At 36.4% G+C, this 144,179-nt stretch overlaps 8 protein-coding genes, 1 long non-coding RNA gene and 1 pseudogene across 12 annotated transcripts in view; 4 read left to right on the top strand and 6 right to left on the bottom strand.

Moving 5' to 3' along the window:
• Window positions 1-359, top strand: part of LOC103874748 — a 3,822-nt gene extending 3,463 nt beyond the window's left edge. The window contains exon 2 of the long non-coding RNA XR_634279.2: window positions 1-359. This exon is cut by the window's left edge and continues 2,661 nt beyond it. This is a non-coding gene — a long non-coding RNA (uncharacterized LOC103874748).
• A 46,071-nt stretch (window positions 360-46,430) lies between these two features.
• On the bottom strand, window positions 46,431-47,246 carry LOC103874882 (glutathione S-transferase T3-like). Its single transcript, XM_009153306.2, has one exon. The coding sequence runs from the start codon at window positions 47,244-47,246 to the stop codon at window positions 46,431-46,433; it is 816 nt and encodes a 271-aa protein (XP_009151554.2).
• An 8,273-nt stretch (window positions 47,247-55,519) lies between these two features.
• Window positions 55,520-57,182, bottom strand: LOC103874883. Its single transcript, XM_009153308.2, has 4 exons — window positions 56,477-57,182; window positions 56,363-56,432; window positions 56,187-56,286; window positions 55,520-56,113 (listed from the first exon to the last, which is right to left on the bottom strand). Exons 1-4 carry the CDS (start codon window positions 57,180-57,182, stop codon window positions 55,520-55,522), a joined length of 1,470 nt encoding a protein of 489 aa, XP_009151556.2.
• A 22,663-nt stretch (window positions 57,183-79,845) lies between these two features.
• Window positions 79,846-80,971, top strand: LOC103874750. The gene is made up of 2 exons (XM_009153185.3): window positions 79,846-80,010; window positions 80,528-80,971. Exon 2 carries the CDS (start codon window positions 80,555-80,557, stop codon window positions 80,819-80,821), a length of 267 nt encoding a protein of 88 aa, XP_009151433.1. The 5' UTR covers window positions 79,846-80,010; window positions 80,528-80,554; the 3' UTR covers window positions 80,822-80,971.
• LOC103874749 (glycine cleavage system H protein 3, mitochondrial) lies at window positions 80,938-81,975 on the bottom strand. The gene is made up of 4 exons (XM_009153184.3): window positions 81,717-81,975; window positions 81,540-81,628; window positions 81,276-81,446; window positions 80,938-81,201 (listed from the first exon to the last, which is right to left on the bottom strand). The coding sequence occupies exons 1-4, from the start codon at window positions 81,826-81,828 to the stop codon at window positions 81,073-81,075; spliced, it is 501 nt and encodes a 166-aa protein (XP_009151432.1). The 5' UTR covers window positions 81,829-81,975; the 3' UTR covers window positions 80,938-81,072.
• A 4,096-nt stretch (window positions 81,976-86,071) lies between these two features.
• LOC103874751 (pre-mRNA-splicing factor ATP-dependent RNA helicase DEAH1) lies at window positions 86,072-93,540 on the bottom strand. 2 transcript variants are annotated; one of them, XM_009153186.3, is made up of 28 exons: window positions 93,359-93,540; window positions 93,072-93,173; window positions 92,838-92,968; window positions 92,477-92,674; window positions 92,312-92,380; window positions 92,101-92,187; window positions 91,753-91,822; window positions 91,577-91,631; window positions 91,256-91,315; window positions 91,095-91,166; window positions 90,809-90,872; window positions 90,627-90,709; window positions 90,435-90,502; window positions 90,265-90,319; window positions 90,064-90,121; window positions 89,913-89,981; window positions 89,659-89,727; window positions 89,231-89,320; window positions 88,856-88,942; window positions 88,637-88,752; window positions 88,486-88,552; window positions 87,362-88,402; window positions 87,212-87,274; window positions 86,997-87,120; window positions 86,823-86,923; window positions 86,666-86,728; window positions 86,486-86,558; window positions 86,072-86,394 (listed from the first exon to the last, which is right to left on the bottom strand). In XM_009153186.3, exons 2-28 carry the CDS (start codon window positions 93,166-93,168, stop codon window positions 86,348-86,350), a joined length of 3,177 nt encoding a protein of 1,058 aa, XP_009151434.1. In that variant the 5' UTR covers window positions 93,169-93,173; window positions 93,359-93,540; the 3' UTR covers window positions 86,072-86,347. The 2 variants fall into 2 exon arrangements, with proteins under 2 accessions (XP_009151434.1, XP_009151435.1); XM_009153187.3 differs by having other exon boundaries at window positions 91,753-91,786; window positions 93,359-93,539.
• A 38-nt stretch (window positions 93,541-93,578) lies between these two features.
• On the bottom strand, window positions 93,579-95,587 carry LOC103874752 (protein ABCI7, chloroplastic). The gene is made up of 2 exons (XM_009153188.3): window positions 94,633-95,587; window positions 93,579-94,317 (listed from the first exon to the last, which is right to left on the bottom strand). The coding sequence occupies exons 1-2, from the start codon at window positions 95,509-95,511 to the stop codon at window positions 93,763-93,765; spliced, it is 1,434 nt and encodes a 477-aa protein (XP_009151436.1). The 5' UTR covers window positions 95,512-95,587; the 3' UTR covers window positions 93,579-93,762.
• LOC103874884 lies at window positions 95,558-97,644 on the top strand (annotated as a pseudogene).
• On the bottom strand, window positions 95,598-117,169 carry LOC103874885 (MND1-interacting protein 1). Its single transcript, XM_033292659.1, is given in 17 exon segments — window positions 95,598-98,171; window positions 98,174-98,332; window positions 98,335-98,385; window positions 98,442-98,505; window positions 98,737-98,888; window positions 98,891-98,938; window positions 98,941-99,080; window positions 99,082-99,363; window positions 99,365-99,440; window positions 99,443-99,539; window positions 99,542-99,609; window positions 99,612-99,730; window positions 99,732-99,942; window positions 99,945-100,073; window positions 113,194-113,410; window positions 116,874-116,931; window positions 116,979-117,169. Coding segments are annotated over 17 exon segments (2,295 nt in total). The 3' UTR covers window positions 95,598-97,938.
• An 8,774-nt stretch (window positions 117,170-125,943) lies between these two features.
• Window positions 125,944-128,374, top strand: LOC103874754 (protein LOL1). 3 transcript variants are annotated; one of them, XM_009153190.3, is made up of 6 exons: window positions 125,944-126,203; window positions 126,393-126,665; window positions 127,019-127,141; window positions 127,244-127,357; window positions 127,826-127,935; window positions 128,086-128,374. In XM_009153190.3, exons 2-6 carry the CDS (start codon window positions 126,584-126,586, stop codon window positions 128,122-128,124), a joined length of 468 nt encoding a protein of 155 aa, XP_009151438.1. In that variant the 5' UTR covers window positions 125,944-126,203; window positions 126,393-126,583; the 3' UTR covers window positions 128,125-128,374.
• Window positions 128,375-144,179: the final 15,805 nt, after the last annotated feature.

Raw genomic sequence — 144,179 nt, 5'->3', positions numbered from 1 at the left:
ATCTCCACCTACTTACTCCTCTTGTCTTATGAAAATAGCTTACATGCCCAATGTCAACAGGCCAATGCTATTGTCTTCTTATGAGAAATACATAAATTCGTTTAAAACCCATTAAGACCTAAATATTCAAAATTATCACTCATTTTATAGTTATTTCTACAAGTCTTCACATATTTGGTTTAGATGTCCGGTAAAAGCAACAAGTTTAAAACTAAAAAAACATATAAAAAACATAATAAGAATAATAAAAATTATTACTTAATACACACAACTTACACAATTAAACTGGAAAAAAAATATCCAGAAACAAAAGGTACTTTCAACAACCTTAATATATTTATGTACTCTCAACAGTACAAAAAAAATTAAAAAGATAAACAAACAATAAGTCTCAGTGACACACGAAGCAACACCACAAACTATGTCAATCACATGACTAACACAGGTTAGTCATTCATAAGTGAAGAAAAATGCATACACAGTTCATCATCACAACTTTAACCTTATAATAATAAAAAACTTGAAAAACAATGATCAACTCAAAACTTAAAATTCACAACTACAATAACCCTAGCAAATATTAAGATGAAACAAGAACTCTGTTCACAACTCTGCGTTTACGCGGGAACAATGCCCCTAGTTATCAACAATACTAAGGTAAGAAAATGACCTTTTTAAAAAAAATATAGCATTTAAAGCAAAAAGAGATGAAGGGCAGTAAAACGATATAACTAACAATTTTTTGTTTGAAATGAATAGTTTTTACTATTAATAATTTAGTAGATATTTGTACAAAAATAGAGATAAAAAGGCAAGAAAATCTAGTATAAAAAAATATAATATGTGTCTAGAGTGTTTGTTGTTTTCTTTCTTTTTTTTTTTTGTCAAAAAACGGCTATTCTATTACTGAAACATGAGGTGGTCTGGGTAGTCAGACCGGAATAGAACAACTAATAAAACAAAGAGATCTATGAAAAAATCGAGCATTCCTAGCTAAAGAATCAGCAATTTCATTCTGTGTTCTTGGCACGTAGGTGATCTTGAAATCCGAATAACACATGAGGATGATTTGAATGGCTTCCAGCTCCAATGAAAAGTTTGGCCAGGCTTGGAGTTCCTTTATCATAGCTATCAGGTCCTTGCAATCTGTACCAAAGTGTTGGCAGTTTGAATGTTGAAGCATGCTTTCCAATGCCCATTTCAATGCTTCCAATTCCGAGTGTAGTGCTGTCTCCCGCCTCCTTAAATTCCGTGTTCCCATAAGTTGGATCGTTCCCGTGTTATCCTTCCATACCCATCCAATTCCACTGAAAAGATCTGTGGATGTCCAAGAGCCATCCACCATGCACATATTATTCAAGCTTAAGGCTTGTACCACTTCGAGTGTTTGGTGCCTGAGGGGGTTTAGGTATAGACTCCTTAGCATTATACCAAGCCTGACATTCACTTTCTGCATACCTGACCAGTTCTAGAGGGTCCCTGTTAATCTCCCTGAATAGCTTATCATTCCTCGCCTTCAATAGTGTTTGTTGTTTTCACCTTCTTCCCTTTTAGTTGTTTTCATCTTCTACAATTGATCTGGTCTTTATTGTTCAAAATCATGTTTAATATCTCTATTTATTTCGTTAATTTGTTATTTATCGATATTTTATTCGGTGGATTTGAACATTTCGAATCAAAACACTTTATTCCTTATTTTGAATTAAATTTGTCCCTTTGAGTATTTTCATTCGGTTTGACCCCATAAGTTTGCATATATTGTTATTATGCAAGATTCTAAATTAGTTTTTTTACTATTTACATTCAGAATTCAAATATACGTTTTACCTCATTTATGGACATCTGATTTTCTTCTTATTAGGGTTAAATACTTAAGCCAAATTTATGCCCCCAACAAATCTATGTTATTGGAATGCTTAATTTTTAGGTTATATTGTTTTATACCTTTATAAATAGTTAATGATCATAAGGTCATCATCTTATACAAAAATTTAACCACCTAACATTGTGATAAGTGATCTTCTGAGATCTACATTTAAAATTTCTACTGACAAATAAGTATAGGGCTGGGCAAATAAACCGAACCCGAAAATTCGAACCGAACCCGATCCGATAAAAATGAATTCGAACCGAACCCGACATAAATACCGAATAAATCTTGTTTTTTGGTATTTGGGTTATGGGTATTATCCGAAACGAACCCGAACTTAAATGGATATCCGACAGAACCCGAAACATTTAAAATCACAAAAAGAACTTCTGCCAAATATGATCTTAATTCTTAATATGTATCCAAAATACTTTAAGATATTATTAAACTTCTAAAATAATTATCTATTACATGAAGGTTGATGGTGGAATGTGGCGATTGAAGCCTGAAGTTATAGATTTTGGTTTTTTTTTCATTGAATAATGTTTCTCATTTCATGAGAACTTAGTTTTTGTTTTATGGTTTCATTTATCTGGTTTTCTTTCTATCACTAACTATGTTTATCTTTTGCTTGATTTTGAATGATCACCTTTGATGTTTTTTCTTATTTTTGAATCGATGTTACTTATATTTTGGCTATTGTAATATGTACAAATCATGTATTTTAAATCCGAAGAACCGATTTCACGGATGTTTTAGTTACAAAATATGTACAAATCAGGTATTTTAAAACCGAAGAACCGATTGGGACCCAAACCTGAAAGTACAATAGGCTATATCGGTTCTTTGAAGATTTACTAACCCCAATCCGAACCCGATAGAACCCGAACCGGACTTTTATATAATCCGAATGAGACTGATTTTGATAAACCCGAAAAACCAAAACCCGAATGGATAAAACTGAAACCCGATTAGGACCCCGAATGCCCATGCCTAAATAAGCATGTCTAAACAAACTAATTAAAGCAAGCTTGCCTTCACTTTTTTTTTCTTTGTTTAATTCATTATCTAGCAAACTTTTTTTTGTTAATGTTACTTTAAATCAATGACATAGACAATAAATACCTATTTAAAAATATATTAATAATAAAACAAAAAAGCGGAGATAAAGATCCAATTACAAACTGACTCACACAAAATTACACAATTAGACTCTTTATTTTTGTAGCTACGCATGACCCATATCCCCGGCGCGTTTTGATAGACCTAATCAAGTATCATCACATATTAAATACCGTTCTCTACCTTTAGCGATAACCACAGAAAGGAGAAATTTATCTCATTTCATCGGATGCTGGAGTCTTTTCGTGTCGTCTCTGGAGTAGCTAGTACCCGATGAGTTTGTCTAAGTTCATAATCTTACCATCACTGAAGCAAGACGTAAAATAATTTAAGTAGGACCAAGATACACTAACCAAAACGTGCAGTCCATGATTTGTCAGTAAACACTCACATCGCACGGCAAAGACTGGAGGGGGACATGGAACCTGATCTGGACTCCTTAACCTAACATCAAGAGAAAAAAAACGGGCACGAGTCAACTGTTACATCAAAACCTGCTAACTCTTGGACTTGCAAAAATGTTAGCAATACAACACTACCATGAGCACCAACTGGCAGCTCACGTCACTAGGATGCGCCGAACCGCCGAATGAAGTCACCGACGGACAAAGGACCCAGGTGAAAAACTGAACCACAACGAACCCCGCCGGAAGCCGCCTTTGGGAACCAAAGGACAGTTAGTTTAAGTTATCTAAGGTGGAGATCCAGTGACAATGAATCCACCAAGCACTAAAACCACACGAGCTTAACATCGAAGACCTTGCCGACAAAGAGCTAAGATGTGGCCGGAAGAGGAAGGGCGATTGAAGAGATCAGACAACACCGCCTCGGAGAATCCACAGACGACCATACCCGACACCATGCCAGAGTCCACGGGCCACTGCCCAAAGCATAAACACATGCCAGCACCGCTGACTAAGCCTGCCTCAGAGCATAGGGAACTCCAAAGCACCCTTGACAGTTTTGGAGCAACCGTGTCTCACCAAGACGCTTAGGCAGAGACAACAGAACCACATCCACTGCTACGATGCTACAAGCCAGAAAAAAGCAGCCAAGATACCTCTAACCAGAAAGTAGCAAAAGACGAGCATCCTCCTCCACATGGCATTGATTCTCCAAGAATCTTTAGAGACCGCCTGTAATACCCTAAAAACCATCTCCGCCAACAGAAACTGCTATAACCACCGTGCTAATCCTCCAGATCTAGCTAAACCTGCGCCGAAGACGAACCTCCTCTCGAGTGGAGATGCCACCAGACGAGATCAGAACAACAAGCAGGACTATTAAGAGAAAGCGGACGCCAAGTAGAAAATTAATAGGAAAGAAAAGGAGAGGATGAATATAGATCTAATCAGCTTTTGGGGTTTTAGATCGTGGAGAATGAGAGAAAATTTATTTTTCTTTCATTAAATTTATTTTTCTTTTCTTATATTTCATTTAATTGTCCATTCTTCCTCGTGTGGATAGGAATGTCAACCAAGGACCTGGACCACAGGCTTGGGGCGGGGCGGTAATGGGCCGAGGAATTGTAATCCCGTAAAATAGCGGGCCTTGCGGGTTGGTACTTTGCGGGATTGGGCTTAATGCGGGATGGCCTAAGTTGATCCGCGGTTAACCTAGTGTCCCGCACCTTCTTCCTTCTCATTTCATCCACCACCTGAAGAAACAAAGGAGAGAGAGACAGAGAGAGAGAGAGAGAGAGAGAGAGAGAGAGAGAGAGAGAGAGAGAGAGAGAGAGAGAGAGAGAGAGAGAGAGAGAGAGAAAGAGTAAAAAATGACTCGCCGACACAATAAAGAGAGCTCCGGCGACATAGATAAGCTTTGGTTCTTCCATCTCGGCTTCTAAACTTCAAAGATCAAACATGCATATACAGAGATAAGTTGTTCATCTCGGCTTCTAAGTTTTGCATGTTCTGTTTTGAAGTTTCTTAATCCATCAAACTCTTTACCAAAGCGGCTTATAGTGTACTCTTGTATATCATGTGCAGGTTCTCTTCTTCGATCCACCACCGGAGCAAAGATGATTCTTAGATCCACCGCTGGAGCTTCCATTCGTTTAAGATCCACAACCGGAGCTTCCATTCAACTTGTACCTTACGACGCTGCAACCTCCGAGGGTATGATTCGCTTCCCTTTTTCCTGGTTCTACATGCATGTAAATAAAATGACAAAGAGTCTATTGTAGATCAACCATGCATGTACTCGATGACCAAGAAGACTAAATAGATCTTATGTGTGTTGTCTCTGCTTGTCGTTAGTTGTTTGATGTTGCTAACTGATAAGTATGATGTTCTGTCTATTGTAGATCGACCATGCATGTACTTCATTGATCCGTTTGTGTGTGATGATTAGTTACAATTGTCTGTCTCGGTTAGCTTGATCTTTAATTACTTGTTGTATCTATTTGTGATCCACTTGCATTATTTGTCTTAACTCGATTCATTCTATGATATGTATCTTGTTTTTGTAGGTGAACCAGGAGGAGGCTGGTAATCACTGTGAAGGCCGGTGTACGCTCAAAACGATATAGCATGTTATAGTGTTGACTTGATTTATGTGTTGAGCGCACACCGGCTTGCCAGTGATTACCAGCCGGCGTTTACTTGTTTAAGAAAAGAAGATACTAGAGAGAGCTAGCTGAAAGCTTTGTAAGTTGTTACTACTATGAATTTGTATGCTTCTAATATGATATTAAGTATCTGATGAGTCTTTTGTCTTTTTGTTGTTGTATGTTTCGAGGTGATGGAGTGATTGTGAACAAGACTCAACTGGTTCATCTTCTTTTCCGCTGCAGTGAACATGTATGGTGTTATGTCTCTAATGTTTAGTTTTTTTTTGCGTCTCTGTTAGCTTATTTATGTTTAGTTACTTGTTGTTAGAAGTTGAGATTACTTGTCTTGACTAGTTCAGCGGAATTTTAGGCGGGTAGCTGATGAAAAATCATTCAAAGGAATGAAGGATGATTGTAAATTAGCTACGCTGCATATTCCCTGCGAAGTTAAGACAAGACTCTCGATCGAGTCTCTGATATGTTAAATGTTTTGAGCCGTTTGTTTATAAAACTCTCTCTCTGTTAGCTTAGATTCTTGTTGTTTCGATTACTTGTCTTTACTAGATAAGACAAGACTCTCGATCGAGTCTCTGACTAGTTGCTTGTGCTCTACCACCACCACATACCGATATGAATGTTGCAATTCAGCTCCTTGATTCACTAAAAGAGTGGGGAATTGATAAGAAGGTGTTCTCAGTGACGTTAGATAACACTACCAGTAATGGCTCGATGCAAGATATTATAAAATCGCAGCTGAATTTGAGTGATGCTTTGTTGTGTAGAGGAGAGTTTTTCCATGTCAGATGTGCAGCTCACATTCTTAACCTCATAGTGCAAGATGGGTTGAAGTAATTGGAGACTCTTTGCACAAAGTAAGAGAGAGTGTTAAGTATGTACTATCATCAGAAACACGTGAAATTTGTTTCCAGAAATGTGTCAAGGCTGCGGGTGTAGTAGAAACTAGCGGGCTAATACTGGATGTGCCGACAAGATGGAACTCGACTTACTTTATGCTTAAAAGAGCCATCAAGTACCGTAGAGCATTTATTAAGTTGGAGACATTTGATAAGAAGGGTTATAAAATGGCTCCCACAGCTGAGGAATGGACAAGAGCTGACAATATCTGCTGTTTTCTAGGTCAGTTTGTTGTGATCACAAGCTTGATGTCTGGTACAAACTACCCGACTTCGAACTTGTATATCTATCAGGTTTGGAAAATCCATGATTGGCTTCAAATGAATGAGGAAAGCGAAGATGAGATTGTCAGATACATGGTGCCACCGATGAAAGAGAAGTTCGATAAATATTGGGATGAAGTCAGTGGTGTTTTTGCAATGGCAGCAGTCGATCCAAGGTTTAAGCTCTATATTGTCGAATGTTGTTTGGGAAAGCTTGACATGAGTACACATGATGCAAAGTTAAAGAACTTGCGTGAGAAGCTCAGTATTATGTTTGAGTCATACGACAAAAAATCTAAGAATAACTCACCTTCTACAGAGCCACGTGAGACTGTTTCACAAAAGCTTCTGCAACAGGGTCAATGGGACTATTTGAGAACTACGATGTGAGTGTTTATTCATTTTTTAACCTTTTGTTCATCTCTCTTTTCATTTCTAATTTTCTTTTAAATAACCTTCTTAGGATTTCTTTGCATTTTGCAAAGTCAGTGCCGTTGTGAGTGGAAAAACACCTCTAGAAGCTTATCTTGTTGAACCACCTTTGAACATTAATAATTTTCAGAGCTTGGACATCCTCGATTAGTGGAAAGATAATGTGCATCGGTATGGTGATTTGGCTGCAATGGCATGTGATCTGCTAAGTATTCTAATCACAACAGTGGCTTCGGGTCCTCCTTCAGTATTGGATCCAGAGTTCTTAACAAATACATGAGCCGTCTTCTCCCAAAAAATGTGCAAGCTTTGATATGCACTATGAATTGGATCAAGGGATACGAATCTTATGCACATGATAAATAATTCACATTGTTATTTCTTGTAGAGTACCATTATCCTTATTCTTTAATCCTAAGTAAATGAAATTTCTGATATTTACAGATGAAGAAATCGATGGTGATGGTGAAGAAGAGAAAGTACCACCATTTGAGTCCATTGTCAATGGGGAAGATGAAGATGAGGAAGCTTGAATTGTTATCTTGATTTGGCGTTTTTCAATTTTACAATCTGTTTTTCTTGTTTTAGTTGCTTGGTTTTGTTTTGACTATGATTTGGTGTTTTTCTTTATTTAAATTTGGTTCAGACTTAACATCTCATCTTCTACTTGCACTTTAAGATTTGGTTATGACTCCATATATGTATATGTATAACAAAAGCCGAAGATATTTGATACAGATTCTCATCTCATCTTATACATGCATTATTAGTAGAGAAAATAGATTTCAAAAACTGATATAAAATAAAATTGATTACAAAAACAATATATAACAAATTTGGTACATCTTTAATAGTAGATGCACTTAGATACGTAGTATAGCAGCCTGAAGCGTCCTGGAGCAGATGCATCGACAAGAAGTGTCATGGAGCAGCCTGAAGCGTCTTGGAGTAGAATGCAGTGTAAAGAAGACTCTTGGTGCACTCTTTGGCGTCCAGCCCGCGGGACAATCTGTAAGGGACTGTGCACTTCGGCGAGGCGGGATTGGGCTGACCTTTTAGAGACAGCAGCCCGCGCGGACCTGACCTACTGTAACCCGCAAAAAGGAGAGCCTGCTGCGGTATGAGACGGGACGGCACAGAACATTCTGTTTGACATTCCTACGTGTGGACAAAAAGCAATATATCAAAATCATTATGATTAATTTCAAACTGGACACTGACACGAGAAACATCCAATTGAATAAAGATGGTACAAGTACATGTTTGATCCAAAAATGGTGTTTATGCTGGTAGTGTTTGTTGAATCAATACAATAAAAGAATCTAAGTTGAATGATAAGATTCTTGAGGCTTAGGAGATATTTTGAAATGAAATCAAATGGGAAAAGAACATAAAATAGATTTCATTGATTAAAGGTTCATCACCAAGATGATTACAAAGGTAAAGTGAACCTTAGAATACAAAATCTATATGAAAGTATGTTCTAAAAGTCTAAAAAAAGGAGAAGATCCTTTCTCATAAGGAGGTAGCTCCTTATTTATAGAAAGATGAAGCCTATGGCTTCCTAACAATATGGGTCTAGTTCAATGTTTAATGGGCCTTGAGGAGGATGTAAATCCATCCCCAACAGTAAGTCCCCCAAGTTCGTTGAGAGAGATGGAATCGATCTCTGCGAAGTTTACGAATAGGGTTTATTAATGAACTAGACATACTCATGCCTATGACGGTTTAGGCGAGTTTATTTCGAACTTGTGCCTAGTAAAAAAGTGAGTTTGCTTTAAACTCGTGCTTAGCGAAAAACGAGTTTACTTGACTCATGCTAAGACAGAAGCGAGTTTACTGAAAACTCGTGCCTAGTGGAAGGAGAGCTTCTGTAAACTCATACCTAGCCAAAGATGAGTGTTTGTAAATTTATTGGTGTAAATTTTACAGCCAAGTTAATTTTAATTAGTTCAATTATTTTCGTGTTGGCTCTTAAAATGGCTAGTCAATATAATTAGTAATCAACAAGCCATACGATTAGCTAGTTGAACTTTTTGTCAATAAATCGATTAATTAACCTGTTTAAATTAATTAAAATAGTAGATGATCCGCCGGAGACAATGGTAGCAGCCAAGAATTTTAGTAGAATATCTCATTTGGAATTGGAGATTCTCATTTAGGCTCTATATAGTTTATTTTTATTCTTTTTGCTAAATTTTGGGCTATATATGTTTATTGTGAAGGCATTTACATATTATGACGTTTAAAACAGGTGCACGGAGCTTCCGAAGATGACAACATTGCGTACAATCTGGTTGGCGTAGTCCTCCTGATGGAAGAGTAATTATGATAGTTTTAGGGGCTGTTTGTTTCACCATCTGTCATCTCCATCCAAATGATTCATTTGTATGATATATTCAAATGATCCATTTAGATTTTTGTGATTGTTTGTTTGTCCATCCACATAGCTCATCTAGATGAATCATCTAAATGGATCTTATGTTTGTTTCTTTATTTTCATTTCCATTCAAATGAGTTTAGTAAACAAATTACCAAAATACTCTTGTCTTGATTTAATCATATGTTTGACATTAATTTTAACTATATTACATTTAATTATTTAGTTTAATATATTTACATTAGAATTATTTCAAAATTAATGAGTTTTTTTTTTGCGGTTTGGGCAGGAAAACAAGTTTTTTTGGTTTTAGCGAGAAAACACATTTTTTTTCTGTTTTGGCGGAAAACAAGATTTTTCGGTTCTGGCGGGAAAACGAGATTTTTCGGTTTTGGCGAAAATATACAAATTTTCGATTTTAGCGGGAAAACATGTTTTTACGGTTTTGGCGGAAAAACACGTTTTTTGCGAGAAAAAAACGTTTTTGTGGTTTTGGAGGGAACCACTTTTTTGCGATTTTAGCGGGAAAACGCATTTTTGCGGTTTTGGCGGGAAAACGCGTTTTTGCGGTTTTGGCGGGAAAACGCGTTTTTGCGGTTTTGGCGGGAAAACGCGTTTTTGCGGTTTTGGCGGGAAAACGCGTTTTTGCGGTTTTGGCGGGAAAACGCGTTTTTGCGGTTTTGGCGAAAAAACGCGTTTTTGCGGTTTTGGCGGGAAAACGCGTTTTTGCGGTTTTGGCGGAAAAACGCGTTTTTTGGCGGAAAACGCGTTTTTGCGGTTTTGGCGGGAAAACACGTTTTTGGCGGGAAAAGACTTTTTTTTTGCGTTTTTGGAGGGAAACACGTTTTTGCGATTTTGACGGGAAAACGTGCTTTTGCGGTTTTGGTGGGAAAACATGTTTTTGTGGTTTTGGCGAGAAAAAGCGTTTTTGTGGTTTTGGCGAAAAATACACGTTTTGGCGGGAAAACGCGTTTTTGCGGTTTTGGCGGAAAAACACGTTTTTTGCGGGTTTGGCGGAAAAACGCATTTTTGCGGTTTTTGGCAGGAAAACTTGTTTTTGGCGGGAACACATTTTTACGGTTTTTGCGGGAAAACGAGATTTTTCGGTTTTGGCGGGAAAATACAAATTTTCGGTTTTGGCGGGAAAACACGTTTTTTTTGGTTTTGGCGGAAAAACACGTTTTTGCAATTTTGGCTGGAAAACACATTTTGCGACTTTGGCGGGAAAACGTGTTTTTTGTGTTTTGGCGGAAAATATATTTTTGGGTGTTGGATGTTGGTGCAAAAACATTTTGTTTTGTGATTTTGGCATGAAAACTTGTTTTTCGGTTTTTGCGGAAAAACACGTTTTTTCAATTTTGGCGGGAAAACATTTTTTTTGCAATTTTAGCGGGAAAATGTGTTTTGGCGTTTTGGCGTGAAAAAGTAGTTTTTAGCACGGGAAAAAGTGTTTTTGTAGTTTTGTAGTTTTTGACAGTTTTCGTTTGTGACAAAAATGATATTATGTTTTGGTTTATAATTTGTGAATTATATTAGGGGCGTAATAGACATTATACCATTTTGAATGAACCATATCCATTCAAATGATCCAAATTGGTTCAGCTGAATGGACTTTAAAATTAAGCCTAAATTTCCAAAAGTCATCCGGATGATCCATCTGAATGAATTGCACTTTTAGTGCCTAAACAAACAAAACTCTCATCTTCATCCAAATGGTCCATCCAGATGGAGAAACAAACAGGCCTATCTCAAAGTTATAGTACTTAAAATGAGACGTAAGCAATGTACAAGTTATATAAATTTATCTATTCATTGCTGATTAGTTTTTGTTATGGCAAATCTCTAAAATAGCACTTTTCTAAGTTTATATCAAAAAAATAGCACTCAAAAACTAAAATGACCAAAATAGCATTTTATCTTTTGAAAAATTTAAATTTTTTTATTTTTCAAAATTTGAAATCTTATCCCCAAAACCTCACTTCTCAACTCTAAACCCTAAAACCTAAACTCTAAACCCTAAACCCTAAACCCTAAATTATAAACCCTAAACCCCACCCCTTGAGTGCTATTTTTGTGACTTTTGGACTTGAGTGCTAGTTTGGGAACAAAAACTTGATTTAGTGCTATTTTGGTCTTTTTCTCTTTTTGTTATATATATATATATATATATTTTTTTTTAAAAGTTAACTGACTTTCGTATAAATTTATTCTATTAGTTTTTTTATTAACTCTGAGTAATTATGAATATAATTATGATAAAGATTAAACAAACGACTCTAGTCACTCTAACACCAATAAATATATAAGTTTTATGAGGATACTGTGTAAGAGAGGTTTTGACTTTTTAACAAGCTTAACACTAATAAATATATAAGCTTTCTAACACCATGCACAAACCATAGAGTGTTCCAGGCCTTATTTCCGGTAAGAATCCTCCGTCTGCAGCCGCCGGCGAGCCACCTGACCCTCCGCTTATCCCCCCAGACCCCCCTGACCCAGCATCTTCCCTCTCCCCACACAACTTTCCCTCCTTATCCGATTCAAAGACTGCCCCTCGATCTGCTTCTGCAATCCGTAAAGGGAGTTACCGTTCAACTGTCAATACTGACAAAGCTCTGGCTCCTCAAACTGCCACTGGTTCTGTAAATCTCGATAATACAACCATGGCTACCTCTACTGGTCCCCTTACTGGATCTGCACCACAAACCTCATTTCCACCTGAATCTCAGATCTTGAAATCTCAAAACCTCAAAACCATACCTTCCAAAAATTCTTCACCCATTATCACAAATAAAACGTCTTCCACCCCATCTATACCGCACCCCACTGATGAAACTCAATCACCAATGGAAATCCAACTTGAAACCCAATCAGCACCTGAAACCTAACCACAACTGAAACCTTATCCACATCTGACCCACCATGCCTGTTAAACCAGCACCTCTTCCCACTATCCCTCAACCTTCTCTTGTTGAAAAAATCCGTCGAACTGAGAACAAGACCCTGAGAAGATTTGCTCCGACAACCATATCCTCATCAGGAAGACCGCGAGTTGTCATCCCTGATGTTGTGTTCAAGAAGGGAGCTGAGATTCACAAAGACTTCATTATATGCTATTTTAATGGTAGAGCCCCACCCTTCAGTCAAATACAAAGTGTATTCAACCATATGTGGGGAAAAGAAAAAAGATTGGAAATACACAACAACCCCCTTACCCACTCTGCTCTAGTTCGAATACCAAGTGACTACCTTCGACAGAAAATCCTTGAAAAAAGCATATGGTACGTCGGTGACTCCATGTTTCACACGGCTCAGTGGTCTTCCATCCATTCAAAGTCCACGCCCCCATTGAAAGCGATAATGATCTGGGCTCACATTACTGGCATACCGCTGGACCTGAGGCATGAAGATGGTTATAGCTTGATTGCAGGCTTAATAGGTGAACCGAAAGAAACGGATGATTTTACCAAGAATCTTGTAAGCCTTACCTTATCCAATGTAAAGATCGAAGTTGATCTCTCTCAACCCCTTCCAGCTGTTGTTGAGTTTGAAAGAGAGGATGGTGAAGTGGTTGAAGTCACAGTGACTTACCCTTGGGTGCCACCGACTTGTAGCCACTGCCATGAGCTAGGCCACATTGTCCGCAACTGCCTTCTTTTCACTCCTCCTCCCCCTACCAACTCAAACCCAACTCCTAAGAAAGCTCCTGCTGCAAAATCAGACCCAAGAGCAAAAAAAAAGTACCAGCCTGTCCAAAACATCATCAAACCTACCTCTTCTGACCATAAACCAGCTGACCCCCCTCCTTCCCTCCTTAAAACAACATCACCTTTGTTCCCTGAGCAGCAGCCCTCACTCACTCCCAATATCCCACCTGCAACATTCACCAAAAAGAAGCCTCTTGACCCTCGAACTGTTACAAGCACAAATATCCTGACCCCTAACTCCTTCCAGTTACCAGACTCTAACCCTTTCTCAACACCAACACAAACTCCTCGGCCCTCTCTTAAAAGATCACGATCCTCCTCTACCCTCACTCCACCTGAAGCCTCCACAAACACCTCAAACCCAAACCCTTTTGTTAACCTTGTCTCTGTATCCGACTCATCCTCGTTCAAACCCCCGGACCTAAACCACCCCTCTTTTTTGTCAAACACTACTTCTACTTCTTTTGTTCCTGGGGATTCCTCCATTCTCTCGAAGGTTTCTCACTCTCTAGCTTAATGAGTGTCAAGCTCTTTTTTTGGAATGTCCGAGATCTAAATGACCCGGTCAAGCATAGACCCTTTGCTTCTTGGCTTAATTCAAACACTCCTCTTTTTGGTGATATTCTCGAATCACATATTAAAGAGCCTTCTCTGATACCTATATTATCTAGCCTTTGCCCAAACTGGTTTTTTACTTCAAATCACCGCTCTGATCCGGATGGAAGAATCATATTGATATGGCGAAACTCCCTAAATGTCCAAATTCTTCACCAGAGTCGACAGAGTATAACTTGTAGAATCATTATCCCCCATAAACCACCCATTTACTACACAGCTGTCTATGCCTCAAACCAAAGCGATGAAAGAAATGATCTTTGGGCTGAACTCATTCATCTTCATTCAACCTTAAGTTTGGATGATTCTTGTTGGTTCTTTGGAGGTGACCTAAACCAGATCATTCACCCTGATGATCACTCTGACCCTGTTGTAAACGCCCCTGACTACCAGATGTACTTGCTACGAGACTGCATGACGCAACTTGGCTTGTTTGATCTTCGCTACACTGGCACAAACCACTCCTGGACAAATAGTCAACCTGCTCATCCGATAGCAAAAAAGCTAGACAGACTCTTGTGTAACAGTGTAGCAATTGCATCCTATCCTCATGCACTGGCAAACTTCCTACCCCCAAATTTCTCAGGCCATTCACCCTGTATCCTCGACCTTGCCTTTAACCTACCCCAAGTCGGCTCTAAACCGTTCAAATTCCCCAACTACCTTACTAAACACCCAGGCTTCGCTGTGCAACTGCAAGACGCTTGGATTCAAGCTGGAAACATGTGCCAAACACTCACTCAACTGTGCTGGAAACTGAAATTAATAAAGAGTGACTTAAAGCTTCTGAACAAAAACAACTACCCAAAAATTTAGGAGAGAGTGTGTGAGACTAACCGTTTGTTACAAAGTGCGCAGGTACAAGCATTGGAATCCCCATCGGAGACAACCTTTCAGGCCGAACGTGACCTCCACCAAAAATGGCATTTCCTGAGAATGATTGAGGAGATATTCTTTAGACAAAAATCAAGAATCAACTGGCTTAAGGAAGGTGATCTAAACACTACCTATTTTCATAGGATTTGTCAGACGCGTGCAAGCTACAACGCCATCAGAATGTTTCTCTCAGCAACTGGTATCTGGATTACTGACCCGCAGGAGATGAGTGAACTTGTAGTTGGTCACTTTCAGTCTGTACTGGGGCCTCGATTCTACACCCCTCCTTCAATGCACACGGCCCCAACGTGGTTTCAGCTACTCACTGGTTATTCCTGCCCACAACAAATGTCTGATCTGATGCTGTCCTTGCCAACAACTGAAGAGATCAAATCAACTTTCTACAAGCTAAACCCAAACAAGGCGCCCAGTCCCGATGGTCTTACCTCAGCTTTTTTCAAAACCTCTTGGGAAACGTTGGGAAATGAGGTCGTGGTATCTATCAAAAACTTCTTCGCTTCAGTTTTTCTCCCTGCGACAGCAAATGCAACAATACTTACATTAGTGCTAAAGTTCCTCGGAGCCACACAGATAACAGACTTCAGACCTATATCCTGTCTAAACACAGTATATAAGGCCATCTCGAGGCTACTGGTGAAGCGTCTAAAGCCCATGCTATCTCATTTCATTCTACCGAGTCAGACTGCTTTCGTAAAAGGGAGGCTTCTGGTGGAAAATACTACTCTAGCAGGAGAATTGGTGAATGGTTATCACAAAAACAAAGGGAAGAAGAAAATTACCATCAAAGTGGACATAGCGAAGGCATTTGATACGCTCTCATGGGAATTCCTCTTCTCATGCCTTGAAGGACTTCAACTCCCCGCGCGCTTCATACGACTATTGAAGGTCTGTGTCTGTACCCCCAGCTACATGGTAGGATATAACGGTTCAGTCCATGGATTCTTTAAAGAAAAGCGAGGTCTGAGGCAGGGTGATCTCTTATCCCCCTATTTATTTGTCATTGCCATGAATTGTCTATCACATATGCTCAATGAGGCGGCAAGACAAAATAAATTCAGATATCATTCAAACTGCTCCCAAACAAAATTAACTCACCTCTCATTTGCTGATGACCTTCTGATTTTTATCGATGGATCTTTAGACTCGGTCCAACAAGTGTTGCAGGTGCTAAAAGAGTTTGAAAGAAGGTCGGGACTTGCAGTGAGTATGCAAAAGACAAGTTTCTTTGCGTCAGGGCTCTCTCCAGAAGAAACTGATGTCATCCAAGCTTCTACGGGTATGACTCTAGGAGCGCTTCCCATCCGCTACCTAGGAGTTCCTTTAAACTCGAAGAAGCTATCCCTACTTAACTGCGAGCCACTACTTCATCAGATCAAAACGCGGTTCTCCTCCTGGTCAGTAAAATCACTCTCTTTCTCAGGAAGACTGCTACTGATTAAGACGGTGATATCGGGGATCAACAACTTCTGGTGCTCTGCGTTCGTTCTGCCGAAAGCTTGTGTGAAACGCATAAACTCTCTCTGTAGTATCTTCCTGTGGAAATGCAATTTAGAAGGTCACCATTCGGCTAGAGTGTCTTGGGAGACTGTGGTACTGACAAAGAGGCAAGGAGGATTGGGAATCAAAGATTTACTTACTTGGAACAAAGCTTGTACTCTTCGCTTGGTTTGGATGCTGTTCTTTAAGCCACAGTCGGTTTGGGTCCAATGGTTCAAAGAGGTGATACTAAAAGGCTCTCTGCAAAACTACTGGACCACGCCCCCGAGACAATCTTTCTCATGGCTGGTCAACAAGCTGCTCAAGTTAAAGGATGAAGTCTTTCCCTTGATCAAGCTTCGCCTGGGGAATGGAGAAACAGCAAGATTTTGGGCGGACAACTGGTCTCCGTTTGGTAACCTCCACACGTTTCTCGCTGGATCGAACTCAAGATTGGGCATCTCTGAGAATGCAACAATCTCTTCCCTGTATCGGAATGGTGGTTGGAGACTGCCTCCGGTTCGCTCTAATCCACAACTACAGCTCTACACCTACTTGACAACGATCCAACTGCAGGAAAGTGAAGACTACTATGAGTGGTAGATAAATGGAAGCATCTACGAAACATACCAAACTGGGGTTTTATATGATTACCTCCGAGAACCAATGCCTGATATGCCTTGGACGTCGCTAGTCTGGATATCGAGGGGAGTTCCACGGCACTCCTTTCACTCATGGTTAGTGATCCAAAATATGCTTCCGACAAGGACAGACTACTGAGCTGGGGACTACAAACAGATGACCGGTGTTTGCTCTGCAATGCAGCACAAGAAACAAGAGATACATCTTCTTCTCCTGTACTTCCAGCTTTGACCTTTGGCTTAAAGTAACCAGAAGACTCGATCTCTTACCTCAGCGATCCTGGGATGATACGATTATGCAGATGACCTCCTTGCCCCCGCCTCAATGGAAACGAAATCTCGACCTCCAAGCTTGGCAATCAACTATGTATTGGCTCTGGAATGAGAGAAACACTAGGATGCATGCAAGCACTTTCAGATCAACGGACTGCTTGTTCCGACTCCTGGACCAGCAACTACGAAACAAGCTCCAGAGCTTCAGAGATTCAAATCCAATTAAATCCTCACTGATGATGCAGAGCTGGTTCCGATTCTCCTGAAAAATTGATCCCTTCCGTTCTGGTTTCACCGCAAAAGACTGTCGACTTTCCTCAGACTGGAAAACCAACTTGGGCTTGGGCTTATTTTATCAACTAGGCTCTCTATGTGATTTGGGCATATGACTATAGCCAAGAGGCTTATAAAATATTTTGGGTCTTTTATTTAAATTTAAGAAAGCTGCTTTACAAAAAAAAAAAAAAGTTTTATGAGGATTTATAGCCGACTACACTGTCATAACCGGCTTATGAAATACTCATAAATATATTAGAATGTTGATCCACAAAAGAACATTGATTCACACACTTAGCTCCTCACCCAAAATTAAATACAATTTTGAATTGCTATTATTAAAAGATATCTACTTTAGATTTTAAAGAGTTTTGGGGAGGGAAATCTTTTTTCTCTGTTGTAGACAGTATAGTCACCTCTTCATGTGAGTCATATATATTTTTTGAGCAGTGCACCAAGCTATTCACAAGGGCCAACTTGATCATCTCTTTCAGGGTTTGATCTCAGACGAGAGAACCCTAAGGTCATGGTGAAAGCCTATGTATTTTTCATCCCCTAAATGACATTTATCTACTTTGTGCTTGCTCGCTATTTCACACAAAACCTGCATTTTCAGTTAACATAATAGTCTATAAAAAGTTAACAATATTATTTTTACCGAATAAGTTGATATTTTAACTTTTTCACAAGATTAATTTGCTAATAAATAAAAAACTAATTTAAAATATATTTTTTCTAAGTTAATAATGAATTTTAAATAAAATAAGTTAATTTAAAAGACCGATTTGTTTGAAATATATTATTGTTGGATGAATCATATTTAGAGAGATAATTAATAAACAAAATTTTATGTGAGATAGCATCTAAGTTGTCTTAAATTTCAGTTTTTTACTTCAGATACGGATACAGTAATTATCCAAAAAAAAACATTCATTCAAAAAAAAAATTATGTTTACAACAACCTAAATGTCAGTTTTTTTTTTTGACATCATAATAGACTAGAAGCCTATGGGACCACCGGTTCAGATAGCCAAACCGGAGATAAAGAATCGACATATAGCATAGCTGAAGGAAAACTCCTCACACTACGTGCCAGCTTGTCCGCCATTGTGTTTTGTGCCCTTGAGATATGTCTGATCATGAAGTTGGGGAAGAAAATCATACTTCGGCAGAACTCTTCCATGTGTGTAGCGAACACCGGTCATTCTTCAAGTGAGGATACCATCTTCACCAATTGAGAACAATCCGTCACAAATACTACATCTGAGAACTACATGGTCTTCATGCACTCCATCGCCCAAATCAGAGCTTCACATTCAGCATGTAAAGGTGATAGGCTACGTCGAAGGTTCATTGCACCCATCATTACGTCCTTTGAATTTATCATCCGACAATACCAGCCCTGGCCTGTAAAAGCATCATGTTCTCTCCACGCCCCATCAATGTAGCAAATCGAGAGGATCCCAATGTCTGCCAACTCCCATCTATCGGTGGAAATTCATGATTCTCTTGTACCAAAAGTTGGGCCTCAGCCCAAAGTGATCCTTCAACATCCGCTCTGCGCAAAATTTCTTGAGGATTTACAGTCCTATTATTATGAATTTTGTCATTCCTATTTTTCCATATATACCATATAATCCATGGAAAATACTCCGAGTTAACATCTTTTGGGAGTCTCCAAAAAAGATGATCCAGACTGGTAAAAACTGAGGAAGATGGGAAGATTCCGGGAGGGGAAGGGATTCTAGATAAAACCCATGTTTGAAGTGCTGGTGGACATTCAAAAATAATGTGATAGATGGATTCCTCTTCTGCCCCAGAAATACCGCACCGGAGATCACACTCTATGCCACGAGCCTTCAGATTTTTGGATACTGGTAGTGTCCCAGATAAAACTTACCAAACAAAGTGTCTTAGTTTCGAGGAACATTTTAGTTTCCAAGAATGCGCCAAAAAGGGTTTAACATTAGGTCCATAACTTAACACTGTTGGACCCCGATCCGGGTATAAGGATTCTGTCCTAAATCCTGATTTAACCGAGTATTTACCAGAGTACGTAAACATCCAGCCATATATATCTGGCCTTTGTGTTCTACTAACTGCTATACCATGAATAATCTTCACATCACCTGGATGAAAATATACATTAAAGAGATCTTCATTCCAGGAAAAATCAATGGGATTTATAAGATCACCCACCATAAGAGACTGATTTAAAATTTGAAACTGAGTTTTTGGTAATGCTGACCTAAATGTCAGCTTTCATTGTTCACATAGACGAATTTTAACAATGTAAACTGATCTTAAATTTTCTAATTTAACAGATACAAAGAATAAAATTATAGACAAGGTTGAATGAAGTGTTAAGAGTTTTCTTCAACTATAATTTATGTTGATTATATTTAACCCATTTGGTTTATGAATCGGTTTCTAATTTAAATTAGTGTAGTATAGCTATTGTTGAAAAAAAAAAACTAATTATTAACTCGCTGAATAATCCAGTAATCAGTAAAGCAAGAAAAAATAAATTTCAAAAGCTTTTCAAATGACAAATCAACAGTAAGAACTTGGGCATGGATTGAAAAGCAATTGCTCGTATTACGTCCATCCACTTACTTATCAGAATTCCTCGCTTACGTAACCAAATCAACTTTATAAAGTAAAACAACATCCAGTTAAGAAAAACAAGCTTTTGCTAACAATAAATAAACAGTAGTAGAGAATCAAGAACAAATCACTTATCAGGCTTTAGTAATGTCCCCCATCCGCACAATAGCGAAATTACTAAATAAATAGTATGCTTTTCGCAAGAGCTCGACTTGAGTTGGATCGCACTTCACTTATCTGTGTATTTATTGGTTTCTTTTGTTTTATTTTATCAAGACATCAACATCCGTACCAAATTAATTTGGAAAATCAACTAATTTTCATAAGAAAATAATAAAGGTTAATAAATCGAGATATTTGCCTTAGTGTATATATGAATTAAAAGACAGTTACTAACATTTTATAATTTATTTTTGTCACCAAAAGAGTTTCAAAAAAAAAAATGACTAAAATAAATTTCATTAAATAGGCAAAAGACATTTCTACTCTTTGCTTTGTAGATATAAAAATATAAGTAATTACTTAGATAAAATACTAATAATTAAAATATATATATAGTTTCAAATTATATATTTTCAACTTCAATTTTTTCAATAATTTTTTTGATTTTTTTTTCAAATTTTTTTGTTTTGAAATCTAAAAATGCTTTTGAAACTATTAATAAAATTTTTATTTTGACATTTTTTTTTTAAATTTTAAACTCCACCTGCTATAAACCATAAGTCTAAATCAATTAATCTTAAAAGTATAAGTGTATATATAGTTTTTAATAAAATTTATTTTGGTTTGATAGAAAAAATTAAAAAAAAAATTATCATATAAAAAAAATTAGAATAATGTACGAATTGAATTCTTTTTTTTTGGAACAAAATGAATTCATCCTTCGAACATAGGACGGACTATAAACTAAAAAGGATAAATAGTGATTTGTATTAAATAATGAGAGCATATCAATGGCAAAGTAAAATACAATGAAAAATAACTATGGATTTGACTGTATAGCATTATTAGAGTAAACGAAATAGGTGAACAATTATTTTTTCATTTACTCTATAAAATCCCCTAAACACTATTTATGAAAGATTTGCATATGTCTCACTACTACATTAAATTTCAAAAAAAAAATAACATGGCTTTTAAAAATGTGGCATGACATCAATTTAATTGTGACACATGAAGTTTTTCTTATAGCGATTTATATTTTTGGCAAGGTTTTTTTTTAATATGGATTTTTAACTAAATATAGAATGACTATTAACTCATTTTATATTTTCTTCCCATTTTCACTTTTTACATTTCTCTTTTATTCCAGAAATTACCAGTCACAACCTACATGATTTTTTCTTCTTTTATTATTTTTTTCTTGAATTGATGGTTTTATGTACAAATTGACTCTCTGATTCAGTCTGCGATCAAATCTTATTGTGTTATCTACTTATCTCTCTTGATCATGACTTGAGCTCAGCAGAGTGAGTCCTTTCAATCGAGCCGAGATTTTATGTGAAATAACCTAATCTTTTTATTATGCCAGGCCAACACCAGCACTATTAAGGAGACAATAACCTGATTTGTCTAAATGCGTAGCTCCACTTCAACTTTATTTAATTTGTCCAAGTCATACATATTCATAGGTCATAAGATATAGCTGGCTAGATTTCAATTTTCCATCTTGAGTATGTTTGAAATAAAATATTTAGACGTTCGATTTTATTCTAATGCCTAAATTCGGCTGAATATGTAATAAACTAGGTGACTAAAGATCTTGATTCCATGTTGTTTTTTTCTATTAGGACTATAGGAGTATTAATTAATTTAAACAAGACAAGAGTAACAGTTTGTTTATGAGTACTTCAAATGGTGCGACGTTGATTGGAGAACAAAGATCATTAATACATAAAATGTCATATGTATACAATTGATTAGATGAAACCATACAATATGTGATTTGATTGCATGTGCAGCATCAAGATGCACATTTAAAAAAAATCAAGAGACATATGTAGTAAGCATGTGTATAATTTTTTGATTAAAAGTTAATACTATTTTAACAAAATAAAAGTTAAAGTTTTGCAAAGTGTGAGTAGCAAAATGAAGACTTCTAACTTTGGTTCCACCAGAAAAAAATAATAAAAACATCTAAACTATTAAAACAGGAGTACATTTAGTACTTAGCCCTGAGTTTTCCTCAATAATTACAAAAGATTGCCACTGATCAAAACACAGTAGTTTAGCATATTTGCTAATCCATTAATTTCCTATGCCAAAAAAATCGTTATTAACCCATTTTGTCCAGTATAGAAACTATTTAATTAAGTTTGACCGACACATACCTTATATTATTTGAAACCAATATTCCTGTAAACCTATGACCAGTCGTAAACTTTTGATCATGTAATTTATAATTTAGATTAGTTAATGTTTCTTCATAACTGAACAATGATAGACGACAATCTTCAAATCAACGATTTCTTAAGCTTAATATAATGAACTCAAATTAACATTGTCTAGATTGGTTTTGACTTTTGATTGTGCATACCAACATTGTATATATTGATCTAATGAAGCTATGGGTTGTCGATTTTTTTTTGTTTACCGAATTTATAATCTCTTTAAAATTCTTTATTTTGTTTTTTTTTTTGGTGAATACAAGGGAGGAAACCTCCCAAGTTTAATTTATTTCAAAACCTCCCAAGTTAAAATTCTTTATTATGTTTGTTAGCATATTAAGGATACCATTTGATTTTTTTAGTATAGAAAATCAAACTAAATATGCAATTTCCTTCCAACACTAAATATCATTCAAATAATGATTCCTACTTCCACGCAATGAATATTAATTACAGAAAATCATAACTAAATATTCTTTATTCAAAAACAAACAACATCCAAAGTTCTTTTCTTATTTCTACGCACTCACCATATCAAAAAGGATATCTATTAATTAACACAATTATCATTTCTTTTTATTTAAACATGACAAACACGTATTTCTTATCTATATAAAGTATATTCTGCTTTTATTATGGTATAATTTAAAAGGAATGTATATATTTGGTTTGATTTGGCGTGAAAATCAAAACTACCAAAATATTTTGAGTTGATCCTATTAAACCTACCCTTGCCTATGCGGCTATGACATGTCTAAGCTAACGTTTTCTCCTCTCACAAAACTAAGACCTTACAAAAATAACCGGCGAGTTCAAGTGAAGTGTTTACATTCATGGCAGCAAAAAAACACTTTTTGGAGGTGATTCATTCAAGATGATTTTAGCTGATGCATATGTAACTTCTTATTTATAGCTTTTCTTCCATTCATTACATTTCTTTGCTTTATTTGGATCTAATATGACCATGTGTGTTTATAGGATAACAAAATCCATGCTACTTGAAATCGAACTCTCATGTACCGAGTTCAACATGATTTGCCTACAAGAGAATGGGGAGTTATTGAAAACGTTTCCCTAACTTCAGCCTGTGGTCAATATCGAACTACAAAACATCAGTAGAAGATGATCATACGTGTGTGCTCTGGTGGAAGAATGATGGCTGTTTCTTATGCTTCATAACACATAAAATAGTAGCTTTCAGTATGGATTTGATTCTTCAATCTCTTTTTTTCTATAGATGACAACCGAAGCCGAGATAAGAGAGAGAGGTAAGCCAACAGACAAAAAGTTAATGAGAAAGTTTGGATACATGTTTTTTTTTTTTACTTTTCCTGGTATAAACAGTTAGAAAATGAGCTTTGTTTACAATTATTTTTTGGGCTATAATGTTAATCTATTTATCGGATAATGCATGATAAAATCAAATAGTATGTCCCAATGTTAATAAATCTGAAATCAATAGATTATATGTAGATTCAGGTGGTCGATGTTATTAAATATTAAATTAAATTTCAGATTAAAATATGTAGATATACTTTACTTTCTGTACAAATTTATATTTGATTTTTCAATTTATGTGGTATAAAAATAACTGCATAAATATGATATAAAATAAATATATAAAATTTTAAATTGATATAATCTTTAAAAAAAAATTATATTCACATTGTATATTAATATTACTATCTAACTTATGAAACACACATCCAATAAGAAAAATATATAACACAATACAATAAAAATATATATGATCTGAATAAAAAAAATATATGGTATGAATAATAAACACACCCTAGCGGACACACAGATTTTTGGTTTAAGTTAAATACGATTTTTAGCACAACTGGGAATCGGTTTGAGGAACGAGTCACGGTCCGGTTTTCAAAATACTGCAAATATGTAATATGAAAAATGTATTTTATATATTATTTAATATTTATAAACTATAAATTTTACGAAAAATATACATCCGCGCGGGCGCGCGGGTCAAAAGCTAGTGGAAATTAAAATAGTCAATATTTTGGCCTTTCAGTTTGGTAACAAATATGAGTAGCACTAACAATACAATTTTAAAGAATCCGAATGAGATATCGAACCGAGACAGACATGGATTAAGATATCCCAAGACAAGTGAACGACGAAGACAAATCAGGCAAAAATTTGTTTCATCCGGTAGTAGAACATATAATTATTATGTACATCATCATATTTATGTATATAGTTCAAATACTTGTATATTTGTACATAGTAGAAAGCAGTGTAGAGTAGTCTAATGTATGAGTGTAAATACTTCAACATGTACACACTTAATATTTAATGAAGATATTTCTATTTCATTCTCTTTTTTTAATATGGTATCAGAGCGAGCTCAACTTCCGATCATCTCTTTCACAACCTCCAATCATCGCTTTCTCGATCTCCAATCATCTCCCATCATCTCCGATCTTCAATCATCTTCTTATCATCTTCCGCTGTATTCATTGTCTTTATCTCACGGTCTTCGTTAGCTAAAATTATTCATTGTCTTCTTCAAATTCATCTTTAATCCTACCGATTCATCTTTATTTTCACTTAGCATAGGAAAACAAAAATGTATTTTGAAGTACATAACCAACTCCAGAGAATCAGTCACTATTCGCAATACTTATACGAACTATGTTCCTTCTCATGATGCTTCATGGTATTCAAATCAAGCTGTGATATTGTTACTTTCCAAGTTATACAAATATGTTCATATAAGCATTGCGATTGTAGAAGATAGTGAGGTCTGCAAGGAATTCTTCTCACACTGGAGTTGATATTGTTACTTTCCAAGTTTCCTCTAATTCACACTATGGTAAATCTTGCCCAGTAAGCACACAATGTGGTGGTGTTGGTCATGTGGTTGATCTATGTTACAAGATTCATGGATATCCTCTAAGTCTTAAATTAAAATGAATTTTTATCCTCCAAAGAAAACATATCCTTAGAACACTTCACGTTCTGCTAATGCGATCATAACCACTCAGACTGAACAGAATAATCTAGATGTCATAACATCTTCAAGATCATCTTCTCTTACCCCAAAACATATGAAACAGTTCATCGCTTCCTTTAGTTCTCAACCTCACAACTATGGCAGTGCATCATCAAAGGATGGACTTCTTCCTTCTCCGTCAGCTCTACCAACGGCTTGGAAAGCATCTGCTACTTTCCTACCTCTAGATACTTTTTCTCTCATTGGTATGCCTTCAGATCTATCTTCTGGAAATACTTTGGTTTCAAGTGAGTCTTGGGTTTTAGATTCGGGTGCTACACATCATGTTTGTCATGATAAGACCCTTTTTAACATCCCAGAATCCCTACTGAATACCTTTGTTACCTTATCAACAGGAAACTTTGTGAGCATTATTGGAATAGGTCCAATTAAAAGTGATAACCCCTGTTCTAAAACGTGGTTAACGCGGCCGCGTTTCCGACGGCTAATCTTTCCACGGGAACCTCATGTCGCGATTTGCTATAATCGGTTGATTATACGAAATGATTCGAAAAATTTGTTTTTTTTTCTTTTGCTATTTTGGAGTTCAGAGAATCGATTAATATAGGAGAGATATACAATTTTATAGTTGAAAAACAATTAAAAAAGTGAAAAGATGAAGGATTCTATGAAATTTTAATGGTGGCTGTAAAAAAAGTTACAGAGAAATCGTAAACCCTTAAGACTTGTTCATAGGAAGAAGAAGAAGAAGAAGAGAATATTAACATTTTGTCACTCATAAAAAATAAATAGCAAAAATAAACACTTGTGCTATTTGAACTCAAGCTCTGTTGCACTCAACATCGGTATGACCGCCAGACCACACGCATTTCTTAGGTTTTTTTGGTATAAATTTAAGTATTATATATAACTTTTTTTTCTTTTGACAACGTATTATATATAACTTATTAAAAATGAAAAAGGACCTAAAATTGATCGCCGATTAATGCCTTCTTTTATTCATTAAGCGCTAGGCCCAACCCGATCGTACGGATAACGCCTAGCGAATTTCAGAATAGCGGTGATAACATAACAATAAAAAATGTTTTACATATATCTAAGTTTCGTTAAAATTGTTGAGTATAGTTCTTTGACTACGGATGCAGATTATATGGTTGGTTTCACTTCAAATGATTGCTTTACACATGATCTTACACATGAGTTCATGATTGGCAAGGGTAGACAAGTTCGCAACCTCTATGTTCTTGATTCAAGTTCTTTAATTCATGCTTTTCTTAATAATCATAACAATGTTGTTTGCTCTTCAGTAATTGATAGTCATACTTGTCATAATCGTGTAGGACACCCTTCTATGGCTAAGATTGATATTATGTCTGAACTTTATCATTGAATGAAACAAATAAATATGTTTTTTTTTTCATTGTGATGTCTGTCCCAAAGCTAAACAAAAGCGTTTTACTTTTTCATATGATAGTCACACTAGTAAGAATATTTTTGACATAATTCACATTGATGTTTGGGGCTCTTTCTCTGTTATTACACATGAGTGTTATAGATATTTCTTAACCATAGTTGATAATACAGTTGTGCCACGTGGATGTACCTTTTAAAAGCCAAATCTGATGTTTTTACCGTGTTTCATGCATTCATTACAATGGTTGAAACTAAATTTAGTAAAACTATTAAGTATGTTATGTTTGATAATGCTCCTGAGTTGTTCTTTACTAACTTTTATCAGTCAAAGGGTATTCTTTCCTTTCATTCATGTTTTGAAACACCACAAAACAATTCAGTTGTAGAACGAAAAGACCAACATATTCTCAATGTTGCTAGAGCCATAGTTGGGTTGTTGTTTGCAATCAACAGTCGGCCTTGTCTGAGATGGGTATCGATTGACATAAAGACAGTGTCGATCGATGCTTGACAATCATTGGCGGGATATTGGAGTTGTTTTGTAGTAACGATCGTCATCAGGGTAGCATTGGTCGATGCTTACAGTTTGTCAAAATCCTACGGATTCTGCAGAGACTTTAGATCAAACTTGTGAGTTTAAAGTAGTCTGAGATAAGGGTAACAAGCTAAATTCAGTTGTATATATCTTATTTAGAGTCTTTATGTTATGTTTGGATTCTATTCTAGTGTATTTACAGGTTTAGATACGTTCTGGAACATTGTGGACTTTATGGAGCTTTAATAGAGCCAAACCCGTAGCTGAGCAAATGAAGAGGCAACATAGTCGATACCCATAGGAAGTGTCGGTTGACACACATCCTTGGTGTCAATCGACACCCGATGCGAGAAGCTTCACGTGCCAAAATCAAGATTTGAGCCCAGAAGTCTACGCAATTTACAAGAATGCCACTGACAAGTTTTGACCTAGAATATATAAGTTGTGCCATTGTTTTGGCAAAAACAACACATACTAAGATTTATAGATTTCTAAGCTTAAGGTTTTGAAGAGAAGATCCAAGAACTCATTCAGAATATTTTATTGGAACTCTGATTTTTCTATCTCTGTATAATCATGCAATTCATTCAGTTTATCTTTGTGTCTTGTTTGATTATGTCTGCGTAGTTACGTTTTTAGACTTAGGGTTTATATGGTTATGAAGAATTATTTATATTATAACTGCTAAGGTGATAAATTGAAATCCTTCAGACATTTAATACTTATTGCTTGCATTATAGATTAGCTAACTAGGTTCATGATTTAGGAGTTGACAACTACGAGAGTAGGCTCATACTTGATAGCAATTCTGTTGAGTTAGGTTGTTAGACACGAGCTGTAGCTAGCTGGTCTAACTGATTTAGTGAACTTATCGATCAAATCTTAAAACTTGTTTGGAAAAGTATTGATCGACACCCTATAGGTGCATCGATCGATACCGGTTTCGTGTGAACGCGAGAGCGTAGACATAGAATTCCAACTCGTAGACTAGCAGCGAGAGCTGGATATCTTACATTAGAATTTGAGTTTTAGGATTGATTATCATATGCACTTAGAAATTATATTATAATTTGGATTACATAACCTGAAAGTTTGTGAACACACTAGCTTATTTATTACTTATTAATATTTTCTCTCTTAACAATCATTTTCCTAGCTTGATCTTACTATTCATTTGGTCTATTGTGTGCCTCCGCACCCTGTGAATCAGATCTCCAAGTGATACATTCGATGTCTTATTTGAGAGAATTAGCTCTAGGGTTAATTTGAGCTTGCATTGGATTCACCATTAGATTTATTTTTTTTCCTTGTAGCTGTTATTTTTAGTTTATTTTCTTTCTTTTTTACTAATTAAAAATTGATTCTCTTGTGTCTTTCAGGTGCATGCTCAACAACACAAGAAGCAGTAAGGAAAAAGATCTCTTACCACCATCAGATCCTACTAGACTCAAGCGTACAATCCGCAAAGAAAAGCGAGCATCATCGATCGACACAACTATTCTGCCGATTGACACTACTCGTAGGCAAGCAACGATCAACACTCTTTTAGAAGCATCGATCAATACAAACCCCGCGATTTAACAACATGGTCACACCTCTAGTATTGACCCGAGATGAGAGTGGAGGCCTGGGTGACCCAGAGGGCCACCTGTATAATGCAGCAGGTCGAAGGATAGATGATCATCAGGGGGCTGAAATCCCTTATCTACAAGCAGAAGCTCTACAAGCTGCTGCTTTGGAAGCATAGAATGCTGCAGCTAATGCTGAGGCGGCTCGACCCAAAACGTTGGCTGACTACAATCGTCAAGATCAATTTTATGCCAACAGATCTTCAATTCGTCCCCCTGCTTTCCAGAGGCACAATTTTGATGTCAAGCCTTCTTACTTCACTCTTGTGGGCTCGCATATGGACTCTCATATGAGCACCCAATGGATCACTTGGAGCGATTCGAGGATCTAGTATCTGCTATTAAAGCCAATGGGGTCCATGATGACTATCTGTTTTGGAAGCTCTTCAAGTACTCACTTGCTGGAGATGCTTTGTATTGGCTTAACAATGGAATCGAGATCTTTTATATCCTAGACTGATATCAAAAACGCATTCATGCGTAACTTCTTTGATGATGCGCGAGCTGAAGACTTGAGGAATAAAATCTCTACATTTTTTCAAAATTCTAGTCTTTCAGAGACTCTTATATTAGATTCAAGTCTTACCAGAGCGATTGCCCACATCATGAATTCAACCAAGTAGAACTTCTCAGTACTTTCTTCAGAGGCATCGATTTGGTCTACCAGATGCCTCTAGACACAACTAGTGAAGATAACTTCAACACCAGAAACCCAGAGGAAGAAACCAGACTCATAGAAAACTTGGCATCTAGCAACAGTACCAAGAACACTGATTATGAGAGGAAGAAATCAGTTTCTAGCATGAACATGCAACAGCTGGATGATGTTAAAGCAAATCTGGATGGAGTCCACAAACTTTTCATGAAGCAAGTCAGTTTCGCAGAGGTATAAGTTGTAGCTCTAGGTGTAGTCAAGCCAGAAGAAGAAGCGGAGGATGTGAAATTTGTGAGTGGTGTTGGTTTTCAGAATCAGAAGTATGGAATCATAACAACAACAAAAACTTCAATGGTTCAGACCAAAGGAGCAACTACAATCAGAACTCCCAGTAGCATAAACCCTTCAACAACATCAACTTCACAAAAACTACGGAGCATCTTCATACCAGAACATCCCTCCACCAACTCAAGAAAGCAAACTGGAATCAATGATTGATCAAGTTCTTGAAGGGCTGGAGAAGATTGTTGTGAACTTCAATGGAAAGATATATGTTGTGTACAACAACTTGAATGGGAAGTTTGACACTCTCAACACCCAAGTGAAAAAGCTGGAAACCCAGGTTGCACAGAATACTGAGGCTGTAAGGAAGCAGGAAGCACAAGCTAAGGAAATAAGTCATACTGGACAAAGACACCACGTGAATGCCCTGCTTGATGATGTCTTCTAGAAAGTGGTGAAGCATGAGAAACCCCAAGAAGGAGACTTCGAAGTCAAGAGCTCCATGCCGATTGACAGCTTTCATTGGTGTCGCTCGATACCACCAGCTGAGCAGCGATCGACACCACCTTTTGAGCATCGATTTCCACCCCCGTCAAAGCAACAATCGACACAACCTGCAGAATCCTTAGGAGCTCGACAAACTGCAAGCATCAACATATGCTACCCTGATCACGATTGTTACTACAAAACATCTCCAGTATCCTGCCCACGATTACCCATCATCGATCGACACCGTCTTTATGTCGATTGATACCCATCTCAGACAAGGCCGACTGTTGATTGGAATCAACAACCCAACTATGGTCGACAACCCCCAGAGTATGATGCATGAGAACCATTAATTTTCAAAGAGACCACTGATGGACATGTTCCTATTGGGAAGAGAAGGAGAGATAAGATTCCTAAGCATCTAAGGAGAGATTGTTCTATATTTTCCTTAAGGACAAGCAAAACGATAAGTCTGGGAGAGTTGATATACTATGGATTTGACCACTTTTTTATGTCATAGTATATGGGTGTGATTGGTAATGGCTGTAGGTGTTGTCCACAGCTCCATGTATTTCTACAACACTAAATTTACAGCAATCAAGCTTTAATAAAAAAAATTAAAATCACAGCTCTTAAAATAACCTACAGCTGTACAAGTTCTCTTGAAATATCCACAGCAATTTTTTTGGGGCTTTCCATAAAATTCTACAATAATAAAATCTAAAGACACAACAAAAAGTCTACAGATTATTTTATACAAATTTTTTAAAGCTACACCCATTACCAATCGGACCCTATATCTCATTTAGAGTCTTTATGTTATTTTTGGAGTATATTTTAGTGTATTTACATGTTTAGGTAGGTTTTGGAACATTATGGACTTTATGGAGCTAAATGGAGCATAAATGGTGCCAAACCCATAGCTGAGAAAATGAATAGGCAACATTGTCGATACCCACAGGAAGTGTCGGTCGATACACATTCTTGGTGTCGATCGACACTCGATGCGAGAAGCTTCGCGAGCCAAGATCATGTTATGAGCCCAGAAGTCTACACAATTTAAAAGAATTCCCCTGAGGAGTTTTGACGTATAATATATTAGTTGTGCCATTGTTCATGGGAAAAAAACACAAACCAAGATTTTATAGTTTTCTAATCTTAAGGCTTTGGAGAGAAGATCCAAGAACTCATTTAGACTACTGTATTGGAACTACGGCTTTTTATATCTCTATCTAATTATACAATTCATTCAGTTTATCTTTGTGTCTTGTTTGATTATGTCTGAGTAGTTACCTTGTTAGACTTTGGGTTTATATGATTATGAAGAATTATCTATCTTATTAAAACTGAAGTACAAAATGAGATTGTTTGGAAACATGTATATGAGTTTAAAAAATAAGAGTGTTTGGTAACATGGATTGTAGTCTTTCAAAAAAATATTACTTTTGTTTGGAAATAAAGATAGTAGTATTTAGCAAAAAAGTAATGGGCTTATGTTATTAAGAAAAATTGAAAGTCCATCATATTATAAAAAATTATCTATTTGGGTCAGTTTTAAAATGAGTCAAATCATTTAAACTTTTTTTTCAAAACTAACCATAAAACAAAATTTAAACTTTATATACATATTTCAAATCAAAATAATAATTCAAAATTGATTTACATCATAAATTAATTGAAAAATATACATATATTCAAAAATGAATTTTTACTAAACTCTTTTTCAATAACCATTACTTTTGTTTGAAAACAAGGATAGTATTATTAAGCAAAAAAGTAATGGGCTTATGTTATTAAGAAAAATTGAAAGTCCATCATATTATAAGAAACTATCTATTTGAGCCAGTTTTAAAATGAGTCAATCTAATTGCCTAAAACTTTTTTTTCTAAACTAACCATAAAACAAAATTTAAACTTTATATACATATTTTAAAATCAAAATAATAATTCAAAATTGATTTATATCATAAATTGATTGAAAAATATACATATATTCAAAAATGGATTTTTACTAAACTATTTTTCAATAACCATTATAAAAAATGTTGTCAACATATATATAAGAAAAATACAATACGAAGCCCAATTTGAAATACCAACTCAAATTATGGTTTTTATATTTCATATTAAGTTTTAAAAATATAATATATGTAATTATTTATATGATGGTACATATAAAATACGATTAATTATATGATGACAATATACGATACATAATAATGACTAGGGATGGACTTTCGGTTACCCATACGAGTTTGGTTCTGATCGATTTGCATTTCAGATTTCCGGGGTCAAAGATTTCAGCCCTATTAGGATGTTTCTAAATTTTGGTTTGAGTGTGATTCAGACCTTTGCGGGTTTGGTTCGAGTTTGGATCCATTTAAATTATTTTTAAAGTTTTAAATCATTATATATTTTAAATTTTTCAAAATCTATAAATAAAATAATATATTTCCTATAAATTTAAATAACATATGTCAGAATACCTAAGCTTAACATATCAATTGGCATTTAAAATTTTTGGATACAAAATCAATAAATATTTTAAGTATTTTTGGTGATTTGAGTATACCTTAACTATTTCAGATATTTACTTTTGACTATCTATATATATTTTCAAGTATTTAAACCAATTTAAAAGTATAATTCTTGATGTTTTATATACGTTAAATCTAAATATAATTAAATATATAAGTATCCGAATACTTCGGTTCGGATCAGATTTGGATCTCTAAATAACAAAACTTTGAATAATTTGAATATTTAATCAATTTATGTTCGGGTTTGGTACTATATTTTCGGATCGGTATCGGGTCTGTTCCTCGGATTCATTTTGCCAAACCCTAATAATTACATGAAAAACAAATATCAACATATTTTTCAAAATATACATCCGCGCAGGCGCGCAGATTAAATATTAACATATTTTTCAAAATATTTTGCTATCAATTTTGGTTCGGGTTTGGTATTACACTTTCAGATCAAGATCGGTTTCGTTCTTCAGATTTTGATTTTTTTCAAGCACTAATATTAACATAAAAAACAAGTAGCAAAATATTTTTGAAAAATACACCCGCGCGGGTGCGCGGGTTAAAATCTAGTTGATATTAAAACTGCTAAGGTGATAAATTGACATCCTTCACAGAGTTAGTACTTATTGCTTGCATTCTAAAGTTGCTAAATAGGATCATGATTTAGGAGTTGAGAACTACGAGAGTAGTCTCATACTTAATAGCAATTCTGTCGAGCTAGGTTTTTAGAGACAAGTTGTATCTAGCTGGCCTAACTGATCTAGTGAACTTATCAATCAATGGTTAAAGCTTGTTTGGAAGAGTATCGATCGACACCTTATAGGTGCATCAATCGATACTGGTTCCGTGTGACACGTGAGAGCGTGGACATATAATCCAACACGTAGACTCGCAGCAAGAGTTGGATATCTTACATCAGAATTCGAGTTCTAAGATTGATTATCAGATGCACTTAGAAACTATATCATAATTTGGATTACCTAACGTGAAAGTCTAGCTTATGTCTTATCTGTGAATACACATCTCTTCTATCTTATTTACTGCTTTATTAATATTTATTGTCTTAACATTCATTTGCTTAACTTGATCTTACTATTCATCTGATCTATTGTGTGCTTCCGCTTCCCGTGGATTCGGTCTCCAAGTTCTACATTCGATCTCTTATTTGAGAGAGTTGGCTCTAGGGTTAATTTGAGCTTGCATCATGCATACGATTAAGCTTAATCCGGATGGTACTTTTGGAAAGTTGAGATCTCGTCTGGTTGCAAAAGGTTTTGAACAAGAATAGGGCCTTAACTATCTGAAAATGTTTAGTTCAGTTGTAATAACTGTTATAATAAGACTGATGTTTGATATTGCTATAGAAAAAGGATTGAAAATCAAGCAATTGAATGTATCAAGTGTACTTTTTCATGGTAATCTACAAGAACAAGTAGATACAAGTGGTCTTGGGTTTGATCAAGACAAAACACATCTCTATTGTGTATCAGATTGCTGATATCTTTACGAAGCCTCTACCAAGAAGATCTTTTGAGCAGCTGCTTAGCAAACTTGGTGAGGAAGTTAACCCCATCCCAAGTTTGAGGGGGATGAAAAGTAACACAACCTTTTTCCCATCACAATGTCAAAATAAAAGCCCAGAAGGAGTCTGATGATCATCTCCCACAACAGTCTTCTCTCCAACATATTTTGTCATATGAGGAAGCTGGTACGGGAAAACAGCTCGAGATTATCTAAAACCCTTTCAGGCCTTTCTTATTTTTACGTGCTGGATAAGATCGACTCTACTTTTACCTTTACAGCTGTTACAATCAATATTGTCTAAATCGTTTGTTCTATGAGCTCTTTATATAAGCTATGTTCTTGCATTGAAAATGTTAAGTAATCAAAGTATTAATCGGTCATATTTTCATCTTTCTTGTTTCCTTAACAATTTATTCATTGAAAAGCCACTCGAATAGCTTTGGACCTTTCTAGAGTGACAAATCATCTTGCATAGACAAACGGTCAAACATTACAAGATGTAAAAATGAGAAACGTTGCAAGATATTATCTTTCAGTGTTAAAATTGTAATGGCATGTGAATGTTTCCGTGTGATACCTTCGAACAGATTTACTGAGTCAAGTTGTCAATATATGTCTTCCTTATTGAATATCTTTCGCATTAGAAGTTTTAATTTGAAAGCATGTATAATGATTGTGTAAACGATAGGAAAATAGTGAACTTTTGGCCAATAGAATCCCTAAAATTAAAAAGGACAACACAGTCCCGTCCACTATGCACTTGCCACAAAGGCACAGGCCCCCTCAAACTGTTCATGTGTGATAAATTACATCATCGGCTTTACTTATCACTCTATAATTATATAGATAAGACCATGGACTAAAATTTAAGAATTGGACTAGATTAGCATAAGTACATGTCTGGTCTAATCTATAGATTCAATCCAAATCAATATGAGAATTTGTGAATTTCTTTTCTTATAAAATTCAATGACGTAAATTTTACCTTTGAAGCAAAGAGAAAAAAGGCGTTGTTAGAATACAATGTAAAAACAGATATCCATGCTTTAAACTTTAAACTGTCACAAGTTAGGTTAGGCTAAAACGGTTAGAATTAGAGCATTTGTAATGTATAATTCCTTTTTAATTAGAATAATTTCATAATGGAATTAAATTGTATTTGAATCTTAATTTATTTGAAATGATAAATATATGATGAATAATTTTATTATAATAAGTATAAATAATTTTATATTTTAGAAAGAAAAATAGAGTAGAGTTGAAAATATCTACTCTATTAAAATAGAGTCTTATTTTTTATCTACCATACACAAGTCTATGTTAGACCATTCATTAGAAATTTAACTAAACATCCTAAAATTACTCATATATGATATTTTCCTAACAAAAATAATATACATCTAAACAATAACATTTCAAAGAAAAGATAAATAAATTGTCATTAAGTAATTATCATTTGACCGTTTATCATATTTAATATAGACCATATTTTATATATTCCAGTAACTAATTTTGAAATTAAATAGTATTGCCCAATTTTTTTTTAAATTATCAAATTAAATTTTTATATAAAACAAAATATATAATATTTTATTGGTTGTAACATTTATGTTTGATAATTTTAGTAAAAATAAAAACAATAAACTGAAATATAATATATTAAATAAAATAATATTTTAAAATATAAAAAATAATTTAATTTATTCACGTAAAAATATTTCAAGAATAAAAATTTCTAAACAAATAAGCTAATAAATTTTTTTATTAATTCATAGAAAAATAATGTTTAAAATTAAAATATTAATATTTATGTTGCATTTTAAATAAATAAACAAAAATACTTCATTAATATATGATTTGTACAATATCATCAAACAAATTTCAACAAATAAAAAATTTCAAAATAAAAATTATATACATAAAATTGATATTAGATATATATTTTTATAACATATTTTATATTTTAAATATTAATTTAAAAATATAAATATATCCGTACGGATGTGCGGGTTAATATCTAGTTTTATTTTAAAATGAAGTTTTGGCCAGAAAATAAGTAAAAGATCTTATAAATATGAAAAACCATACCATTTTATAGATAAATTTTGTTAATTCTGTCTTGAACATCTGTATAACATGAGTTTAGCTAACGCATCTATTGCAGACGATATGTTATTTTAGAAGAAAATTGCCAAATTATAACTTAAACATTATCATTATCTATACTATTAAAACAGAATCATTCTGAAAAAATCTACTTAAAAAAGGTTGTTAGACCTATTTAATAGAAACTTCATATTTACCTTAATCAATAAAAAATATATCAGTATTAATAAAATAGAATCTTTCCTAATATTTACTCCTACAATTTAGGTATCTAACAAACTAATTTTGTAATCAATCAAAATAATTATAATTTTTTCTCTGTTATTTGATTAATCATCAATCTATCTTATTAAAACTCAAGTACAAAATTGGAGTGTTTGGAGACTTGAATAGGACTTTTAAAAATTTGGAGTGTTTGGAAACATGGATTGCAGTCTTTTAAAAAAAAATATTTTTGTTTGAAAACAAGGATAGTAGTATTAAGAAAAAAAGTAATGGGCTTATGTTTTTTTTAAAAATTGAAAGTTATCTAGGCCACTTTTAAAATATACCAAAATGGGTCAATCTAATTCCCTAAAATTTTTTTTTCTAAACTAACCATAAAACAAAATTTAAACTTTATATACATATTTCAAATCAAAATAATAATTCAAATTTGATTTATATCAAAAATTGATTCAAAAATATACATATATTCAAAAATGGAATTTTACTAAACTATTTTTCAATAACCATTATAAAAAAATATTGTCAATATATATAAGAAAAATATAATACAAAGCCCAATTTGAAATACCAACTCAAATTATGGTTTTCATATTTCATATTAAGTTTTAAAAATATAATATATGCAATTATTTATATGATGGTATGTATAAAATACTATTAATTATATGATTACTTATATGATGGTACATATAAAATACGATTAATTATATGATGATAAAATACGATATATAATAATGACTAGGGATGGGCTTTTGGATACCCATACGGGTTTAGTTCTGATCGGTTTGTATTTTGGGTTTTCGGGGTCAAAGATTTCAGCCTTATTAGAATGTTTCTAAATTTTGGTTTGAGTTCGATTTGGATCTTTGCGGGTTTGGTTTGGGTTTGGATAACTAATTTATATTATTTTTAAAGTCTTAAATCATTATATATTTTAAATTTCTCAAAATGTATAAATAAAATAATATATTACGTATAAATTTGAATAACATATGTCATAATACTTAAGCTTAACATATCAATTGGCTTGATTTAAAATTTTGGATACGAAATCAATAATTATTTTAAGTATTTTTGGTGATTTGAGTATACTTTAACTATTTCAGATATTTACTTTTGACTATCTATATATATTTTCAAGTATTTAAACCAATTTAAAAGTATCATTTTTGATGTTTTATATACGTTAAATCTAAAAATAATTAATATATATAAGTATATAAATCTATTTTTAGATAAATTCGGATACCCAAATACTTCGGTTCGGATCAGATTCGGTTCTCTAAATAACAAAATTTTGAATAATTAGAATATTTAATCAATTTATGTTTGGGTTTGGTACTATATCTTTGGATCGGTATCGGTTATGTTCTTCGGATTCATTTTTCCAAATCCTAATAATTACATGAAAAACAAATATCAACATGTTTTTCAAAATATACACCCGCGCGCCTGCGCGGGTCAAAATCTAGTATTATTTTACACAGATTTCCACAACATCTCACATATAGATGGTTCGATCTCATTCATTGGCAATATCATTGATTAATTTAACTATATAATGTTTTAAGTACTTTCAATTGAATTATATGATTACAACTCATTTCATTTGATATACTTCTTCTCTAAATATTTTAAATTTATTTTTATAAAGAGTATTTATAATAACAATTTGTTATTTAAGTAAAGTTTAAAACTATTAAAAACCATATAAATCTATACAATAAATCAGTTAAAATCTGCCAAATAATTATTAAATCTCACCAAATAACAAATATAACTATTATAAAATGCACAAGAAATATAATGAGAGAGAGTAAACATGTGCATTCGGGTCTTGGGGTCAGGTACAGATTGGTTCTTTCTGGTATGAATCTTTTATGTCATAGACCTTTAGACCCAACTAGGTATTTCAAAATTTTCAAATACGTAATGGGTCTGGATATTTAAGACCCAAAATGAATTAAGAGTTTCTCAAATCTCAAAAAGAACAATAACCCAAAAAAATATCCGAAAAAATTCAAATACCAAATATCTCCCCCAAAATATTTTTACCCAAAATCTGACGGAGAAACCAAAAAAGCACACTCAAAATTTTACCCGAATATCCAAAATATTCTTTTTTTAATTTGAAAATTTTCAAACCCCAGAAACAATAACTAACCAAACTCAAAACTTTAAAAAAATATTCGTAATAGAGAAAAAAGATTTAAAATACCCAAATATACCTAATATACACAAAACATTTTAGGTATTTTAGGTACTCGGTTGGGTCTCGAGCATGATCCATATTCGAACCGAGACTGGACCATACTCAAACAAAGACCACGGGTCCAAAAATAATATTCAGTAGGTATTTCAACCTGGATCCATATCCAAACCAGACCTGTATTTTCAATTCAATTTTGGTTTGGCTTCTCGGATCCGGATAATATGTCAACCCTAAAATAGTTACATAAAAGTGTACATACAAAAATCTTAAATAAAATAATTCATAAATTATATAGTTTAAAACATATTCATTTTTCAATAAAATATGATATTTTAATAGTAATATATAACAATTTCAAAATATTTATTCATATTAAACTTTATTTATATATCAAAAAACCCGCGCTTTCGAAGCGCGGATCAAAAACTAGTTAAACATTAAATGTTAATCATATCACCAGAGCCGTGCCAACGTTAACAGCCCCAAGCGAAAAACAAAATCAAATAAAAAATATCTACAATTTATGAAAGCTATTGTAGTTTAGTGTGCAAGAAAATTTATTTATTTAAACTTTTAAATAATTAGCAAATGGTTTCAAAAAAATTTAAGTTTCTATTAAATCTATGTTTTTGTTGTAGTCTCATCTTTTGTTTAACTCGTAAAACTATTAACGAAGTTACATGTTTATATAAAATCCCACTACATAAAACAAATTATAAGAAATGCCTTTAGTGTTTTGTATATTTTTAAAAGATGCCCTAGCCATTTTATCATGTAAGCACGGCACTGCATATCACTATCTTTAAAACCCATTCTTGAGACACATCCGAGAAACTATTGGTATGTATATTTAATATATTGATGTATATACTGTATACTGTACTGTTAAACATTTAGCTATATCATTATATATATGACTAATTATCCACTCAATTCATAAGCTAATCACCATTATAGTTAAGGAAACAGAATAGTTTATCTTGCAGAGATATGATTATATTTTACTATTTCAGACATTTGTACATCATTACATAATACATTATCGACTATCTTAGAAAATAAAAATATAGAGCAAATCATGACCTAATTCGTCCATACTGCAATGCGTTTCGTGTTAATTTAGAATTTAGAGTTCTCGTCGTTTTCAATTAGTACACTTGGCTCTTTTGTCTACACCACTAGTTCTACTTTCTACATTAAATTTAGTAGGTCATCATTAGATAAGTTTTCAACTTAGGCATCACCCATCATTTTATGCCCGCAAAATGTTTTATATAGTAATAGCTTTAATTTTTAAAGCTTTTGGCTTGAAAATTTTGGTAATCCTGCACCACTTATAATATTTTTGTTATTTTATCAATCCATATATATGTTGAATGACATGTCTCATTTTTGTCGACAGCTATTGATGAGCTTTATATAATTTAATAAATTGTAGATTTCAGTGGTTTATATAATCCCAAATGTGCTTCTTTATTGACCATTTGGAAGTGGATTATGCTTTGATTATAAGTGATTAAATGTCTAAAATGACTCTTCATGTACACCGCTGTTTTCATCCCAGTGGTTAATGAAAGGTCGTTATACTTTTCAAATGATCGGTTTAGTGGTTCACAAGTAAGGAACCGGTGGTTTAAGTAAATTCAAGTCTAGTCTATACAAACAGAAAAAAAGTCTGGTCTATAAGTCACAAATAATTTTCCTGCCAATTTACATATTATTAAATTAAAAAGTTATTGATTAAAATTAAAATTTATTTACACTTGTAATAATAATAAAATTAAATTTTAATTAGAAAATAAAAATGTTTAGTCCCATAAATCTGAACCAAACTGATTTTGTTTTAGTTATATTGTAGAAATCTTGTGAATGCTATTTTAAAAACCAAAAAGAAACAAATTCCAAACCAAGCATATTTATTCTTATTACAATATAGTAATATATGACAGAAAACAATACACTAATATATGAACGGCAAACTAGATTTGTATACTACAAATACTGAATAATTAAAATATAGTAATAGATATATATATATATATATATATATATTATAATTATATGAAAACATATTATATAAGTTTTACATAATTTATTTTATTTATTTTATATTTTAATATAATTTTATGACTTTTTAATTTATAAAGTAATAATAGTTTTTCAATTTTGTAATTAATAAATAATTTTAAATAAGATAAATTATGTTGTGTTGACAACTGACTTTTGTGTTAAATATTATTTATTTATTTATTAATATTAAAAACATTAGTACTGTTACTTATATTTGATTACCTAGAAAATGATTGTAACTTTTAATAACTTCTTACTTTTGTTATTAATAATCATAGTAATCTTAAAATTTAAATAAAATAGAAAAAGTAATAAATTTAAAAATTTGTGCACTGAAAATATTTTTAATGTTATAGTAATCTTATTTAACTCATATAAAATAAAATCCATAAAATTTTGTAACAGCATATATATAATAATGCTTTTAGATAAAACCCAAACAAACTGAAAACTGAAGGTATTTAAATCAAAATTAATATAATTTAATATAATAAGAACACTAAATTGATACCATGCTGATATTTGAATCGAACTTCCGACAAATTGAAAAAGTACTAGGAAAAAACCTAGACCTAATATTAGGAAAGAACTTAAGATGTGATTGGTAGTGGATGTAGGTGATGTTCACATCTCCATTTATTTTTATACCACTAAATTCACAGCAATCAAGCTTTAATAAAAAAAAATTATAATTTTTGAAATAACCTACGACTGTACAAATGTTTTGTAGAACCAAATATGCACAGTAATTTTTTTGGGCTTATAAATCAGTTCTACACCAATAAAATCTATAGATTTTTTCTATAACAAATTATTAAAGTTACAGTCATTACCAATCGAATCCTTTAAGTTAGATGGGTAAGCTCTCAAAACTGTTTATATTTATGTTTCAACTGAAATAAGACAAATCATTTTTAATTAAAAGGTAAAGTAAATGTATAAACGTAACCATTTTTTCTAATTTTAGAAAAATGACAAGTTAAAACTATTTAGAATACGGCAAAAATGAGACTAAAGTGACACTACATAAGTTAGAAACTTGTGATAATTTTTTAAATTACCCTATTTATTATTTAAAATTTGAAAATTATACCTATTTTTACTTTTCTGAAAACCACACATTATAATATATAAAAAGATATTTTATGTAAAAACAATTAAATTTGAAAGGGTTATTATTATTATATTTGAAATAAATAAATGTTAATATATTAATATAACAAATAGATAAAAAAATTGTAAATATTTAAGGTTTAGCTATGATTTTACTGTTATGAATTTTATGTAAATAGACCTGTATACGATTCAAAATGATGACCAAGAGCAAAGACAATATATGCTTCGTGATTTGAAAGTAAAAATAGAAACAAATGATGGTTGTGACGTTTTTCAAAGTAGATATGTTATATGTATCATTTAAAAAAAACGAAATGATGAAAATCTTATTATTGTTGAACTTGTTTCTAGACCAATTTCTAAACGAATGTATCAAAATTAAAATTAAAAGAAAATTATTAATTTAAATAAAATAATTATAAATATTTAGATTAGATAGTTTTTTTCATTTCACCTATAAATAAGTGTGTATAGTTTTCAAAGTATAATCTTATTGAAAGTTATTTTCCCTAAAAACATACTAATTTTTATAAATATCTTTAAATATATATATATCTTATTTATGTCGGCAACCATTTTTTAATTTGTTTATATCTAGGAAGTTTTAATTAGGTCATTTTAATATCTTTATATAATTGATTGATTGAACTATAATCTTTATTATTTCTAAAAATTCAAATAACGTTTCTTATATCAAATCTGTAAAATTAATTTATAGACGATTAAATTTGCGAACGAGTTTGTAAGACGGCTCACGTGACACAATAATGGATTTACAGTTTGTAGTTACCGATTAGATTAACTCGCATCAGATATAGTGAGGTGAGCCGACATACGATGACAATCCCATTTAAATGAGACTGCTCATAGGATAGTATCTATTACAAAAAGGTTGTTATAATTACCATGTTTTTTCTGTTCAAGTTATTTATACGTATCTTAAATTAATTAGCTCTACTTCGGGTTAGTTTGGTATATATTTTACACCAGTTATGCTTTCTAACCAAATGTGTTTTTCGTGTTTCTAACAAAAAATAAGTTCTTAGTTCAACTCAAACGATCAACCATGAGTTAGTAGACTACTTGTCAACTTGGTTTTTGTGTGTGTATGGGTGGTTATCAAGTATGGACATTTGCAGATTTTGATTATCATACTTTTCCTTTCGTGACATTCTTTTAAACATTGTTGTCAGTGTTGTCTCATTGTAAAGTCTTGCCTGTTTTTGTTTGTTCTTTCGAAAGTGCGTCTACTACTTGCTTTACTGTTCATGTTATTCATTATTCTTTGTACAGACAAATGTGATGTCAAATTGCATAAAACCTCGCATGCACATATTAACTAATATTAAATTAAGACAAAGAAGACAAATAGAAATTTAGGTCTTGATTTGAAAGCGAGCCTTTAAGGAGTAGTTAGAAAATTTCTGGAGTAAAACGTACGTAATGAAACGGATACAAATCAAAACCTAACATTATAGATCTAACATTTTACCCCCCAAAAATTGTTATAGTTATTCATTTGTTTGTGGTTGTATGTTATTTATCTCAATGTTAAAACCCCAATTCCAAACACTTGGTTTTCGATTTTTTTATTTCGCAACTATGTTTATTATGTAGCATTGTCACTAACACAATTCTACATTATCTTTATGATTGATAATTAATATTTTTGTTTAACCTTTTTATTTAGTTTTATCATTGATCGAATCGGTATTCTTTATGTCTTTAAATTCTGAATCTATATCTGATCAATATATAATAATTTGCATATTCTATTTGAACTTTATTTCTGAGATAAGTAAGTTTATAATCTCTTGCCAACGCCGAAACCACTTCGAAGTATGACTATTTTTCCCGTTTGGGTATTATTTATCGGATCTCGGGATCGCTTTAGGAATCATTTTAGCAATATCCTTTAGGTTTCCTTATCTCTTATTAAATATTTTAAAAGTATCTATGATTGATATGTTTTTAGGTAGAAACAAATTTTTTATTTATCTAGCATAATGTGGTTTAGAAGTTAGAGGAGCTATATATTACATACTTTATGTGTTAACTTCATCAAAAGTATAATTATGTCATTACTAAGTTGCGGTTCATTTATATGTTTCAATTGAACAATTTTAGGAATTGTGTTTCTGGGGAATTTCCAAAAACTTCCAATTTTGTTTCTAATTCCAAAATTGAAAGCAGATCTTGATTTTTCACAAAGTTTTCATGCTATATAGGAGTGAGTGGGTATAAGTTGGACGGGGAAGCTGGTCAAATCTACACGTTTGATCCTTCCACAGCAAATTGAAAGTTTTTCATTAAAAGTCTGATTTGCATAAGAAGCTACAATAAATAGGCATATTAAGATTATTTATTCACTTCTAAATTTGCTTTTATAATAGCAGTTAATCTCCACTTAAAAGTAAATCTACTCTAATATCTTTTCAAAAATAAAGATTGATATTTTTTTCTTTATTTGTAAACTGTAAATGTAGCATTCTTTTATATTTTTGCTGTATATTGAGATTGATATCTAGAAAAAAAAATATTAAATTAAACCAAATTATTATGAAATTTTTTTTTTATATTAGGAAAAATAGCAAAATATTTTAGAAATGGTCTAGAGTCTACGACAGATTATTTCGATGTAGAGTGTGACTGGTTAAGTAGTGGAGTAAAAATGTGCAAAAATGAAAAAAAAAGTGGAAATGGGAGAAATGAAAGGTAATAAAGTTGGCGTAAATCTTTTCATCTCATAAATGTTGAAGGAATAATTACTCTAGTTTAAGTACAACTAGTATAATACCCGCCTTGAAACGCAGTTTTTTTTTAACTTAACCGATAAAAATTATTATTTTTATATATAATAGATTTGTTTATTATTTATTTTGTTTTATTTCTAATTTAATATTTGTTCAATAAATTATTCAGGTAAATTCATTCTCATAAAAATAAATTATTTTTTCTTTGTAAGTTTTTATATTAGTATAAATACATATATATCTCATATTACTTATATGGTTTTTTGAGATCGTTCACACTTTTTGAAAATATATTAATAATCTTGTGGTAAAGAGATTCTAAAGAATCTATCATTGAACAGTTATATTGTCTTTTGACTTATGAAATTATATTTTTATTTCTAAGTCAATCTAATAATTTGCTGTAAAAAAGTTGATCTAATTATTTATTTAAATGTTATACATGCAGATTTATTATGGTGAATCAAGTAACTAACTTTTCTTTACATTTGATATTTATTCAAATAATTTTAAATATTGTAAATTAAGAGTATCTGTGATAAATTATTTGCATAAAATCTAACTGTTTCTTAAGTCTTTACGTAAAGATTAACAATTTTTCCACAAAATGTGGTATAATTCAGATTCTTAACTCAATTAATATCCTATACTATTAGTAGATTAAGTAATTAAGTCAATATTAAGTATATTGTATAATCAATGTGTATATTAAATGGTAGAACTATGAATAAGTCCAAAACTTAAATAACAACTTTCATGGTAGATAAAAATAGGACTATTTTAATAGAGTAGATTTTTCACCTATAAATGAGCTGAAATCATTTTCTACTTGATTGTGTAAAATAAAAGTAAATATGTTAATTGTTTTTTGGAAAGGGCTTTATATATATATATATATATATAGGTTAGTGGGAGCCCACTAAGACAATTGTTTAGAGCTTTTAAGCCTAGTACAAAAGAAATTTTTTTCACCTACTTTATTTATTCTAATTATACCATACAATCACAACCGTAAAATCGTAGTCTTAGACTATATACAATAGATTCAACACACAACACCCTCCACTTCATCTTCTATTTCTTCTACATCAGTTTCTCTCTCTTCCGCTTAATAATTCAACACCCACTCATTTTCTATATTCTACAATGGTTTGTTTAATAAAATTCAACACCCTACCCTACCATTTTTATTTTCCACATTTTTGTTTTGTTTTACATTTTTTGTTTTGTAGTTACATATTATTAATAATTATTAGTTTAAACTAAATTACAATATTTAAAAGCTATATAAATGATTAATTAATTTATGTTTAATTTTATAATTTCAATAAAAATATCAATTATTAAATATAAAAAATAAAAAGAGATATTAGTAAAAAAAATAGAATTACAACAACTTAAAATTCAGTACAATATATTAATAAGCATACAACACAAATAATAAAACACACATAGAATAATTAGTACAATAAACTTAACTCACAAACTTAAAAATATTTCTAACCACGGAACATTCTAACATTCGCATGGATGTGGTACATTTCGCCACTATTCCCTCCAACTTGACTACAATAACGTGGTTGATCACGGACAGCGATCCATTCTTTCATTAAATTGAAATTTCCGGTACCACCACCTGAATAGATTTCTTGCGCTTTCGCCAATACATCTTGCTCCGACCACCCACTTTGTTGCATACGCTTAGCGTTATCGTAAGCGCCAATCCATTTTGACAATTTTTGGTTCATGTAGTTGTAATGATTTCTGCATGAAACTTCACCACGCGGAGGATCAAATGAGCAATGCTCATTACAATACTCAGCAATTTTGCCCCAAAATGATTCACTTTTCTGGTTTCTGCCAACAACGATGTTTGTTCCATATTTGATATATCCATTCAATAGCACCAAATTTTGCTCAGTTGTCCATTTCACGCTTTTTCGGGTAGCAGAGGCTGAACTGTCTGCACCAAGAGTTGCTTTATTAACCCCACTTATACCACCAAGAGTCATTTGTGTAGAAAACTCGAGAAATTCAGTTGCTCCAACATTCGAAGCAATTTCCTTATCCGTTGGAGTAGAAGAATAAGTGGGTGGTTGAGATGAATATGACATCGACGAACCATAATATGGATGGTAGTTTGGAACAGCCGACGGCGTGAAAAAACTTGGTGGAAAACCATAATTTGGTATGTTTTGGGGTTGGTTGGGGTTAGGAAACGGATTTTGGAATGGATAGTTGTTGGGATTCGGATAGTTAAAAGGGTTGTTTGAAGGGTTTTGGATATTATTAGAAGAGTTTTGGTTGGGATCCATTTTTTCAAAGAAGATAGAAAAATATAGAAACTAGAGTTGTAAGAGGCTAATGATGATTTTTTTTTTCTGTGTCCAAATCTAATGAAACAATTCTCTATTTATAGAGTATGAAAAATGATAAATTTTGATATAATTTTTTTTTAATATACAATAATTGAATAAATAATGTAGAAGAGAAAAAAAAAACTAAAACACAACCAATCAAAGAAAAGTCGCCAGAACCACTTTCTCTTTGGCCAATGGAACTACGCCACATCGGACTGTCTCTCTCCCTCTCAACGGGTTTAATTTTTTCAGCTAGTTGTGTGCCAGGTCATTTTAAACGCATTATTAAACACACCACTGCATCTGGTCAACTGTTGAATTAATATTTTCAACACGCCATTGCACTTGGTCTTAGTCGATGCGACTTTACATTAATATATATGGATCATATACGACGAGCCATCCAACAAAATCTCGTTAGTGGCTTTTGATTAGCTTATGTAAAGCTCATACGACATCAATGTGATGCGTCCTTTTTACGTCACATAATTTTGTTACATTGTAGTATATTTATTTTTTGTAACTTTTGTCACATAATTTACGTCATATTAGATTAGAGTTGATTACACTAAGAAACACTTTTTGACTTTCTATTATATTTAGAGACTATTCTTACATGTGACACACTTTGTTGTGGATCAGCAACAGATTGTGGATAATTTTGCCCTTAATGAAATTGACACTTGTGGATGAGTGATTTGTGGACGAGTGATGCGCGGTTGGGTGATTTCTGGACGGGTGATGTGTGGATGAGTGATGAGTAATGCGTGGATATGTGATGTTAATGTGTTTATAGTGGATAACATGGACAAACTCTATGTTTTGATTCCATAAAACTATACAACAATACGTGGACATAGCCTCATGTTACTAAAATTATACCATAAAACGTGGACAAGAACTCTGTTATCTCTGATACAAACACTTGGCTTCTTCAGTTCAATTGATAAATTATCTGCAATTAAACTTCAATCAAGATGAGAAAGAGATGATATTGTGAGTATGAGCGAAGAGAAAAATCGAAGAAGTGTTTACCTGTTGTCGGAGAGTAATAAATCTTGCATGTCAGAGATTTCTGATCTACGGAATTTGCGCTTTGTTATGATCTGGATGGATGTAATTTTGATTAGAGTTGAATTTAGATCTTGAGATGATGAATGGAATCGAAAGAATATTGTCCATGTCCACAACTAGTTTATAATTTTGTTAAGATGTTCAGGTCCACAACTAATTTATAATTATGTTATCCACGCTTTGGTGTCCACGTCCACACTTTGTTTACACATTAATATATGTAATATATATATATATATGAACATGGATCTTAAAAGATAGAAAATTTTATATATAGTTTATTATGATAATTATTTTTGTTTAATATATTTTATAACTTGAGATAAAAGTAAATAAATACATAAAGTAGAATAAGAAAAATAATAAAATGAAATAAGAAGAGGAAAGAGATTCTATTTAGTTTAGGGTCATAAAAGTATGTCACAAGTGATAAGTGTCTTGTAGTGTAATTTGAATGTAAGAAAGTGTCTCTAGATGTAAAAAAATCATTAAAGATTCAACAGTCTCGGGTCCGAGTAATAAGAAATTCAAATGTGGGATAAGAACACGTGAACCGTTCGAGGAGTGTTTTTTGTTGTAAAAGAAACGAAGACTCTTTTCATGTTCATTTGTAAGTCGAATCGACCAGCGATTGTGACCTACGAGGTCCGAGTAAAAGAAGATTCAAATGTGGAACAAGAACACGTAAACCATTCGAGGAGTGTTTTTTTTTTCTTGTGAAAAAAACTGAGGAATGTTTCAATGTTCGTTTATAAGCCGCATTGACCTACGACTGTAACGTAAGACCAATCGCAAGTCACATGTTGTTCGTTTCGCTGTCGGGGGACTGATCGCGTGATCATGTCATAGGTTGCGATCGCAGATTATTCGCGATTAATCTCAAATCGTAATTTTAAGTCAGTACAAAAATTAGAGACTGAAAAGTTTTTTTTTTGGCATTTGTAACCATAAAACAAACAACATTTAGTCGCATGTCGCAGATTATAGTCGCATGTTACAAATCGTAGAACCTACAACAACGAAACAAACAATATTTTTGTCGTAAGTTACAGTCGTATCTCGATGCGAAAGGAACATGGCTTCGCTCGTACAAAACAAAGAAAGGTGGGAGCAAAAAGTCAATCCCATATAAATACTGTGCAGCTTGCTAGGACATATAGAATCTCAATATTCGGATTATAAAATCATTCGGTACGCATCCGGCAAGTTACATTTCTTCCTCAAGCCCGGGTGGATCACCGCTAATGAGAAATTTATGATAGAACTGTGTGAGTTTGCGGTGAATACCCGCAACAAAGATGTAACACCTAACAATGGAGTAAATTTTCAAGAGTTTTATCATTGTGTAAAAGCTGTTGACAATCGTGAACAGTACTACCATGATAATATGCTAATTGTATATTAGTAAAAATACTTTTGCAGTTTACGTTGTTTCATTTATGCATTTCCTTATCCTTTTATACTTTTAGTATTATGTGTACTTTGACAAAATTAAGAAAATTGACATGGGGAACATATGTTATTTTGGATGGTACTAATAAATCCATTAACTAGCATCACTACAGAAAGAATAAAATCAGTTACTGTTTTGTTTGAAATTAAAACAGTGTGACCCAAATGCTCATGTTGTCGACCTTTCTGGTCTAATTTAAAAGATATCACTGTAAAATTGAATATTTTATCTATATCTCGCAAGGACAGCTAATTAAGAGTACTCCCACATGCTATTTAGAATATAATCTTGTAAATAAAAAGATATTACATGGTGACCACGTGAAAAAATAATAATAGAATCAACAAAAGAGGTTTAACAACAAAAACAAGAGTTAAATCCAAGATCGTTAGAGCATGATTACACTACAAGAAAATATATATTTTACGAGGACAATATTCCTTGTTTATTCATTGTAAAAAAAGTGTTACGACGAATTAATCGAAAACTGTTTCGTTGTTAAACGTCCTACGAAGGTTTCATCGTGAAGACGTGGTAATGTTTACGAGGAAAGTTTTCCTTGTAAAACGGAAAAAAACATTTTGTCGTAAACGAGACGTAATACTTCATCGTAAAGTACTTGTATTATTTCGATGTAAACTTCATGTAATCTTTACGAAGATTTTACAACGCTGCCCATGTAAGCTCCACGTAAACCTTACGACGATGTTACGAGGATTTTGTTGTAAAATCCATGTAAAGTTTACAACGAATTTACATTGTTTCTTACCATTTAATATAAAATAAAAATATTATTTAATATTCGAAATTTTAAGAATTTTAAATATAAAATGAAAAATGAAAATCAAAACATCTATTTAAAAACTATTTAAAAGTCATAACATAATATTTAAATTCATAATACAAAAGGAAACAAATAAAAAAGCTACTACATATTATCGAAGTAGTCGGTGGCGATGCTCAATTGAGAACGGTCTGGATCGGCATCTTCGGGATTCTGTATTGGCATCCCGAGAGCTGCTCACCTCTCATTTAATGCTCTCTGCAAAGTCGGGTTTCCCACCGCCATCACATCCAGCATATCTTCAAAAGAGTCTAAACGATCATGCTGGCTATCCATCCGAACTCTCATTTGAGAGTTCTCTTCATCCCGTCTCGAAGCATATGAAGAAGTTTCCTTAGCAACTTTGTTAACAGAACCGATGCCCACTATCCATCCCTTCTTTCTAGGGGCCACCTATAAAACATATTAATATAGTTAAAATTTATTATTATTTAAATAAAATTATAATTTTTTACCTCTTCGAAGATCATGTCGACCTTTTCGGTCGTCAGTTTGACGGGTAATCCATCGGGAGACTGCTGGGTTAATTGCGTCTCCCACTCTTCAATCTGAGAAGCCAATGCGTTGAAGAGTTTCTCGGATACCGGATCCACAAAAATCCCGTCTGATGTGACGTGAGTCATCTTGAATAGATCAGACATAGATGGTAAGACTCCCGTCTTCTCATACTACAAAAAACAATTAAATTAAATTAAATATTAAAATTAAAATTAATTAAGGAATTTAAAATAAATATTAGAAACAAACTTACGGATTCCAGCGTGAGACTTTTGTCCAGTTCTGTGAACCATGGGCAAATAACCATCTTTGTCTTTCGTTCCTTGGGAAGCGGAGCACGAGTTCGCCTTACGGGTAGAAGAGGGTAGCTTCCAAAAGGCGATAAGATCATCCCATACATCCTTCGTAAGCTCGGTGGGCTTTCCTTCATAACCCTAGATCTCCCACTTGTCCTTCCAATCGGAGACAGTGTTGCAAAGGCGGATCTTTTCCTTTGCAATGAATTCCTTCTTCACCCTCTTGGTGATTCCCAAGGACCAGTGCCACCTTTGCTGAAACAAACAAAATTTTAAAAGAATTAAAATAAATAATTAATTAGATATAAATATTTAATCAACACTATTAAAAGAGAAGGAGTCTTCAAAAAATCTACATATGAAAGTTGTTTAAACCCTTTCATTTAACTCATTTTTTTTTTGTCTTACCTTAAATTTAGACTAACAATAATTTATTCAATTTCTTTATTTATTCAAATATCACTCCTAAATCTTAATCATTACTATTACTATATTTACCTTTTTTGACTTTTAATCATAAAAGCATAGAACACAGAACAAGAAGGCAGATAGCTTAGCTAGAAGCGCTAGGAAAGAAACGTCTTTTGTAGTTCACATGGATCAATATCTCCCAATGTGGTTCACAGAGTCAATATGAGTCTGATAAAATTGATGACAAAAAAAATCATAAAAGCATTGAAACTAATGTTTTATATTATCACTTTTATCATATAATATATGATTTAAAGTAAGAGAAGTTACACGACATATATGTGTACATTCGAACTTCCTCTTTCCTTTATAATAACGTAATCATATCATATATAAAATTTTCTACTAAAATCTCATATTATATACTAAACTTTCAACCGTCTATAGTTTGATAGATATTTCCATATTTAAAAATGAGTTTTCTAAAAATATTTCATGAACCATGTTTTTGTACAATAACATTAAAAATCTATATCAAAAGGTTGTTGGATCCTATATGGACGTAATGGAGCCACATATATTCGGGTATTTAGGATCCTAATAAAATTCGAAATATCTAAAAAATCTGAAAAATATCTGAAACACGAAAAGTACTTGAAACTCCAAACAAAATCCCAAAAAAAATTCAAATACCTAAAAATTCAAAATCTATCACTCAACTGAAAATACGCAAAATTTTATCCAAATACCCAAAAAAAATTTTTAATTTGAAAATTTACCTGAAATCAAAAACTATAATCGTAAACCAAAAACCTAAAAAAAATATCCATAATGCTGGAAACATATTCAAAATATCCAAATATACCTAATAAACACAACATATTTATGATCGGGTCTAGGGTAGGACCTGGACTCAAACAAAAACCTGCGGGTCCAAAAAAATCTGCAATAGGTTATCTTCTCTGGACCTGAACTAAACCTATATTTTCGGGTCGGTTTGGTTTTTTTTTTATCCGGATATAATTCTCATGCCTAAAAGAAATTTACGTAAAAGTGTACATATAGAATATCAAATAAACTTAAAAATTATATTTTCAATATAATAAGACTTTGTATAATAATATAATCCAAAAAACCCGCGCTTAGTCTATTCTATTAATTCTGCAGCATGACCATTTGATATTTGTTTGGTCCAATTATTTATAACCCACTTTCTTAAAAATTTAACTGCCATAACATGTATATATATTATAACCTCCTCTTCCCTTGGTATTTTATAACCTCCCAATGAAAAAGAAAAAAAACCTCCTCTTCCATTTACTTCCTATAATTTCGGGATGCATTACTTTGAGTGGAAAAAGTATTCGACTACAATCATTGACAGCAACCAATTCATCTATTAAATACTTTGATTTTCCCATGCCTGATACCATTCTGTATATACATTATCAATAACAATTAATAGCATTTATAATCATAGTATCAATAACTATGTTTACAAATAAATAAATAATTATACCAGCTTTAAATATCGGACGGCTTGAATAAAAATATCAAATAATTTGGATAATTTTAAATTTATGGATAAAAATATTCGGGTAATTTTGTTAATAAATATTATTTTTAGTATATTTAAATATTTAGAAATTAAGTATAATTAATATTTGTGGGTATATAATTTTATTTTAAAATTTTGGATACTTATTTTTAGCGGTTTGGTTCCGGTTCAATTAAATTTTTTGGTTCCAGAGATATATGATTCACTTGATTATTTATGAATTAGGTTTACATTTGGTTTTAGTTTTTTTGGTTCTAGATAAATGTGTATAAACCTATACAATATCTTATATAGAAATTAGGGGTGGCCATTCGAGTACTCATTCCGATTTGGTTAGGATCTAATTCAGATTTTAGGTTTTAGGAGTTTAATATTTTAGCCTTTTTCAGATATTTTTAAATTTTAGTTCTGGTTCGAATAACCCATTTAAATTATTTTAAAAATCTTAAAGTTCATATACTAAATAATACTGATAACTAAATTGTATATTGATATGTTTGTTGCTTCCTACGAGCAAAACACATACCTATTTCATTTAACTGCTTTTTACATTTAACTGATTTTATGAATGTGGAACGGGTGATATTCTTTTTTTTTGTTCAACTACGAACGAGGTGATATTCATTTTAAGCTATTTATAAAAAATATACCAAAAAAACAAAACAAACAATATACCTGCACTTTGTAGCGCAGGTCAAGATCTAGTTAGATGTTTAAAAAACAAAATTAGCGCAAAATATTTAAACCAATTCATCTTAACGTGGTATGGAGTCTTGCTCCAATTCGGGTAGGCTCCGTCGTAGTAGCCCTTGATTATCTCCGACACGCTCCGAACGGTTGTTGGCTCCAAACCTGAAAAGATAACCTAATTTTTAGAGAAAAAAAATTTAAAATTTAATGTACTAAAAAATAACAAGTTACCAATAAGTTCCGGGTGGTCTATCGAGATCCAGAACATCCAAGCCCTCTCGTCCAGGCTGGGCGAACAAATCCTCTACTGTATATCTCGAGTATGGAGCACATGGAGGCACACACAAATCTGGATGAACTGCACCTGCTGGGACAGGCTGAGGTGCAGCGGCTGGAGGAGGAGGAGGTGGAGGCATATGAGGTGCATGAGGAGGAGGACTCCAAGAAACTCTCTGGGATGTCTGAGAGCCCGGAACTGCCTCCGAAGATGATGGACCAGAAGAAGATGTCCCAATACCATCATGAAACATCTGCGAGTAAGTAGGTGTTGCTAGCTTTCTTCTAGGACCCATCTAAATTTTATAAAAAATTACAGTTAGTTTTATCAATAACAACATAATTAAAAAATATTATTCCGATACTTAACTAATCACCTAAACTAAATATTTATACTAACCACTTAAACTAATTACCTATACTAACCACTTAGGCTAATTACCTATACTAACCACCCAAAACTAAACAATGTTTAAAAAAAAATTAGAGAGAGGGAGAGGTTACCTTAAGAGGAGTGGAGAGGGATTTGGGAGGAATGAACAAGATATGCTCGTTCTGAGGCGTCGCCTATATATAAGAAAAGGCATTCCTCGTAAAGTCGTCGTAAAGTTACGACGAAATTACCAGGTCCGCGTTTTTTCATTTACGACGAAATTATCAGGTCCGCGTTTTTTCATTTACGACGAATTTATCAGGCCCGTATTTTTAAGGCTACGACGAATTTACGTGGACCATGTTTACGACGAATTTACGTTGACCAGGTTACGACGAATTTACCAGGCCCGTGTTTTTTGTTTACGACGACTTTACGAGTCTTAACCCTAAACCCTGAAACCAGAAAACCTAAACCCCAAAGTTACTTATCTTATAACATCATCTCTTCTTCTTTACATCTTCTTCCTCTTTATCCAACTTAAACCCTAAACTCCAAATTAAAATTTTTTTTTAAAACATATTATGTAAACACAACTTTTTGATACACATACATTAAAATGTGAAAATGAAAAAGAAAAAAAAAACAACATTTGTTACATAGATTACATCATTCTGAATCGTTTTCGTTCTCATCAAGATCAGTTAAATGATCATCGTCGCTTCCATCGAGCTCGTCTTCATGTGCTTCATCTGTCACATCTTCGGGAAGATCTTCATATTGTTGGTTTTCCGGATCGATAGAAGGATTTCATTAAGTTGTTGATCAGGTACATCAACTTCATTGATAGCGTCTTCTTCTTGCAAATGTGGTTTTTTTCCAGCAACAATTCGTCCACGAGGTGTAATTTTTATAACAGCTAACCAGTTTATCCCAGAACTGCGAAGGCGAGGGTATGGAAGGAAGCTAACTTGCTCGGCTTGAGAAGCTAGGATGAAAGGCTCGAACTTGTTGTATCTTCTCCCAGAATTGACATCCACAACACCAAATTTGTTAACCCGAACACCTCGGCTCATAACAGAGTCGAACCATTCACATTTGAAGAGGACGCATTTTAGCTTTAATAAACTCAGAAATTCGATTTCAATAATCTTCTGCAGGATCCCATAAAAGTATATTTCGCCTTTCACACATATTCTGTAGTTACTTGTTGCCCGATGTCTCCCATACTCGTATGTGTAAAAGGTAAAACCTCGTGTTAGATACATAGGTGATGTGGTGACCTTTGCTAATGGACCTTGGATCAAATCGTGTAACCATATGGGGTAATATGGATTGTCATAATCAACCTACAAAAAGCATCACCATTAAAATTATCTTATAGCATCAATGCTAAAATGAGATATATATATATATATATACTTGTGATTTTAACCGCTTGACAAAGTGATTATCTTTCCGTGCGTCAACCTCAGTTGAGGATATTCCTGGTGGTGCTTCTTCAACTTGAGATACAAACATGCTGCAAATAAAATGAATGCATTAGAGCATATATAATTAACATTTTTCATATAATTAACATTCACAAGAATATTTACCTCTCAAAGGAACGGATTATTGCATCCTCGCAGTTGAGCAAAATATAAGTGTGGGCACTATGCTTATTTTCTTCACATGACAATCATAACTCTTCATTCCTGAGAACTTTTGACCTCGTTCAACACATCTTGACATATTAGAAACATAACCATTAGGGAACTTAACTTCTGATGCAACCCAGTCAAACAAAGTTGTTTTGGCTTCTGATGACAACCGAAAAATAGGAACATGAACGTTGCCATTGCTCTTGATATGTAACTTACTTCTTGAGCAGATATCTGGTAAGTCCATCCTTGAATTCTTGTTATCTTTTGTCTTCCCAGGGACGTTCAGTATTGTATTCATTATGTTGTCGAAAAAGTTCTTCTCTATATGCATCACATCCAGGTTGTGACATATAAGAAGATCCTTCCAGTAAGGCAGCTCCCAAAATATACTCTTCTTATGCCAATTTTGCGCTACACCATACCCATCATGTATATTTCCAGGAACATGCCAGTTTCCTCCACACTTAACTGTTTTCTGAGCTCCGTAATAATCAATGTCCGCTTCGATCTGTTGGCCGGTGAGATATGGAGGAGAACTGTCTCTCACAACTCTTTTGTATCTAAACAATGTCTTATTTCTTCTGTACGGATGAGAAATGAGGAGAAAGCGACGATGACAATCAAACCAACAACTCTTCCTACCACTCTTCAGTTGAAAAGCATCAATCGATCCAAGAAAATGTGGACAAGATAATCTTTCATGTGTTGTCCAACCAGACAACATCCCATAAGCAGGAAAGTCACTTATCGTCCACAGCAGAACTGCTTGCATCGTAAAATTGTTTTTCAACGAACAATCATACGCCCTCAGCCCGTCTGACCACAACTCATTTAGCTCTTGTATCAATGGTTGAAGAAAAACATCTAACGACTGTTTTGGATGCTTCGGCCTAGGGATTAATATGGTTAAGAATAGAAATTCTTATTCCATGCACATTTTCCGGCTACAGATTGTACGGCGTAAGAATGACTGACCACAAAGAATATTGTCTCCCAGTCATTCCGAATGGACTAAATCCATCGGTGTATAACCCAAGATAGACATTCCAAATATTTCTACTGAAATCTGGGTGTACCTTGTTGAAATGTTTCCGCGCTCTTGCATCTGATGGATGACCGACCTCACCATCCCTCTGGACATGTTTGGCATGCCACCTCATCGATGCAGCAGTCTTCTCAGATTGATATAACCTTTTCAACCTGTCTGTAATTGGTAGGTACCACATCCTTTAGTACGGTACCATATTCTTCCCACGTCCTTGCGGTTTGAATCGTGGTTTCTTGCAGAATCGACACTCTTCTAGCTTCTCATCATCTTTCCAGTAGATCATGCAGTTGTCGATGCAAATATCTTTCATCTCCGAAGGTAACCTAAGAATATAAACCAATTTCTGAATCTCATAATAAGATTCAGCAGACACATTGTCTTCTGGCAAATACTCTTTAAACAACTCTGTCCATGCATCCATGCAATTTTCAGGTAAATTATGATTCGTCTTAATATTCATCATCCTAACTGCTAGAGATAATTTAGAGAGACCTTTTCTACAACCAGTGTAGATTGGTTGATTTGCAGCATCTAGCATTTCATAAAACCTTTTGCATCCAAATTAAGTTCTTCTACATTTTCAGTTCCATCAACTATTGTTGTAGTTGTTTCTAAAAATGCATCAGTAATCATGTCTTGAACCCTATCATGATCTACCATCTACTCTTCTTGATGGTAATTATATTCATTATGCAAATGATTCGGTTTTTCATTATTACCCGCATCCCCAAAAGTATTATTACTACTACTAGCTTCATTTCCACCATAACCCTCTCCGTGTTGATACCAAATATAATATTGTGGTGTAAATCCCCGGTTTACTAAATACTTCCATACAGTTTCACTACATGTAAATTTTGAATTCTTACATTTCTGACAAGGACAGAACATCGTACCACTTTCCTACGTGAGCTGTGTAGATCCCGCTTGGTACATGAACGTCTCTATTCCGCTCAGAAATGCATTCGTCACTCTCCCTTCTGAATCTTTATGGGAATATATCCAACTCTGTAACTCGTAAATATTACCGCCATCCGCCATTTTTTAAAAAAAATATTTGGGAATTTTTGTGGGGGAATTTTGTTTTTAGAATTTTTGTGGACAACATCAGGAAAATACTGGAAAGAGCATCTCTTTTTGAAGAGAGTCACATCTGTCTTCCAGAACATGCCACTTCCTTCACATTCACAAGACTGGCACCAGAACTCTACACCAAAGAAGAAATCGATGAAATGGTGTTTGGTATTTGTGGAGCTCAGGAGAAACTGGGAGAGGAGCTCAGAACACTGGTAGATGAAACACACCAGCCTTTGGATAAAGGCTACAATGAGCTTTTCAGATGTATGGCAGAAATGAGGACAGAAATTGAAAGTTTACGTCAGCAACTTGAGAAGGAAGCTACGACCTCAGCATCGATCGACGCACCACGTACAACATCGATCGACGTCAGTCTTCCTACAGCTAAGATCCTTGCAGAACCGCAATGTTCAACACAACACATGGATGAATGGGAAGTCTCATACATCGACACGAGGATAAACGACGTTTACTGTCCTCTCAACAACAACGTGGACTGGCTAAGCACTAAAATCGAGCTACTACAGCAAGATCTGGACACCATTCGCAAGAAGGACAAACATCCAGCCACATCGATCGACATGTGCACCTTCACATCGCTCGACGCCAAAGTCTCAGCAATGAATGAGAGGCTGAGGACTTACGAGGATATGCATTGCCGTTTTATATCACCAGTCATGACATATTTAAACAAATTATCTAGTCAATTACTTGATGCCCAAAAGGATATTGAGAACATTACTAATCAAAGTTTTTTGCAGGTAAAATCAGCATCGATCAACAGGCTAAGAGGACCCTGGATCGATGGCAAGAAACCTGTGGAGTTACTTCCTTACACAGTAGCAAAAGTTGACAAGATCACATCCAAGATCTACACTGCTCTAGACACCATGGAGGAACGACTTGACAAACGCTGCGATGACATATACTTTCCATTCGACAACAAAATCAGTGGACTAGACAACCACGCAGAATGGCTACATAAAGAAGTCAAAGCCATTCAGAGGCAACTCGCAGCTCAACACCAGATATCAGCATCGATCGACAGGACAAAAGCGAAATCGATCGACGGCAACTCACCGAGATCGACGAACAAACACATAATCGCATCGATCGACGCCGAGTCTATACCAATCGGCGAGCAGCTGATACACAAGACAGTAGAGTCAATGCAAAAGGAACTGGCAGATCTTTCAGCATACGCCTATGACAACATAGGCTGGCACCAGGTCAGCATTGACAACATTCAAGAAAGGCTACAGAACATCTCCAATGTACTTGGGAAGATGGATGACAAATGGACAAGAAATGATGAGGCCACAAGAAGTTTCATTGCATCTTGGTTCAGAATGCGCAGAGATGACGTGGATGTTTGCTTTCCAACAAGCAGCTGCTTCTCCACCCAATAGCCAATCACTACCACAGTCAAGCTAAATGACTATAACCAAGCGCTGAGTGGGAGGCAACCCACTATTAGGTATTTTACTTAGGTTTTATTAGCTAGCATTTGATTTCTTTCGTTTTATCTCTTTCAGATTTAGGAGAACCAAGTAGGAGGACTTGAATATCGACCGACGACGAGACGTCGACATCGTTCGACAAAGGCAACCACACGGCGATCGATGTAACACATACCCATCGATCCATATTTAATCCGGTCAGATGTATCTTACCTACTTGTTACATTTCGTACATCATACACTTTTCATCATAACTCCGGCTAAGTTACACTGGGACAGTGTAATTTAAGTCTGGAGGGAGATTTACTGATATAATTTATTTTATTCTTACGTAAAAAGGAATTTCAAATAAATTATGCTTAGCTATCGAAAATATGGACTATAATCTTATATTGATATCTAACAAATCTTTAGCACCATTTTAGATTTACTGATTGCAGGTAGCACTAAAGATGCTAAAGCAGATCAACCTATCAACTACACACTTGCCTTGAACCGTATGAAGTAACCAAAGCTGATTTCCAACACTAAACCTGACATAACCGCTTGTCTTGGGGCTTGGTATACATGGGATCGAATTCTTCAGATAGGTCTGGAAGGTAACGCCTGGTTTAGATTATTTATTACATTTTCTCTCTCTAGATTTCGACCCTAGATTAGTTATAGAGTATATGTAAAAAAAATAGCAATAAAAAAATAATAATAAAAAAAAAGAGTAAGTAAGATCTATTGTTTAATTAGGATGAGTCTGAACAGGACTTGGTGGCTAAAACCATTAAGGCTTAATTCATAAAGACTCAAATAAAAGAGTTCGAAACGGGACTTGGAGGCGGCAATCTTCAAGGCTCGCTTTCGCAAAGAACTCTTAGATATAGGTCAAAAAGAAGTGAACAGAACTTGGTGGCAACCACCATTAAGTTTTGATTCATGGAAGCCTGTCCAATCTTTGTCACTGATCCTGCAATGGAAGCAGACTTTGACTCAAGAGAGAAATTTAGAGAGAGAGAAACTAGGAACTAACTTTTACCTGCAGCTCCAGATACCTGTCTGAAATCCTTGCATCCTGTGATCGATACTCCCAAGGTAAAGCATTCACTTTATATTTATGCTAAGAAATGAAATCAGTAGAGGGGATGTCAGACATGAATTGATGAGTTGTGTTATGTTAGAAATGGTTGCTAAGCTAGGATATTGCATAGTGTGCTTTTATGATTAGGACTTTTTAAATGTGGTTGCAAAATTGTTGAGGAAAGATTTCTATGTGTTTAAAATCTTAAGTTCCCAAATACTTTTAAACTTCTTTCAGAGAGACTGCCTGTATGTTTTGCTTGAGGACAAGCAAAAGGGTAAGTCTGGGGGAGTTGATATACCTTGGATTTGACCCATTTTTATCCATGGTATATTATTATTTTACTATATATATATATATATATCTATGTTTTCTACTCTTCTAGGTATGTTTTCAGGTTCAGGAGCATTTCGGAGTAAAGCTATGACTTTGGAGCATTTTGGAGCATAAAAGACATTTCACCCGAGCTGACCACTTAGAGGTCGACGAGAGGAAGAATAATCGATCGATGCGCATCAGTGCTGACGATCGATATCAGGAAATGCCTCGACAGATGAAGATTAATATCGATCGATGTACACAAGTACCATCGATCGATGTCGAGACACCAGACGCGACATTTTGGATTCAGCAGACTTAAAGACCAAGGCCAAGCCAAATTACCAAAATGCCCTGACCAGTTTTTAACCTAGTAGAATATATACTGCCTAAGTGTTTGACGGCAGGGAGAGCTTTTCTTTTCTAGACCTAGTTTTGTTACAAGTTTCATTTGGAGAGAAGATCACTTGTGATTGGAACTCCTTGTTTCATTTTCTTATCATATATTCTATGAGTTTCTATTTATCTATTGATATGAATTGATTTGATATGTCTGAGTAGTTCAACTGTTAGATCCATGGTTCAGATAGGTTTGTGGGATTGGCCCCAAACTATAGATCTGCCTTATTGTGATATTCATGATAGATTTGTATTCATTGCTTGTTTTAAAATTTAAAAATGTTTTTGAAGCTATTTAAAAAAAATATTTTAAATTCTTTTAATATATAAAAATATAACTATATATTCAAAATGATAAAACAATATAAAAACAATTATATATTCAAAAATTTAAAAGTATATAAAATATAATAAATTATAGTTTTAGACATAAAATTTAGATTAAAGTGCAATATATATTTTGTAAATATAACTATTTTTTTTTCTAGTTTTTTATCACATGGATTTTGAAAATCATATGGATACATATGATATTTTGAAAGTTGAGTCTTATGAGTAAAAATTGATAGAATTCATCTCTCAATAACACTAGATTTAGTTTTTTTTTTGTCACCAACATACACAGACTCATATAGACTCCACAAACCAAACTGGTAGCTCTGCATCCATATGAACGTCAAACGACGATTGTTTTCTTGCGTTGCGAGACTGTCTGCCATTGAATTATACGCTCGTGGTATATTAATTATCTCTGAGCTATTGAAACTTGTCTTCAGGAGCTTTATGTTTTCCAAATAACTTGCAAATATTAGCCATTCTTCTGGTTCCAAAACTATCTTCACCAATTGAGAACAATCCATTGTAAAAGTAACATAAAACTATCTTAGTTTCATCATACATTTTATTGCCCAAATAAGAGCCTCTATCTCCGACGAGTGAAGTGGCGACTGACTCGCTCTTATATTCCTCACTCCCATTAAGCCATCATAACCTTCCAGTGTTCTATACCACCCTTGTCCTGAATAAATTTCCTGAATTTTTCATGATCCATCTGTAAAACCCCATCTAACTGGGATAGACGGTACTATTGCTGCTACTTGTAATCAAGTTTGATCGATTCCATGTACAAGTGAAGTCTGTGCCTCAGCCCAAAGTAAGGACTTCGTTTCCGCTAGTCTGCGAGTATCTCTAAGATCAATATCCAAATTACTAAAAACTTTATTGTTTCTTCCTTTCCATATGTACCATAAAATCCAAGAAACTTGATGATCTTCTAATTCTGGAGAAACCCTCCAAAATAAATGATCCATATTTACAAACAATGATTCCGTGGGAAATATGTTTGGGTTCGATGAAATTCTTGAGAGTGCCCAAACCTGAACCGCTGGTTGGCATTAAAAAAACATGATTTATGGATTCATCGGTTGCTCCACATCGTGCACAGATTGGATCTTCTTATAATCCTCTTTCTCTTAAATTTTTCTTAACCTACATCCTGATACCATTTCCATAAAAAAATGTTTCATCACAGATGGACAGCGTACCTTCCAGCAGTGAGCCTTCAGTGGAGTTACCGAAGGACCTTACTCTGGTAGCATTTTGTCTCTATCCAGGTACACTCATTCTACTTGGTATCCAGATTTAACCGTGTATCTCCCATTAATAGTAAAATACCATCCATCTCGATCTGCTGTCTGAATTTGAATGGTATACTTTCAATTATTTTTGCATCTTGAGGATCCACCAGAGTCCGAATGACCTGTAAATTCCATGATCTTGAAGTTTCATTGATGAGCGAAGCAACTGTAAGGTCTAGATAAAGATTATGTTAATTTTTGTTTGCTGGTCTCGGGCGATAACACTAGATTTAGTTAAAATTAGATAATCAATAATAACTAAACTTTTTGAATAACAAGAGATTTTAATGGATTTTAATTTTTTTTTAAACCAATAACAATGAATTCTATTAAGATTTTTGAAATCTAAAAACCTATAACAATGGAATCTCAAAATTTTCAAAATTTGTGAGAATTCACCTACCAATAATCCCTCGTAAGAATATTTTTTTTTAACCTTTTTATGGATTCTTAGATCCAAACTATATTTCAAGCACAGTAGGTACAAGACATTATATCGAACTTTCATTAAATATTAATGATATTTATAATTAAGGAAAAAAACTTCACCAAAAAATCGATCTAAGAAGACAAATTTGAACCGAAAACCATCATACTGGCAGTCTAGATCTCTCTCATATTAGTTTTGTTAAATTTTAAATGTCATTACTTAAATAAATGTTTGATTACAAGATAATTGAACATGTATCTGCTTAAAAGCCATGACGTTCTTAAATGCTGCAATTTTAGTTTTTAGAAAACCCCTAAACACTAAAGAACTAAATCCAAGACAGCCAAAAATGGTGAGATTGAAGTTAATAAGAAAACTAAAACAAAAGAAAATGTAATAGCTCCCTATTCGTAACACTTCTTGAGCTCCAGGAGAAACCAGAAATAACAAAAGAGTAGCTAAATGAACTAAAAAAGTCTCAACGCGTAAGAGTTTTACCAAAACACGTTTTCCGAATTTTTTTCGGAAAAAATAAAACTTACTCTCCCCAAAACCGCGAGAAAACCCTAGGTTAATCACGGAAAAAGAAAGCACAACAAATCAGATACATAATTCACAGATGTACTTCTTCCGAATATCTTGCGGAAAATCCCTAGGTTAATCGCGAAAAAGTGAAGCACAGCAAATCAGGCACATAACTCACCGCTGTAATTGTTTCGAATATCTTTCGGAAAACTCCTAGATTACTCGTGGAAAAAGGAAGCGAAGAAAATCGGTTACGAATCCCCCACGGCTGTACTTCTTCCAAATAAATTTCGGAGAAACGAAGTTGATTTCTATAGAATCACTTGAAACCTAAAACGGCTGACATAGACTAAAGGAAAACGGGAGATAATATCCCCACCGCTAAAACGTTTTGTGAAACCTAAGATTTCGTAAGAATTCAAGTATCACTTCTATAGTAACAAACTCCACGAGTTGTCGATGTTTGTTGCTTAAATCTTACTTTGGAAAAAACTATTCAAAACTACCACGGATAAATACCACAGATAAGAGAAAAACTTATTATTAAGTTTGATTGCAATAATTAACCTCGTCACAGCTCTCGTATAGCCAAAACTTGAAAACTTATTTACGGAACAAATCTCGTAAAAATTAAGCTCGACAACATCGTGCGAAATAACCTTTGCAAGAATTAAGCTCGACAACATTTTACGAAATAACATTTTACGAAACTTAATACGTAAAATTAAAATCGATAACATTTTATGGAATAACTTTCATAAAAATAAGCTCGATATTATTTTTCAGAAAAACTTTGGTAAAACTAAAGTTGGCAACATTTGACGAAGCAGCTTTCGTAAAATTAAACGCGACATTATTTTACGAGACATAGTTCGTAGAGTTAAACATGGTCGTATTTTATGATACAATTTTCGTAGAATAAGTTTGACAACGTTTACGAAACGACTCTCGTAAATAAAACTCAAAACTACTTAACAACCTTCGAAAATCTAAAAACGATCGTAGAAAAAGACTCTCGGATAAGAAAAAAGATGGAGAGAAATCCGAAAATCAAAAATTCGCCCATCCACCTCTCTCCAAGGGCTCACCATCCTTCCTCTCCTGCCTTGATCTATCGTCAAAATCTAATATCCCGGCGAGTCTTCCTGATCATCCTCGGCATCTCTTGATCGTTCCTGGCTATTCCTAAACGCTAAAAAAGTTTCGACGAGATGCGTATTCATTTCGTAAATCCAATGACACTAAGACTGCAACATGGATCACAAAAACCGCAAGACTGGCATCAGCCTAAACGTGGCCAGGAGATCCGAGATATCCAGGAAGAATCACTATTCTATTTGAAATGGGCAGACAGACACGAAAAGAGTACGGGCAAATGAGCAAGCAAAACAGAGAAGAGGTAAACCCAAATCTTCGAGAGAACCAAAGTATGTACGACTTGATATCTTTTGAAATCAAACTTGGAATTTTCGTAGGAAGGTACTAAGAAATAAAAACACTTTTGAGACTGCCATAGAATTTTAGGGAACTTAAAACCTAGAGAGATAGTATAGTGAACTGTCTTAGGCGTTTTTTCCTGTCTTGGTATATTGTTCCATGATTATTCAGGCAGATCTTGCAAACCAATCTAAACTCTCTGAAAATCGAGAAACGATCGCCACACATATTCAGATCACATCCTAAAGAAAGAAAGAACTAGAGACACAAACTTCATCTTAAAACCGATTCGTTTCTAGCGATTTTCTTAAAACCAGCATATTCCAAGTCATCAACAACCAAATCACAATTCCAGCGTAGTCTTTAAATCGACCCGGATTGTCGATCACTCCAATTCTCATAAGAAGAAATGTACACAAAGCTTCATAGTATTGTTTCAACGGTTTTCTTTCGTAAAAAAGAAAAAAAAAGGGGAGTAGGTACGTATTCTATACTCCTATACTCTCAAACTTCAAAAACTTTTGCAAATCGTCAAGAAAACGCTTTCGTCAAAGCAAATGGTCTCAAAAAGGAAAACAACAAACTAAAATTTGTCTAAACGCCAGCAACATATCCAGACGATCATGAATATTATCTCAAAGACTATACAACATTTCTTGTCGCAATCAGGCGTACAGAAAATTTGTACCAATGTCAAACTGAAACTTGACAATTAGCCAAAGTCTTGAATCCCTTTCCGGCTTTATAAAGCCAGTTTCGTATAAAAAAAATTACAAGAAATCTTCAAGCATCAAAGCAATTTCTTTCGGTTTCCTTTAAACCAAGTGAGTCACGGAAAAGCATCGAAAACATTTGGGACGGAGAAAACTCTAGAATAAAAGAAGCAGCGAGCACATTAATGGGAACACTTTCTTCCCGATCATTAGCTAGATCTACCGCTGGTTGACAAATTCGTTCCAGAAACGAATATGTCATGAGAATCCTCTCAAAAGCCTATGAAAAACGTTATGCGACTAGATCGTGGCGAAATAAAATTCGGTAACACTTCATGAGTAACACCAAGAAACTTTCACCAAAGATCAACATCAAAGCAGAAACGTTTCTCGTAAAACCCGCAGAACAACACTACTATGACACGTGTATACATATCACCGATTTACAACCTTCGTAAAAACGGTCGCCCATTACTTACGCGAAAACTCCTTCGTACAATCAGATCAAATCATACGAAGAAACTTTCAAAAGTAAACATAACAGGTTTTACGAAGAAAGTATTTTTCGTATAGCAAATACAAAGCTGTAAGATCTGACTTTGGATGATCAATCTAAACTTTATCTCTTTTCGCATTACGATCTAATAGATCTCTTTTTTTTAGCCATGCGGCTTGCTGGCGTCTGCCTTTCGTTACCCTCGGTCACATCCGAGCAGGCAATCATCCCGCAACCGACTCCGCACTGGTTATGTGTCAAACATTCATCGTATAACTGAAACCTTAAAGAGGAGAATCGTTTTCTATGACTATCGGCCGTCTTAGTCAAGATGAACCCTAGATGAGCTAGGCGACTACTCAGCCATAATACAAGATGAACCAGACATAATAACTGAATAATACTGCATATAAATCTGAAGAGAAATCAATAGGGTTCAGGATAATCTTCTTGGTGAAGAAGAGGAGCCGTCTCCCTTACAATAGCAAAATCCAATAATAGGTCTTAGTCTTCTTGCAAAACTAGCATAAAAACAAAATAAAGATAAGGATGGCTTTTTATATGGAGGTGCCATCGACATCAGAGGAGAGAATAGGTGATTGGGGAATATCTTTGAAAGATATGGAAACTTCCATAAATATCGGGAACAATCGCCTGGCTGCTCCTTATGGGATCAACCGTCAGACTGCTCCGCTTGATTGTTCCGCGGGGAGAGACTCCAATTCTTGCTTCTTTCCTCACGCTTCTTCCTTCAGCTCTTCAGTATACTCCAGACCTGAAATGACTCTAAAAGGACTGGACTAACTCGTTAAAACATTGAAAACAAGTTAAAAAGCATATATACAATGGTGTACAAAAACACCATATATCAATACTTATAATATTTCTTCTCTGTCTGGATATACACTTTCCATTTGATAACCATATTTCACCGTGTATTTCCTATTTTTTGTGAAATGTCATCCATCTTTGTCGACCATATGCGTCATGCTCAAAGGTATGCTCTCTATAATCTTCGGATCCTGCAGGTCTACCAAATCCCGAATAACCTGTGAGTTCCATGTACGTGATGTTGTGTTGATGAGTGAATCTACTGCAAGATCAGGGTTATGAACAAAATTATTACTATTTTCTGGTCTCATGCGGTTGGTTGGGAGCTAAAGATCATTCCACACTAAGATAGATGATCATGTTTCCACCATTTTGATTAGTTGTGGGAACCGAAATTCACATTGTCGATTTCCGTTTAAATAAGGAAACTAGGAAAACCCTAATTTCCCAGAGGACCCGGATATCTGTTAATTACCACACGTCAAGCAATCAGAACACGAGAATAACAACGATAAAAGTAAGAAATCGAAAAGAGAGAGAGAGCAAAGTAGATCTTTATTCCGAATCTGCGTATGAGCGTTACAACAAGGTATAAGCCTGGGCTCGAGAGCTGTCGGCGAGATTCCTAGTTCTAGCAACCATAAGACGGCTAAACCTAATTGAGTCGCAGCTCGAAATAACAAAAAACGGAAAATTGCCTAAATTGCTCTAAGTGCTAAGTTTGCTCTGAAAAAGTTCTCTCCCTTGCTCCTCGCCTAGGACTCCTTATATACTAGCTCCAAGGTCGGTTTACGCTTTTACTCTTCTGCACTTAAGCCGTCATAGCATAAAAATGGAGATATTCCATTTTTCCCGATCTTCACAATTATCTTCAAAACTTCCGTATTTATCCGCGGAAACTTGACATTTATCCTTCCTCGTGGGCCAAGCGTGAACCATGCTGTGGTTCACGGGCTTTTGGTTAGGAAAAATCGTAGGATGGGCCTTGAATCGTGTTTTAGGTCCCTTTGGGCCGTCTTCCGACTCGACACGTTTACTACGAGTGTTCCGTGGTTTCTAATCCGCGAAGTTTTATCGATGGATTAGAATAGCGGGAAACATGGACTGAGCTCGCTACGGTCTTCGGGAGATAGCATTCGAAGGTTTGACGAGAATGCAAGGACTGGTGTCGTATCGATGTTCAGACAGGTTCAATCGCTACACAGCGACCGAACTTTGGCTCGAGCCTGGTCGCTACGTAGCGACCGAGCGAGACGAGTGCTCGGTCGCTACGTAGCGACCGAGCTTTGGCTCGAGCTCGATCGCTACGTAGCGACCGAGCGGGACGATCGCTCGGTCGCTATGTAGCGACCAAGCTTCGGCTCGAGCTCGGTCGCTACGTAGCGACCGAGTGGGACGATCGCTTGGTCGCTACGTAGCGATCGAGCTTTGGCTCGAGCTCGGTCGCTACGTAGCGACCGAGCTTTGGCTCGAGCTCGGTCGCTACGTAGCGACCGAGCGGGACGATCGCTCGGTCGCTACGTAGCGTCCGAGCTTGGCTGAGCTCGGTCGCTACGTAGCGACCGAGCTTCGCTCGGGTTTGGTTGCTGCATAGCGACCGGACGGCGTGTATGCGTGGTGACCGAGCTTGGTTTGTTCGGTTTGAATCCCAAAGGATACTTCTTCGTAAAAACTTCGTATTGGTTATTTTTACGAAAATTACATCTCTTCTTTTACTATCTCTTTCGGAAATACGATCTCCGAGGATTTTCGGGTGGTAATTCCGTCGTAACCGTTTTTGACCCCAACAGTTAGCCCCCCAGCCCGTTAGGATCATGCATCGTAGGATCCTAGCGTGCGGTTAGGCATGTTTGGCAAGTTAGGCGTGATGGATGGAATTAATATCCGAAAGTCCGAGCTTGAATAGTAAATCCTCATGTATTACAAGAAGGGAGGTAACTTGTTCCATAATTTTTTCACTTTCTTGTTTTTCTCTAAGATCTTTCTATCTTTCTCTCCACCCTTTTTCTCTATTCTCTCAAGAGAAGTATAAAGATGTCGAGCAAGAAAAAGATTGCGAGAAAAGGGTCTTCGTCCGCGAGTCCTTATGAAGAGCTCGTCGTTCCGAAGATGGAGTTCGTGCCTCACTCGGTGCATCCTGCCGAGAACGAGGCATGGTGGGTCGCTCATTATGGCTCGTTGACCCCTCCCAAGGAGAAGCCGTTCCCGGTCCTGGTCCATCGTGGAGTCGAGGAAGAGGATGCAAGCAGGACTACTGACGAGTTTCTCGCGACGATGCGATCGTTCTACCACATCCCGGATGCTGTGGAGTTCCAGGTTCCCTGCCGCAGGGAATGTGCTAACAGCCCCCCGGAGGGTTACTTTACTTGCTATGAGGCGTTCGTAGTGCGTTGTCGCCTATGGTTCCCCATACCCAAAATTCTCGTCCGAGTGTTGGATCGTTTCGAAGTTGCGATAAGTCAGTTGACACCCCTTGCCATTCAGCATCTTATTGGTATCCTGATCCTAAGCTACGAGCATGGCCTTTCCCTTTCCGTTGATCATTATGAAGCGCTTCTGAGGCTTCAACTTGTCAGGGGTACGGATAAGCATAGGTTGGTCCCTCGGAAATTTATGTCAGTGGTTAAGAAGTTTATTTCGAACTTCAACTCGTGGAAGAAGTTCTTTTCCTTTGGTCGTATGGACGCTGTATCCGTCGAAGAGAGATGCATTCCACTGTTCCGGAGGTTGCCGAATGATCGTCCCTTCATCAACCCTTTCGCTCCGTTCCCCGAGGACATCATTTCGGTGAGGGATCTTCTCAGGAATGGTCCCTTCTTCTGGACTTCTTTTACGCTGAAGAGGGTTCGGAAGGCACTGAGATTCGTGCAACCCGGTCCTACTTTGGATGCGGACACGGGAAGCGAATCCGAACCCGACGACCAGAATTCCGTCGAAGCTCCAACAGCTGTGCCGGAGTCGAGCTCTTGGAAGGGAAAAGATGTCGATCTTGGCGACATAGAGTTTTCGATGGATGACTACTCTATGCTTCCAGGATGGGATCCGAACCTTGCTTACGGCGACGGGAGCGGTTCGAGCGAGGCCCCTATTCTGGATTTCGACGATTTCTTTGCTGGGCTGCCATCGGGTTTCGATGCTCCTCCTCCTACGAAAGAATCGGCGAGGCCGAGAGTCGTTGCGGAAGGATCTCGCATCATCAATGGGGTTAGTTTTTTGAGAATTTTTTGGTGATTGTCCTGTGTATATGTTTATAACATGCCAATCGATTTTGCAGGGCCTGAGCTTGCTGGGCTCGGCCATTGAGGCGGGCCACAGAGAAGCCATGGTCTACCGCTTCAAGGCGGAGAAAGCGGAGCGGGATCTTGCTCGCGTGCAAGGCGAGATGCTGGAGCGAGAGGTGCAGCTTACTCGTGATCATGCGCGGGCTGTTCGTAAAGCGGAGAGGAAAGGCAAAAGAGAAATCGTCGAGGTGATGAAGACTCGTGCATCTCAGTTCCAGGTTGAGTACGGGAACCTCAAGAATGCCTTTACCTCGGTGGGTGACTTTCGCGAGTGCCGTGGTTCGGTCGGAAGTCTTTGGAGGACGCGAGCCGATGACTATGTGTTTGAAGAGGAAATGAGCTTGATGAAGAGTGGGATGAGTGACCGTGCCCACGCTGAGGCGCTTATCCCTCCGATTGACGAGAGGATTCAAGGGTTCTGGGATTCCATCCCGGTTTCCCCTGATACCGAGGAGGTTCCGACCGGTTTTCCCGATGGTGGCGAGGAAGTGGATCGTCCCGCGGATGCGTTTGGTGCTTCGTTGTCCGGGGACTTTGACTTTGGATCATGAGGGATGGATCAGTTATCCTTGTTTTCGGCCGAGTGTGGCCCTTTGAATTTGGATTTCGTTTAGGCCTAGATGGCCGTATTTGTATTTCCGGGACTGGCCGTTGGTGGCTTTGAATCCCTTGCCGCTTTACGCGGTTTATTTATATGATAAATGTTTTGTTTCGAGTTTTCCTGAGTAGGGTTGAAGTAAATACGAGTTGTCGTCTCGTATGTAGTTCTGATTAGACGTTCAATCTGTTGGTTCGTTCTTGATTTTCGTAAAAATTTACTTATCTTTACGATTTTCGAGAACATTGAGATACGAACGGAGAGACATGGTTTATGATCTCGTATCTTTTAGATATCATGCCTTGAGATGTTTGGGACCAGAGCGTTGGGTTTAGGGTAAGACCTAGGTTTACTTTCGGTTAAGGTTTGTGCGATGACTAGCCGGCTATCGTTTTTCCTGTTGCGATTTCTTCCTGATTCGCACCGATTTAAAGTCCGCGATATGTTCTCGGCTTATATGACTTGTATGGTACGAATCGAGCATCTTCTCAGAATCAACTGGAAGTGCTAAACCAAAATTTCGGATTTTTGTTGTAGCGCGCTTTTGTCCTTGTGCTGGACGTTTTTAAAGATCAAAAGAGTGATCGGATTGCGTTTGTTTAAGACGGCTGGCGTGTTCGTCGGGGCCAATCGACGAACGGGGTGTAAGGTTTTTGGTGGTCGCGTTCGGACAATTTGTTAGCATTGTCCTCGAATTTTAACTTTTGCGATGACTCGCAGTTATTTCGAGGATTATGCGTGTATTTTTGTGTGTTTGAAAGATGATAATCTTTACGATTTTTGGGCCGGAAGGGGCCGCAGACAAGAGTCTTAACGTTTTCAGGCGTGTCCTGAAAGTTTCTTTTGTGTTTTACTGAAGCGTAAACGTTTTCGATAAAAAAGGACAACGTATATTGTAGTAAAAGTTTTTGAAGTTTCTAAAAACTCGATTACAATAATGAAGATTTTTCTAAGTGGGAGTATACGAGTATACGCACCCACTCCCCCCCCCCCCTTTTTAGAGAGGGGGATAGCTGAACTCGTCTTTTGACGAGCTGCCTACGTACCCCTTTCGAGGATCAAGCCATCTCGTAGTTCTGTTTCATGCCGCGAGTGTTCTTACTCGGCGGTAGATGTCGCGATGTCCGCCTTGACCGTGTCGATCGTGGCTGGGTCGACGCTATTTTCCGGATGTTCCGGTTGAGTTGTCGCGTGGGCTTCGGATTTATGTCGAGCTTCGACGTCCGCTGCGTTTGCGTCGATAGACGATTTTACTTCGTCTTCTCCCGGGGTGCTTTTGGCTGAAGATCGATCTAAATTCGCGCGTTTGCCGTTTGTGGAAGCCGTGATTTGCCTTAACTTATGCTCCGCGAGGAAGCACAGTCGCGACTGTTTTTGGCATCCCCAGATGGCCGCGACTCCGCTCGGCGTTGGGAACTTGAGACCCAGGTGGTAGGTTGACGGAACTGCCTGCATGGCGTTGAGCCATGGGGTTCCCATGATTACGTTGTAGATAGCGGGATGATCGACTACCGCGAATTCGACGATTTTCGTGATCTCCTTGGCCATGACTGGCAATTGGATTGATCCGAGAGTCATCGACACTTCGCCTGAAAAACCCGTGAGTGGTTTTGGCGTTGGAATTACTTCTCCGAGTTCGATACTCATCCGCTTGAGAGTGTCGCGGAAGATTACATTGACCATGCTTCCCGTGTCGACGAGTACCCTTCCGACTTCTAAATCTCGTATGACGAGATCTATGACAAGCGGGTCGTAGTGAGGTTGGTCGATACCGTCGGCTTCTTCCTCTGTGAAGGTGATCGAGCAACTTTGGCCGTCTCGAGGAGGAGACCATGTAGGCCAATTTGCACTTGATTCTGCCTTCCGTTGGTAAGCCTTGATGACCGACACGGTATCGCCGCAGTATTGTGATCCTCCAATGATCATATTGACTCTGCGACGATTGTTATCGTTCCCTTTGTCATCCGGCCTCCTACCGCGTTTATCCCCAGGATGGTTTCGTTGAGGGGATTTTTCAGCGGGCGGATTTCTATCCGTCTTTGGAGGCCGATCAGAATCGAGGATGAGATCCTTGACGCTAGTTACTTCCGAAAGCTCTCCAGCGAGTAGCTTCGCGGCCAGTCTTGCTCCCAAGACTTTGCAATTGGTCGTGGAGTGTCCTCGGGATTGGTGGAACTCGCAGAAGGTGTTTTCGTCATACCCTTGATTGCGAGTCCATGTGTTGCCCGTGGTCCGGCCTTGATCCGAACTGATCGCATAGTTATGCGCCCCTTGGAGATCTTCCCCCTCGTGATGGACGTACTTGTCGTTACGAGAGTTCTTCTTTTTCCCCTTCGGATCTGCGTCTTTCGAGGATGGTCTTGCCGGCTTATGTTTTTGCGATAAGACTTTAGTTTCTTCCTCGACTATGATGTAGTCCGTTGCTTTGTGGAGGGCGTCCTGGATCGTTCGCGGTTTGTCGAGAGTTATCCATTTTCTGAATTTCGACTTGTACCAGAGCGTCTTTCTCAGCGCGTCGATGGCCACTTTGTCGCTTATCCCGCTGACCCTGGACATTATCAGCTTGAACCGACTGATAAATTCGCGGAGGGGTTCGTCTTCCCTCTGGGAGAGACTCCAGAGGTCAACATCGGAGGTTTTCCTGTCTATGAATACAGAGTACTGTTTGAGGAATTCCGATGCGAGCTGTCGAAAACTCCCGATGGTGTTGCGACGAAGGCGTGCGAACCATTCGAGCGCTGCTCCTTCGAGATTTTCGACGAACAGGCGGCAATAGCCGGCATCTTTTTCGCCGTCCTTCAGTCTTTCTCTTCCCATCGCGATGTGGAAAGCCTGAAGGTGCGCTTTTGGGTCGGCCGTACCATCGTACTTTGGTACTTTGATCTTTCCCGGATCGGACACCCTCATGTCCGAAATGCGACTGGTAAAGGGGGTCTTTCGAGCTCCTTCCAGCAGTCGATCGATCTCGGGGGCAGCACTAGTAGCATGATGGATTTGAGACTTTACGGCTCTCACTTCTGCCGCAGTCTTAGTGATGTAGTCGCGAAGATCGCGGATATCCGATGTCTCGTCAGTGGATTTCCGAACCTGTCGGCGTTTACTGCGAGTGAGCTCGGTTTGCCTTTCGGCCAGCTCCTCTTGTTCGTTCCAATAGGCGACTTCTTCTTCTTCCGTCATTGGTTTTTCGAACGGGGAGCCTTCCCGAGCGGATCGGCTTCTGGTCCTTCTTGGATGTCTGTCTACATCCTCGTCGGTGTCGTTGGAGACATCGCTAGGATCCAGGTCAATGTGTTCGGCTTCGTTATCCTCCGAGTCCTTTGCAGGGGGCGGAAGATTTTCAGGGTTCCCCTTTTCGACGGGAGATTTCTCGCTAGGGTTTTGACCGGAAGGTCGTTTCCGCGCGAGTCCTGCTCTATCGAGTGGGGTGGCGAAGTCGAGTCTCTTCCCGCCGATTTTGGTGGTTCCGCGGGGACGGATAGCTTGGGTTCTTGCCGTTAAGGTTTCAACCTGCTGGGTCAAGGTATTCACGAGCTTATCCTGTTCTTCCGACCTTTTCTCATAGGTGGCGAACATCTTTTTGAACTCCTCGAGCGTCGCGGCGTTGGCTTGCGCGTTGGCCGCGGATACGTCCGCTATTGGAGTGTGGAGATCGGTGCCGCTGCCTCCATTAAGAGGAGTTTGCACGTTATCCGCATCGTTGGTTGACATGTCAGATTGTGTGTGGCTTTTGCGGGTTAGATTGATCCGCAAGTCCCCCTCCTTCTAGCGCCAAACTGTGGGAACCGAAATTCACACTGTCGATTTCCGTTTAAATAAGGAAACTAGGAAAACTCTAATTTCCCAGAGGACCCGGATATCTGTTAATTACCACACGTCAAGCAATCAGAACACGAGAATAACAACGATAAAAGTAAGAAATCGAAAAGAGAGAGAGAGAGAGCAAAGTATATCTTTATTCCGAATCTGCGTATGAGCGTTACAACAAGGTATAAGCCTGGGCTCGAGAGCTGTCGGCGAGATTCCTAGTTCTAGCAACCCTAAGACGGCTAAACCTAATTGAGTCGCAGCTCGAAATAACAAAAAACGGAAAATTGCCTAAATTGCTCTAAGTGCTAAGTTTGCTCTGAAAAAGTTCTCTCCCTTGCTCCTCGCCTAGGACTCCTTATATACTAGCTCCAAGGTCGGTTTACGCTTTTACTCTTCTGCCCTTAAGCCGTCATAGCATAAAAATGGAGATATTCCATTTTTCCCGATCTTCACAATTATCTTCAAAACTTCCGTATTTATCCGCGGAAACTTGACATTTATCCTTCCTCGTGGGCCAAGCGTGAACCATGCTGTGGTTCACGGGCTTTTGGTTAGGAAAAATCGTAGGATGGGCCTCGAATCGTGTTTTAGGTCCCTTTGGACCGTCTTCCGACTCGACACGTTTACTACGAGTTTTCCGCGGTTTCTAATCCGCGAAGTTTTATCGATGGATTAGAATAGCGGGAAACATGGACTGAGCTTGCTACGGTCTTCGGGAGATAGCATTCGAAGGTTTGACGAGAATGCAAGGACTGGTGTCGTATCGATGTTCGAAAAGGTTCAATCGCTACACAGCGACCAAACTTTGGCTCGAGCCCGGTCGCTACGTAGCGACCGAGCGAGACGAGTGCTCGGTCGCTACGTAGCGACCGAGCTTTGGCTCGAGCTCGGTCGCTACGTAGCGACCGAGCGGGACGATCGCTCGGTCGCTACGTAGCGACCGAGCTTCGCTCGGGTTTGGTTGCTGCATAGCGACCGGACGGCGTGTATGCGTGGTGACCGAGCTTGGTTTGTTCGGTTTGAATCCCAAAGGATACTTCTTCGTAAAAACTTCGTATTGGTTATTTTTACGAAAATTACATCTCTTCTTTTACTATCTCTTTCGGAAATACGATCTCCGAGGGTTTTTGGGTGGTAATTCTGTCGTAACCGTTTTTGACCCCAACATTAGTCATTTGTTAACCAGAGATCTAGCAGAGACAATACTATGACATCTATACGACGGGGAGTATATGATCTAATCGGTTCCAGGGGTGATGCATTCTTGATATACCGTCCTTTAAAGACGCGAGAGAATAAAGAATGTGGCTTCTCAGTTAAGTGCCAGAATTTTTTCCCAACATTGCTGTATTAAAATTTGTGATATCTTTAAAACTCAAACCCCCTTCATCCTTAGGATGACATAGTATGTCCCATGATTTCCAATGCATTGCCCTTGAGTTTCCTCCTGATCCCAACCAAAATTGTGCCACTGGACAAGTTAATTTTTTTGTTACAGCTTTAGGTAACCGATAACAGGACATAACATGATTTGGTATAGCAGTAACCACTGATTTGATGATTACTTACTTGCTTTCCTTTGTAAAACAAAAACTTAAATGTCCAACCATTAACCATGTTATACAGCCGGTCTTGTACAAAACTAAATATTTGAATCTTTGACCCACCCAATCTATATGGAATTCCTAGATACAATCTCATGCCTCGTATGTTTTGAATTCCTAAAATGTCACGGAGCTCTTGCCTGGCTGATTCTTCTATCTTAACACCAAATTGAATAGAGGATTTTTTGTAAAAAAATATTTGACCAGTTACCGCCTCATATTCCTTCAAGATCCTCAGAATGGTAAGACATTCTTCCTTTTTGCCTTACAAAAAAAAAGGTTGTCATCTGTGAACAGCATATGAGATATCGACGGACATGGTCTTGCGATCTTCATTCCTGTCAATTGCTTCTCCCTCTCGGCATTCTTGATATTTGTGATTAGGTCTTCCATACACATGATGAATAGCTATGGAGAAAGTGGATCGCCCTAACTCATGCCCCTCTAAGGGATGATGTGCCCTCTTGGGTGACCATTAAAAAAAAATTGATATTGTACCGAAGATATACATTCATCATTATCTGGATCCAGTACGTATCAAACCCCATTTTGTGAAATAGTTCCTTGATGAATTTTCCTCCACCCTATTATACGCTTTATTCATATCCGTTTTGATTGTCATGAATATGTTTTAGCATGACTTGTTTGTCCTCAACCCATAAAACATTTCATACACAATGAGAATAAAAGTTTATTCACCTCGCTTAGGACAACTTAGGAAAGAATAAAAGTAGAGAAAAATTAGGATAATGATCTACTTTTAATCAGGATAAATGTTTATTCACCTCACTCTAGTTTTCATTTTTATTTTTCCACCCTTTTCATAATTTTATTTTCACAGTTTTACTCTAATTAACGACAATCACAACCAAGATAAGTAAAAAGATGACCATTTCATTATTTAATTTTCTTTTTATTTGGTAAACCATCTCTAAAATATTTTGCTATTTTGTAAGAATAGAGGAACTATAATAAAGATTTGCTTTAATGTATTTATCTAAATAAGTAGGTCTAATTGGTGGTGACAAAAGAATGACGAGGAATAATGTATTCCTTAATATTCCTATAAAATTTCACCATTTATAAGGAATGGTTTTTCCTTTATATTCTTTCTCATTCCTTTAATTGTAAAGAAATATAAAACATATTTGTTCCTTACTGAACTTGAATAGGAATAATCATTCCTATAATTTTATTCATATCCTTTATTTTCCTATTCATACCTTGTGTTCCTTTGATGGTTACCGGTTAGACCTGTAATCTCAAATATATAGCAAAATATAAAGGAACACTTATTATGCCTATATAAAATAGAGAACAGTAACCAAATGGTAATAGTGTACTGGTAATAATTTAGGGCTCAGTGTTTATCCACGTTGGTTCTGGGTTAAATTCTCCCTATGAACTAAATTATCACTATTTAGCTAGTTTAAGCATGGACTTCGGCTTATAGGGTTAACATGGTAGAACGTAATGGACAATCAGTCTAGCCGTGACATTTGTTGGAATATATTCCAAACTCGGATTATACAATGTGATATCTAGTCTATTTTGTATTACTAAGTGTATTCTTAACATAATCTACTACAGTAGAACCTCTATAAATTAATAATGTTGAGACTTTGAAATTTTATTAATTTATAGAGATATTAATTTACAAAAATTTCCTTATTTAGATTTTTTATTTCAAGATATATTTATTCTAAGATAAAAAAATAATTAATTTTAGTGTATATACATTAATTGTTATTTTTTAAAATTTGACATTTATATTAATTTTATTATATTATTTAGTGTATATAATATATATTGCATAGAACTTAAATGTGGTTTTAGATATAATATTACTGAATCTTATCAAAAATATATTAAGTGTTAAGAGAATATAAAGATATTTCCATTGTGAATATAAAATAAACAATATAATAATAGATTCTTACTTATATCTTTTATTTTAATTGGACCATATATTTATATAGAATTTTCTTAAAAAAATATTATCTTATTATTTTATCGATTTATGTCAAATTTTGAACCGGTGCAAGTAAAGACCAGCGAAATTTATTAATTTATAAAAATTATTAATTTATCGAGTATTAATTTATAGAAGTTCTACTGTATATCAGCTAATAAAGTATATAAAAAAATAAAAGAGAATATAATAATTTTTATATTAGAAGAAGAAGTAAAGCAGGGATGGAATAGTTTTAACTTGAGATGGGTTGGAAAAGCTAACACCTCCATCGTGTTACTTCTCACTTTCTGAGGAAGATTCATACACGAGTGACGAGACGCAAGTGGTCAGGGGCACATCATTACAAAGGAGAAGCTATAGACAACGTTAGATGACATCCTTTCGTGTCGATTCGATCCTCCTTTTTATTTTTTTGCCTTAATACTCGACATTCATTTCAATTGACTTCTTCCCATATTTTCCTATTTACTTGTACAGAATATTATATTTTCAAATCCATGTATTTTACTTTGTGAAAAAATATAACTGATATGTTATGTTTACCGTATTTGTAGATATTCTGCCTTTTCAAACTTATTTACTTGCTATTAAGTTCTAATGTATCCAATAAAAAACATATATTATTTCCATTTCTAATTTCTCACTATTTAAAAATTAAACTCAGTTATCAAAATCTAACAAACATATAAGATTCATTTTAACTTATATTATTGTTGTTGGTAATAAAAGGGTCATAATTAATAAAAGAGGGATGGTAAACTATAGTTTGTTGACGTGTAAATGAGCTGGCAAAGAATATTATAATCGTTTTTGGCCAATAAATAAAAATCAAACGCAATTATCCAACCTTTTGTCTCTGAACTTTCCGTTTGCAATTGCCGTCCGAATCAACGAGGTGCGTCCTCCTCCGCTTCTCCCTCCGCTTCGTGGATTATTTTTTTTTCTCACATTTTTTCTTTAATTTATCTTTTGCTGCGGAAAATTTGAGAGAAAAAAGAACAAATTTGGTCGGAGGCAGAAAAAAACGCGATTTGATTGTGATTTGGTTACTGAATTGGATAATTAGTTAAGTTTAATATGTTTTGATCTTATTTCTCGAGAAAATCGCAAGGGAACAAAAAAAGCGAAAATGAATTAGAATTGGGCTATATTGAGGGTTTAATTTTGACTCGGTCAACGGAGTTTCAGGGTTTTGTTTCTGGGTTGTTAACATTTGAACATGTGTTCTGTTCTAAGATTTTATGTAATTCCTTCATTTTAATTGGTCATTATGTTTTTTTTTTTTGACATGGTCATTATGTTTTTTGTTGGGGGAACCATTGTGATTTGGATTCGTTTTGAATTGTCATGTAACATTGACATGTGTTTTCATATAGACACAAATGTAAGATGGGTTTTGTTCATCTATGCAGAAGCTTGTAAAGGCATTTAATTGTTTGATGGAACAACCCAGTAACGATATCTCTCAAGAACAAGCTCGTGAGTCTCTAATTGCTATCTCCTACACTTCACCAGAGGAGGTTGAAGACTCTCTAACGCCCTCAGATGTGAAACCTGTCGTCAGTACCACAAACGGAGTCACCAAAACGAACTCTGAAGTCGCGGAAAAGCTCAGATCTGAGCTGATCTCCATCTCCTACGACGAGTCACCGTCCCCCTCACCTGATGTACCTGCTGTTTCTCCGACCTTGCCCAACGGTGTCTGATATAAGTAACTGTACAGATCAAAGTCTGTTCCTTTTCCATGCGTACAACTTTGGTTTGGTCTAAAAGGTAGACCATTGTGATATCTTAACGTTTTCTTTCATGAACTGTATGAAAGTTTTTCTTATTTGTGTTGTTTAAAGTTAAAAGCTCTCTTGAGTCTTATTTGAATGATCATCTTTCAACCAAATTAGTATTACAGAGATACAAAGCTGAGAGAGATAGGGTACGAAACATAGACAGGTGAAACCCTCTAGTGAGCAGCATCTTCCTCTTCGCAGAACTTGGTGTATTCCTTTGAACCCATCAAGGTTTCCAACTCTGCAGGGTTGCTTGGTTTCACCTTTATCATCCAACCATCTTCATAGGGGCTTGAGTTGATCTACGCAACTCAAACATATCAGTTTTGGTACGCCGCACACACTTAGTTAACTGCAAATTGAAAAAAAAACTTACCAAACCAGGTGAATCGGTTAGCTTTGTGTTAACCTCAATGACTTCACCAGAGATTGGAGATAGAATCTCACTTGTTGCCTTCACACTCTCCACAGCTCCAAAGTTCTTTTCTTTGCTCACTGAGCTTTTCTCTTCTGGCAGCTCCACAAACACAACTTCTCCTAGATGGTCCTGCGCAACATCAACATATGTAGTTTCTCTGTTTTCAGGCAAGTACTTATAAAACTGATCTATGCTAGTTCTGATGAGCTATGTTTTTGTTACCTGGGCATGGTCAGTGATGCCAATGGTAGCCACCGAGCCATCATGTTTCACCCACTCGTGTGAAGTTGCATACTTGAGTCCTTCCAACACTTGAAACCCAAAACCACCACCAATAATTTTCAGACAGAGCAATGCAACACACAGGTGGTGTAAAAAATGATAATAGTTTTAGCTTACCTGAGGAGAAGCATCTGGAGATGGAGAAAGCTGGAAGAAGGTGAGATTTGGAGGCAGAAGAAGAGAGCTTGAGAGCGTTTGCTGTAGAGGAAGCCCACATTCTCAGTGCCATTTTGCTCTGTTGTCTCAAAGGAAAGTGGGAAAATGGTAAAGAGAGAGCTCTCTTAGTGGATTTTTATTAACTTTTGTGTGCTATCTTTAGGACGTATGGCAGAAAACGAAAGCGTCATCTTAATGTTGGCGTGGATAAAAGTGTAACTCAAACGTTGACAAGAAAAAGCGTGACTCAAACCTTCTCTGCGAGTAAGAAGGATTTGGAATCAGTCATTGCGCAGAGGGAAATGTGTTAAAAACTAAAATGAAAAAAAAAAGGTTTGGGTGTCTGTTAGGATCAGCAAAATATCCGTAATTTTTTATTTAATTTGTTATTTGTTGGAGAATTAGACATGTACATAGCAAAAAAAAAATTAACTATATAACCATTATAACTTATATGCTACGATATTTTTTATAATTTTATGAACTATTCTAACAATATTCTTTATATGCGTGTGAAAGGTTGAAAGTCGCTTTTTAATCTGGCAGTTAGAAAGTGTGTTTACTTACGAACCTGTTGCATGCGAAACAGAAAATCTAAGTGAATAGAACGATTGTGTGTTAGAAAGAAAAATGGTTGACTCAGTGAATAACGATTGTTCAGAGCGACATCAATTGGCTCTTCAAAGTCACGGTTACAAAGTATCTTCCATTTTCAAAGCAGCGTGAGCGACTGCAGAGCACAAGTCAAGAAATCAAAGTAATTCCTAGATGATTTTATAGCATAAAGGACTAGAATTATAAGGTCAAGCAACAATTTCATTGACAGTAAGGTGAAATTACAGTATAGTATGATACATTTCTCTTTCTCTTCTTTTACAAATTGTATCTCTTACTCTACCTCCTAATTTTTTTGTCACTACTTGATAAATTGCATTGTTTTTTCCACAAAAATCGCCGGCACTCATCATCTCATCTTCTTCTCTTCTTCTATTCTATTTTATAAGCACATATGCTTAACATGGGCAGTTGGCTAGTTACGAACCAACCAGACGGGCGAAAAATAATCAACAATTACTTCAATTTAGGATGGATAGAGATCATAAAATTAGCTCTTTCAGATGCTCAGCATGGGCAGTTGGCTGAGTCGCAGCTAAAGACAAATTATGCTAATGGGATCCCATATTTTTTCAGTCATATTTGTACACCAGCTGTGTCCCGTCAGTTGGTTATTTGTATCAACATTTTATGTACTATCTTCTTGTTCACTATTTATGTATTCTTGTATTATATACTAGTTGTGTCATTTCTATTCTACTATCTTTGATATGGAATAACTTTCAACTGCTTACGCAACAACTAGCGTATATTGTGGGAACCGAAATTTGCACTATCGATTTCCGTTTAAATAAGAAAAGTAGGAGAATCCTAATTTCTCAGAGGTCCCGGAGATCTGTTAATACCACACGCCAAGCAATCAGAACACGAAATTAAGACGAGAAAAATAAGAAATCGAAAAGAGAGCAAAGTAGATCTTATTTCGAATCTGTGTATGACAGTTACAACAAGGTAGAAGCCTGGGCTATGAGAGCTGTCGGCGAGATTCCTAGTTCTAAAACCCTAAGACGGCAAAAACCTAATTGAGTCGTAGCTCGAATAACAAAAACAGAAAAATGCCTAAATCGCTCTAAGTGCTAAGTTTGCTCTGAAAAAGTCATTCTCCATGCCTCTCGCCTAGGACTCCTTATATACTCGCTCCTAGGTCGGTTTATGCTTTTCCTCTTCTGCCCTTAAGCCGTCATAGCATAAAAATGGAAATATTCTATTTTCTCTGATCTTCGTAATTATCTTCAAAATTCTGTATTTATCCGCATAAGCTTGACATTTATCTTTCCTTGCGAACCAAGCGTAAACCGTCATGTGGCTTACGGGCTGTTGGTTAAGAAATCGTAAGTTAGGCCTCGAGTCGTGTCTTAGGTCCCTTTGGGCCGTCTTCCGACTCGAAACGTTTATTACGACTTCTTTTGATAAAGAACGAACTTTCCGCGGTTTTTACCGCAAAGTTTGATTGATTACTTAGAATGGCGGAAAACATGAAATGAGTTCGCTACGGTTTTCGGGAGATAGCATCGAAGGGTAGACGAGAATGCATGGACTAGTGTCGTATTGACGTTTCGGAAGAGCTCGGACGCTACGTAGCGACCGAGCTTGGCTCGAGCTCGGCCGCTACGTAGCGACCGAGCGGAACGGACGCTATGTCGCTACGTAGCGACCAAGCGGGACGGACGCTCGGTAGCTACATAGCGACCGCGCTGGAGCCAAGCTCGGTCGCTACGTACGCATCGACCGAGCTTGGCCGAGCTCGGTCGCTGTGTAGCTACCGAGCGAAGCGACCGGATAGCGTGCATGTGCGGTAGTTGCGTAATGACCGAGCTTGGTTTGTCCATGTTCCGATTTTCATACTCGAACCTATCCGTAACTGGTTTGGGTACGTTTCCGACGGCTTATGTTTGATCTAAATAGAATTCGAATGAAACTTCATCTCGAGAACATATGTTGTGATGTTCTCTTGACCGAGCATGATTTATTGCGGAGAGACATACTTGTATTTTGCGGAGATTTGGACGTTAACTGTTTCGTAACCGTTTTCGACCCCAACATATATGTGGGTCTGCTATACTAAATTCCACAATTGTGATCCCCTTATGGTTCGAAGTAGTTTCTTGTGTTTCTTCTGGCGGCGTCATTTACGTACCCTAGTGAATTAAGTAGATAGGATGTTTTGTTTACTTTAGTAGATACTATAATACATACTTTTATAGAATAGTATCGACTAACCTTCTGTTCCGAATGAGGTTATTCTATATCCCAAATTGTGCAATATCATATCTAACTCGCGCATTTTTTTTTTCTTCATTCACCTCGATCCTATTATTGTCACCATTACTATTACTGATTGTTTTGTAGCCGCCGCCATCTTCTCTTCGGCCATTGTCACCACTTGCCATCTCTTCCACGTCCGGTAGGTTCTTTTCCTCCTCCCACCACATATTCTTCTTTTTTTACTTTACGTAGCAACAACATCTCTTCATCAACCGTTCTTATTTTTATACATTCACTTTTACTGCTATCAATTACAAAATGATTTAAGAAGATAAACTAAATTGTATTTTTTTGTTTCATTCTATTATGATTGGTAGCATAAAAAATTTGGTAAATGCTCTGGTGTGTTTCTGCTTCGACTAACCTATACATTGTATAATGTATAATATTATTGTTGGTGTGGTGTTTTTGTTAACGTTTGTAACATGTTTCTCTTTTCACCATGTATATTTGTATAAGTGTTTCGACTATATTATATGGTTTATAGTATAGTATATTTCAGTCATGTTTACCATACAATGTGACAATTAGACACAAGCCTTGACATTTCTCTCCTTCCACTAGCTCTTATGAATATTGGCCAAATCACTCTTATTTGTTTCAGTTAAACCGAAAAGACTATCTTTACGAAGCAAAAAAAAAAACATATGCAAATATGCGTAAAAAACAAATCAAATCACAAATACTATTTTTTTTAGAAATAAATATATGGTCCAATCGATCCATTATATACCTATGTTATATAATTATTATATGCTATATAAGTTTTCTAAAAAAAATCATTTATTAAATTGATTAATTTAGCTATCAAAGTTTGAAAAGTAAATAACTGTTATTTTAATTAAAAATCATTATTGTTTTGAACAAAAACTATTATTATTTTATATTTTTTAGATTTTTTATTTATTTATTTTTATTTTATTTGCATAAATCGAATCAGATATTTGATCGAAAATATAAATTTTCAAAATATACAAGTAACTATGGATCAATTTAAATTGGATAATTAATTATTCGATGAAACGAATTGAATCAATGAATATTTTCAAAACGTAAATATTCGATGAATCGTACGCGCCCCTATCTATTGTATTAATACTGGAACTTAGTGGGCTATTTAATATAATATATATCGCTGTCTGAAGAATATAATCGATCATACATATGTCTTAGTGACCGCAACAAGTGGCGGGCCAGCCGCACTGTAAGATTTGAGGCCTCAGTAGAGGGGATACGTGGACAAAGCTGGCCCGTGTGACATCTCTATTACTAGTTATCCGTACCAGTAGGATTCAAAGAGAAGACCCAGATATTTCATATCAGGTGATGCGTCGACGCATTTCCTGAATCTTAATATACGTCTGTGCGACAGTGCAAATAAGACTCGTATTAGCAGCAAATAGGGAATGAAAAAGAGAGCCCGATGAACTGCAAAATAGGGTAGATGACCAGTGTTTGCTTTATATGATAAATTAGGTAGAGAATTGTATCACGTGTTTTGAGATGCCAAGAAAGAGTTAGTGAAGGTTGTTCAAAAAAAAAAGAAAAAGAAAGAGTTAGTGAAGATCAAGTGGTCACTGATTTGGACTATTCATAAACATTGTTATTATTTTCTAACACCAAAAAGAAGTTAAATGTAGTGGTAAAGAAAGCTCTTCTAGCAATCTGCCAAAGTTTTCTATACACCCACATCTGTTTCCAGTCTTGACTTCTTAGATCGCAGCTTTACCAGCTCCTTTGGGCATTTTCTTTGATGCATCTGAAATTTTATTTTAACATGGGTTTTGTCGTTAGAGATCGAAAGATTCAATTCTACAAACAACTACAGAGAAATATAAAAAGGTTTTTACCATCTTCAACGTCCTTGCGCTGGTAGTAGTGAGGAGCTAACTCAATCAACCACTCTGGTTTCAACTCCGTTACCTGCAATTTTGGGAGTATTAATTATACAAACAAATGAAACCGAAACAATTGAAAACAAAGATCCAATTATATGATTAAACCTATCAATCATGAAACATAAGAATTACCTGTCGCATATATTCCTTGGAGGTGAGCACTAGTTCATGATATACAACCCATCTTGGCAACACCTACAATAAAGCATTGAGAAGAACTCATCAATATTCAAGATTCTATCAGTACTCGTATATTTTTTTGGTTCATATATAGTGAGAAATAATTGACCTGAGATAAGCCTGAATTGGGATGTATGTGCACTGTCTGGGGATGCTTCACAGTTCGATATGATCCATTCTTCTGCAGCTTCGCAGTGTGCGGGAAGAAACCTGATCAAGGAGATTATTAGCAGAGGTATATACAATACATTGTAAAATCAACAAAAAACGAAAGTGAGAGTACCAGCTACAATGGACTTTCTAACTGAATCCAATTCGTTCATGTTTGAGCTGATTTCTATCTCCACTCTCTCGAGAAGTCCTTCCAACTGGTCACGGATATCTCTGGCTCTTTTCATGCTCCGTACCTGAACATATATGCATGCAACCCAAAACAGATTTCAAACGGATTTACATGTAATCCGATGCAATGATAAGCATAGAGAGACAGCACGGTACCTGAATGTAGTTCTCATAGCACCACTGTGTAGAGTAGTTTGTTTCCTTCCATGAGCTGTAAACCTTCACAAAGCAACAACAAAAACGATAAACATACAAAGATAATGGAAGGAAGGAAGGAAAAGAGGAGAAAAAGAGAAGGTTCAGAACCTTTAGCAAAGCAATATGGTCACCGACATTTCCAGTGTGAAAATTCATTCTTGCATTGTCAGCGTGAACCTGTTTGTCCTTGGGACGGTAGAAGATAGACCCTCCAACTGACAACATAGCAGCAATTGATATTACCTCATCTGAGCACTTGTACTTGTCAGAAACAACAATCATCTTCGATAACATCGGATCAAGGGGAAACTCTGCCATCCTTCTACCAGCTTTAGTCAATTCACCGAGCTTATTTAGAGCACCTAGAGCGAAGAGAAGCTCTAAAGCCTTCACAAGTGCTTCAGCAGGTGGAGGGTCCATAAAATCAAAGTTTATGAGATCATGAATTCCAAGACTCTTTAAAGCAAGTACCACACTTGCAAGATTCGTCCTCTGTACTTCTGGCACCGTGTTTTCCTCCAAGTCGTTGTTGTAATTAAACGCTGTGTACAGACGGTAACACTTCCCTGCGCTTGTTCTTCCAGCTCGACCAGCACGTTGAGTTGCTGAAGCCTTGGAGATAGGAGTAATCAGCAAAGACTCCATCCCTGTTCTCGGGTTATATGACTTCATCTTGCTAAATCCAGGATCAACAACATACTTTATACCATCAATCGTCAATGATGTTTCAGCAATGTTTGTCGCTAGGACTACTTTACGTGCCCCTTCTGGAGTTGGCTCAAATATCTTTGCTTGGAGTTCGCTTGGAAGGTTTGCGTAAATCGGGCATATGATTAATTCACGGATCTTTGTACCCAAACCTCTTATCCTTTGCTTCAAGATTTCTTCTGCGGTTTCAATTTCCTCTTGACCAGTTAAGAAGACCAATATATCTCCAAGCGGCTCCCTCACATGGATAGTAAGCACAGTAACTATTGCTGCGTCCATGTAATCAGCTTCAGGTGCACTTGTAAAGTTAATTTCAACTGGATACCTTCTCCCTGGAAAACTAAAAATCGGCGCTGTATCGAAATAATCAGAAAACTTTTCTGCATCCATTGTTGCACTAGATATCAACAACTTCAAATCTGGTCGAAACCGCGCTATATCCTGTCAAATAAAGGAATAGCCCAATCAGAATTTATTCAAGGATCTATCTAACCATGATTGCATAAGCAAGAAGATCCACTTGCCTTAACTAATCCAAACAGTATATCGGTTGACAAGGTTCTTTCGTGCGCCTCGTCTACAATAACGACACTGAACGGTTTTGCAATCAGTAAGCAAAAACGTTTATTTTTCAAAAGTAATTTTTAGAATTGTGAAAGAAAGAATGCCCATTACCTGTAGCTGGCCAGATCTGGTTCCCCAAGCAGCTCACGCAAAAGCATTCCATCAGTCATATACTTCAGAACAGTTTTATCTGAAGTACAATCCTCAAATCGAATGGAATAGCCAACCTGTGACAAGCACCAACCACATTTTAGATTCAAAGATTGAACCCACAGTTGTGTAACGATCAACTTACAAGCAGGCAGCCAAAGGGGGAAAAAGCAAGCATACCTCATGTCCAAGTTTGACACCCATCTCTTGAGCCACACGGGCAGCAACACTCATAGCTGCAACTCTTCGGGGCTGTGTACAACCAACCTGAAACATAATAGCAAATCATTATGGTTCTTTACTTGAGAAAGTAACTACTTTGCCCTACTCAACCACAAGGTCATAAACAAGGCTTATTCTTTCTTCATAAGCAAAACTAGATCTTTTATAAGGAACGAACAACTTCAAAGTAAGTTCATTCTCAACAAGCTAACAGCTGTCAATTAAGGACTAACAGGCCATTTTACTAACGAATTTTACATTAACAGTTCATTTTGAAGGAACTATGAGTGTTTAACTATATGCTACAATTACGGGTAAGGAGTAGGTTTGTACCTTTCCGCGCTTTGTGTAACCAGCTTCATGGAGATATTGTGGTATTTGTGTTGTCTTTCCTGAACCAGTGTCTCCCACAATGACAAGAACCTAAAAAATATAAAGAGGTTGAAAGAAGGTTTCAAATTTCAGTTACATGTAGCAGAGGAAACCATAACAAAACAAAATATTAAAAAAAGTTATGCACAATTTTACAACAAAAATTTCAATCCACATTTTCCGTTGTACACGACACTGAAATTTGATGCTTGCTATAGTTTATAAGTGTTTTGCTCTCTATTGATCTTGTTTCACTTTCAATAGGGATTGTTAAAATGAGCTTCTCGTAAAAACTGTTATTAGATGTCTTAAAAACTGTAAACATGTTCATTTAAAATTTAGTGTCGCAGTATGTAAACCAACGGCAAAGACATGAGAGCTAGAATCACCTGATGCTCTTCCACGGCCTGAAGCAACTGCTCACGATACCCGTAAATTGGCAGGCTTTTTCTGACCTCCTGAATCACAAATAAACAGATGCAAGAACATGTCAGGATAAGTTTTTTTTCTTTTGCTACGGATATTAATTCAAAGATAACAAACAATCTGAACTTATTCCGAACTGCATCTTAAGAAGAAGATTTGGTTGGTCGAGTTTGAGAAAACAGAGTCAATCGGAAGAAAAAACAGAAAAGTATAGCACCTGAAGTTCTTCTAAAGCTGTTTTTTCAGCCGCATCTTGAGCTTCTTTAGGATGCATATCATCTTCATACTGCATGGCAAAAACAAAAAGTCAGCTACAAGTCCCCATATGCCAGGTCTCATCAGGTTTAACAGATATTCATAGGTAATACATTTTCACCGGCCATCACTGATTCCTTTATAAAATTTATTTGGTCCTCGAACACAAACCTACAAAAAGCAAACACTTAGAATCCACAGATCATGGGAATAATCCATGATTAGAAAGCTAACGACGAGTATCCTCAAAGGAAACAAACAAACCCCAACGTAGCAGAGTAAGAATAAAACAACAAATATGTAACAGGTCTTACTGATAATCGTCTGAGGCTTTTTTGTTCTTTGAGCCAAATTTTAGTCTTGCTTTTCCTGCATAGAAATAACATTTAAATCAGCATAAGAAAGAACAGTGTCACTTAAATCAGTGGGAAGCAAAGACAGGACTGGTCAACTGAAATATAGTTAAAACTTAAAACAGAATTACCAATCTGATGGTCCTCCCAAGCTTCTTGCTCTGCAAATGGATCCATCTTCTCCCTTGAATCCAGATCCCTAAACAAAAAATGATGATTAAGAATGCTCAAAAGGGTTTTGAAAAATACTAAAGTTAGATATGGCAAGCGCATGCAGATTAGAATGTGTTCTATCTCTAGCAAAGCGCTCTTTGTCAACTCACTTGTATCGTTGCACAGCAACAGCAAATCTCTTCTCCTGATCAACACCCCCCTCTTGATCATCATAAGCATCTGGAATTCTATACTGAACTCCGAGAAGGAGGAGTAAGAAGAGTATGGGTTAGATATATAGAAATTTTACAAAACCAGGAGAAAGAAGAGTCCAGCAAGATGCAAACATTACCTCCTCTACGTTATCTTCATCTTGTGTTCTTTTCTTCACCAGGTCATAAAGCTCTTTCTTGTATCTATAAAAGAGAAACATGTCAACCGAAGCTCAACTAACCAAAACTAAACATACCTTGTGACATATGAATGCCACCATATAGCTTTTAGAATTGCAAGAAGAAAAAAAAAAGAATAAATCGTAACTGAAATTTCAATTTTCCTCGTCAAAACAAACGCATTGCATCAGATAGATTTTGGCAATGGTAACAACAACACTGATGCAAGAAAGATGTAGCAGTTACCTAAACTCACGAAGCTCTGTTTCTGTGAGCTTTTCATCTGCGAAAAGATATTGTTCATCTTCTATCTCATCCCTATGGAAAAGGAGGAAAAGTAGAAACCAATTAACGGGAAGATCGCAATACTAAGAACAAAAAGGTGCAAACATTTACATGTTATGTACCTTAGTTCTTCCAGTTTCTTCTGTTCCCTCTTCCTCAAATATTCTTGTCTTGAAACTTTCCTGCATTAGAACCAACAAATGATATCAAGAGCAAGGACAGCACGAAATAGCCTTCAAAGAGATCATTTCTATCAGTATCATTAGAAAACAATTCAATGGTTATTACACGCTAATGGTTGATAGAGTCAAGAATTGGTAGCTAATAGTGGGAGGATTAAACATACGAGACACAGGTGATGCTTGGAAACTATACTTCATTACCTTCTATCTTTGTCAAAAAACAATCATCAAAACACATATAAGAAAGAAAAGTTTCATTACCTTAAGGAGTTTAAATCATCCTCCTCCAAAGCGTTCGCTCTTCGAAGAGCCTCCTCTGTTTTCAAATAAAAAATCCAACATGAGACACAGTGTCAGTTGAAAAGACGTATGCCTAGATTACAATGCAAAATAAAAATATAAATGTAGGTTAATGCACAAATTATAACAGAGTGTACCTTGCTCTTTCTTTGACAACTTTTGCTCCGTTAGCTGATCATTAAACAAATGAAAAGAACATGTCACTGACTTTCACATCAACAGAGTACACCGATAAGTGAGCTATGCTAACTACATGTTTCTCATTCTATCAGGTATATAATATAACATATGAATGTGTACTTTATAGCTTAATTCATTTTCCTTAAATGAATCTAGATTTGCCTGTAATGAATCACAAGAAATCTCATTCATTAAGAACTTGCACACAGTCGTCGTCAACACTTAGTCCCTGGCCGGCTACAACTACATGACCTATTCGGAACAGAAAACAGAAATCATACCAAGAATGCAATTTTGAGGCATACCTTTCGTGTCCGTGCAGTATCACGATCTCTTATATGCTGCTCGAGTTCTTCTTTCTCCTTTTGGTCACGCACTCTTTCCTCTTCTGACTGTGCCAAGTGTACAAGAACAAAGTAAACTATATTAGCACAGGTGTTATCCACTCCTGTCTATAGTAAATATCCTAGTTACTCCCTTTCTAAAGCAAAAGGCTACGGGGATTATCAGATATACCTCAGAACCATCATCCTCATCTTCAGAAACCTTTCTTCGAACGTGTCTACTGTCCTCTCTTACAGGCACCTACAACGTTGTTCACAGCTTTATCAGACGAGACGCCAGGCTAAATCTTACCATGAAAAAAGAAAAAAAGGCTGGAATGGGGAAAAGAAACTACACCTCTTCATCACTGTCATCTGACTGCCCACTTTTCTTTCTAAACCTTTTCTTGCCCTTATCTGACTTCTTAGATTCAGAAGCTGAAGGTTTTTTCTCCTTAACCACTTCGTCTTCATCATCATCATCATCATCTATAAGAGCATATGTTTGTTGCTTCCTCACTAGCATTGCTGCCTCTGCTTCCCGTTGTTGGTAAAGCTGACAGAGGAGCAGAAAAAAAATCAAGAAACCCAACCAAAACTGCCTTTGCTTACATCCCATCCCATACATACTTCTCTCAGAAAAAGAAAAAAGAAAGTAAACTGCATTTTACTTCAAAGGGAAAACAAAGCAAAGAGCAACATAGTTTAGAGGAACTCACATTCACCGCAGCAGTTTGATGAGGAACTCTAGCAAAAATCTCTTCCGCAAAGGAACGAGTATCACCAGAAGAAGCAAATCCGTTATCCATCAACACTCCAACAAGTTCAGCTGGTGACTTTGATTGCTTAGCTGCACGAAGATAACAACAACCCCACTTGTAAATTATCAAGATAGCAGCAAAAAGAAAGTGGCTGGCTTCATAAGCTCCATAAACTGAAAGCATCAAATTTACCCTTTACAATGACATAGTTAACAAGAGTTATTTGAGAATAGCCAAGCAGCCCCATCAGCTTATCCGAAACCCATGTCTTCAAATCATTGCTCGCCATTCTCACTGCATTGGGTCATAACAAAACTCACATCTTAGTTTATTTATTCAGCTTGAATTCATCAATCAACCTGATACAGCAATCTCTAGATTTATAAGAACAAAGATTCATCCTAACGATCGAGCTAGCGTGATAAGTTACAAACCCTAGATTTCCGTAACTAACGTCCAGGTTAGAAACCGAAGCTTACAGAGATATAAAGGATGTCAGTTTTTGCGTAGGCGCGAGAGTAAACGGCGGAATCTATCGAAGTGAGAAGAGTATGCGGTGAGCGTCTCCGACGTCGATGGAGGCTATAGAGATGGAGGAAAGGGGGGCGGCATAAATATCAAAAGTGTTTGTTGTTTTTATCAGATTTTAAATAAAAAGCGTGTGGTTTTTACCTAAATCTCAAATATCATCGTTTTTACTGCAGTTTTATTGTAATTGACGATATTGAAAAAAACTGCACGCTGTTAAATTCACATAGACGCCAACTGTATGTTGTTTTCTCTTGAATGGGCCAAAACCGAAAAAGATGGGCCTCACATATATAAATCGCAGGAATGACGCGTGAATACCACGCGATAGGTTTGAGGTCATCGTTTGAGTCTTTCAGAGCAAGGACTTGACGTGATTCCTAGCTTGGTCGCGTATTTCCCGATTTGGAAACTTCTCGATCACCTCTGAACCAAAAGAGGAAATGAGAGCTCTTCTTGCAGTCTCCAAGTCGATCCCACGAGCTTGGAAATAGAAGAGCTGGTCTTCTTCAAGATCGCTGATGGCAGCTCCGTGTGAGCACTTGACATCGTCTGCAATGATCTGAAGGTTCGGTTTTATGTTCACGGTGGCTCGAGGTTTCAAAAGAAGGCTTCTTGTTAGTTGTCCCGCGTCTGTCTGTTGAGCATACTTGTTGACTCGGACATTGCCATCAAACACAGCTTGGCCAGAGGAGTGAGCAACAATGCACTTGTGGAGCTGTCGGGAGGAGCCTCGAGGATGGTCTAAGACAATTCTGCTATGGAGATCAAGAGTCTGCTCGTTGACACACATATGAAACGTTGTTAACTCCGTGAGAGTATCGGGTCCGAGCTGCTGCACATGAACATTGTGCCTCCCTAATCTCCCGCCGGTACTCACTTCTACAAGCTCATATTCACTCTCTGCCTCCTACAAACAGATCAACCACATGGAAATAATTCACTCTCCTGAACAATGCAGCATAAAAACATTCCGGTTTTGAACTCAAAGCCATACCCAAACATCCAAAACCTTTAACTAAGCTCTACACTTTTAACCAAGTAAGAGATGAGAGGCTAAAACTAAACTAAACTGATTCAATCATAAAGATTGCAACTTTTCTCACTCCAGCAGCAACAACTAAAACACTCCCCTGAAAGATTCCTACTTCCCTATTCGATTGATACCACTGATATCACCAAATGAAACTAAGCTGGTTTGTCACCAAAGAGACAAGAAGAGAACCTGTCGGACGAAAGTCCACTTGATATGAGCAGCAGCCGTAGACTCTTTCTGCAAGTAGGAATGCTTAACCTTGGCATTCTTCAAGACAACAACTTCCAAAACAGGATTGGTCCAATAAAACCCGTGTTCGTCTCTACCCACAAACTCTTCAACTATACCAACCTCTCCTCCTTCCTCTACCAGCACAAAAACCCTAGGATTCGATACCGGTAACCTTTTCGATTCCCGGTCACCGGTTTGACCAGAAAAATACCTCAGATGAATCGAATTCTCCACCTTACATCCAGCCGGAACGTAAATCACAGTCAAATCCGGGGCTCCCATGCCGTTAATCGACCAGAACAGATCACCGGAATCGAAATCTCCGATGAATTCGGAAACCCGGTTCGTGAGATCATCCGGTAGACCCGAGAAGCTCCCGAAGTAAACGCCATCAGGCAAATCCGATGGGCCAATCGTCAAATTGGAGACGAACCCGTCAATAATCACAGCGTTTGGGAAGTGGGTTTCCGTCAGATTGTCTAGAATCTCCGAGTTACGTTGCTGGGTCGAGACCGGTTCGATTTGGGAGTATCGGATGAAGGATGTGTCGGTGAATCGGAAAGGCTCGTCTCTACGTGATGGCCATGGAGTAGATAAGAGGGACTCAGCGGAAGAGTCTCGGATTCTCTGGAGAGGTAAAGAAGAAGAAGAAGAAGAAGAAGAAGAGAGAGAGTCTTCGAGAGATTCAGCTAACTCAAGTACGAATGGGTCGGAGAAAGAGGCTTGTGCTCGGACAGAAACAGCGGTAGGAGTTGTTCTTTTGTTTGAAAACGATTTTGGTTTAGAAGATAGGTTCGGTATCAGTGACAAGCGGCTGAGAACGGTAGCAGTCGCCATCTCTTCTTCTCTCTTTTTGCAGCGATCCAACCAGTTTTCTTCACGAATGGTTTCTCTTGTTTGTTCGTTTTGTGTCTATTCTTTCAATCATTGTTTAATTTGGGCTTATTTTATAGACCCGTTTGAAGTTTTACCGGCCCATTTCTCGTTTTGTTTCCTATTATTTCCTTTTCTGAACTCGAGGGACTTTTTCACCTTTTTGTCAGTGTACATAAATAACTATTGAAATTGGAATGTATAGTTTACAATAATCCAGATGAAAAAAAAGGCGGAATACTTGGATATTCCCGCAAACAAAACCGCGAGAAACAAAATTTTCTGAAAAAAAAAAACAATTTGCAACTACTGTAAAATAAAAACTTCTCCAATCAAGTAACAATAAAAATTACTTAAACTATTATTTTAACCAAAAACAGTGTCATGGAAAGGAATTAAAAAATACAGTCAGACCGAAATTAGAGAGGAAAGCTGAATTTCCTTTTTTTTTTTAACTCGGTATTTATGGAAATTTTCTTTTTTTGAAAAACAAGGACGCTAGATACTACAATAAAAAGAGCATTCTCGACTCAAAAAACGAAGAACCCTTACTGAAACTCGAATTAGGAGGTGTTCAAGGATGTTCTTGTAGAAGCAGAACTGAATCCAAGTTCAGTCCAAGACTGGCTTTCACTTACACAACAAGGAAACAAGATCGACAATGGAACTCGACGGTCTTATTTATCCATTAAAGTGAAGAAACATCTCTTAGCTCTTGGTTGGGTCTTATCTTACGCTTTTAATGGTAAGAAACGGGAGATGCGCTACAAATCTAACGACAGAAAGTGGTTCCACTCTCTAGTTGATGCTTGTCTAAGTTGTGTCGATGAAGATGTCCCTAGACGACGACAACAACAACAACAAATAGTTCCCAAATCTGACTTGCCTTGCTGTCCAAGAAATCTTGTTGTGTTAAACAAAAAAAAAGAAGATGAAGAGAGTGAAGAATTGTTACAGCACGACTGCGTTTCACAAAGAGAAGACTTGTTCCTTCAAAATCGTACTCAATACTGATGTGTCAAATCAGCAACAGAAGAAGAGAAGGAAGACGACGATGGTTGGATTTGATAGTTCGGCTCCGGGTGAAGATAAGATTGAGATAAGGGCAAGGACATGGAAGTCGCTGAACAAAGTCTTGCAAGTGATGGAGGAGAAGAACAAGAAGTGTGAAAAAGGAGTATGTGAGATTCTGGAGGAAAGACTGTGGTCCGGAGATGAACTATGATGTGTGTTGCTTCTGTCACGGTGATGGGAGTTGTTTCTATGCGACGGTTGTCCATCAGCATTTCACTATACTTGCCTCGGATTATTGAGTCTTCCCAAGGAAAAGCTATGTTTCTATCCTTGTTGCTGCTGCAATGTATGTGGATCAATAGAGACATCAGGAAACAACAAGTTGATGACTTGTGAGCAGTGCCAAAGAAGGTTCCATCTCAAGTGTTTAAAGCAAGATCCCTGTCTTGTTTCATACAGAGGCTGGTTCTGTAGTCGTCAATGCAGCAGAGTCACTTCCGCGCTTCAGAGTCTCGTAGGACATAAGATTGAAGTTGGCAACGAGGAGGATTTGGTTTGGACACTGATGAGAGCTCCAAATGAGGATGAACACTATGATAATGAACAGGTCTCAAAGCTAGGTTCTGCTGTTAAGATACTTCACCAAGGGTTTGAGCCTACAAAAGATCCTCTCTCCGGGAGAGACCTTGTTGAGGAACTGATATTCAAGAAAGACGGTGTAGGCGTTGGTCGAGGGCTCTACACGGTTATGATCGAGAAGAACAACGAACCAATCACGGTGGCTGCAGTGAGAGTTGAAAAGAATGTAGCTGAGATCTCTTTGGTGGGAGAGGGGGGATGTGTAGAGTGCTAATGGATGAGCTGGAGAAGCAAATGTCTAGAATGGGAGTCTGCATATTGGTATTACCGGCTGCTGCAGACGTTGTGACCACTTGGACTCAGCGGTTTGGGTTCTCAGTAATGGAAAAGTGGTAGAGGTTGGAGCTTGTGAAACATGGGATGCTTCATTTTGCTGGTACTGTCATGTGCCATAAGTCTCTGATGGAGAGAGAACATTCAGGAGAGTCGAGCCTCACAGAATAGGAGTGGAACAAGTCATTTTATTACACTTTTCTAAGACATGTTAGGTCTCAAAAGTATGTGTAATCAATGTTGTATATCTATTAATTGCATAAATAAAGATAAATCTTTATCAAGATTAGTTTAAGGAAGTTTCCATCACAATTGCAATTGTGTGTACAATAAAGATAAACTCAAGTCTAAAAGGCTTTGAGCAAGATGCTAAGCATTTACTTTTTTTTGTACTTCTAAAGTAAAACCTGAAGTTCTGATGATCTCTTTAAAACCAAAAAGAGAAGTTAACTCGTTTTCTTTTTTTCACGAGGTTGCTCCAAATATATGGATTCGCTGCTGAACCAAACTTCTGCAGCATGGACAAGTGACTTTGTTTCCACCATTGTTATTGCCCGAGAAGAAACTATCGCTGCAACTACCACACACGACTTGATGCGCACACGGAAGAAACACCACAGAGACTTCATCTTTCATACAGATTATGCATTCCCGGTCATTGTTTGCTTCACTCTCATAAGAACCTTCAAGCTTACTTGTTCTTCAAGCAGCTTAGTGATGTTCTCTCCTTTCTCGGGTTTCTAAACATTGTTGGGTAAGTGGCTTGATTCAGTATCTGAAGAGGCTTTGAGCCGACAGAGCTCTTGCTCAAGCCTTTGGTGATCGTCTTTGTGTTGTTGGAAGTCTAGTTCGATTTTAAGCGGAGAGTTTCTAGTTTTCTCTTGTTGTGTGCCTCAGCTTCTTCTTTTGAGCAGGTACGTACGGTGGAGGTTGGTTGAAGATGATGTTACGCGGCGTTCAGAACCAGCCTTGTTCTTCCTCCAATTGAGCCAGAGCTTGCTCCTTTTCTTTATGTTTCTGCCCCCTTTTCTCCTGCAAATAATATAATAATCTAAATACAACAAAAAAAGAATTAAATAGACTAACTAGAACTAGCACAGGATAAGACAATACCAGTTTGGCAACTAGAAAAATGCCTCAAATGAGTCATTGGTAAATATTTAGAGTAATAAGAGAACGATGCTTCCCACAATTCTAGAGTCAAAAAGTTGTGAGGATCTAGAGATATAAATATAATTAGAGAGAATACACGAACTAACGTACCTCAATTTACTTTTCATCCTGTGTGATCTGAGCTAAAGCATTATAAAGAGCCTTAGTCTTTTCCTTCTCAGCTATAATCTCATCCTGCAACTTCAACTTCTGCTTCTCCCACGCCAACAGCTTCTTTAAACATTTCTTCTCCTTCTTTGATTCTTCAGATATTCTGATGCACTCAATTTGAGACCTTTCCTATTTGCTCGGATTCTGCATTTTGATTCTCAAGCGTTCTTACAATCACATTTGTATGCGTCATACTGACAAGTAGCTTTTATAAGAGTATTTTCCATCTCGGATAGTTTTTCACGGTTAGTTCATCAACATCTAGTTTCCCCTTTGACAACAGCCAGTTCATCGCTGACCTTTTGGGAAACTTGCATTGCCTTCTTCTGAGCCCAATCTTTCCTTTCCTTTAACTTCTTCTCAAGATCCTTGACCTGCTGAACCAGTGTGACTATAAGACCATCCTTATCATCCCCACCCACTGATTCCATAGTATCATCAAGGTTCAGGTCGCGAAACTTCTCCAGCACCGAGCTAACACTCTCTTCTCTCCTACCTGAGATACGTGGCTGCTCACAAGTCTCCACACTTACGCTATCACCACCGGTTTCAGACACAATCTGCTTCACGAAACCAAGCTGCAAAAGCTGCAACATTCCGCTTCAGCAAAGACTTCATGGACGGCGAAAGATTAAACCTTCTCCCTGCAATTTCAACTCAACAATGTTCACAAAGACCCTTTTACCAGAAAACCCAGGTCATGCTCCACCATTCCCAAAATCCCAACATCCGTGGAATCTACTCTACACAACGCTGGTGCCATGAAACCAGAAAGATCTATACTACCAACTCCGTCTACATTGTTAGCTTCCTAGCCTTATTCCTCGAAGTTGGAAGATCCATAAAACTCGCCCTACCAACATGAAGCTCACTCATCAACAAACACATCATTGCATCACCTTTACTCAAACTATGCTTAACTTGTTGCAACAATCTCAGACTGATCCTCACTACCATTCAAATACAATAACAGGTTATTCACAATATTCGACACAACATCAGAATCACCATAACAGTGACCAACTCAACAAGCTTTGTAACAGAGAAGCTGTATAAAGCCTCCAAATCACTTCAAGATGCTCCGCTGTACAACCCCCCCCCCCCACATGTTATCCCACTCGTGATTAGGGCTCGAACTGCGGCAGCGACAACACGGTTCCGGGTTCAACCCGGATGGTAAATTAGGTTTTTGAGGCTCGACTCAACGATGGATTTCGAGAAAGCGATTCTGTCGAGTAAACAAGATGGTCGAGGTGGGATTTGAAAGCGGCACGAATCTTACGATTACATGCTTCTCCCTCAAAGTACAACCCATTTTGAAGACTCCTACACAGAAGATATTGAATACACAAAAATGATGTTCTTAACAAAGATCCGAACCGATTGTCAGGAAACGGGATGAGATAATGAGCGGAGATTCGAGGATGGAGACGCATAACTTACTGATCGGCGATGGCTAGCTTGAGAAGACGAGAGTAGGCATGGGTAGGGATGTTAACGTAGGGTAAAATAACCCAGCCCAGCCCAACCCACAAATAACCCAACCCAGTTTATACCCAACCTGCAAAAACCCAGAAACATCAGGGTTGAAATCCAAACCCAGAAAATAAACCCAATATGGTATAGGTTTACCCGTGGGTACCCAAAGTATTATCTTATTTATTCTGAAGTTTAGCAGTTTTGGCAGGGAACCTCGCTTTTGCGGTTTTGGCGGAAAAACTCGTTTTTGATTTTGATGGAAAAACTCGTTTTTACGGTTTTGGGAAAAAACTCGGTTTTCGGCTTTGACGGGAAAACTCGATTTTTCGATTTTAGCGGGAAAACTCGGTTTTGCGGTTTTAGCGGGAAAACTCGGTTTTGCGGTTTTGGGGGAAAAACTCGGTTTCTCGTCTTTGGCGGGAAAACTCAATTTTCGGTTTTGGCGGAAAAACTCAGTTTTACGGTTTTGGCGGGAAAACTCATTTTTTTGCGGTTTTGGCGGAAAAACTCATTTGCGGTTTTGGCGGGAAAACTCATTTTTTGCGGTTTTGGCGGGAAAACTCGGTTTTGGCGGTTTTGGCGGGAAAATTGAGTTTTACGGCATTGGCGGGAAAACACCTTTTGCGGTTTTGGCGGAAAAACTCGATTTTGGGGCTTTCAGTCGGAAAACTCGATTTTACGGTTTTAGCGGGAAAACTCAGTTTTGCAGTTTTGGTGAGAAAACTCAGTTTTGCGGTTTTGGCGGGAAACTTAGTTTTATGGTTTTGGCGGAAAAACAAGTTTTGTGGTTTCGGTAGAAAAACTCGATTTTTCGGTTTCGGCGGGAAAACTCGTTTTTGGTTTCTGTGAGAAATATTAGTTTTAGGGTTTTTGCGGAAAAAAAATCATTTTTTGGTTCTGACGGAAAAAAACGTTTTTGCAATTTTTATATAATTTAATTAAAATGGTAAAAATCTATATATATAATTGAAAACCCATGGGTACACCATTACCCTTTTGTATTTACCCAACATAAATATGGGTTTTAAAATTAATACCCATGGTTGATCCAATTAATCTTAGATGGGTAAAAACCCAGCCCATTATTAGTGGGTTTGGGTAAACCCATGGGTAACTACCCATGTTAACATCCCTAGGCATGGGCATAAAATCCGAACCCGAACTGAAAAATCTGATCCCTTATGTGTTATTAACCGAACCGAAAAATCCGATCTGTATGTGTTATTAACCAAACCCGAACGGATAACCCGAAACATACGAAATTAATAGTCAATATAAATATATTGAAATATATATAAGTGTTTGTGGTGATATGATATATAAAAATAAGAACTAAAACTGTAATTAATGCTCTAAGTACACAACTAGTTATAAATAAGTACTTTATAATTTGCTCATTGAAATAACAAGTCTATTCTCTATAAGGTAATGCATATTTTTTACAAATGATGTTTGTTTTCATGTTTAATTTAACATTTTATTATTATTTTATCAATTTTATGTGTGATAGATTAATTTTTATTTAATTAGAGGTTCCTCTTTATGTTTTGTTTTAAATTTTGTTTTTTTCCTTTGGTTATATCCGAACCGAACAAATATCACCCGAATCCAAACGATATATGGTTACTTTGCAGATTTTAGGATGCAATACAATTTTGAACCGAATCCGAAGTGTTATTATTCGAACCCGACCTGTGCTAATAACATTTTAGTATGGAATTTAAGAGCGTAAACCTGAAAACTTGAAAATCCGAAAAATCTGATCCGAACCCGAACGGGTACCCAAATATCTAAGCCTAGACGAGAGAGTGAGGGAGAAAGGCTATAAAGGTTACGCGGAGAGAAGCTTTGTTCGGTTTCTACACTTTTGAGAGGTGCCCCAGAATATATTCATGGGCCTTATTCCCATTATATATGCATAATATAATTGACCTAAACATGCGAGACCAAACACTAGCGATTTTGTCTAATTTTTTCCAAAGCACAAGAATCCTTCTTTCTATATATTAATACAAATTCACTTAACTAGATTTTGTTTAACTGTGTCATTCATAGCTGAAATTTTATTTTTTTAGGCAAAAGGTGAAATTTAGAATTAATTCTTTTAATTTAATTGGTTGTTGATATTTAAATTTTCATTTATTTAATTAAAGCTTTTAAAAAGAAATTAATCATATAATTACTTAATCTAGTCTATGTTACCAAAAAAATAATTAAAAATCTAAAGTATAGATGAATTAACATATTTTATTTATAGAAAAAATTAAATATTATAAATTAAATTATATAAAATTATAATATACATATAAATACATATGATACTATAGAAAAATTATATAAATGATTTTAAATATATATTTAATAATAGTGGATATAATAAATCATAGATTGCATAAAAATAATTAACCTAAACCTAGTGATACTCCCTCCGTTTCAAAACGTAAGATATTTAAGAGAAGTTTTGATGTTTCAAAATATAAAATGTTTTTAATAAGGGCAATTTTTTAAATAGTCATTTTTAAGTTTTATCACATATATAGCTTTCAAGGAGGAAAATAACCAAAATAGCCCCTTTTTATTTTGAAATTATTAGCTTTTATTTTTTATTTTTAAAAATTTTGAAACGCTATTCTCAGAAACCCACCCCTTAGTTATAAACCGTAACTCTAGATTAGTTAACTCTAGGATATAAATGTATTTTACCTTTTAATAAAAAAATATTTTGGTCATTTTCTTCCTTGGAGACTATTTTTATGAAAATAAACTAAAAATGGTTATTCTAGAAAATATTTCTTTCAATAATCTAGGTAAATTTTAACTTTATTAAAAATTGTACAACCAATTATATATTGTGGTGTATTTTATAATTGGTTAGTTTAATTTTAATATATTTTTATTGATATTTTGTAGGTAAAATTATTTTTCTTAATATGTGAGTTTTCATCCAAAACATCTTACATTTTAGAACATAGGGTGTATTTCTTAAACTCACTCACTATATATTAATGTTTTCTAAAATGTGTCAAATGTAAAATAAAAAATAAAAGTTCCATTCATTTTTCAATGACAAATAGTTATATTATAGCTGACACTACAAGAAAACGTAAGTTTAACGAGGATAATTAACGAGGAAAAATAATCCTCGCAAAAGTACGTTGATTTTGCGAGGAAAGTACGTTGAAAAAGAGAAGCATTGTTATTTCGTCGTAAGGTAACGACAAAACAATTTCGTCGTAAAGACGATGTAAATTGACGTGGCTTTTACGAGGAAACACTATTTCCTCGTAAATACCACGTAAACTTCGCGAGTTCTTTACAACGAAATACTTTACGTGTACTTAACGAGGAAATTTTGAATCCACCAACTTGGTAGGTAGCTCACGTTTTTTTTGGCCATCCAATTAATTTTTGTCGTAATTTCACACGAGGCTATACTTTTCACACATATGAGTATGGTAGACAGCGGACGACCAGTAACTATGGAATATGTGTGAAAGGGGAAATAGATTTCTACGGGATCTTGACGGAGATTATTGAAATCGAATTTCCAGGGATATTGAAGCTAAAATGCGTCCTCTTCAAATGTGAATGGTTCGATTCCGTCGTCAACAGAGGTGTTCGGTCTAACAAATTCGGTGTAGTTGATGTCAACGGTGGACGAAGGTACAACAAATTCGAGCCTTTCATCTTAGCTTCACAAGCAGACCAAGTTAGCTTCCTTCCATACCCTCGAATGAGAGATTCGGGTATAAATTGGTTAGCTGTGATCAAAGTTACACCTCGAGGACGAATTATCAGTGGAGAAGAACCACCATTACAAGAAGAACAGATAAATGAAGTCGAGGAACCTGAACAAGAAATTGATGACATCCTTCTCATTGATCCGCATAATCACGAGTACGAAGATCTTACCGACGATGCCACAGACGAAGCTGTTGAAGACGAGTTTAATGAAAATAATGATGTTTCTAGTGATGACGAGAATGTTGATGTATCCGATTGATGTATTTGATTTTATGTAGTTTGTTTTATGAATAAGATAATGTGGGAGTTTGATTTATGAATAAGGTAATGTGAAAGTTTATTTTAATTATGAATAAGGACTTGTGGTTTGGGGTTTGGAATATATTATAAATAGGGTTTGAGGTGAAAGAATAGATTGAGGTTCAAGGGTAGATGGGTTTGGGGTTTGGAATATATGAAGTAGAAGATAAGGAAGATGGGGTTTGGGGTTTCGGATTTTAGGGATTTATACGTAATACTCGTTAATTCTTCGTAAGCCAAAATCGTCGTAAGGTTGTCGTAAGGCCACGAGGAGTTTACGACGAAATTAAAAAAATAAAGAAAGCGGGACACGCTAATTCCACGCAAGCCAAAATCGTCGTAAGGTTGTCGTAAGGCCACGAGGAGTTTACGACGAAATTAAAAAAATAAAGAAAGCGGGGCACGCTAATTCCACGTAAGACTCTCTGAGTGAATGAAAATAAGGAATTGTGGTTTGGAATGAAAATAAAGATAGGGTTTGGAATATATGAAGTAGAAGATAAGGAATATGGGGTTTGGGGTTTCGGGTTTTAGAGATTTAAATGGAATACTCGTTAATTCCTCGTATGCTAACGTCGAACTTACGACGAATTCCTCGTAAATACCACGTAGGACAGATTCGTCGTAAATACCACGTAGGACAGATTCGTCGTAAATACCACGTAGGACAGATTCGTCGTAAATACCACGTAGGAGAGATTCGTCGTAAATACCACGTAGGACAGATTCGTCGTAAATACCACGTAGGACAGATTCGTCGTAAATACCACGTAGGAGAGATTCGTCGTAAATACCACGTAAAGTAAATGATGAATGCGGCCCACTTTAATTCCACGTAGGACGGAATCGTCGTAAACACCTCGTAACCAAAATCGTCGTAAACACCTCGTACCGTAAAAACTAAAAAAAAAAAAAGAAAAAGAAGAAATATACTGGATTTACATGTGGCAAGACTTCCAGCAATTATATTACTTAAGTCTCACCAACATAAATTCCAATATCTTCTTCTCTTCCTTTTTTTTCAAATTTTTATAATTTGAATAGGATTGGATTTGAGAGTATGAAGTGAGATAGGGTGTGATTTGGGAGTTTGGGTGTGGGTTGAGAAGGAGAGTTACGGGTATATTTATAGGGAAGCTTTCCTCGGTAATTCCACGTAAGCAAAATCGTTGTAACGTCCTCGTACCTAAAAAACACGGGCCTTTGTAATTCCTCGTAACTTCCTCGTATAATAAAACGCGGGCCTTTGTAATCTCTCGCTGTTTCGTCGTAAAAAAAACACGGGCCTCTGTAATTCGTCGTAAAATTACGAGGAATTTGCGACGGAATGTAATCTTATATATACACCCCGAGCGCTCACTCTTTCTTTCCTCTCTACTTCCTTTCCACTTCCTCCCTGTTTCGTTGCAATGGTAAGCCTCTCTAATTCCTCTCTAATTTGGTTAGTTTAGGTAGATTAGGTGGTTAGTATAGGGAATTTAGATAAGTTTACGGATCTTATGTTATTTAGTGTTGATTAGGTGGATAATGTTGGAAAATATACTGTTGACGGAAATTTAAAAAATTATATTTTTTTCTCAGGTTCGAAAAGGTAGACTTACTGCCCATTACAGAGAGATGTTCGGTGAGCCAGGTAGTCACCAACCGACGACTCACATGCCGAGGCGGATGTAACGGTGAGGAGTGATGAATTCTACCGGGCGATTAACGACCCTTAGTTCTTTTTAATTTCGGTTCTTGTATTATGAATTCAAAACTTATTTATATATAAAATATTTTGGTTTTGATTTTTTTAGAATTTTAATTTTATTAATAATTTAAATAATTTTTTTAATTATAATTTTTTTTATTTCTGTAAAATAACGAAACGAAGTAATTTCGTAGCTATTTTGCGACTTCTTTACGTGGAAGCTTAACGAGGTTTTTACGAGGAAATGTTTACAAGGAAATGACGTGGAAAATTCACGTGGTCTTTACGAGGAAAGCTATCAAGGTATTTACGTTTACTTTACGAGTATTTACTTTCGAGTTATTTACGTGGCTTTAACGAGGAATGGCTTTCGAGGTATTTACGAGGAAATTTAGCGACGTCCTTACGTGGAAGCTTTACGTGGTCTTTACGACGAAATATTCTTCTTCGCTTTTACGACGAAATTATTTCCTCGCTACGTTACGACGAATTAGCGAGGATATATGCGTTACGACAAACGTATAACGACGAAACAGGTTTCCTCGCTAATTCCTCGTAACACTGCTTTTACGACGAAATCACGAGGAAAACTGCCCTCGTAAAACTTGTGTTTTCTTGTAGTGTGAGTTATCATTTCCAGGAATGATTAAAGTATTTGTATTTGTATAAAAAAAATTAAAAGAGTATTTGTATATTTAAAAATATAAATTATATGGTAAGTCGTTTAAAATAATATTAATCAATGAAAAAGTTTATTATAATATAAAATTGAAAATTCAAAAATATTATAAAATAATACTCTATTAATATAATTCATAAAAATTTGATTATAATAAAATTAGAATGATTATTTTTAGTAAGAAAAATGAAAAGATACATAAATAAAAAAAATACGAGTGAAGAATAATAAATATTTTTATTGTATTCTTGTTTATTTTATATACATATAAATACATAAACAATTATCTTACGAATTTTAAATATCCTCCTATATATTAAAACGAAGTTACTAAACTGATGTTTCCTTACATGTCGATCATCAATGAAGTTTTGATGACTTTGATAAAGTATTTATTATAATCAAAACGAAAAATGAACAGTAATTCTAGAAGCGATTAATACAAATCACCAAACAACCCAAGTAATGTTACAAATAATGATTTTTTTTTACAACAAGACATTTACAGATTCATATTGACTCTGTAAACCAGATCGGCAACTCCGCATCTATATGAACGACGAAAGATGGTTGTTTCCTAGCACTACGTGCCAAGCTATCCGCCCGTAAGTTTTCCGTTCGGGGTACATAAATGATATCTGAGTTGTGGAAGCTTTTTCGTAAAAGCTTAATATCTTCCAGGTAGCTTTCAAATAATATAATGACTAATTTCATTATGGAAAGAAAATATGATGTTTCATCAATGTGTTTATTTTTATCAATTATTTATTTTTAATTATATGTAATAAATCGATATTTTTTATAGAAATAAATATATGAGAAATTTCTTGAAATATGCAAAATACCACTTTTCAAAAGTACACCTAATGAAAAATATCATAACATTTAGGTTTATAGTTTAGTGATTATTATTTAGGTCCTTGTATTTAGGGAGTGGGGTTATTTTATAAACTTCTATAAATAATTATTAAACATTTATAAATGATTTTGGAGAGATAGTAAAAAACATTTCATAATAAATTTGATGTATTTATGAAAATGATTATCATTAAAGGTAAATTTGAAAAGTGGTATCAAATTTGAGGTAAATATCTTTAAACTGAATTAGATTTGTATGTAAGGAATTTTTTATTCTTGCTAAAACTTTTATTAATTATAGTTTTGAAATCATTTATAAAGGCTTATAAATTAATTTATAAGACATAAAAGTTTATAAAATCAAAAGTAAATTATTAAAAAAAAAAATTCTATATTATTTATAATTTTCTAAATGTATATTTATAACAATTTATAAAAAAAATTAGAATAATTTACTTATGATTTTATAAAATAATATAGAATTATTTCACACTTATTATTGTATATCAAATACAAAGTCATTTAAATGATTTTGGTTATTACACTTATAGGTGAAATCTTAAAGATTGGCATAACTTTTGATGAGATTTAATATTTTGTCTAATTTATAATTTTTTTAAAAAAATTAATTCCAAAAATCAACTATCATTAACTTTTAGATTGAAGTAAATTTAAGATCTAAAAAGATATTTTTGATTGGTGGATTGTATTATTAAGTTAGGTAATAATAAAATTGTAAACAAGGTGAACCACAAATTTTTAATAAATAATTGCTTGTAAAAGTTTATAAATATATTCATAATATCATATTTATAAGGATTTATAAATCATATAAAATAATATTACATTTTTTATTGTATATTAAAATATAAGTTATTTAAGTGATATTTGGTTACATGTACGTTCGTAGGTGAAATCTTAAAAAGTATTGCAATTTCAATAGTTGATGATTTGAAAATTTTATTTATTTTTATTAGTACTAAAATAAAAGGTAATTATACGATCAATTATCTATAATTTTTAGATTTGAATACCTTACTAATATCTAAAATTAAAATGTAGTTGTTTTTAACCATATTCTAAACTTTTGTTCTTGCCAAATCCTTAGAAAGAAACCCATAGAAGAACAATTGATTTTTTGTATTATATTTAAAATAAATTCAAAATAATCAAACAAATCAAATAGTCATAAGTAAAATAAATTAGCAAAGCCGACACTGAAGCAATCTAAGTCACTAAAAATATTTTTCTGTAACGGGTGACAGAATGAAGCTTTGTTTCTTAGGTTTTCGGAGACAACGGCTTTGTCATCCGAAGGAGGGTCCTTTACGGGTGAAGCGCGGCGGAGACCTACATTCCCGAACCGTTGACGGTTGAGTGGTTGTGTGCCGGTGGTATTGTCTATGCACTTCTTGAAACGCGATTTATTATCTCTCTCTCTCTCTCTCTCTCTCTCTCTCTCTCTCCCCTAACCCGTGAAAACAACGAGAAGGAGAAACCCTAGCTCCAGCTGCCGTTGACGGCTCTAGAGGCGAAACCTTCCTCTCCTATCTCGTTTTCTTCTTTTCCCTCACCTCCTATGTTTTAAACTTGGGTCGATATGTGCGGCTCTCTCAACTGTTGAGATCTCATCCGGAGATTCACGTGGTCAACGGAGACAGTTACCGACTTCTTTTGGAGAGACGGCGAGATTCAAAGAGGCAGACGGTGATGAGGCTCGTCTCTTAGAACCGAGGGTTTTGTCAGATTCATTTTCTCCATTTTATATCTTTGACGGATCTGTCACGATGACAGCGCATGACAAGGCGAGATGCCTCCTAATAGCGGACCTACCTTCCCATGGGACCGTGAGACAACAAACGGACTGGTGTAACGGGCGACAGAATGAAGCTTTGTTTCTTAGGTTTTTGGAGACACCGGCTTTGTCATCCGAAGGAGGGTCCTTTACGGGTGAAGCACGGCGGAGACCTACATTCCTGAACCGGTGACGGTTGCGTGGTCGTGTGCCGGTGGTATGGTCTCTGCACTTCTTGAAATTACGATTTATTATGTCTTGTTCCAGTTGTAGTAGTCAAGGTTCGGTTCTCACTGTATGGTTCTTCTTCTCCTCTGTCTCTTTGTTTCTTGGCTTCGAGTGTTCTCTCGCGCCATCGCCGACCTGATTCATTCTGCGTTGAACTGCTCTTTCCGTATGTCGATTCACGGGATTGGTGGTGGCTGTGACCCGGTTTGTTTTGATGCCAGCGTCCTCCTTGGTTTTGTTTCTTGGAGTTGTATTCCTTGACTGTGATTGGAGGTTTGTTCTCTTTGGGGGGTTGTTAATTCAGTTTCATTTGCTGGATTAGGGATTGTCTAGCTCTTCCTGTGTGCTTGCCTTGTCCTGAAGAGTCTTGTCTAATGCTGCTGATCTTGGTCGAGTACTTGCATGACTAACTATATATCTTCCTGGGGATGGACATTGGTTTCCTATGCTGGTCTTGGATTTCATATTATTTTTATCCTTCGCGTTTATGTTGTAGCTTGTGGTTAAGTTTCCGGTCTGTAGTTGTTATGTTGCTTTGTAGCCTTTGTAGTTGGATGATATATTTAGTTTCGTTTCTGTTTAATCCGCTATTTGTCATCTGTGTACTTCTGTTTTTCTTTTTACATCAAACGACTGTTCTATTGCTCAAGTTTTAAGTGTTTTGGGAACCAGACCGGAACATAACAACCAATGTAATACTTGTTCCTATGAAAGGATCTTGCTATCTTAGCTAATGAATGGAAAATTCAATGAATTTACTCTTCAGCTCCATCAGCTCCTTTAACTCTATGGAAATGTTAGGCCATGCTCCGGGGCCTTCAATCATCGAGATTAGATCTTTGCAATTGGTGCCAAAAGCCTGACACGTCAATATCTGAAGCATGCACTCCATCACCCATGAAAGGGCCTCCAGCTCCGACTGAAGTAGTGAGATTCTTCGCCACTAGTTTCGTGCCCCCAATAGCTGAGTTACTCCTCTAGAATTTTTCTATGGCCATCCATAACCACTAAAGAGTATGTCATGTGTCCTATGATCCATATACCATGCATCTCTCAAAATTTGCTACATGTTCGGGGTTTTGTGATACTTATGGTTCTTCCTGTTTGTGATTTGCTTCAAACCAAGCAAGACACTTTGGCTCAGCATGTTGGATAGTTTCCAATGGGTTTTTGACGGATCTCTTTGACGGATCTCTCACGATGATAGCGCATGACAAGGCGAGACGCCTCCTAATAGCGGACCTACCTTCCCATGGGACCGTGAGACAACAAACGGACTGGTGTAACGGGCGACAGAATGAAGCTTTGTTTCTTAGGTTTTTGGAGACAACGGCTTTGTCATCCGAAGGAGGGTCCTTTACGGGTGAAGCACGGCGGAGACCTACATTCCTGAACCGGTGACGGTTGAGCGGTCGTGTGCCGGTGGTATGGTCTCTGCACTTCTTGAAATTACGATTTATTATGTCTTGTTCCAGTTGTAGTAGTCAAGGTTCGGTTCTCACTGTATGGTTCTTCTTCTCCTCTGAATCTTTGTTTCTTGGCTTCGAGTGTTCTCTCGCGCCATCGCCGACCTGATTCATTCTGCCTTGAACTGCTCTTTCCGTATGTCGATTCACGGGATTGGTGGTGGCTGTGACCCGGTTTGTTTTGATGCCAGCGTCCTCCTTGGTTTTGTTTCTTGGAGTTGTATTCCTTGACTGTGATTGGAGGTTTGTTCTCTTTGGGGGGGGTTGTTAATTCAGTTTCATTTGCTGGATTAGGGATTGTCTAGCTCTTCCTCTGTGCTTGCCTTGTCCTGAGGAGTCTTGTCTAATGCTGCTGATCATGGTCGAGTACTTGCATGACTAACTATATATCTTCCTGGGGATGGACATTAGTTTCCTATGCTGGTCTTGGATTTCATATTATTTTTATCCTTCGCGCTTATGTTGTAGCTTGTGGTTAAGTTTCCGGTCTGTAGTTGTTATGTTGCTTTGTAGTTGGATGATATATTTAGTTTCGTTTCTGTTTAATCCGCTATTTGTCATCTGTGTACTTCTGTTTTTCTTTTTACATCAAATGACAGTTCTATTGCTCAAGTTTTAAGTGTTTTGGGAACCAGACCGGAACATAACAACCAATGTAATACTTGTTCCTATGAAAGGATCTTGCTATCTTAGCTAATGAATGGAAAATTCAATGAATTTACTTTTCAGCTCCATCAGCTCCTTTAACTCTATGGAAATGTTAGGCCATGCTCCGGGGCCTTCAATCATCGAGATTACATCTTTGCAATTGGTGCCAAAAGCCTGACACGTCAATATCTGAAGCATGCACTCCATCACCCATGAAAGGGCCTCCAGCTCCGAGTGAAGTAGTGAGATTCTTCGCCACTGGTTTCGTGCCCCCAATAGATGAGTTACTCCTCTAGAATTTTTCCATGGCCATCCATAACCACTAAAGAGTATGTCATGTGTCCTATGATCCATATACCATGCATCTCTCAGAATTTGCTACATGTTCGGGGTTTTGTGATACTTATGGTTCTTCCTGTTTTTGATTTGCTTCAAACCAAGCAAGACACTCTGGCTCAGCATGTTGGACAGTTTCCAATGGGTTTTTGACGGATCTCTTTGACGGATCTCTCACGATGACAGCGCATGACAAGACGAGACGCCTCCTAATAGCGGACCTACCTTCCCATGGGACCGTGAGACAACAAACGGACTGGTGTAACGGGCGACAGAATGAAGCTTTGTTTCTTAGGTTTTTGGAGACACCGGCTTTGTCATCCGAAGGAGGGTCCTTTACGGGTGAAGCACGGCGGAGACCTACATTCCTGAACCGGTGACGGTTGAGTGGTCGTGTGCTGGTGGTATGGTCTCTGCACTTCTTGAAATTACGATTTATTATGTCTTGTTCCAGTTGTAGTAGTCAAGGTTTGGTTCTCACTGTATGGTTCTTCTTCTCCTCTGTCTCTTTGTTTCTTGGCTTCGAGTGTTCTCTCGCGCCATCGCCGACCTGATTCATTCTGCGTTGAACTGCTCTTTCCGTATGTCGATTCACGGGATTGGTGGTGGCTGTGATCCGGTTTGTTTTGATGCCAGCGTCCTCCTTGGTTTTGTTTCTTGGAGTTGTATTCCTTGACTGTGATTGGAGGTTTGTTCTCTTTGGGGGGTTGTTAATTCAGTTTCATTTGCTGGATTAGGGATTGTCTAGCTCTTCCTCTGTGCTTGCCTTGTCCTGAAGAGTCTTGTCTAATGCTGCTGATCTTGGTCGAGTACTTGCATGACTAACTATATATCTTCCTAGGGATGGACATTGGTTTCCTATGCTGGTCTTGGATTTCATATTCTTTTTATCCTTCGCGTTTATGTTGTAGCTTGTGGTTGAGTTTCCGGTCTGTAGTTGTTATGTTGCTTTGTAGCCTTTGTAGTTGGATGATATATTTAGTTTCGTTTCTGTTTAATCCGCTATTTGTCATCTGTGTACTTCTGTTTTTCTTTTTACATCAAACGACTGTTCTATTGCTCAAGTTTTAAGTGTTTTGGGAACCAGACCGGAACATAACAACCAATGTAATACTTGTTCCTATGAAAGGATCTTGCTATCTTAGCTAATGAATGGAAAATTCAATGAATTTACTTTTCAGCTCCATCAGCTCCTTTAACTCTATGGAAATGTTAGGCCATGCTCCGGGGCCTTCAATCATCGAGATTAGATCTTTGCAATTGGTGCCAAAAGCCTGACACGTCAATATCTGAAGCATGCACTCCATCACCCATGAAAGGCCTCCAGCTCCGAGTGAAGTAGTGAGATTCTTCGCCACTAGTTTCGTGCCCCCAATAGCTGAGTTACTCCCCTAGAATTTTTCCATGGCCATCCATAACCACTAAAGAGTATGTCATGTGTCCTATGATCCATATACCATGCATCTCTCAAAATTTGCTACATGTTCGGGGTTTTGTGATACTTATGGTTCTTCCTGTTTGTGATTTGCTTCAAACCAAACAAGACACTCTGGCTCAGCATGTTGGACAGTTTCCAATGGGTTTTTGACGGATCTCTTTGACGGATCTCTCACGATGACAGCGCATGACAAGGCGAGACGCCTCCTAATAGCGGACCTACCTTCCCATGGGACCATGAGACAACAAACGGACTGGTGTAACGGGCGACAGAATGAAGCTTTGTTTCTTAGGTTTTTGGAGACAACGGCTTTGTCATCCGAAGGAGGGTCCTTTACGGGTGAAGCACGGCGGAGACCTACATTCCTGAACCGGTGACGGTTGAGTGGTCGTGTGCCGGTGGTATGGTCTCTGCACTTCTTGAAATTACGATTTATTATGTCTTGTTCCAGTTGTAGTAGTCAAGGTTCGGTTCTCACTGTATGGTTCTTCTTCTCCTCTGAATCTTTGTTTCTTGGCTTCGAGTGTTCTCTCGCGCCATCGCCGACCTGATTCATTCTGCCTTGAACTGCTCTTTCCGTATGTCGATTCACGGGATTGGTGGTTGCTGTGACCCGGTTTGTTTTGATGCCAGCGTCCTCCTTGGTTTTGTTTCTTGGAGTTGTATTCCTTGACTGTGATTGGAGGTTTGTTCTCTTTGGGGGGTTGTTAATTCAGTTTCATTTGCTGGATTAGGGATTGTCTAGCTCTTCCTCTGTGCTTGCCTTGTCCTGAGGAGTCTTGTCTAATGCTGCTGATATTGGTCGAGTACTTGCATGACTAACTATATATCTTCCTGGGGATGGACATTGGTTTCCTATGCTGGTCTTGGATTTCATATTCTTTTTATCCTTCGCGTTTATGTTGTAGCTTGTGGTTAAGTTTCCGGTCTGTAGTTGTTATGTTGCTTTGTAGCCTTTGTAGTTGGATGATATATTTAGTTTCGTTTCTGTTTAATCCGCTATTTGTCATCTGTGTACTTCTGTTTTTCTTTTTACATCAAACGACTGTTCTATTGCTCAAGTTTTAAGTGTTTTGGGAACCAGACCGGAACATAACAACCACTGTAATACTTGTTCCTATGAAAGGATCTTGCTATCTTAGCTAATGAATGAAAAATTCAATGAATTTACTCTTCAGCTCAATCAGCTCCTTTAACTCTATGGAAATGTTAGGCCATGCTCTGGGGCCTTCAATCATCGAGATTAGATCTTTGCAATTGGTGCCAAAAGCCTGACACGTCAATATCTGAAGCATGCACTCCATCACCCATGAAAGGGCCTCCAACTCCGAGTGAAGTAGTGAGATTCTTCGCCACGGGTTTCGTGCCCCCAATAGCTGAGTCACTCCTCTAGAATTTTTCCATGGCCATCCATAACCACTAAAGAGTATGTCATATGTCCTATGATCCATATACCATGCATCCCTCAGAATTTGCTACATGTTCGGGGTTTTGTGATACTTATGGTTCTTCCTGTTTGTGATTTGCTTCAAACCAAGCAAGACACTCTGGCTCAGCATGTTGGACAGTTTCCAATGGGTTTTTGACGGATCTCTTTGACGGATCTCTCACGATGACAGCGCATGACAAGGCGAGACGCCTCCTAATAGCGGACCTACCTTCCAATGGGACCGTGAGATAACAAACGGACTGGTGTAACGGGCGACAGAATGAAGCTTTGTTTCTTAGGTTTTTGGAGACAACGGCTTTGTCATCCGAAGGAGGGTCCTTTACGGGTGAAGCACGGTGGAGACCTACATTCCTGAACCGGTGACGGTTGAGTGGTCGTGTGCCGGTGGTATGGTCTCTGCACTTCTTGAAATTACGATTTATTATGTCTTGTTCCAGTTGTAGTAGTCAAGGTTTGGTTCTCACTGTATGGTTCTTCTTCTCCTCTGTCTCTTTGTTTCTTGGCTTCGAGTGTTCTCTCGCGCCATCGCCGACCTGATTCATTCTGCCTTGAACTGCTCTTTCCGTATGTCGATTCACGGGATTGGTGGTGGCTGTGACCCGGTTTGTTTTGATGCCAGCATCCTCCTTGGTTTTGTTTCTTGGAGTTGTATTCCTTGACTGTGATTGGAGGTTTGTTCTCTTTGGGGGGTTGTTAATTCAGTTTCATTTGCTGGATTAGGGATTGTCTAGCTCTTCCTCTGTGCTTGCCTTGTCCTGAAGAGTCTTGTCTAATGCTGCTGATCTTGGTCGAGTACTTGCATGACTAACTATATATCTTCCTGGGGATGGACATTGGTTTCCTATGCTGGTATTGGATTTCATATTCTTTTTATCCTTCGCGTTTATGTTGTAGCTTGTGGTTAAGTTTCCGGTCTGTAGTTGTTATGTTGCTTTGTAGCCTTTGTAGTTGGATGATATATTTAGTTTCGTTTCTGTTTAATCCGCTATTTGTCATCTGTGTACTTCTGTTTTTCTTTTTACATCAAACGACTGTTCTATTGCTCAAGTTTTAAGTGTTTTGGGAACCAGACCGGAACATAACAACCAGTGTAATACTTGTTCCTATGAAAAGATCTTGCTATCTTAGCTAATGAATGGAAAATTCAATGAATTTACTCTTCAGCTCCATCAGCTCCTTTAACTCTATGGAAATGTTAGGCCATGCTCCGGGGCCTTCAATCATCGAGATTAGATCTTTGCAATTGGTACCAAAAGCCTGACACGTCAATATCTGAAGCATGCACTCCATCACCCATGAAAGGGCCTCCAGCTCCGAGTGAAGTAGTGAGATTCTTCGCCACTGGTTTCGTGCCCCCAATAGCTGAGTTACTCCTCTAGAATTTTTCCATGGCCATCCATAACCACTAAAGAGTATGTCATGTGTCCTATGATCCATATACCATGCATCTCTCAGAATTTGCCACATGTTCGGGGTTTTGTGATACTTATGGTTTTTCATGTTTGTGATTTGCTTCAAACCAAGCAAGACACTCTGGCTCAGCATGTTGGACAGTTTCCAATGGGTTTTTGTCTATTCTTCAAAATATTTTATCATTCCTTGCTTTCCAAATGTACCACATAATCTAAGGGTATGGGTCTTTATTCATCTCAGGGTCTTTAATATCGTTCTTTCGCCAAAAAAAGATGATCTATGTTTGTGTAATGGCTTGCACTGGGGAACATCAATGGTGGGGTTGGGGTAGCTGCATGTGCACATGTCTGTAGAGCCGGGGGACATTCAAAGATGGTGTGGTTTATAGTTTCATCCTCTGCTCCACATCTAGGGCAATGGTTGTCGCATCGCATATGACAATGTGCTAGGTTGGTTGTTACTGCTAAATTTCTAGAGATCGTTTGACAAATAAAGTGTTTTAGTTTTGGTGGAGCTTGTATCTTCTAAGAAAAAGGTTAGAGTTTTGTAATACTCGGCTACCTGGGCGTTCATCGTATCCCTGTTGAGAAGGTTTCTGACTACCCATTATCCTGACATAATAGTGTACATCACATTCTTAGTATAGCTCCAACAATACTTATCCCGATGATATCCTTGACTTATGGCTAAAGATTGAATTAGTAGGATATCCTCCGGACTGACATAGTTTTCAAGCATCTCCAAGTTCCATCTCTTTGGACTCCCTATCATTAGATAACGTACTGGCATCATTGGGTGAACCACTAGTGCTATTGGTCTAGTTGGCCTTGCTGGTATCATTGCTGCCATTATACTCGTCCAACCATATGAGGGCCTATCAGCCTTGTTTAGCCGCAAGGGCATGCTACATCTGAAGTATTTTCTCCTTAGAACTCTAGCTATTAAGGAATCTAGGGATTGCAGTAAGCGCCATAATTGTTTGCTTAGTAGAGCAAGATTGAATTCATGAATCATCTTGAATCATATCCCTCCTTCTTCTCTTGATTTACATAGCTTTTTCCATTTTACCCAATGTATACCTCTTTTAGGCAGGTTTGAGCTCTACCAGAACTGTGCAATGGCAATAGCTAATTTTTCACATGTCTCTAACGGTAGTAGAAGAGTTGACATTGCATAAGTAGGTAGAGCCAATAGGATAGACTTTATGAGTACTTCCTTTCCTTCCTTTGTTAGCCATCAGCATGTCCAACCATTAACCCGATTTTGCAACCGATCCTTCAACAAAGCGAACACCTTCTTTTTCGAGCCACTAATGTCCTCATAGATTCCAAGATAAGTTCCCATCCCCCCCCCCTTTATATGTGATTCCCGTTGAGATTTTGACAGCCTCCTTCACGTTTCTGGGTATCCTCTTACCAAAGAGCAAGGATGATTTTTCAAAATAAATACACTGTCCAGAAGCTTTCCCATATGTCTTAAGAACTTTCATGACTTCATTGCATTCACGGGGCTGCGCCTTACAGAAGAGCATGCTATCATAAGCAAAGAGAAGGTGTGATACCGGAGGGCTAGCGCGTGAGATGCGCATCCCCGTTATCTTACCTTGATTCTCTGTGTGATTGAGAAGGCTAATGAGCTCTTTCGTGCATAAGATAAAGATGAAAGAAGATAAAAGATCTCCTTGAAGCAATCCCCATTCTAGGGTTATATTTACTCTAGGTGGCCATTGAACAGGACATGATATTTCACCTATGTTATGCATCGTATTATCCACTCAATCCATAAGGCTGAGAATCCCATTTTATTCAAAACAGCACCGATAAAATCCATTCTAGCCGATCATAAGCTTTACTCATGTTTGTCTTTATTGTCATCCTCCTATTTCTTCCGCCGGGATCTGTACGAAGAGCATGGAACATCTTCTATGCTATTAGTACATTGTCGGATATTTGTCTTCCAGCAACAAAGGTTGAATGGGTTTCAAATATCCGATCCGGTAGTATTTTCTTTAATCTCTTTCATAAGACTTTGATATTATCTTATAGTTGATATTGCAAAGACTGATGGGTTGAAATTGAGACATTTCATTTGGTTTTTCTTTCTTAGGCATGAGACAGATATTGGCATCATTGAGACCATTAACCATAATTCCGTCGAAGAGAAAATCATTAACCATATGAGTTAAGCCGTTTGTTTATGTCAAAAACTAAAAGTTTGGTATAATATTTTACAGAAAAACAATATTTTCAAATATATCAATTTGAAACTTATGTTCTTTCTACTGCTGGCTTAAGTTTCTAGGAGTTTCAATACTCGCTAGCTCAGTGTATCAACTTGTTCTTCATCAATGAAATATTTTAGAGGAAAAGAATATGTACTGATGCAATGGTTGATGGCGCTTGTTTTTTTTAAAGGCTTTCATATTAATAAGTTGTGCATTGTTACAAAAAAAAAGGTGTGCATTGACCACATTACCATATAAAGAAAAAAACTAATTAATAAGGGTTATTGTATGCATCTTCTTCATCTAGGCCATCACTGTTTTAAGTAAGATGTGGACAATTCCATAGCTGCTCTTTAATGGCTATCTAAAATCATCTCCAACCTACCTCTATATTTAACTCTATAATAGCATTTAGAGGTAAAATCATTTCAACTCTACTCTATTTCTTCCTCTAAAATAGATATTGTTATTTTCACCTCTATATTTAGTGGAAGAAATAGCATTCCTCTATAATAGAGACATACTTTTTTATTCATAAAATAATCTTTTAACTTTTTACTTTAACAATTATAACCAAAATAATTATTTTTAGTGAAAATGTACTGTTTATATAAATATATAATTATACTTTTTATTTACATAATAGTTTCTATAAAAATACTCAGCGAAAATAATATCATAGTTGTATGAATGTTAAACTAAATTGGATTGGTTTTTAACTTTTACAAATAAATTGTACTATTTGTAAAATTAGAAAATAATATATCAAAAATATTCCTTTTTAGGGGAAGAAATAGAGAAATACATTGGAAACAAATTCATCTATATTATATAGTTTTCCTTTTTAGAGGAAAAAATAGGAAAATACACTGGAGATGGTCTAACCGTCTTTAGAGTCTAGACGACAATGTCCAAAATGTTCTAACATGACCCTAGCTTTAGTGTTTTTTTATTTATTTATCAAATCATAGCTTTTGCGTTTTTTATCTACGTTTTATCATTTTATCAAATCATTTGTCCTTTTATTACTTTTCTCCCATTCCTCAAAATCACACATACCTGCATACATACATACATACATACATGTGTTGGCTTGGTGGTCATGAATGAGATTGAGAAATCCTCATGTGTGTTTGCTTGCTTCTGGAAATGGCATATTCTGTTGATATGTCTTTTACAATTTCTTGAAAAGGACGTTTGGATTTTCCACTGTGGCTCAGATCTCTTGATCCCTAACAGAATGGACCCTTTTGTCCAATCTCTTCTTAATTAGATACCCATATTTCCTCCTTTTGAATCAGAAAAGTTTGTTCATACTATATATCTTTCTTTTTTTTGACAAAAACATACTATATATCTTTCGTTTTGTAATCTTAGAAATTTCTGTTTTACATTCATTTAACTTCTTTTTAATGTTTCATCGGAAGTCTTAAATTACTAATTTGTTGATTTCTTAACAGTAGGTAATAATGCTATTACTGAATAAGTTAAATTATCAATTTGTAGGTTAAGTTCATTTTTTTCCTTGAAAATATTATGAATACGTAAATATACATAATATATTTAGAGTATGTACCTCACTTATATAAAAGAAAAAAATTAATAGAGGTGGCATTTTCAAATATACCATCTTGTTCATTTGAAATGTAAAACTTTTTTTGTGTGTAACACATTGAAATGTAAAACTTATTCAGTAAAAACTGATATACAATCAAATGCATTGTTTATAGGGCTTTTTTTGCTAAATGACCAAAAAAAAAGAGAAAATAGATTTTGGGAGAGAGAGTAGAGAGAGAGATAGAAAGAGAAAGTAAGAGAGAGAGGGGAATTTTGGTTAGATTTTTAATTCTGTTTTTTTTTTCTTAGCTACTTGGCCTAATTTCCCTTGTTTATGTTTATACCCTTGTGTATAAAATCAGTATTCTCAAAATTATTAAATATAAACTATTTATCATCAAACTTATCACTGTAGGTCACAATGGATTCATGACGGAGACCAAAATTTTGATTTCCATCAGGAAAAATATTCAAAACCATCAAAATGTTTTAAAATATTCTATATAATTTTAAAATTCTATAAGTTTAGAAATTTTGTTTTATTTTTTTAATTTGTTAGATTAAGGAATCTATATTTTTATTAAAAAATTATAAAATATTTATATTTTTGGTATATTTTGTTACATAAAATTAATTTTTAAAAATTTTAGAAAATTAGAAACCTTTTTTATTTATTTTTGGTTAGTTTTTAAAAATTCTTGATGAACTCCTGACGACCAATTCCTAGATTTTTTTGATAAATTTACGACAGTTTGTTTCTAACAAAAGATATCCGGCGACATGTTTTTTAATGAAAATGGTCATTTCGATGGATTCCCAATAAAAACGCCGCTTGGAAATGAGATGTTTTCTTGTAGTGAATGGTTGTATCAAAATTCAAACGAGACCATTTCTTCTTCTTTTCAAATCTTCAGAACTTTCCATTGTTGGTGGTTTATGGTGTTCATATGAAAGATATCACATTTTTATGTTTAAAAGATGTTAGGAATTTGGTCCGCAAACATATATTTCTGGTATTAGGTTTTATGACTATCCGGCTGAATCTCTTATATATGTGTATACGACAATGTACATAAAGAATCAGTTATGAGTTATGATAGATCTCAAAATTTACTCGCAAATTAAAGTACATAATTACATAAGGATTCAGCCGGTATTAGGTTATACGACAATCCGGCTGGATCCTTTATATATGTGTATACAACAATGTACATAAAGAATCAGTTGAGAGTTATGATAGATCACAAAATTTACTCGCAAATTAAAGTACATAATTACGATAATATAAGAAGTAATGAAAGCCTTTTCTTTGCTGATGATACCCTTTTGTTCTGTAAGACGGAGCCCCGTGAATGTGAAGAAGTAATGAAAATAGTCAGGAAATATGGTAAAACATCAGGCCACTGTATTAACGTTGATAAATCTTTTTTACTCTTTGGTAAAAAGATTAATGCAACTGTCAAACAAAAGATTAAATATGCACTTGGAATTCAGAATGAAGGAGGGATGGGAACATACTTAGGTATCCCATAAGATATTAGTAGATTCAAATGCAAACTCTTTGCCTTTCTCAAAGTTAAGTTAATGCACAGAGTGAATGGATGGATATGTAGATGGCTTTCAAAAGCAGGGAAGGAAGTGTTGATTAAATCCATCTTGCTTGCTCTTCCGACATACGTTATGTCTACTTTCATGCTCCTATTGGAGATATGTGAAAACCTTGCAAGTGCCATTGCACAATTCTGGTGGAGCTCAAATCCCACAAAAAGAAGAATTCGCTGGGCGAAATGGGAAAATGTATGTTTATCACGAGAGGAGGGTGGGATTGGTTTCTGTATGATCCATGAGTTCAACCTGACACTATTTGCAAAACAACTATGGAGGCTAGTTCAATATCATTTTTCGTTGGTTGCCCGAGTCTTGAGGAGAAGATACTATAGACTGAGTTCGCCACTAAGAGTAAATTCTGCAAGCAGTCCATCCTATGTGTGGACTAGCATTTTTGCCGCAAGAAAGCTATTACTACTGGGAATCAGATAGAAGATACATTCTGGATACGAAGTCAAGATGTAGGAGGATCCGTGGATTCCTACGACACCTGCTAGACCAACTACCCCTTTAGCCCCATTTATGCATCCGAACATATGAGTCATCGATCTTATTAATCAGGTATTGAAGGATTGGGACGTTGGTCTACTGGAGAATTATGTGAATCCTGATGATATACCACTCATAAGGAGTTTGGCCATAAGCTCAACTCATCGTCTTGATACATTCTGTTAGAACTACAATAGGAATGACTAGTTCACAATTAAATCTGGATATTGGGTACCTCAGAATTTATTAAAGACTAAGGAAGAAAATGAAGTATTGGAGCCAAGTATCACTAAGCTTCAAGCCTTTACTTGGAAGATAAAAGTGCCTAAAAAGATATGCCATCTTATATGGCAATTGATAACCGATCATGTGGAAGTAACGAGAAACTTAGTAGGGCGTAATATGAGGTGTGATAACTATTGCCCAAGATGCGAAGAACAGAAGAATCTGTAACCCATGCTATATTCGAATGCCCACCAGCTTTACAAGTTTGGTCCTTATCAGCAACTCCAACAAGTCCAGGTATATTTTTGGTACAGAGTGTCTACGCAAATATGGATTACATATTATGGAGGAAGAACATCATTAGCAAACCAGAACTAGACAAGGATCCTTATCCCTGGATAATCTAGTATATTTAGAAAGCTCGGAATGACAAATTTTTCAGGGGGATAGAATGAGTTCCTCTGTAGCTAGTTCGATATGCAAAGAGTGAATGTCAAGTCTGGCTTAATGCAAACGAGATGGTACAACCAGTGCTACAAGGTCACAATATTGAGGAACCCCAAGCCATAAGTTTGGGTAATATTTGCATGATAGATGGGTCTTGGATATCTACTGCTCAGTTTAGTGGATATGGATGGGTCTGGATTAATAGCTTTGGGAACATTCAACTTATGGGGATACGGAATATAACTCGACGCGAATCAGCCTTGCATTCAGAAGTAGAAGCACTGCGATGGGCGATGGAGAATATGCTTCAACATTCGACATGCCAGAGTTTTGGGACAGGCTGCAAGGAGCTGATCGCTATGATTAAGGAACCTCATGCTTGGCCAAGCTTTGCAACAGAATTAGAGAGAATAGAAACTCTGCAGATATGCTTTCCGGACTTCAAGATCACTCATGTTCCACGAGCGCATAACCAGATTTTTGATTTTTTAGCTAAAACTGCTAGATCCTTCCATATGGAGTTATATTTTATTGGTTGTTCTATTCCGGTATAGTTATCCAGACCACCTCAAGTTTGAGTAATAGAATGACCGTTCGTTGTAAAAAAAAAAGTAATCTAAATGTAAAAACATTTATATACTAATTTAAGTGGACCTTCAAATAAAAATTGGACTTTTTCCAATTTCACCATGTGCACTTGCTTAGAGTCGGTACTGATTACATATAAGCAAGCAAGTATATGAACTATGTTGATTAACGAGAAAAGCCATTTTCACATCTCTTTTGTTCTATTTTCATTCTTCACCATGAACTTGGTTTTCTAATAACCCAAAGATTTAAAAAGTCTAAAAAGGGAAAGACAGAAATATTGTCCATCATAATATTAACACACAGCTCCATATTCTTTTTTTTTTCTACGTTCTTGTAGTGTAGATAATTAAGAGTGCATTTTTCTCTCTTTTTTTATAAATATTTCTTATATATGTTTTATCGGTTGATCTGGTTATTTCTGGTAAGAACGTACTTAGTGATACAAAGTGGACTTAGCTTGTAGATATTATCTCTCTGCCTGTCCGAGTTTGAAAAATCTTATGACGAAGTAGGAATTGGACAATTTGTCTGTTACAACACATCATGTAAATCACTTGGGTCAAAATCCAAGCCGAGACTGGACAAGTACCAATAATTTAGTTCTCAGCAAAAATCGAACTCAGAACTGACGTGGATACATGCTAAAATAAATAGTTTTCATGCATAAAAGATAAAGTTCTAGAACTATCTAACCTATCGACTTGATCACCAAAGTGATAGTGGACTCTTCCTGTTTGTGTGGGTAAAATACTCAATCTAGATTTTTATTTAGATTCCATTTCTATTTGCACCTTAACTGAAATATTCTTATATGTAAACTAAGAATTTACTTTGTGTATTATCCTAAATATATAAATTATTATTATTAGTATTTTATATACAGTCTACAACAAAACAAAAGAAGATTTTACGATGGAGATCGTGACTCAGGAACTCACATGTGAAGTGAAGTTGACATAACAATATGAAAAGTTAATATTGTTATTTTATAAAGAAGCATTAACACAAGTAAATTGGGCCCATCAAATAATTAAATAATGGCAAACCAAATCTAAAGCTGTTCTTGATATGATATGCAACCTAATAAATCAAAATTATTGTTAGTCTTGCCCACTACATTTGATGTCTTTCTTATGTGCACATGCATACAAAAATTTCACTTTTATGAATGAGCATGTAGATGAATTCAATGAGCTGCCAAACAATACATTGTAGGTTTGGTAAAACAAAAAACACAGAAACCAAGTTTCCGGCTTCCGCAACTGATTGGGTAACTGAATTTCCTGTGTGCATGGCCCATGGTAAGTCTTTATTTTGTTTTATAGTCTGGACCAATATAATCTTACCGTATTATAATGCAACATCAGTAGTTTATAATATTTTGTTTTCATTAAACCGTTCCTTATAAGAATAATGTGACCAATACAATCATATACGAAGTTTATTCAGGTTATAATACTATATGATAAACTTTCAAAATTAAATATATATATATATATATATATATATATATATATATATGTGAGAATCAATATAAAACAATTCATTTTTTTCTTTTGAACACAAAATATAGAACAATTCATCTATTTAAATATATTGATATATTTTTGTCAAGCTAAATAATAATATATCTGATTTTTAATATTTAATTTTAAGAGTTTCCATTTATAAATTAAAAAATAAATTTATATTAATTTGAATATAAATTAACATTCACTTATTTAAAATTTAAAATTGTTTTTATAACTTAAAATTGTGTTTTCTTTGTACAGATAAACTTAAATATAATTTTATAAATTTAAAACATATTTGTTTTATTAAATCATGTATTTTTATCTGCGATTCAATTTGATAATGTAATTATATTTATATAATATATCAATACACAATAATAAAATTTCTTTTTTAATTTAAATTTAAATTTTAATATAATTCTAATTCATAATTAAATTATAATATTATTGAAGAACTTAAGTACCTCTTTAAAGTAGAAAATAAGATATTTATAAGATTTGTTATGAAAAATTATATATATATATATATATATATATATATATATATATTTAAAACAAAATGAGAAATATATAAAAATATATTATTTGTTTTTTATAATTAATATATTTTCAGTTAATTAAATGGAATTTTATTTGATATTTTTATCTTCAATGAAAATCACAAAAGATCATAAAGGATAAATCGTTAATAACACGTCAGATAAAATTTAGTTTTAATAAATTTAGTTTTTATCTTTATATGATATTTATATTTTAATAAGTTATATTGTTTCAATTTTCATTTATTCTTTTATGTATTTTCTTTTAATTTTTTTTTACTTTTTGAAACACTTTCTTTTTAATCACAAAATCTTGGTTGACGTTTTCATACAATTACGCTTCCGCGTATCTTTTTTGATTCCATGTAATATAGGTATTTAGAGTAAAATGTTTTACTCGAATAAACTCTCTGTTTTTACCAATCAAAGCCTGAAACAAATAGATTTTAATTTTCTTTCATATTCTCTCTATTTAAATGATAAAATGCAAGTTGCAAGAGAGGTGTGTGTTTGCCCCACTCCTCGCATAATAAAACAATCTTCAAACGTTTCACAATTCACATCTCTCTTTTCGAATTTCCGGATACATACACACAAACGTTATGTAACTGCAAAAATACATCAAAACGAGATTCCACTATTAGCTATGTACTAGTCAAAGAGCGTCATGGTGATGGTGTGACCCCAAAGTTAGTCTTCACATGTTTCTTAAGTTTCAAGCATTGAATTATGTTTTGATATTTTATCCAAACAAAAAAAGAATTGATTTCTTTCCTTTTACATTTTTATATTTTCTTGAAGATTTATTACCTTCTTAGTAAAATTAAGATTTATTTTCTCTTTTGTGTCATTGTTTTCCTTTGTGCTTGTTTGTATAGATGATGAAAGTGAGGAAATGGGAGAAGAAGAATTGAAGAACACAAGATGTGTCTTCTTCTTCTAAGGCATTAAGAACATCAACAAGGAGAGAAACCATTATAGATTTATATATATAGAGAGAGAGATAGAGAAGAAAGAGAGTTATAAAATTATTTTTCCTTTTTTTTTGCAATAATCCATTGAGCGAATAATGCCAGTCCCCCTTGCACCATATCCAACACCTCCGGCGACGCCACTGGCTCCAGCATATACTCCTCCGTCGCCTGCAAATGGTATAGACTCTTTTCAAATAACAAAACTTTAAACCCAGATGGATCCTCTGTTTTCAGAACCTAAACAATCCAGAGTTCGAATCATGACATATGTTTTAGCTTTTTAGAAAATAATTAAAAAGCCATTCTAAGATTGTTTCAAATTCTTTTCTTTTAACCGATCAAATATTTTATAGACTTCTCTTTGTTTATAACCTCATGTGTTCTTCGTTACATTTATCGCAAATACTTGATCTGTATGGATTCAAATTCCCAGAAACCATTTGTTTAGTCCACATGAGTTCATCGTTGATCCATAATTCTTTTTTTTTGCAAAAATAAGTAGATAATAATAATGGTTTAGAGATTTATAGGTAGTACAGGTGGACAGAGCCAGTTAGTGTGTTCAGGTTGCAGAAACCTTCTGATGTATCCGGTCGGAGCAACCTCTGTCTGTTGTGCCGTCTGTAACGCCGTCACGGCCGTTCCTCCGCCGGGTAATTATCAGTCAACTTATTTGATGAAAAGTCGATTAACGAGATTTTGAGTTTATATATATATATATATATTTTTTTTAATAATAATAATTGGCAATGCAGGAACGGAGATGGCTCAGTTAGTGTGTGGAGGATGCCATACACTTTTAATGTACATTCGTGGAGCTACAAGTGTTCAATGTTCTTGCTGTCACACCGTTAATCTTGCCCTGGAAGGTTTGCATTTGATATATAAACATTTTCACACATGCATATTGATGTTTATGTTAATCCGATCTCGAATTAATTTTAGTTTGGAGTTTTGGTTAAGAAATATGAGAAACCAAAACCAATATCAAATGTATCCTTTGTTTTTTTTCCATTACCATCCATTATACAGATTTAACCCGAGTGGTAACATAGTGAAGCAAACCATGGGTTACAAGTTCTTGTCCTTTTGTGAGTCTTATTTGGTTTAGGGCCTTAGATTTAAGATAATACAACCAATTTCAAGTGTTGATTTCTTTTCAGTTATCTGTAGTCTAGTTTGGTTTTCGGATATATAATACTAAAATCAGTAACGCCGAATTAAGAATCGATAAGACAGCTCTCTGTGTTCTTTTTTAGTTTCAAGTTATGTTAGGTCAATTGGTTTATAAACAACAATATGACTAACTCTCGTGTCTCTTGCATGTTGAATATTAGCGAATCAGGTAGCGCATGTGAACTGCGGAAGCTGCAAGATGCTACTAATGTATCAATATGGAGCAAGATCTGTGAAATGTGCCGTTTGTAGCTTTATCACATCTGTTGGGGTAAATATTAGTTATCTTCATAAAAAGGGAAAACATGGATTTTAAATCCTTTGCAAATGACTAACAAAATGACTTGCATGTGTTTACATTAGGATGCTTCTTATATAATGTTTTGTTTTTGGTGGCTATGGTTTTGATAATGCTTTGTAGGGTTCGACGAGCACGACTGATCAGAAGCTAAACAATTAAAAGTTGGTATGGATCGTTTATATATTGAATTGTGAGCAATATAGAGGAAGAACCAAATCCTTTTCCCCCTCCCCGAAGTAACTTGAAATATGTATAATTCGTCGAAATTTCTGACTTTGGTCTCTTTGTCCGTTTGTATAGAGTTGTCTCTCTTCAAGGTTTCTGTTTAAATTACTGCTTCTTCTTCTTTTGAGAAGAAATTGATTCACCAGTTTGTAAAAGCTAAACTTTTATGGATGATATTTCGATTGGGTTAATGCATTAACGCATAACACAAAGTAAATCCCATTTTTAAAGAAAAATATTTTTTTTTCACGCGCAAAAGTTATCTTTCCCACTAATATTCACGAAAAAGTTTTACATGTAAGCAAATTCAAAACTTTTTATTTGACTACTTACTATATTATCCAGGACCAGTCTAGCACAGGGAAACAAAACATTCGTCTTTGTTAACATATATAAACCATTTTATTTTCAAGTAATAGATATATATAAGTACGGATTATTTCAATAAGTAAATCCATATATTGTTAAAAATGAGTTAACAACTTTTTTTTTTTTTGATGTCAAACGGTCATTCTATTACTCAAACTTGAGGTGGTCTAGGTAACCAGACCGGAATAGAACAACCAATAAAAAATAACTTCCTACGAAAAGTTCTTGCAGTCTTAGCTAAAAAATCTAAAGATTGGTTGCACGCTCGTGGCACATGGATGATCTCGAATTCCGGGAAACAAATCTGCAGCGTCTCTATCTTCTCCAGTTCTGTCGCGAAGCTTGACCACTCCTGAAGTTCCTTTATCATTGCGATTAGTTCTTTGCAGTCTGTTCCAAATCTCTGGCACGGTGAGTGTTGAAGCATATTCTCCATCGCCCATCGCAGTGCTTCTACCTCCGAGTGCAGTGCTGATTCACAACGAGTGAAATTTCGTGTTCCCATAAGTTGCACGTTTTCCGTGCTGTCAGTCCAAACCCATCCACATCCACTAAGTCTGTCAGAAGCTGTCCACGATCCATCTAGCATGCAAATACTACCCAAACTTATGGCTTGGTTCACCTCATTATTGTTGGCCTGTCCTACTGGTGCAATCATCTCATTTGCATTAAACCATGCTTGGCATTCACTCTCAGTTAACAACGTTTAAATTGCAGTATTAAGCTTACTTTTATATGTTTGTGTATCAAACAGAAATTGTGTACTATGTTGTGTTTTTAGTAAATGTTATTAGCCTTATTTTTTAATTTAAAGAAAAAACAAATCGCTTATAAATTCAGTGACACTTTCTCACAAGCTGTTTTTAAAGATGAAATGTACCTCCAGACTTTTATAATGTATATATAAACTCAAAATTAATAAATTACTCTAGGTTTAGTGGTCTGAAATCTTTGAAATCTTAGGGCATTTCCAACCATTAACATTATTTTAGTGTCAAAACCACATTATTTTAGTATAATTTCATCACTAAAATCAAGGTCTTCTCCAACCATAACACTAAAATTAACACTAACACTATTTTATAATATTATATGTATTAAATTTTTTATTTATCATTTATTTAATTGTATGTTTTAGTAATAAAATAAATGAATAGTGATTTAGTGTGGTGAATAGTGTCACACCAAATTTGGTGTCAAATTTTAGTATTGCACTAAAATGATGTGATTTTGGCAGTTCCATTAGAAATGATTTGGTGTAAAAATCACACTAAAATAGTGTTTTGCAGTTGGATTGGAGATGGTCTAAAAAGTAAAACTACAAAACAGTAGTACCACGGATATGTGATCAATAAACAAAATCCAAAATGTTTTGTCTCTCGATTAGGACCAGAGTCTGAATAATTCCACTAATCTAGTCTCAAGATAATTGGGGTGGAGTTCACGGGTTCGCCTATGAATCCTCTTTGGTTGGTTTAAGTGCTTGTCGAAAGTCTTTTCACTTCTTGTATCACGGCAAGATTAATGACAATAATTTATATATAAACATCTTCTTGGAGAATTCAAATCCTTTTCTCTTATAGGATAAGATTAGTTTCTTTTTCTTGCCTGTCGATAAGAATTAAGAAGATCCACGCAACTTTGAGATAGATAAGATCCCTTGAACTTTTTTTTACTTCTTTATAACTTAATGCTCTCTTTGATTTATCAATTATGGTGTATTACCAAACATTAATTCCTATTACCAGTGGTTTAGACGAGGGTGAAGACTCAATAATTTCGGCAGCCAAATCTAATCCATATACGTCTCCTTTCACATCACTTACCATATCAAGTAGTATTTGACACTAACTTTATCATATACAACTTTGGTCCACATTTAGCGTAAAAACGTTGTCAATAATATGGCGCACCAAAAGGTCCAAAACACTAACTCTATAACAACTCAGCACTATATACCGATATATGAAACAATAGTATTATGGCTGTTAAGAACTTACACACTAGATGTTTCGATATATATATATATATATATATATATATATATATATATATATATATATATATATATATATATATATTATAACCTATAAGATAGAAGTTAAAACCCATATCTATATCAACAGAAGATGGTAGACTGGTCTGTATGCTAAATTAAACATCTGTCACAAATCCCGAAAATTTTTGAAAAAAACTAGACATGTATATGTTCCTAGAAAATGTTTTTTTAAATCACCAAATATGTAAAAAGAAAATTTTAGTTGAAATCTTAATAAATTGCTATGGCCGCCTACATCTCAGGGCTGGCCTTGGTGGTGAAAATACTTAATAACTTTGATACATTTCATTTCAATATAAAGTGAACTCACTAAAAATAGAAATAATAACATTTACAATTTTTTTTTTTTTTAAAATTAAACTGCAGCAAAAGTTACTTCTTTAATTTTGAAGTTATCAGATTTTATTTTATAGATTATATCATAAATATATATATTGCTTTATAACAGCTTTTCATGGGTTGAAAAGCTTAAATGTTCAAATATATTTTAGAAAAGCACTCAAAACTTATAATTCAATACTAATCTTCTTTTATTTAGAACAAATGATCCTATTCTTATCTTATAAACTACATTGAAATTCTAAAACACCCATTTTAAACAGCAAAAATGTAAAAGGCGGCGTACATTTAACCTTAGATTTTGCTTTCTGTGAAATAGTATTATTTGAAAATTACACACAACACGGAAGTAGAAAACAGAAACAAACGTAAAAGACATTCGGACCACAAATTACTATGGACGAGATAAAATGCATCACACTCAAAAAGTACATGGAACATCGAGTAGTCCATTGAAAATCTGACAGCTTTTCAGCAACTGCCAAACCAAATCAGGCCAGAATTTTCGGGTTTTTTGCACACAGAAATTGAGACAGTAACATTTCATTATGGAAAGGTTTGGTGTGTGTTTTTCAGTCGGTTTTCAACTTACTGTCGTTATGTCAAAATAGGTCCATTCTACGAAAATATCAATTAGGTATATTCTTATGCAAGGTTCTAGACTTCTAGTAAATAAATCATTAAAGTTTGGTAGATAACAAAGGAACAAAAGCATGATATACCAAAAGCATATCATATGCCCACACGCATTATTATCTCATATCGCCTCTTATGGTCAAGAGTGCATTACCTTTCCCTCTCACATGGACCACACATGTAATTATGTATTCCTCTACATCCAAGACTATTGTTTGTAACCATTTCTTAGGATAGGGCCAAAGGTTGTAGTCACTAGAGGCTAAAGATGTACGTGCAAACGCAAACTATGTTTGAACTTGGAGTTTTGGTTGAAAGGTTCATAGATTTTCCATTAAATGTTGAATTTATCGGATTATGTCTCACTACTGACTTCTAAGACCAAGAGTTCGCAACTTCGCACTTTATTTTTACTCGTCTGCCACGGCGAGTTCAAGGGGGTAATCGTCTCTTACCTGCCATGTAATTAACATCGGTAAAACTGATAACGGCCCAGTGACATAAAGGACAAATAGTTCTAAATCATTTGAATTTTTTTTTACGCCAAGAGATACTTTTTTCACATTCCAATTACACATCGGTAAAGTTTATGCGATTGTCAATAGGATCTGGTCCTTCCCAGATAGACCCGTGAAGATTGACGCTCAGTTCATTAGCCCTAAAACTGTCCTGTTCCGTATTGATAACCCCCAGCTCAAAGCAAGGGTCCTAAAAAGGATGTTCTGGCACATCGCCGATATTCCTATTGTTGTTCGTGAGTGGAGCCCTAAAACAGCCTCTGCCCATCCTGATCTTACAGCTGTCCCACTATGGATTGACTTGAGAGGCGTTCCCGATCATCTCTTCTCAAATAATGGGCTTACCTTCTTCGGAGACACTATCGGGACAACAGTAAAGTTACACCCAAATACGGAATGTTGCGTTCGGCTTGATGTTGCTCTCTTATTGGTTGTGATGAACCTTGAGGAGCCTCTACCGGAAAGTATCCAAGTACGAGGATCTGGAGAGATTCTCACTATCAGTTATCCATGGCTGCCTCCACGTTGCTTGGGATGCCAAAAGTGGGGACATACAGATGCCAACTGCTCCAAAAATAAGAAAATTAAGGACTTGGGAGGTGCTGGGAGAAACATCATATCCGGGGAAACTAGTGATGAGTCTGCTGATCGTGCGGTCACTCTGGTGGGTGATAATGATAATTCAAAGCCTATCGACATAGAAGATCCTGTGTTGGAGGCGGCGAAGTTGAATATTACTGAACCAAATGCTCGCGAGTCTTCCACAAAGGAAACAAATATTGAGCAGACTGGTGGGATGGAAGTAGAACATGAGTGCGCAGAGCATGACACTCCATCTCTTCAGGTTGCACCCAAGCAGGTCGTGGAACATGAGGACAATGAAACTTGGCTGACAATTCCCCAGAACAAGTCACCATTGGCTCGTAAAACTAATGGGAAAGCGACTCAGAGGCCTGAAGTTGAACCTCCTACGGGATCACCTTCCAGATATCATCTACTTAGTAATGAGTTGGAAGAGGGAGAGGTTGATGTTGAAGAAGATAGCTCTGATGAGGAGAGCTCGGTTGAATCTCAGACTGCTCTCGAAAAGAAAAAACAAATGGAAAGGCAGAAGTCAGGAAAGAAGAAGAAATCTCAAAAAGTTAACCCCAATATAAATGTTGGGTTGAGGAAAGATCAGAATAAAGGTGCAAAGAATAAACAAGCAAATCAAGCCTCCTCACGGAGGCACTGATGTAATGATATCAATTTTTGCGTGGAACACCCGGGGCTTCAATAAAATGCGCAAACATAAGGCTCTTCACTCTTGGATTCAGTCTGCTAGACCTTCTTTTGGCTGTCTGGTTGAAACCCGTGTTCAAGAAGTTAACAGTATTTCTATTTTAAATTCTGCTCTTCCAAACTGGAACTTTCTCAACAATTATGATCATCATCGTCTCGGAAAAATATGGGTTTGCTGGGATGACAATGTATCTGTATCACTTGTGTACAAAAGTGCTCAATGTATTACTATCTGGGTTACTTCAAAAACAGGGGAGCAGTTCCTTTGTTCTTGTGTCTATGCTTCCAACTTCACCGCGGAGAGACAGCGCCTCTGGAGTGAGTTGGCGCAAATCAAACACCATTATGCCGTAACTGGGGTTCCATGGATGGTAATGGGGGACTTCAACGAGACTTTGGCTAGCTCGGAACACTCTTTAGGCTCCTTTTCAATCGCGACTCAACGAGGCATGCAGGCTTTTCAATCGGCTGTCACAGCCTGCAACCTCACGGATCTTGCGTCTACTGGCCCTACTTTTACATGGACAAATAAACAGGCCGATAATTCTATTGCCAAGAAGCTGGATCGTGTACTTGTCAATGAAGACTGGCTGGATAATTTCCCTCAGTCATACGTTAGTTTAGAACCGTCTGGGGTCTCAGACCATACACGATGTTGGATCCGTCTAGAAACTCCACCACCAGGAAATAAAAAGCCTTTCAAGTTCTTTAACTTCCTTGCAGACCATCCAGATTTTGCAGACACAATTTCTACGGTTTGGGATTCAACTGAGCCTCTTTTCCACTCCACTTCGGCTCTGTACAGGTTCCATCGAAAGCTGAAGCTTTTGAAACCGATTCTGCGTCGGCTTAACAGGAATAAGTTTGGTGACATACCTAGACGCACACGTGAGGCCTTTGAAGTGTCGTGCGATAAACAAAAGGCTGCGCTACAGCAACCGTCTGCTGGTGCATTTGAGGAAGTTGCTGAGGCCACGACTAACTGGAACTACTGGGCAGAGATTGAGGAAAATTTCTTGCGCCAAAAATCTCGTATCACTTGGTTAAAAAATGGAGACCAGAATACTCTATTCTTCTTCAAAATTGTCCAGTGCAGATCCTCATTCAATCTGATCAGGCAACTCATCTTGCCTTCAGGGGAGACGATAACAGACCCTCAACTGATCAAAATAACTGCAGTAACTCACTTTGAGAACTTCTTGAAGCAGAGCCATGCTCATACCAACGACGGAACAGACCCTATCCTGTCGGAGCTTCTAGACTACCGGTGCCCTTTTCATACCGCTGAGCTGCTTATTCATCCTATCTCAGAGGCCGAGATCAAGAATGTGTTGTTCTCAATGCCGGCTAACAAAGCACCTGTTCCAGACGGCTTCCCTGCTGAGTTCTACCGTGCATCTTGGCCTATCATCAAGCAAGACTTTGTCGTGGCCGTTCAGTCTTTCTTCATGTATGGTCTTCTGCCCAGAGGAGTGAATGCGACTATTCTCACGCTTATTCCGAAACATGATGATGCAAAAGAGATCAAAGACTATCGTCCCATTAGTTGCTGCAACATCTTATATAAAGTGATCTCGAAAGTCCTCGCCAACAGACTAAAAATTCTTCTGCTGGAATTGATTGAGCCAAACCAATGTGCGTTTGTGAAGGGAATATTGCTTCTTGAGAACGTTTTATTAGCTACGGAGCTGGCGAAAGATTATCACAAGCCATCAATCAAGGCCCGAAGTGTGCTCAAGCTAGACATCTCAAAAGCGTTTGACTCCGTTCGTTGGTCTTTCATCACTGATTCCCTGAGAGCTATGGCCATTCCTGATATGTTTATCCAGTGGATCCACACCTGCCTCTCCACAGCCGCGTTCTCAGTCTCAGTAAATGGTGAATTAGAGGGTTTTTTTGGGAGTGAACGTGGATTGCGACAAGGCTGCGCTCTCTCTCCATATCTCTTCGTTATAGCTATCAATGTGCTGTCAAGACTGCTCAACAAAGCCGCCCAATCAGGAAGCATTGGGTTTCATCCTTCTTGTAGTGAGGTTAACTTGACACACTTAAGTTTTGCAGATGACCTCATGATCTTCACTGATGGTGAAGCTTCATCATTACAAGGCATCTTCGGTGTTCTATCTCAGTTTGCAGGGATCTCTGGTTTGATAATTAACCCGGAGAAATCATCTATCTTCATGGCAGGCCGCATCAGTGAAGTCTTCAAAGATGAGGTACTGCGTCTAGGCATTCCTACTGAGTCGCTTCCTGTAAAATATCTGGGGCTTCCCCTCACCACCAAGTCAATGACAAGATCGGATTACGAACCTCTGATAGACCAAATCCGTACGCGTCTACTTTCTTGGGCCAACCGCACTCTCTCCTACGCAGGTCGTCTGCAACTCGTAAAAACAGTGATTGGCAGCATCACGAACTTCTGGTGCTCAGTTTTTCGGCTTCCCCAGTGCTGTCTTGATACAATAGAAGGAATGTGTGGTGCGTTTCTTTGGTCGGGTTCGCCGAATACGCATACCAAAGCAAAAGTTGCATGGGAGGAGGTATGTAAGCCTAAGGAAGAGGGAGGGCTTGGCATTCGTAGACTAAAGGACACGTCCCGCGTTTTCGCCCTAAGCTTGATTTGGAGGCTACTTACGAATTCAGGGTCGCTATGGGTAGCTTGGACGAAAGCTTACTTGTTGCGATCCCATAGTTTCTGGGATGTTAGTGATAAGTATGCAGGCTCTTGGATTTGGCGAAAGCTTCTGAAGATCCGAGACCAAGCAGCCACTTTCCTGCGGTCTGAGGTTGGAAATGGGAAAACAACACTGTTCTGGTTTGATAATTGGTTGAGCATGGGACGATTGATCAACATTGCGGGTGATTCAGGTACAAGGGTCCTCGGCATACCTCGCTACGCAGTGGTCTCAGATGCAGCGACTGCTGGACAGTGGAGCATACGTCGATGTCGTGGCTATCACCTACGGGCGATGATAGACTGCATTAACTCTGCTCCGGCTCCGGTGGAAACTGCGGCTGCAGACCACTACCTCTGGCGCCATGGTGAGGATGAGTACAAGGGAAGTTTCTCCAGCAAGGAAACATGGGAACAGATTAGGGTACAATACCCATCAGTGAGTTGGAGCAAAGTCGTATGGTTTCCGCAAGATATACCTCGTTACTCTTTTATAACATGGATGGCATTCAAGGATCGTCTATCTACTGGAGCTAGGAGCAGAGCATGGGGTTGCTTTCAGCCGTGCCTACTGTGTGGAGAACCGGACGAAACACAGGACCATTTATTCTTCGCTTGTCCCTACTCGTTCACCGTCTGGCTTGATCTTGTGGGGTTTCTTCTAGGAGATAGGGTGAACCCTGACTGGTCTATAACCACTACGTCTCTCCTCTCCACTCGTCGCAAAGAGACTGATACTTGTCTCTTGAAGCTTGCTCTCCAAACTTCTATCTATAGCATATGGCGGGAACGAAACAGTAGACGGCACCAAGGCAATCCCCACAGTGCTGCTTACATGGTTCGTGTAATAGACAAGACCATCAAGAATAGAATCTCCTCCCTTCGGCACCGGAAGCCCTCCTTCTACACTGAGATGATGCAACGATGGCTCCAAAGGCCTACCTAGCATGGGGAAAGTCCCCTTTTTTATATTGATTGTGTTCATTTATGAAAGCATAAACTTCAGTAGCCTGTATTTTTTCTTTTGTTGATAATCAATTTAAAATTGCAGCAAAAAAAAAAAAAAAAAAAAAAACTACAAGACACTTAGCCCTTGAAACACATTTTGTTTTTTGTTAGAAAAGACTCTTATGACCATAAACTAAAGAGAATGTAACTGAACCTGATTCATTATCCCACAATTTCTTCTGACACACATAATCTCTCTCCTATTCTTATTTCATTTTATTATTTTTCTTATTCCACTTTATATTTTCATTTAGTTTTTAAATATATTAAACAAAAATAATTGTCATAATAAACTCTATATAAAATTCTTAATCTATGCAATTTTTTGCAGATTGCACATTACATGAGATCTAGGTTTCAATTTCCGAAGAAAGCGATTTATTAAACAATTATGTAGACCACAGAAGAAAGGCTTACAAGGGATCTTCAACATGATGCAAGTAAATCTGGCCAGGCGTGGATCTTTATAGGACGGCTCAGGTGATACAGTTAGGCGTTGATCCTCATAAGGCATATAGTATTGCCGGTTGTCGAATCGTCTATGTAATCTTTCTCATAATTATAATATCATAATAAATCAGCGTTAAAAACTATATATAAAATTTTCTATCTTTTGAGATCTATTTTCATATATATATATATATATATATATATATATATATATTAATGTGTAAACAACATTAAGTGTGGACGTGAACACCAAAGCGTGGATAATAGAATTACAAACTAGTTGTAGACATGAACATCTTAACACAAAAGTCTTTGGTTGATACTTTTAGAAGTTGTTCTTCGCTATAGTCTCTGGGAAGGAGAAACCCACATAACCATGTTTCCACCGTTATTCCCACCGTCACCGGCACCAAAATGCCACCACCACGATCGAGTTTTGGTTCTAACTCACTAAATGTCTCATCTTTTGAACTGATGTACACCGTATGCTGGAGACTTCCTGATGTGATCATGGACCAACTAGCTAATGGAGATGATGAGGATCTGGATAAGCCGACTGATGGAGATGTTCTAGCCTTGCCAAAAGGACCTATGACTCGATCAAGATCAAGGAAGCTCACGCAAGCTATTGGAGGATTGGTTAAGATGTCATGGAAGCAAGAGGAATGTCTTGGTAGAAGCTTGATCAACCAAGACACACTTATCACCATTCAAGCTACTTCACCATCAAGCTGATCATCAACTAAGCAAGCAATCTATGCGTGCTCTTTTTCCCTATCTTTGGTTTTGTCCCAATGGGTTTTCCAAAGATAGGTTTTTAACGAGGCCATAGATTTGCTTCTCAAATCTCTTAGTTGATGATCTCGATCCAACCTTATCCCGGATCAACCTTATGTTATAATAAGTCTTTCATTTCATGTTTTATTTTCAAACTTGTCATTTGTTTCTATTTCCAAGAGAGCCGTGTGCCTTTACTCTCTTGTTAGTTTTCGAGAAGCTTGGAGCCTGTTCCAACTTCTTCTATATAAGTGTACTTTGAAACCCTTCTTATGAATCAATCATCTTTTATCAAAAACCTTTTCTTTGTTCTCTCTACTGCTTGTTCGCGAGTTGTTGAGTGTTCTTGTTGGTGTGTAGTATCCAGCAACCCAAGAGTGTCTATCTCGGTGTGTCATATCCGATCTAGTCACTTAGGAGTATCAAGGAGCCTTTCCGCAGCCTCTTGTGTCACCAATCGATCCACAACCTTGTAGAACTTGAGTCTTTGATTCGTTCTAGCAAGGATCTATCCCATACTATCCAGAGAAGCAATCTAGGGACGTATTATATGGTATCAGAGCATCTCTGGTTAGGGAAGTACTCGTTTCTCTTTTGTTTCGATTTAACCTGTTCATCTTCTTGATCAGTTTTTAGATCGATCCGTTTTGTTTCAACTGATCCGTTCTTTGTTTCGCAATATCCATTGATTGATCTGTGATCCGTGGTCGTTTGAGTGTGTGATCTAATCATTTTGTGTCGATCTAATTGTTAAGAGTTTGAAATTGATAGATCTAGGTTTCGCGATTTTAGATCCGATTGTTATCGATTCATATTCTAGATTTGATCTTTTGTTTGAATCTAATTGATCGTGTGATCTGTTTTAAATCACCTATAACATCTAGATCTACTTGTGTGTCGTCGAAAACTGATCAACGAACCTACCCTGAACTCGTTTCTATTGTGATTTACTTGTTGTCGATTTGAATTCTCGTTGCTTGATAATCAAGTTTTCTTTACCGCCAGTTTATTTTCAGTTTAAAAATCTCTTGATCATCTACTGATTACGATCAGTTTATTGGAATTATTTACTGGTTGAGTGTTGTTATTGATTCTAGGTACCAATGGGGAAAGAATCAGAAGAAGAAGTCGAGCTAGTAAGGAAGAACAAGATGCTGAGAGATCAAATGACCGAGCAAATGAATCAGACCATGATCTCTACTATGGCTGATATGCTCAAAGCTAGCATGAAGGAATTACGTGAGGAGATGAGACAAGAGTTGAGGCAAGCTACTGGCCAGGGACATAGCAATGAGTCTAGAAGAAACCGGCCTACCCCAGTACGGCAAGAGCATGCGGGTTCACAAGAGACCGACAACTACTACTCGCGCAATAGAACTGAGCACAACCCAACTGAGCGCAGTAGTTCTTCTTCTGAACTGAGCAGAGGAAGATCAAGGCGTGAACATGATGGAAGGGGGTCACGCAAAGACAAGCTTTCAGGACTTAAGCTTAAGATTCCACCCTTCCATGGCAAGGTGGATCCAGATGCCTACATGGAATGGGAAAAGAAGATCGAACTTGTCTTCAATTGCCAACACTACTCCAATGCCCAAAGGATCAAGATTGCAGCAACTGAATTTTATGATTATGCGTTGAGTTGGTGGGATCAACTTGTAACTACTAGACGGCTTAACCAAGAGAATCCGGTTGATTCATGGCACGAGATGAAGTCACTCATGCGCAAACGGTTTGTTCCAAGCCATTATCACCGCGACCTACATCAAAAGCTACGGAGACTTACCCAAGGAACACGAACTGTTGAAGAATACTATCAAGACATGGAGTTGCTGATGTTAAGAGCTAGTATCTTGGAGGATAGAGAAGCTACTATGGCAAGGTTTCTTGGAGGGCTTAACCGTGAAATACAAGACAATGTGGAGATGCAACACTATGTGGAAATAGAAGAGATGTTGCACAAAGCTATTCTAGTGGAGCAGCAGCTCAAGAGGAAGGGTAACTCACGCAGCTATGGATCGTCTAAGTTCCACCACTCTAAAGAAGAGAAAACATCCTATCTGAAGGATAGCAAGCCTCAGCAGAAAGAAGAGACTAAGCCGAGCAGCATATACAGCAAAGACAAAGGCAAAGCTGAAATTACTAGTTCAAGAACTAGAGATGTTAAGTGCTTCAAATGTCAAGGGCGTGGGCATTATGCTAATGAGTGCACCAACAAAAAGGTTATGATTCTTCTTGAGAATGGAGAGTATGAATCAGAAGAAGAGAAGTTTGGTTCTGATCATGAGAAGTCTGAAGAAGAAAGTGAGGTAGAACCCGTGAAAGGAAGATTGTTGGTGACAAGAAGGCTCTTGAACGTGCAAGCCAAGAATGGAGAGTTTGAGCAGCGAGAGAATCTATTCTACACAAGGTGTATGGTTCAGGGAAAGGTGTGCAGTCTCATTATTGATGGAGGAAGTTGTGTCAATGTAGCCAGTGAGACTATGGTGAAGAAATTGGGTTTGAAAATTCAGAAACACCCAAGACCCTACAGATTGCAGTGGCTCAATGAGGAGGGCGAGATGAAAGTTTCTACTCAAGTACTGGTTCCTATAGCCATTGGTAGATATGAAGATGAAGTCTTGTGTGATGTGTTGCCAATAGAAGCCAGTCATATACTCCTTGGAAGACCCTGGCAGTATGATAGACGTGTGAATCATGATGGCTTCACCAACAAACACTCTTTTGAATTCAACGGAAAGAAGACTGTGCTGGTGCCTTTGTCTCCTAAAGAGGTTCATGAAGATCAAATCCAGCTTCAGAAAAAGAAAGCGAAAGAGATTGATCTCAAACCTGATCATGACAAGCATCACAGCCTCTATGCCAAACAGGGAGATATCAAAAGAATTCTCTACTCTCAAAATTCTATTATCTTGCTTATGTTTAAAGGAACTCTTCTAACAGTTACTGATCACACACAGGATCATCCGAGTGAACTAGTTTCTCTTTTACAGAAGTATGCAGATGTGTTTCCAGAAGATAGCCCCATTGGATTGCCTCCAGTGCGTGGGATTGAGCACCAAATAGACTTTGTACCTGGTTCTACACTGCCCAACCGTCCAGCATACAGGACCAATCCAGTTGAAACCAAAGAACTGCAAAAACAAGTAGAGGAGCTGATGGAGAAGGGTCATATCCGAGAGAGTTTGAGTCCTTGTGCAGTTCCAGTGCTTCTTGTGCCAAAGAAAGATGGGAGCTGGCGCATGTGTGTTGATTGTAGAGCAATCAACAACATAACAGTGAAGTATCGCCACCCTATTCCTAGATTAGATGATATGCTTGATGAATTACATGGGTCTTGCATCTTTTCTAAGATAGATTTGAAAAGTGGATATCATCAGATTAGGATGAAAGAAAGAGATGAGTGGAAAACTGCGTTTAAAACTAAACATGGCTTGTATGAATGGTTAGTTATGCCATTTGGATTAACCAATGCGCCTATTACATTCATGAGATTGATGAATCATATTCTTAGGTCTTTCATAGGCATCTTTGTTGTTGTGTACTTTGATGATATCTTAGTTTACAGCAAATGCTTAGAAGATCATATAGAACATCTTAGGGCTGTTTTGGATGTTTTGAGAAAGGAAAAACTATATGCCAATCTGAAGAAGTGCACTTTTTGCACAGATAACTTGGTCTTTCTAGGTTTTGTTGTAAGTGCAGATGGTGTAAAGGTGGATCAGAAAAAAATCAAAGCAATACAAGAGTGGCCGAGTCCAACTACAGTGGGAGAAGTAAGGAGTTTTCATGGACTGGCAGGTTTCTATAGGCGCTTTGTGAAGGATTTCAGCACTATAGCAGCTCCCCTAACTGAGATAATCAAGAAGGATGTAGGATTCAAGTGGGGAGAAGCTCAAGAAGCCGCATTCCAACTCCTTAAAGAGAAGCTTACTCAATCTCCTCTTCTCATACTTCCTGATTTTTCTAAAACATTTGAAATAGAATGTGATGCCTCAGGAATTGGAATTGGTGCTGTGTTGATGCAGGATAAAAGACCTATTGCTTACTTCAGTGAGAAACTCAGTGGAGCTACTCTCAACTATGCCACTTATGACAAAGAACTCTACGCCTTGGTGAGAGCTCTACAGACTTGGCAGCATTATCTCTGGCCAAAGGAGTTTGTCATTCACACCGACCATGAATCTCTCAAGTATCTCAAAGGACAAAGTAAGCTCAGCAAGAGACATGCTAGATGGGTAGAATTCATTGAAACCTTCCCGTATGTGATCAAATACAAACAAGGTAAGGAGAATATAGTTGCTGATGCACTATCCCGAAGGTATGTCCTCTTAACTACTCTTGATGCTAAGTTGCTAGGCTTTGAGCAGATTAAAGAAATGTATGAATCTGATCCTGACTTTCAAGAAGCTTATAAATCATGTGCTAAGTATGCTTATGGACATTACTTTAGGCATGATGGATTCTTATTCTATGACAATCGTTTATGTGTGCCTAATTGCTCTTTGAGAGATCTATTTGTCATGGAATCCCATGGAGGAAGCTTGATGGGTCATTTTGGTATAGCAAAAACCCTTAAAGTTTTGCAGGATCACTTCTATTAGCCGCATATGAAAAGAGATGTGGAGAGAATCTGTGGAAGGTGCACAACTTGCAAGCTTGCAAAGTCTAAAGTTCAACCTCACGGTTTGTATACTCCTTTGCCTATTCCTACTCATCCTTGGAATGATATATCTATGGATTTTGTTATGGGTTTGCCTAGAACTAGGACTGGAAAGGATTCTATCTTTGTGGTTGTTGATAGATTCTCTAAAATGGCACATTTCATAGCTTGCAATAAGACTGATGATGCATTACATGTAGCTAATTTGTTCTTTAAAGAAGTGGTACGTTTGCATGGAATGCCTAGGACTATAGTTTCAGATAGAGATACTAAATTCCTTAGCTACTTTTGGAAAACATTGTGGTCTAAACTAGGAACTAAGCTATTGTTTTCTACTACTTGTCATCCACAAACTGATGGGCAGACTGAAGTAGTTAATAGAACCTTAGGTACTCTCCTGCGTGCATTCATCAAAAAGAACTTGAAATCATGGGAAGATTACTTACCTCATTGTGAATTTGCATACAATCATGCTATGCATTCTGCTTCAAAGTTTTCTCCATTTGAAATTGTTTATGGGTTCAATCCCATCTCACCTTTGGATCTAATACCTTTACCTGAGTGTGAAAGGGTTAGTATGGATGGGAAAAAGAAAGCTGAGATGGTTCAGCAGATTCATGAGCAAGCTAAGCGCAATCTTGAAGAGAAAACTAAGCAATACGCCAAACAAGCTAACAAGGGAAGGCGTGAGATGATCTTTGAAGTTGGAGATCAAGTATGGGTTCACTTGAGGAAAGAGAGGTTTCCAAAAGAGAGGAAGTCTAAACTAATGCCGAGGATTGATGGCCCTTTTGAAGTCACCAAGAGGATCAATGACAATGCCTACAAACTTGATCTGCAAGGTAAGTACGACATAAGTGATAGCTTCAATGTTACTGACTTGATCCCTTTTGTTGCAGATGAGCCAGATTTGAGGACAAATCCTTTTCAAGAGGGAGGGGATGATGTGATCATGGACCAACTAGCTAATGGAGATGATGAGGATCTGGATAAGCCGACTGATGGAGATGTTCTAGCCTTGCCAAAAGGACCTATGACTCGATCAAGATCAAGGAAGCTCACGCAAGCTATTGGAGGATTGGTTAAGATGTCATGGAAGCAAGAGGAATGTCTTGGTAGAAGCTTGATCAACCAAGACACACTTATCACCATTCAAGCTACTTCACCATCAAGCTGATCATCAACTAAGCAAGCAATCTATGCGTGCTCTTTTTCCCT

This window comes from Brassica rapa, chromosome A05 (assembly GCF_000309985.2).
Source record: "Brassica rapa cultivar Chiifu-401-42 chromosome A05, CAAS_Brap_v3.01, whole genome shotgun sequence".
Classification (NCBI taxonomy): Eukaryota; Viridiplantae; Streptophyta; class Magnoliopsida; order Brassicales; family Brassicaceae; genus Brassica; species Brassica rapa.
This window is presented reverse-complemented; position numbering and strand designations above follow the sequence as displayed.

What these genes read in the sequence shown, in the direction of transcription:
- LOC103874882 (XM_009153306.2), bottom strand. Translation starts at nt 47,246, where the DNA reads ATGGATCCCAACCAAAACTCTTCTAATAATATCCAAAACCCTTCAAAC.
- LOC103874883 (XM_009153308.2), bottom strand. Translation starts at nt 57,182, where the DNA reads ATGCAAGCAGTTCTGCTGTGGACGATAAGTGACTTTCCTGCTTATGGG. An exon ending in ATAATCCGTTCCTTTGAGAG is followed by an intron (nt 56,287 to 56,362) that starts GTAAATATTCTT and finishes TTTTATTTGCAG; the next exon opens with CATGTTTGTATCTCAAGTTG. An exon ending in TCAAGCGGTTAAAATCACAA is followed by an intron (nt 56,114 to 56,186) that starts GTATATATATAT and finishes TGCTTTTTGTAG; the next exon opens with GTTGATTATGACAATCCATA.
- LOC103874750 (XM_009153185.3), top strand. Translation starts at nt 80,555, where the DNA reads ATGGAACAACCCAGTAACGATATCTCTCAAGAACAAGCTCGTGAGTCT.
- LOC103874749 (XM_009153184.3), bottom strand. Translation starts at nt 81,828, where the DNA reads ATGGCACTGAGAATGTGGGCTTCCTCTACAGCAAACGCTCTCAAGCTC. An exon ending in CTCCAGATGCTTCTCCTCAG is followed by an intron (nt 81,629 to 81,716) that starts GTAAGCTAAAAC and finishes TTGGGTTTCAAG; the next exon opens with TGTTGGAAGGACTCAAGTAT. An exon ending in TAACCGATTCACCTGGTTTG is followed by an intron (nt 81,202 to 81,275) that starts GTAAGTTTTTTT and finishes TGAGTTGCGTAG; the next exon opens with ATCAACTCAAGCCCCTATGA.
- LOC103874751 (XM_009153186.3), bottom strand. Translation starts at nt 93,168, where the DNA reads ATGGCGAGCAATGATTTGAAGACATGGGTTTCGGATAAGCTGATGGGG. An exon ending in ACAGAGCTTCGTGAGTTTAG is followed by an intron (nt 90,873 to 91,094) that starts GTAACTGCTACA and finishes TCTCTTTTATAG; the next exon opens with ATACAAGAAAGAGCTTTATG. An exon ending in TTGGGAGGACCATCAGATTG is followed by an intron (nt 90,320 to 90,434) that starts GTAATTCTGTTT and finishes ATTTCTATGCAG; the next exon opens with GAAAAGCAAGACTAAAATTT.
- LOC103874752 (XM_009153188.3), bottom strand. Translation starts at nt 95,511, where the DNA reads ATGGCGACTGCTACCGTTCTCAGCCGCTTGTCACTGATACCGAACCTA. An exon ending in AGTGGACTTTCGTCCGACAG is followed by an intron (nt 94,318 to 94,632) that starts GTTCTCTTCTTG and finishes ATCTGTTTGTAG; the next exon opens with GAGGCAGAGAGTGAATATGA.
- LOC103874754 (XM_009153189.3), top strand. Translation starts at nt 126,584, where the DNA reads ATGCCAGTCCCCCTTGCACCATATCCAACACCTCCGGCGACGCCACTG. An exon ending in CACGGCCGTTCCTCCGCCGG is followed by an intron (nt 127,142 to 127,243) that starts GTAATTATCAGT and finishes TTGGCAATGCAG; the next exon opens with GAACGGAGATGGCTCAGTTA. An exon ending in CGTTAATCTTGCCCTGGAAG is followed by an intron (nt 127,358 to 127,825) that starts GTTTGCATTTGA and finishes GTTGAATATTAG; the next exon opens with CGAATCAGGTAGCGCATGTG.